This window comes from Schistocerca serialis, chromosome 2 (assembly GCF_023864345.2).
Source record: "Schistocerca serialis cubense isolate TAMUIC-IGC-003099 chromosome 2, iqSchSeri2.2, whole genome shotgun sequence".
NCBI lineage: Eukaryota > Metazoa > Arthropoda > Insecta > Orthoptera > Acrididae > Schistocerca > Schistocerca serialis.
This window is the reverse complement of record NC_064639.1, coordinates 751,928,217-752,072,395: the sequence shown is the minus strand read 5'-3', so window position 1 is coordinate 752,072,395 and position 144,179 is coordinate 751,928,217.

Sequence of the window (144,179 nt, the reverse complement as noted above, 5' to 3'; positions counted from 1 at the left end):
AATGGATATTTTCCTTATTCAGCTTTAGTTGTCTGCGCTGTAACAAATTTTTATAACAACAATAACATTCTTTCTTCTAATGCATTGTCGTTTGGATGGGACGAGGGTTTCATGATTATCTCGGTTTCACTTATCATGCAGTTAGCGGGCTTATCGTCTAGGCTACTCAGCTTACAATATACCGTACGATATAAAACGTCTATCATTACCTCCATCATTGTCCTCTTGTTCAAAATTATCGCCAGTATCATCGGATAGGTTGTCATTTTCAGAAGGAGCTCTATAACCTCTTCTGTAAGTGGCCTTCGTCTATCTTGGACACGGGGCATTGTGAAATCGCCCTAAGGTGACTGAAAAGACAGCAAAATAATGTCCTAAATTTCTATGCTATTACAACCTTTCAATCACAGTATCCTCATTTGGAGACGTGTATAAATTTATAAATATGTCACTTACTTTTCGTTCTGAAAGACGCCTTTAGTATTCACCTTCAAGAATGCATCTTTCTACTCACAAATAAAGTTTTTTACCTAGACTCAGATGATATCAACCGGCTGATTAGAGGTACAAAGATTACTGGCAAGCTACCATGACTGTACACATTCAGATTTGTGTTGTGGTAGCACAGATTGACAGGAGATGTCGACACTGTTCTCAAATAAAATCTCTGCTTATGACAATACGAGGAGAACAATTAAAAGTTGTAAAATTTTAAGAATTTTAATATACTAAAATTTAGTTAGTATGTCCTTTATATGAGGACGCCACAACCGAAAGAGTTAAATTACACTCTGTGATTTCTTCTGCTTGTTTCGAATAGGCCTACTTTGGACCACGCTTGTTCAACTGCCCAGTACTGTCGCATCCTCTGTCGGTGTAACTCTTTCCTATCTTCCGTCGAGGGGGTACCTTTTATTCGGGGCTTTTCCTGACATCCAAGGACTTCCTTCAGGATGTGTCTCAGAGACTGTCTGTTCTCGAGATCAGTTATTCCCAGTTCTTCAATGTCCTTCTCGGTTTCTGTCAGCCAAGTGGTGCGAATCTTCTTGTTTTTGCAGAAGGTGAACAGACGGTTAGTCAATCTGTTTGGAGGCAATCATGCAACATGGCTATAGAAAGCTACCCTTCTTTTTCTTGCACAGTCAGAGAGCCTCTCGATATGTTCGTAGAGCTCTGAGTTATGCCGCCTTCTGAATTCTCTAGCTTCTTTGTGATTTGTTGATTAATATTTCCTTCACAGTTACATATAATACTTTTGTTAGTGGCTAGTTTAGAATACATTCGTTCATTCTCAAACCATTACCCACATCAGAAAGTTACTAACAAAACATGAAATACAAAATTTTCAACCATTTTGAGGGCCGATTACTGTACTGCAATAAGTCTTATGACATATCTGCATTTTTAACGTTTCACGATAAATAACACATTTGTTTTAACATCAGATCAGTAAAACATATGCTATTCAACTATGTTACGATTCTTTTAGTATATTCAAAACACAATATGCTGCTCTGGTTACATATACATAACAATTTTGCAGGCGCCTTCAGTTGTTTATTCTGTGTTCTATCACTGTCTCTCCAGAGGTCGTTATCTTACAACTAAATACGTTACACTACATTGATAATTGTCTCAGCGGCTATCACATTATTTTATAAATTACTGGTTTACTGAATCAAAAATCTCTATAAAAAGAGCAAAAAATTTTCGTGTTTGAATTATTATCAATAATAAATAAATTTACTCTACAAGTGTAATCTGTTCACACGAAATTTCTGAAAATTTTATGTTGTATGTCTCGTTAATAATACTGTATCTTCTAATGCAGGTGATGGTTTAAGAATGAACGAAAATGTTGGAAACTAGTCACTCATAAAGACGTTACACGCAACTGTGATGGAAACCTTAATTAATAAATTGAACATATTATAATGAGTTCCTGATCCTGAATGTTGGAATTACATGAACTACAGTTTGTTAAGATTCCACACTTGTACTACCTCCAGCCAAACTTAACTACCACCTTAATCTTGCGTCATCAGGCAATTCATTTACGATTGTTTAATCAACGAAACTAATTAGGCTATATGGAAAACTGGCTACTTTTAAGCACTTGTAAACAAGGAAACTCGTAAATCTCTACTCCAGAATAAAATGAGTATTATTATTTAATTTTAATTGCGGAAAACATCTGCAGTGACTATGGTTCTTTAGTTCCAGTGAAAAGGTACTAACCGAACAAAAAATAACGGAAAGACCATAATAGTACAGCTTGTCAGCAACATAAATCCACGACGGCAGTCTATCAGCGTCTATGCAAGTATAATGCTAGGTGGCTTTGGTGGAATATGTCAGCGGGGTCGGTGCAGCCACGGCGAAAGCCTGAGCGCCGCTGAGAGCGTCTGCGCCTGCCGTCATTGGCTGCCCATGACTGCGTAAACTGCTGAAAACTTCATTCCACATTAATGGCCGGGGATGCTGCGTCGGGCGTGGCAGAGCCCGCGGACACCGGCCGTGGCCATCCAGGCGGTGCTGCGCAGCCAAGCCGAGCCGCAGAAACACTGGGGCCCTTCCTTCCTTTCATCCAAAAACGTACCGTACCTCATTCCTTTTTCCGTCCTGTTAATAACACTCGTAGTGAAATTAATGACCCTATATGAAACATCTATTACCGAAACACACATTTTTACAACACAAACAAGCGAAGAGATGTACACCGACAGAAGTAAGACGAACGCCTTCACCAAACGCTACGAAACTGATCCTCCCTTATTTCCGCACTACAGGAATGTCATTTCTACAGATGAAGAACGAAGTACACTACTGGCCATTAAAATTGCTACACCACGAAGATGACGAGCTACAGACGCGGAATTTAACCGACAGGAGGAAGATGCTGTGATAATCAAAATGGTTCAAATGGCTCTGAGCACTATGGGACTCAACTGCTGAGGTTATTAGTCCCCTAGAACTTAGAACTAGTTAAACCTAACTAACCTAAGAACATCACAAACATCCATGCCCGAGGCAGGATTCGAACCTGCGACCGTAGCGGTCTTGCGGTTCCAGACTGCAGCGCCTTTAACCGCACGGCCACTTCGGCCGGCGATAATCAAATGATTAGCTTTTCACAGCATTCACACAAGATTGGCGCCGGTGGCGACCCATACAACGTCCTGTCATGAGGACGGTTTCCAACGCCCTCGTATCACTAGCAGTCGAGGTGACAGGCATCTTATCCGCATGGCTGTAACGGATCGTGCAGTCACGTCTCGATCCCTGAGTCAACAGATGGGGACGTTTGCAAGACAACAACTATCCTCACGAACAGTTCAACGACATTTGCAGCAGCATGGACTATCAGCTCGGAGACCATGGCGGCGGTTACTCTTGACGCTGCATCACAGACAGGAGCGCCTGTGATGGTGTGCTCAACGACGAACCTTGACGCTGCATCACAGACAGGAGCGCCTGTGATGGTGTACTCAACGACGAACCTGGGTGCACGAATGGCAAAACGTCATTTTCCCGGATGAATCCAGGTTCTGTTTACAGCATCATGATGGTCGTATACGAGTTCGGTGACATGGCGGTGAACGCACATTGGAAGCGTGTATTCGTCATCGCCGTACTGGCGTATCACACGGCGTGATGGTATGGGGTGCCATTGGTTACACGTCTCGGTCACCTCTTGTTCGCACTAACGGCACTTTGAACGGTGGACGTTACATTTCAGATACGTTACGACCCGTGGCTCTACCCTTCAGCCCGCATCTCGTGGTCGTGCGGTAGCTTTCTCGCTTCCCACGCCCGGGTTCCCGGGTTCGATTCCCGGCGGGGTCAGGTATTTTCTCTGCCTCGTGATGGCTGGGTGTTGTGTGATGTCCTTATGTTAGTTAGGTTTAAGTAGTTCTAAGTTCTAGGGGACTGATGACCATAGATGTTAACTCCCTTAGTGCTCAGAGCCATTTGAACCATTTTTTCTACCCTTCATTCGATCCCTGCGAAACGCTACATTTCAGCAGGATAATGCACGCCCGTATGTTGCAGGTCCTGTACTGGCCTTTCTGGATACAGAAAATGTTCGACTGGTGCACTGGCCAGCACATTCTCCATATCTCTCACCAATTGAAAACGTCTGGTCAATGGTGACCGAGCAACTGGCTGTCACTATACGCCAGTCACTACTCTTGATGAACTGTGGTATCGTGTTGAAGCTGCGTGGGCAGCTACACCTGTACACGCTATCCAAGCTGTATTTGACTCAATGCCCAGCCGTATCAAGGCCCTTATTACGGCCAGAAATGGTTGTTCTTGGTACTGATTTCTCAGGATCTATGAACCCAAACTGCGTGAAAATGTAATCACATGACAGTTCTAGTATAATATATTTGTCCAATGAATACCTGATTATCATCTGCATTTCTTCTTGATGTAGCAATGTTAGTGGCCAATAGTGTAGTACCTGAAAGCTATTGGGTGTGTCTAATATTACTGGAGCTTTTGAAATGGAGATAGCTGTACATCATACACTGAGGACTTGGGTGGGCAACTATTATGACTTTTAGTAAGATCGAAAAATCTGCATCAGGGATGTAGTAGCGTACACCAACAGATCGCTGAAACGGTTGGCTCTAATGCTATGACTTCTCTTGTCGCAATGTTGTGCACCTCGTCACTAACTTTTCTGCAGTCATTGCACTCCGTCTAACAGGCTGTACAGTTTGTGTATAAGATACTCCTAGGTCCCTTCCGCCTGTGATCGGAACTTTCTAAAAATCAGAAAGTTGGTGATCTGTTACGTGCACGTCTGGTCATGCTGTGTTGCGATTTGCAGCTGCAAAATTGCAAATTCCAATAACGTTAGACGTACCCGATATCCATCGTGTATTCACTTCATTCTTCATCTCTGAATGCTGTTTCTCTACTGCACTGAAAATAATCTCGTATCAGATTGAAATTTCATTCCACATAATCCCCAAACGCAGATGTAATGGAGTGTCTGTTCGGTACTAAGATGTTTGTGGCATAACATTTACCACTTCCGTCAGTGTCATAACGAATGCTTGTGTGCCATATGCATGCAACATTCGCTAGCTTCATCATACCCCTGTTTGACACATATAGATACTACAGTTGAGGCCAGACTAGTTATAATACTACCCTATCCAATGATACGTACTTCATACGTTTCTCATTGCGCATGATGCTTAGTACCTCGCATCGAAGACCTCTTCATAACCTCAAGGTAGCATTTGTTCAAATAACGCAGTTACATACAACCATAACATACAAACTTCTGAAAGTTGCTTGTCAACTGCTGCTCTATGCATCAGCGTAACGCTGAAGTGCAAACCACAAATCACTCTGTCAGTTCTACACCGAGAAAAAATGCTGATTCACATCATTCAGCCATTATTATTTGTCATATCAGGTGTCCAATCACACTGTTAAAACGTGGATGCAAATATTGCCGAAACAAGTGATCAGTTCTTCCTCCAGCTAAAGTATTTCACATTCTCCAATCTGTCTCCTAATAACAAAATCTTTGCCTTCTCGCCGTAATCTGGGTTCCTTTTTCTCTAACTATCCAATCTTCTTGTGGTGATGTATCCGGCCTCTTTATTACTTCTGTTAACAAGTGAAACACACTAAACGAGACGCCACACCGTGTGATCTTCACAGCATCCAATGCGATGCGACTTGCTGGTATGAAATGAAATTAGCAGTCGATTTGTATACTGATTAAACGGACCTAATCAAGGGGTTATAGATGAACAGAAAATGTTGTACCACAGTTATAATAGTGGAAGAGTCACGGTTCGACACCTAAATTCCGATACTAATGCACACCGTGGTCTAGGGGAAGCGTCTTTGATTATTAATCAAATCTTTCTCGGATCCGGGCTCGAAACGCACCACCGCTAAAATTTTGATTAATGAACAGCATTGGCAGCTGAAGATTTTCGGCATAAGAAGTCCTTCTGCCAACGGCCTTGTTAAGAGGGTGGGGGAGCTGATCGAGGTTCAGGACACTCTCTTGTCCCTGGGGCGAGAAACTGCCGCTAAAGGCGGAAGAATCAGCAATGATCAACGGCATGAGGATACAGAACATAATGGAAACCACTGCATTAATGACACATAACGAGAATCGACAGGAAATTTGACCTGTAATTGTAAAAGTGTACTGGTGATGTCTCCATTGGCAAAAGATTCTAGAATAGTCCCCCATTCGGACCTCCGCGAGGGGACTGCCAACTGAGAGATGATCATGAGAAAAAAGACTGAATAACCAACAAAAAGATAACGCTCTGGGAGTCGGGGCGTTGAATGTAAGAAGCTTGAACCTGGTAGGTAAGCTAGAAAATCTGAAAAGGGAAATGGAAAGGTTCAGTCTAGATACAGCAGAAATCAGTGAAATGAAATGGAAAGTAGACAAGGATTGCTGATCAGATTATTATAGGGTAACATAAACGCAGCACAAACTAGTATAACAGGTGTATGATTCGTTATGAATAGGAAGGTAGTGCAGAGAGTGTGTTACCGTGAACATTTCAGTGATAGTTGGTCTTATCAGAATCGACAGCAAACAAACACCGAAACGATAGTCCAGGCTACATGCCGACGTCGCAAGCTGAATATGAAGAGATAGAGAAAGTATATGAAGATACTGAAACGGTAACACAGTACATAAAGGGAGATGATAATCTAATAGTTATGGACGACTGGGATGCAGTTATAGGCAAAGGAGTAGAAGAAAAGGTTACAGGAGAAAATGAGCTTGGCGCAAGGAATGAGTGGGGAAAAGACTAACTGAGTTCAGCTAGTAATAACAAGTTTTCTGCTCAATGATGACAAGAGGGGGAGGCATAATTGGCAAAGGCCGGGTAATATGGCAAGATTTCAGTTAGACTACTTCATGGTCAGCAAATTCCGAAATGAGATACTGGATTTCAAGGATTGCCCAGCAGAAGATATAGACTCAGATCGCATTTTATTAATGATGACGAGTAGAAAGAAGTTTAAGAGATTAGTGAGGAAGAAACAATAAGCAAGGAAGTGGGATACGAAGTACTATGGAACGACGAGATTTGCTTCAAGCCCTCTAGCGCTACAGTAAAAGCAGTAAGGGACAGCTCCGTATGCAGTACCATTTGTGTCTCAAAAAGGGCAGTCACAGAAATTAGAAACAAAACAACAGGTACAAAGAAGGTAGCTAGAAGAAACCATGGGTAACAGAAGAAATACTTAAGTTGATCGACGAAACAATAAGTACAAAAGGTTAATTGAAATTCAGGAATTCAGAAGTAGAAGTCAGCAAGGAATGAAATAACTAGGAAGTGCAGGGAAGCTAAGACGAAATGGCTGCATGAAAAATGTGAAGAGATCGAAAAAGAAATGGTCATCGGAAGGAGTTACCCAGCATATAGAAAGTCAAAACAATCATCGGTGCAACGGGAATTCCACTGTTAATTGGAGGGGATTACATTAAACGCCTCTATGAGATGGAAGATTTATCTGATGTGATAGAAGAGGAAACAGGAATCCATTTAGAAGAGATGTGGGATCCAGTATTGCAAACAGAATTTAAAAGAGCTTTGGAGGACTTACGATCGAATTAGGTAGGAGGAGGGATAGATAACATTCCAGCAGATTTTCTAACATCACTGGGGGACGTGGCAAGAAAACGACTATTCACGTCCGTGTGTAAGACCGCGTGAGTCTGGCGACATACCGTCTGACTTTCGGAAAAACATTTTCCAGTCAAATCAGAAGAATACAAAAGCTGACAAGTGCAAGAATATCCGCACATTCAGCCTAACAGCTGATTCATCCAAGCTACTGACAAAAATAATATACAAGATGGAAAATAAAATTGAGTATACGTTAGTTGACGACCAGTTGGGCTGTAGAAAAGGTAAAGGTACCAGAAGGCAATTCCGACGTAGACAATGGAGGCAAGACTAAAGAAAAATCAAGACACGATATTAGAATTTGTCGACCTGGAGAAAGCGTTCGGCAATGTAAAATAGTGCAAGACGTTCGAAATTCTGAGGAAAAGAGGGTTAAGCTATAGAGAGAGACGGGTAAAATTCATTATGTACAAGAACCAAGAGGGAATAGTAGGAATGGGTGACCAAGAAACAAGTGCTTGGATTAGAAAGGGTATAAGGCAAGGATTCAGTCTTTCACCCCTACGGTTGAATCTGTATACTAAGAAGCAATGATGGAAATAGACCAAAGTTTCAGGAGTGGAATTAAAATTCAAGGTGAAAAGATATCAACGATGCAATTCGCTGATGGCATTGCTGTCCTGAGTGTAAGTGAATACGATTCACAGGTTAAGTTGAATGTAGTGAAGAGTCTAATGACTGCACAATATGGACTGAGAGTAAATCGAAGGACAAAAGTAATGAAAAGTAGCAGAAATGAGAAAAACAAGAAAGGATCAGGATTGATAGTCACGAAGTAGGTAAAGTTAGGGAATTCTACTATCTACGCAGCAAAATAACCAATGGCAGATGGAGTAAGGGGGACATCAAAAGCAGAGTATCATCGTCAAAAAAGCATTTCTGGCCAATGAAAGTGTACTAGTACCAAACATAGCTCCTAATTTGAGGAATAAATTTCTGAGAATGTACGTTTGGAACACAGAATTGTATGGTAGTGAAACATGGGCTATGGGAAAACTGGAACAGAAGAGAATAGAAGCATCTGACATGTGGTAAAAGAGACGAACGTTCAAAATTATGTGAACTGAGAAGGTGGGGAAGGAAGAGGTTCTCCGTAGAATCGGAGACGAAATGAATGTGATGAAAACACTGACAAGGAGAAGGGCAGGATAATAGGACATCTGTTAGGACATCGTGGAAGGACTTCCGCGGTACCAGAGGGAGCTGCAAATGTCAAAAACAGTAGAGAAAGACAGAGATGGGAATAGATCCAGCTAATAATGAGGGCGTTGGTTGCAAGTGCTACTCTGAGCTAGCCACAGAAGAGAATTCGTGGCGGACCGAATCAAATCAGTCAGAAGCCTGATGGCTCAAAAATAAAAAAAAAATCCTTTAATAGATCTTGGGGTACCTACTGTCTGCCATTATGTGCATAAACCAACTGTTGAAGTGCATGCCAGCCTGATAGTTGGCTCGGTCCCTCACCGTGATCTATAGCCCTTGTACATAAGCTATGAAGAACCCTTCCACTTCTGATACAGTTAAAACTAATAACTCAGTATCCGCAACACCAAACAATTCACAACTCTCTTATAGATCAACTGAAACTCACAAGAACCTAACCACAATGTCAATATATCTTCAAACATCAAACCAACATCACTCATAAAATTCTGCAAACGATGGAGAATTTTACCAAACAATTTTACCCACCTATTTTCACAAATTATCAACATTGGATTACACTGACCCTGCTCTTCTCTATTTTCTTCCACATCACCACTCCCAACTCCACCTTTTGTAATAAATTAGTCAAATAAATTAGCAGTTTATTCAACTGGCTATGCATTTTCTCTGCTCCCTTACTTTGTTGAACATCCATCCATCTGATTTACTTATGCCCTATTCTTACCTTCTACCTTCATTTCTGTCCCAGCGATGCCAAAAGACATTAGAAATGTGCATCTCAGTGACTGAGTCTTTAATAGGCAAGAGCACATAACTCACCGTTTCACTGCCACAGGATGAAAGAGAAACAGGAGCCTTTCCCAATTTCCTGAGTGTGCCAAGTAGCTCCTGTACTGAAACTTCATCCAAACTTCCTCTAACCAAGACTTACTATTTTGATTAACTTCTCATGGTTGGGATTCACAGTCATATAATATTTCTTTAAAGACATCATAGTCGCCATTGACTGTATGAAATATTTATTACTGCGACTGCAATTTCGGCCTTCAAGTACCACTGCAAAAGTTACCTAAACACAAAGAAATACAAATGTGAAGCACATGGTGTATATACATAATTAAACTAACATTTCATTAAGAATTTGTGAGAAATATACATAACTTACATTCTATCAGAATATGTGACTATCTGACAAAAGTGCAGCCTTTTGACTGCGAGAGTCCCACAAGTTCCGATGAGTATGACACTTTTTACATCGGAATGTTGTTAAATATGCACTGTTGACGAGAAAACACATTTACTGAAGATACTGCCTGCGCACGTTGCAAACATAGTACGCACCAAGGATACAGCTTATAAGCTTCATATCGTTAAGTCTTTTCATCTGTCGACATCGTACAGCTTTCTAGGTAGTGCTATGATTGCAAGGGGCATTAGGATAGGATGGGAATATTTATTTATAACATAATAGAGGATAATACATGTGTTATCTGTTAATAAGCTCTCACATTGACTTATGTGCTCGTAAATGAGATGAAGACTGAGCTATGATATATATTACTTTGTATGCGTATATATTTTAGGAATATGTATGGCGTAAAACGCTCGCCAGCAATCTAATTTACGGTCAGCACCACAAATCGGGACAAAACATCACAATGCCTAGGCACAAATACAGGATGCATCCTTCAACCAGGCTCTATTATGGCAAACACGACTAAGTTAATATGTATACTATTCCATTGAAATTGCTTAAAATGTTTTCGGTAAGTGTCCAAAGTAACTGTACAGTTCTATCAATCACTGTTGAAGTAGGTTGATACAATAAATCACCTTCTTCGGATACAATGAAATGTCGAGGCTACATTACATTTATAAAATATACTACAATAAAGTACATTGGGGTATGTTTTTCTTCCCTCGTTATAGCCCATAAACTTTTCTTTACAGTAAAATACGCCAGGATTACTGATAAAATCGGTTACTTGCGATTTAAGACAAAACTGGTCAGATACATCACATAAAATTGGCGGTCTTAAAATACATAAAATAAGACAATAGATACATTCAAGTGGTAGCGGATATGACACTACACAGTTTCTAACATAATTTTGAAGTATCCACATTTTTATATATATATATAAAAACCTCCTTTACACGCTTGTCTATACAAAATGTCAGGGTGGTAAACTCCCATCAGATGTCGTTTATGTACAAACGACAGATAGTAAAATGGTTTATGGGCGCAATACCTTTGACGAAGTATTATATATCAGAGCTCTGTCTTCATCTCATTTACGAGCACTTAATTCAATGTAAGAGCTTATTAACAAAAATGATTCAAATGGCTCTGAGCACTATGGGACTTGACATCTGAGGTCGTTAGTCCCCTAGAACTTAGAACTACTTAAATCTAGCTAACCTAAGGACATCACACACATGCATGCCCGAGACAGGATTCGAATCTGCGACCGTAGCGGTCGCGCAGTTCCAGACTGAAGGGCATAGAACCGCTAGGTCACAACGGCCGATGCTTATTAACAGATAACACATGTATTATCCTCTATTATGTTATAAATAAATCTTCCGACTCTATCCTACTGCTCCTTACAATCATAGCACTATTTAGAAAGCTGTGTGTTGCCGACAGATGGAAAGACTTCACGATATAAAGCTTATAAGCTGTATCCTTGGTGTGCACTAGCTTTGCTACGTGCACAGGCAGTATCTTTAGTAAATGTGTTTTCGCGCCAACAGACTTAGCTCCACATGTTGTCAGTGCACCTGAGCTTGTATGTGTGATAGATTATTATAACGATGGTAACACTGACAATTCAGTACATATTTAACAACATTTCACAGCGCAAAAAGTGTCGTACTCATCGGATCTTGTGGGACTCTAGCAGTCAAAAGGCTGCATTTTGACGACTAGTCTTATATTCTGACAGAATGTAAGTTATGTACTATCTCACCAATTTTAATAATTACGCTACTTTCTTAGTGAAATGTTTGTTTAATTATATATATACATTATATATACACTCCTGGAAATTGAAATAAGAACACCGTGAATTCATTGTCCCAGGAAGGGGAAACTTTATTGACACATTCCTGGGGTCAGATACATCACATGATCACACTGACAGAACCACAGGCACATAGACACAGGCAACAGAGCATGCACAATGTCGACACTAGTACAGTGTATATCCACCTTTCGCAGCAATGCAGGCTGCTATTCTCCCATGGAGACGATCGCAGAGATGCTGGATGTAGTCCTGTGGAACGGCTTGCCATGCCATTTCCACCTGGCGCCTCAGTTGGACCAGCGTTCGTGCTGGACGTGCAGACCGCGTGAGATGACGCTACATCCAGTCCCAAACATGCTCAATGGGGGACAGATCCGGAGATCTTGCTGGCCAGGGTAGTTGACTTACACCTTCTAGAGCACGTTGGGTGGCACGGGATACACGCGTACGTGCATTGTGCTGTTGGAACAGGAAGTTCCCTTGCCGGTCTAGGAATGGTAGAACGATGGGTTCGATGACGGTTTGGATGTACCGTGCACTATTCAGTGTCCCCTCGACGATCACCAGTGGTGTACGGCCAGTGTAGGAGATCGCTCCCCACACCATGATGCCGGGTGTTGGCCCTGTGTGCCTCGGTCGTATGCAGTCCTGATTGTGGCGCTCACCTGCACGGCGCCAAACACGCATACGACCATCATTGGCACCAAGGCAGAAGCGACTCTCATCGCTGAAGACGACACGTCTCCATTCGTCCCTCCATTCACGCCTGTCGCGACACCACTGGAGGCGGGCTGCGCGATGTTGGGGCGTGAGCGGAAGACGGCCTAACGGTGTGCGGGACCGTAGCCCAGCTTCATGGAGACGGTTGCGAATGGTCCTCGCCGATACCCCAGGAGCAACAGTGTCCCTAATTTGCTGGGAAGTGGCGGTGCGGTCCCCTACGGCACTGCCTAGGATCCTAAGGTCTTGGCGTGCATCCGTGCGTCGCTGCGGTCCGGTCCCAGGTCGACGGGCACGTGCGCCTTCCGCCGACCACTGGCGACAACATCGATGTACTGTGGAGACCTCACGCCCCACGTGTTGAGCAATTCGGCGGTACGTCCACCCGGCCTCCCGCATGCCCACTATACGCCCTCGCTCAAAGTCCGTCAACAGCACATACGGTTCACGTCCACGCTGTCGCGGCATGCTACCAGTGTTAAAGACTGCGATGGAGCTCCGTATGCCACGGCAAACTGGCTGACACTGACGGCGGCGGTGCACAAATGCTGCGCAGCTAGCGCCATTCGACGGCCAACACCGCGGTTCCTGGTGTGTCCGCTGTGCCGTGCGTGTGATCATTGCTTGTAGAGCCCTCTCGCAGTGTCCGGAGCAAGTATGGTGGGTCTGACACACCGGCGTCAATGTGTTCTTTTTTCCATTTCCAGGAGTGTATATACACCATGTACCTGACTTTTTTCTTTTTTTGTGCTAGGTAACTTCTGCAGCGTTACTTGAAAATGGCCCTAAGACCGCAATTGCAATGGTAATAATAAATATTTCATACAATCAACGGCAACTTGATATTTTTAAGAAACTTACTATTTTATTTGTTCTTGCCTCAGAAGATGGCGGTCGCATGAAGAAATCTTAAAATAACCACTATCAAATCAATTAATCTGTTCAATCTTGACCCCCACATCCATTAACCATGCTCGGCTACTAGTATTGAACCCAGTTTTGATGGAAGCGGAGGAAGGTCTACTAATTGTCGAGCCTGAACTTATTGAAGTCTCTTTACTTCTATACCAAATTTTAAAAAAAGGTCAAGCTCTCGAGGATGGTCGGCTCCACTGGATGATAGGAAGAAGAAAGTCTCTCTCGGTCTTGCTGGCCGAATTCCGAATCTCCATCGAATCTCAGGGAGGCATCCCACGGGACTGGCTGGTGAGACTGACTAACCGAAGCTGAAACATGCTTCTGCGGCCCCTTGAAACTATCACCTCGACTTATACTTTCCTTTCGCACGTAAATATCTGGCGCCACACACAGCAACAACAAAACTTAAAATCCCTTAACGTAAACGTAAAGTATTAAAATTCAATAAACATAAAAATGTTATTGAAACTGCCTTTCTTTAAATAGAACGAGTGGTGTGCGAAGCCAACGTTAGGAAACCAGAAACTTAAGACAACTATACGTCTACGTATCACTGACCTCAGGGGAGGCAGGCAACTAAAATATCAGCGCTTAATTTCATCAAATAAATTGCTGGAGAATCAGAGCTAAATACTTAGCAACATAATTTTTAAAACTTACTATACTATAAAAACGGCTTAGGGCTGGCCAAGCGCATCATTACTTTGATTAAATACAAATAAGTTACTGAGACACCGGCTGCCCAGTACGCCTACCGAATAACAATTATCTACAGATGCCAATAAACCTAACCACAACTGGACGTGGTAGTGCAAGGAAAGGTAAACATCGGACAGGCTTTACCACAGGTGACCCTAGTGCGCTGTGCAGAACAGACAACTTAAGGGGATACGGAATCGGATTTTGGGTTAAAAAATCGAATTTTTTTTTATTGGCGTATTATATTCTGCCGTGTTTCCTCTTTAAAATGACGTATCATACATAGCTCTACTACAATTATAACTATTTTATTTTTATATATTTGTGAGATCGGGTATTGCGCTTTAGTTATACACGTCTCTCGTGGCTGACCATGAACTTTTTGGCAGTACCTTTAAAGTGACATGAATTCAAATATCCCGGTTTCCAGCGACTATTTATACACTAGTTGCCCGAAAATGTTTCTCTCTGGTTTCCTCAAGTTACTCTTTGACTTTGTGGCGGGACTGTTTTGTAAACAGTGTGATATAAGAAAGTAGTTGTTGTTGAGTTATTTCGTATTTAGTGCTTCATTTTTCGCAGTGAAAATGCCTAGAGCTAAAGCAAAACTATTTAAAAAGCGTGTGAACTGGCAAAAGAAAAGAAATAATGATTCATTAGCAAAGCAAAGCAGTTCATCATCATCACTGTTGGAAAATGTGAATCCACTTATTACTGATTTGCCGAACGAACTTACACCAAATGAAAACAGTGCTTCTCATAAAAAACTAAGAGATTTGGAAGAGAAATATAATTTACTTGATAGAGGGAATGAAGTTTTTGAACTCATTGATACGAATATATTGTGTGAAGCTCTTGAAAACAGTTTGTGCTGCAAAAAATGTCATGGAAACGTTTCTCTGAAAGTAGAATCCCATGTTGGCCTGGCTGCCCAGTTTAATTTAATATGCAGTGTTTGTAAATACAGCTGTAAGTTTCCAAGTTCGGTTTCAGTAACTGTAAATAATGGATACAAGAAAACTGAACTTTATAGTGTAAATATTAGGTTAGTTTATGGATTGCGAGCAATTGGTGAGGGCAAAGCAGCTGGTGATATGCTATGTGGTGTTCTAAATCTTCCAAGTGCACCTTCAAAGTTTGAAGCTTACAATTATGTACTAGGATCTACAGTTGAAGATGTAGCACAGAAGTCAATGCAGGTTGCTGTGGAAGAAGCAGTGGAAGAAAATGACGGCAGTCGTGACCTCACAGTGGCGTTTGATGGCACGTGGCAGAAAAGGGGCCACACCTCCAACAATGGTGTTGTAACAGCAACTAGTGTTGATACTGGCAAGGTTATTGATGTTGCAATAATGTCTAAATACTGTAGGTGCACAGGCAGGCTGAAAGATGAACACAGTGATGACTGTATTGCTAATTATTATGGTAGTAGTGGTGGCATGGAGGTTGCTGGGGTGAAGAAAATTTTTCATCGCTCTTCACAGTGGTATAATGTTCGCTATGTCAAATATCTGGGAGATGGTGACTCTAAAGCATTCAAAGAAGTTTTGGAAAGCAAACCATATGGGAACAGTGTAAATATAAGCAAACTTGAATGTATAGGACATGTGCAGAAGAGAATGGGTGCCAGGCTGAGAAGGTTAAAATCAGTTATGAAAGGGAAAAAACTAGATGATGGGAAAACCTTGGATGGCAGAGGAAGATTGACTGATTCCATAATAGACCACATTCAGAACTGCTATGGCCTTGCAATCAGGCAAAATACAGGCAATCTTGAAGAAATGAGGAGAGCTATATGGGCTTTATATTTCCACACCGCATCCACAACATGGTTTGTGCCCCAAAGGTGAAAACAGCTGGTGTAAATACAATAGGGGACTAACAACAGGAGAGAAATACATTCACCACCACAGTCTACCATCAGCCATCATGGCAGAAATAAAGCCCATTTTCAGAGATCTGGCTGACAGAAGTCTTCTGATGAAATGTCTTCACGGAAAAACGCAGAACCCCAACGAGTGCTTGAATAGTGTGATATGGCATCGTCTCCCAAAAACAGTGTTTGTCGGAATTAATACACTACATTTTGGTGTGTATGATGCTGTGGCAACCTTCAATCTTGGAAATATAACTAAATGCCAGGTCCTTCAAAAGTTGGGTATGTGTGTTGGTTCCCGTACGGTACGTGCTATGTTCTTTTTAGATCAGCACAGACTAAGGCATGCTGATAATATAATCAAGACATTAGTGAAAAAAGCAAGACAGGTGCAGAGGGGTGCCAAAAGAAGACTTGAAGATGATTATGAAGACTGTGAAGGGGGTATTAGCTACGGATCAGGAATGTTTTAATCTTGTTTCTCCGTTTCCCGTAAGTTTACTTTTTACTTCATCTAGGAACATTATCTCAGGTACTGGTCAACCTAGAAGTCTGAAATTTTTATGACGTAGTGACATAGGTCCCTATTACATACTGAAACAACGATTTTTTAATTACTTGATTTACAAAAGACTTAGGGGTGATAGTCTAGTAAAAAGCGATGGAAAAAATTTACTTAAAAATAAATGTACAATATCTCTGTAAGAAAATACTTTGACAATAAACTGTTGTTTCAGTATTGTTGTAACATATGAATGCACATACAGTAAAATTTTTACCTCTCTGTCTCCAGTAGTTTGTGAGAAAATGTTCCCTATAGTAGGCATATATTAACATTGCGGGGATAGGTGATTCCGTATCCCCTTAAGACACTGCGATCATACCCAGATCAATACCCACGATCAGGCACCCTTCATTAAAATAACTACTGTTCACCATTTATCCTTTGCTAAGAGCCGTACTTTACACAAACGCGCTACAAATAACGACCATCACAACAGGCGAAAAAACAACACTATAAAATCCATTAAAATCATCTCGACAAAACCTATTACAGTGACAAATAAAACAACTGATCTCATAACTCTGTGCACTGTAGTGAACTGTCTGACCATGCAACGGCATATCACAGGGACGCGTCAATGCTCCACAATCCAAGTTTCACTGTTCTGGACACCATATCGAGATGACAACCCACCCTTTTTTGATTAATCTATTAACAACAAGAGATAGGAAATCGCCACGTAACACATTGTAGAGACGGAACCATTAACTTAGTAACGGTCGCTTCCGTCATTTTACGATCGCAGAAACGCGTTATAACACTCCTTTGCAAATAATACACTTAAACAACCCACGTTGCTTTCGCAGGTAATCCTTACAGTAAGCCACAACAGCACGAACATACAAACTCTTCACAGCGGCCTACTATATCGGCATTTTCTTCTTAAACTGTAAGTAAACATTTTCGAATCGTCTCTCATCTCCTTAAGGCATCGTTAACCACTTTGCTGACAATGGTGTAGCTACATACAACAGAGAGTGTCTGACAACGGTGAAGCTACATACAACAGTGAGCAACCGACCACTGAATAACCACCATTCTTGGCTACAAATTACGCAAGCCTGTACCTTGACTGTGACCAACGCAATAACCAGAAACAGAGAACAACAACGTTAGGGCTCTACATACAGCAACGTGCTCAGTAACACCAGGCCGCAGAGCTCAACACCAGACTACAGCCGAGTTATCGAAACGCACAAAGCTGTAGGCTGTAGAGCATTTCTGTATTGTACCAACGGTGGCTGGCGGTTGTCCACGATGTCCTCTGTTTTGACTGCTCCAGAAGACCGACAAATGTTTGACTGAATGACCATTGTGGGTCCTGTTCAAACACTCGGTCCCACCGGGAATACATCAGACTGTCAGGGTAGCCACTATTTTCTATATCACCATAAACGGCCGTTTGTAAGAAAAGCTACTGTCTGTCTCTCCTATGAGCTCTGAAGGAACTTGTCAGATATTTTCGGCTGTTTTTCCACGTTTGTCCTAAGCGCCATCTACGTCCCAGGACTGTATCCTTATGCTTCCGTTGTCTTTCTTCAAACCAAGGAACATCTATAGTGCGTCGGCCGGAGTGGCCGAGCGGTTAAAGGCGCTACAGTGTGGAACCGCACGACCTCTACGGTCGCAGGTTCGAATCCTGCCTCGGGCATGGATGTGTGTGATGTCCTTAGGTTACTTAGGTTTAAGTAGTTCTAAGTTCTAGGGGACTTATGACCACAGCAGTTGAGTCCCATAGTGCTCAGAGCCATTTGAACCATCTATAGTGGTCGCTCCTATCTTTGTGACCACCAGTATTTACAGTTTTAGATCATTACCTGACACTATCTGGCTGACGATAAGACAAATCAAATGTTCATTCAGTATCTCTCCTGAACTCAAACAGAGACAGTAAATTCTACAACACAGCGCTCTAAACTAAATAATATTTATGTCTACAGCGTAGTTCTTCTACCACAGTCAATAAAGATACAAAAATCTTTCATAAATCTAAATAAAGAACTAGAAAAGTAAAGCTTATTATCATGAAAGCAGATAAAGGGGAATACCGTTGTCAGCTTTTATGACAGAGAATATGTAAAGAATACATAATTGTTTTTGCCTGTAATATTATTATTGAAATGAAAACAGATTGTATTATATATTTTCACAAAACTTTGTAAAAGAAGATTTGTAACACTTTCCCCTTCCTGACAGGCAACAAGAAGGAAACAAAGTAATGAACCATAGTATGCAGCAACTTAGACGTCTAATAAACGTACATAAGGAAAATAAACCGATTAAATTGATTGTTCACAATGTCAGTTCTCCAAATTAAGAATTAAATAAAATACTGGAAAAGAAATCGAAAAGCGTGTACATGTTCGAACAATATGGTACTTGAACTTGAGAAACTTTTGACTGACAGCAGAATACCAGATGTTCCTAAATCACAGTCCTTGACAGTATTTCTGTTAATGTTTCTGTGAAAGATGGTATGCAGATTATCAGAGAGAACCTGGTACTATGTAAGTGAAATTACCAAATTAACTATTGGGGCAGTTCTTTCGTTACTATTATATTACAGTTACGTTGGCAAAATTTTTCTATTATTATATTGCAATTACGTTGTCTGAATATTTCGTTAATGATCCAGGGCACAATTATTTTCAAAAATATGAAACTTCCAATGAAAATCTATGTACTCTACAATGAACAGTATGTGGATGACAATCTTATTTTATAAAGATGCAGTGAACATGACGTAATTTATATTGTTTGCGTTTTAATTAACATACACTCGGAAGCAGGTAGTTTCAGCAGGTTCAATCTCAATTTTTTCAAAGTAAACTGACTGGCAAAAAGGCTTGTTAGATATTTCACTTTTGTAATGCCTCTAAGATTTGTTAACAGAGCTGTATGTAGTTTGATGATTTGTATTTATGGTGGATTAGTGAGATTAGATAATATTTACTGTAAACAAATCTCATTGTTTGTGGATAAGTTAGTAAGTATGATTTTTTTTTATCAATGTAACTTCGGAGGATTTAGTGCCTAAGAGGCAGAATGTATTCTGCAGTGACTGTATTTCTTTGTTGGCATTGAGAGTTGCAATGACCAATTAATTCGTAAAAAGTTTTTGCTAACAATAACACACGTTAAGCACACCATTTGCAGTTACAACAAGCTACTCGATAATTCGAGTTCAGTATCCACTTTACAGTTCATACATTCATTCAGCATAACCAGAAGTGAAACAATTGAAAGAAGTTTACACTTGGCACAGCTCTGCCAGTCGTTCGTTTCGTGGAATCATCTGATATTAAAATAGTCAGGTATATACTGTCTGCTCTCTGAGCCAATCTGTAACCATAACAGCAGGTAATATTTTTTTTGGCGAAACGCAGTTAACTAACTTGTACATAACTTTTTCACAGTTCATAGCCATTCTTATGATGCACCTTGTCTTCCAGTGATTTGATTGTTCAACATTTTTTTGTCTTGGCTTGTACTATGTATGTGATTTATGACGCAGCGCAAAAGTGTCAAGGTTCCGGCACGTAGTCTGACAATTAGAGACACCGAAATAGACGACTTTACGAGTATTGATAACAATGTTGAGAATGATATTAATCACTCTGCTGTGCAAAAGTAGCAAAGCACCACAGAAAACGTGAGTTCCGTCCCCAAAATACTGTACAGTTTACTGACAGTATGATTTCACCTAATTTACTATCTGCTCAGACTGGCGATTCCAGCAAAGCAGAATACGTTCACGTAAACGTCAGAACACGATTCTTTACCGTATCAGATCAATCAACGTCCCAGTTCTTGTACAGTCAATCAGAGTGCCAATAGTATGGCAGAGCACCAAGTAGTGCAAAGTACCCAGTCTGTTTTTAAACATCCGTCAGATTCCATTACAGGTAATTATACCGATAATACAACAAACGAGACGTCCATGGTTGTAGATAATGTCTCAACAACACAAGGCACAACACATGTCACACCCGTTGCATCAGTTCAAAATAATATGGAAGCGATGCTTCAAAGCCTCATGCAGATGTTCAATGAATATTTAAAAAGACTGATGAAATGATGGTTAAACAGAATAACAAAACCGATCAGTTCAATGAAGGATTTAATAAAAATGATGAACACATTTACACAGCATACTACAAAAACTAGATGCCACCACTGCTCAGTTCAGTGAACGATTTCATAAATACGATGAACAGTTTTCCAGCATTCGTGACGAGCTTAGATCGCACACATAAACGACGGGTAACCGTGTCAAAGAGGTAGATACAGACATTAAGGCCAGTGAAAAAGTCTTAGCAATGCGCAGACAGCACCAAATATTTGTGAGATGGCATTAATGTTTTAAGAGATCAGTGTAGTGAAACCTATAAAAAGCTTACAGATGAAATCTAATCCGTGAGTGACTGAATAGATCAACAAGAAACTCGGTTAGATGCACGTCTGTAAGTTCTCACTGAGACCTCAGAAAAGCGATACAAAGAGTTTCGCCGTAAACACAAAGAGGAACACAATCTGTTTTTACAATAATTATCAGTACAAAGACAGGAAGTAGAACAGCAGTTGCTTAATAGACCTACAACCCATGTTGAGGGTAGCATAAATTCAGTTACAGATGAGGTTAACACAGATTCCGATGTATTGACCTACTACAGTTATCCTATACAAACTGAAAACAGCTCTAATAACACCGAGCTTTGTCGAAGGCTGCAAATTAGTCAAGCTCAAGTTCAATGGGTAGTACAGACTACTGAAAGCACAGAAGCCATGAAGAGACGTAGTGTGATAACTGCAGGTAAAGTGCTATGCCGTCCTTGAAACCAGCAATACCGTCGGGCCGCATAACGGCACGCGACAGATTACTTTAAAGCAATGTAGCACCACGCCGACCAAAAGAAATCTCTGCTCCGGTTATATCAAGCCCACTTACGTCATAAGTTACTTCCTTTTACTCACAATGTCCATCTGATTTAACAGCAGTGCACCGATCCTATGAAATTAATCGCCGAGTCATCAGCAGCAAATCAGTCCCAAAAATTACCATAGTAGGCCACAAGTAGCCTATCGGGACCACCCGATCGCCGTGTCATCCTCAGTTGAGGAAGCGGATAGGACGGGCGTGTGGTCAGCAATCCGCTCTCCCGATCGTTACGGTGGTTTTCTGTGACCGGAAACGCGACCATTCCGTCGAGTAGCTCCTCAATTGGCATTACGAGGCTGAGTGCACCCAGAAAAAAGGAAATAGCGCGTGGCGGCCCAGATTGTCACCCATCCAAGTGCTGGCCACACTTGCCAGCGCTTAACTTCGGTGATCTGACGGGAATCGGTGTATCCACTGCGGCAGTGCCGTTGCACTGCCTTCCATAACGTATTTACTACACTGTCAAGCATATCTACTAGAAAACATCGATTTCCAAAACTAATCATATCTATTTACATCTCAAAAACATTATGCTTAGCCAACAGCAGAGCTTGATCAATTATATTACGCTATGTAAATACAAGTCAAGCCGGAGGGGGGGGGGGCAGGTCGGGTTCCACCGCCGGCTGGGTTGGAGATTTTCTCCGCTCAGGGACTGGGTATTGCTGTCGTCTTCATCATCATCATTGCATTCCCATGGATGCCCAATGCCCAAAGAAGTGGCTTCACCTGAAAAGCCTTTCACCAGGTGATCAGGTCTACCCATCGGGAGGCCGTCGCCACATGACATCTCACTTCATTTCAAGTAAATACAACAGCAGATTCTTCCATCACGTAATCTACCTTTTATACGATTTTGCTTCGCTGAACTGCGACATTACACATGATTTTTACACTGTTACAGTGTCTTTGTTCATCTTCTTACGTCATTTGTAGCTACGCAACACCTAAATGATAGGTACTTAATTTCAGTTTCCATCATAACAATAATGAGAAAACACTGATATATCAATAATGTAAGTCTTGGCGCCGAGAATACGGCTACATCTACATCGTACTGCGCTAGCCACCCAATGACGTGTGGCGGAGGGTACTTTCGGTACCACTATATGGTCCCTTCATCCTTGTTCCACTCGCGACTAGTGCGTGGGAAGAATGATGCCGGTAAGCCTCTGTATTGGCTCTATTTTCTCGGATTTTCTCCTTGTGGTCAATACACGAGATGTGTATGGGGGGAAGTATTAAGCTGTCTGACTACTCCTGAAAAGTGCTGTGCCGAAATTTAAATTGTAAATCTCTCTGTGATGGACAACGCCTCTCTTTTAGCCTCTGCCAGTGGGGTCTGTTTAGCATCTTTGTAACGCTCTCTCGCCAGCTAAACGATCACTTGACGATACGCGCCGTTCTTCGTTGGATCTTCTCCGTCTGCTCTATCAGTCCTACCTGATAGGGTTCCCAGATAGATGAACAATACAGAAGAATCGGGCTAACAAGCACCTCATAAGACACTTCTTTCGTGAATGAGTTACATTTCCTTAAGATTCTTCCGATGAATCTGAGTCTTGCGTCTGCTTTTCCCAGGATCTGTTTTATATGGTCATTGCAGTCAAGGTCGCTCTGGATACTTACGCCTAGATGTTTTAAGGTAGGGCTACCTCCAGCTGTTTATCATCAATTGTGTAGCCGTACAATAGTAGATCTATTTTCCTATGGGTGCGCAAAATGTTACATTCATTTATGTTCAGGGTCAACTGCCAGAGTTTGCACCATTCATCAACTGTCTCCACGTCGTTCCGCAGATTCTTACTATCTTCTGGCTTTGATACTCTCGTATAGACAAGCGCATCATCTGAGAGTAGCCTTAAAGAGGACCGACGCTTTCTACTAGATCATTTGTCTTTATTGTAAATAGCAACGGTCCTGTCACACTTCCCTGTGGTACTCCTGATATTACCTTTACATCTGTCGATGTGTTGAGTTCTAACTGCAAGGAAGTCTTGAATCTAGTCACAGGTCTGCTCCGATAGCAGATACGCTCGTACTGTTTTCATTAAACGGCAGTGCCGCACAGTGTTAAATGCCTTGCTGACATCAAGGAATGCGGTATCAACCTGAGCGCCGTTGTCCACTGCGCTTAGTGAGGACTTGTGTCCTTTTGTACATTACCTGTATATATTTATTGTTCATTTATATCTGGATCTATTTTGTCTTTACCGATGGAATGTACTATTTTCTGTGATGTTATGCTACTCCACTTTGCCATTATTGCACACCCTATGCAAGATGCTATTTCTACTGACTTTCATGCTATTCTCTGATGAATTGTTATTACATTTTTTGTTAGGTTACTCACTCTTTGTATTTTATAATGTTGTCATGTTTTATTTATGACCAGTCTTGAGCTCTGTTTTGCTATATGTCTCTTGCACTTGATGTCACTAATTTACTTGCTTTCACCTATGTAGATTTAAAAAGTCAATGTACCATGTAACTTATGTCCATTGGATATACTCTTCAGCTTTGTATATTTTGTGGAAACATTGCACTGAAGTATCACTGTATCCTAATGAGCCATTATGCTCATACATAGAAACACATTAAAGTGTGAAATGTGCCACCTGTAAAGGAGTCCAGGAAAAGCATTACATAGAAACCTCAGCATAAGCAACTTACATGGAATACTAAATACCATTGACACTTCTCACGATGTTTCCTGGCATGCTTTTATAACCATTTTCCTGTTAGTGAAATAGGTAAACTAGGCAGATTGCCTATGAGGATTTGGGAATATATTTTATCTGCATTTTTAGTTATACTGGGTTTTACAGATTCTAAAATGTTCGTTTCTTAGAGATCTGATAAAAATTATTTATAATAAATGGTGAGCTTAAATAGTCTAAAAACAAACAAAATAAAAAGCAAGGAAAACAATTAGGACTTAGAAGTTATTTGAAAATAAGAAAACAACTATTGATCTTATTAATAACCATAACATTAATGAAGACGTGAACAATGATGTTAACGGTAAAGTGAATGAATTAAAAACTAGAAAACAACAACAACAACTTATTCAAATTATTCATCTCCTGAATAATTTTTAATTTTAGGCAGTTATTTGAGTTGTACTTAATGAATGAAACAAATGGAGAAATAGTTATTAATTATATTAAAATGGAAAACGTATTTTGTGAATTTTAATAGAAACAATTTAATTTCAAGATATTATAATAAATGATAAATTTTGAATTGAATTTCATGATCAACTATAATGGGTATACATACTAAGAAGTTGTGGAATATCTAAAGATTTTATAAGAAATTTTCAAGAACAATTAGATAGGAATAATATGTCAAGATATCAAAAATTATCTGTAGATTTGATGAAAGAATTTGAATATGAAGGAAATTGCCATAGTGTTTCATGTTTTCAAGTATTATCTGAAGATTCTATGAGAGAATTTCACTGTAAATTAAATTGGAGTGAAATATCATGAGTGCAAAACTGTTCTGAAGGTTTTATGAGAGAATTTCAAGGTAAAATATTTCGGAAAAACTTAACAAGTTATCAAAAACTGTCCAAAGATTTTACAGAGAATTTCAAGATAAATTGAATAGGAAGCTATATCAGCCAGACAAATATTACCTGAAGGTTCTGTGAGAATATTTCAAGATTATTTAGATTGACATGCTGTATCAAGAGATCAAGTATTGTCAGAAGATTTTATATTATAATGTAAAGATGAAGTAAACTGAGAATATATTTTGAAATATTAAACATTATCTGAAACATTAAAAGAAAAAAATATGTAAACCTAATGGAATAGTTAGACAGTCATCAATTTGTGAAAACGAACAGTATTCGTATTTTTTCACAAAGAATGTATTGACAAATGGTTAGAGGATCATACTTCTTGTCCAAGATGCACATGTCTTAAAAAAGTTTGTGGAATGTAACCATGTTGATGAAGACTTCAGTTGTAATGAAGAGTAATTATCTCATTAATCAATTGATCTTAAGTGTAATCATTTAAAATACTGTGCCAACAAACAATTCTTAAAGTTTCTTTCATCCTCTGATATAGATTTACTAAGTTAGGATTAGTACTACCTTGAGGTTCCTTCATAAATAGGATGTCTATCTTCAATGTATGTAACTGTTTCCTTAATTTTTTTCGTTGTCCTCTGATGACATAATAATTATATTTACAGCCATCATCGAGTAATTTTTAAGAGAATGAATGCTGGTCTTAAATTTTTGGTGACTGTTTGAGGGACAATATGAGGTAATAAATTAATCATTTCTCTGTTTCTTTCTTGTGCTATATCTAAAGCATTATCAACAGTTTGAATCAAATGAGCTATATGATCATCTTCCATTTCAATTTAATTTTCTAAGAGTGTTATTTGATCTTCAACTTTATATTGACCTGTTTTTCTGATTGAAGGCTAACATCATGACTAAACCATTGCTTGTTCCTCTTTTGACTTTAAAATAAAAGAAAATAATCTGGATTCCTTACTAAATATCAAGGACTTTCGTAACTTTTTAAAGTTGTCTCCAAGATGCCCTTAGATATGTCTAATATCATAAGATAATGTTCATTTAAAATTTTTCTAATTGCTGGATTTCAAATGTAACATTCTAATATTTGAGAAATATCTTTTCTCTTAAACCAATGACCATTTATTTCATCAATAATCATTAACATTTATTTATTGTTATATGTAAGCTTGTCATTGATAAGATCATTGACTGACTCCTTCGATAAAAAGTTTTTCATTAGAGTCTTAATTTTATTATATATATATATATATATACATATATATATATATAATTTTTATTAATAAAATTAAGACTCTAATGAAAAACTGTTTATCAAAAGGAGTCAGTCAATGATCTTATCAATCACAAGCTTACATATAATTGATAAGATCACTGATGTCAATGATCTTATCAATATATATATATATATATATATATAATTTTTATTAATAAAATTAATACTCTAATGAAAAACTTTTTATCGAATATATATATATATATATATATATATATATATATATATATATATATATATATATATATACCAGAAGCTGTTGTAGGTTCATTAATAAATGTTGTTGATGCTTGGGTTTAGAGTAATATTATAACAATTTAAGTGTGCATCAATGAAGGTATTTCTACTACTGTTGTTTGTATTATCAACAACTGCTGAAAAGAATCTCTCTCTAACTTGTTGTATGATTTCGGTTACTTAAATATTCATGATGATAGAAAACTTACTCAAGTGGTATATTCACAAAAGCTTTATCGTTATTTTGGTATTTGTAAAATCTTGAAACAACTTCTGAGTTAAGTGAAGAAACTTTGATATTTATGAATAAGCCTAGATGTGGTGTAAAAGATTCATTTAGTTATTGAACTATACTGTATAAATAGAATAAAAGGAATACAAAATGTTTTTAAATATGAACAGCTAACAAAGTATTAGAAATAACAGAAAAAGTGTTTCATTTATTGGACAAATATTCTGATACTAGATTTCATACCCATACCAGTAACCCTGATATTTTAATTTCAAATCAAATTCGATTGCATAAAAATGTATTATATGGTTATTTATGTCCAAACGATCCAGGTGGGAAAAGGAAATGTAACAGGACCTGTATTTCTGTTTCAAATATCAATAATGATGCAGTAGAAATACATACAGAAGATGATGGCATGTGGTACTTAGAAACTTACAAAACTACAGCAGATCATCAGACAAAATTGTTCGAAATTCAAGTTGATGAAATAGGTCAGTCATTAGGTTTAGTTGATGCAGATGTTCATCAATCAATAATGTATCCATACTATAATGGTTCACATTTAGAATTATTTCAACATGACATATGTGGTATTCAAAGTTTTTATGGTAAAAAAATGTCAACACAACTGTCTAAATATACACCAGTTGTCCCTCCAGTTAATACAAATAAATCAGTGTAAGCATTATGTGCAATTAATTAATTCAATCATTTATTGCTTGTGAATATAGTTTTATATATTTTTATAAGAAGTGGTTGTGCATAGGTGGGGATATGAATGCACATGTAATAGTTGGTTAACATTGCAGCCATAAGATTTACAAAAAATAAATGGAGTGCATCAATGACCAAATAATGATGTTGTTTAATTTTATGGTGAGCTGAGGTATATGATACATTTACAGACACTAGAATTAAACCCTGAATTTCAAAAGTCAGTAAGTAGTATCGGATTCTGTAAAAAAATTTATTAAATGGTACAGTAAATGCATATTCTGGTAGAAAATTTTTACCCTTTATTGAAATTTTAATGTTGAGTTAGATGAACATTATGTTAACATAATTCATCAGATATTATAAATAGAGAATTTCTAGCTTTACCTACAGGATTAACTTCTGTTTTCATATTTGATAATGTATCATTGTAATTTTTCAGGATGATACATTTTATTAATAGCATGAATTCACAAAACATTAATTAAAGCTGTTATAACTGACATTTATTTATTTTATACTTGTTGTAAATAATCATCACAATTATTTCCTTAGGCAACAAATTTTTGAGAGATATATTACAGAATTTAGAAATTTTATAGACATCGTATAAAAATTATATATATATATATACATGGAAGCTTTTAAATCCAAACTGTGTAAATATTGACTGAGAAGTCATTCGATAATTTCATTTCGCAAAAATACACAAAAACGGTTGTAAGACGACCGGTTGACTGTGTGTAAATGAAAATCGTGTAAAAGTGTAGACCTGAAAATGAATTCCTTGTGTATGTGGAAAAATCTAAATATTATAATAAAAAAATTTGTGGGAAAAATATTCCAGAAAATTGTCATCAATCAGTAATTATGAAGAATAAGAGACCAATAAATCTACCAAAAAATGAGAAGTTTGGCATGAAAGTAAATATTGATTTTATAGAAATCCATAAACAATAAAAAATGTGAAATGTGCGTTTAAAAAAATATGAAGAATAGAAAGGAATCATCATATACTTAATTTTCAAATGCCTATTAAATAAGATTTATTTTGGGTCGAATTTTACACATCCAATAAATTTAAACTTTTTATAATCAAAACAACTAAGGTACAGAAATCAACAGTTCCTCAACTTCATGATTACTGTGAAAGAAATAATTTAAGAAGTTATAGTAAATTTTAAAAAATTGATCTAATTCAAATTATTAAGAGATATCAAGTCATGGACTTAAAAAAATGGTTCAAATGGCTCTGAGCACTATGGGACTTAACATCTGTGGTCATCAGTCCCCTAGAACTTAGAACTACTTAAACCTAACTAACCTAAGGACATCACACACATCCATGCCCAAGGCAGGATTCGAACCTGCGACCATAGCAGTCGCGTGGCTCCGGACTAGGTGCCTAGAATGGACTCTCTGGAAAGAGTACCACAGTTTGGTAATAAATTTTCCAAAACAAAGAAGATAAATCATAAAAAATGTATTTCCACTTTCTACCAACGACTTTGAGAAGCAGAAAGACAGGTAAATAGTTAGTAATTACCTCATTAATAAAGAACTTGCCAACAGATTATTAGCTACAAAGCTGGAAAATAATCTCAACTCAATTGAACCTAAACATTTCGTAGCTGCAGTAAAATGGAAAGTTATAAAACTCTAAAAGATAATCTAAGAATCATTCACAGACTGCATGTAGCTCTTAACCTTTTAGTTGCATACCAAATGCAGACAAGCAAGAGTATCGTGGAATTTAAGTTCTAAACTATAAACTATAGGATCACAAGTTAGTTTAAAAATTTAGAAATGCTAAACAAGGTATTTCATCAACAATGGGTCATTTTCAAGGACTGGACTAGGATGAATGTTAAACTATTTCTTTATGACTCGGAAATATTCCACTGAGAGGATCTTACATTGATTTGCAGAAAGACGAAACAGAAATTAAAAAAAGCATGTATCAAAGCAAAAAATACCAGGCCTTAGATAAAATAAAAAGGTGCATACCAATCTCAGAATTAGAATCAGTAACAGGGAAAGATAAACTTACAACTTTGATCCATAAGATGCTGACAGCCAACTTCATTCAGATCACAGACAACATAAGCGCATCAGAAACTACAACACAAACAAACAGCATTTGCAGAGACGCCCACTGAGCCCTTTACTTTTCAACATTGCTACATACCATGTTGTACACAAGATAAGACTGGAAACAGAGGACATTAAAATCTACATATATGTGGACAACATTTGTCATCTGATTGAACACCAGTCTCAACCTGCGAAGAGCAACCAACAAACTCCAGAAGTTGGCATAGGAGAACAAAACGGAAAATAACATGAGAGAAACCATAAAGATGACATTCCACAACATAGGTCGAGAAACTGAGGAGCACAGAATATATATTGGGACGGAACATCTTACAACAGTTAATATCTTCAAATATCTGGGACTGACTGTGAAATATTCCCAGATCATTCTGAGTACATGCAAAGTCTCGACCAGCAGTTGCCACAAAAGTCATGTTTGACATCAAGGCAGAAATTAGACTGTCACTGAGAACAGCATTGCCTTGTTTGCTGCAGAAATATTTCCCATCACAAGCTATGGAATAGATCTCATTTCGGAAAAGTTAACTCTCAAAGAGCTAAGGAATATGGAAGGAGTTAAATCTCGCTTCTTGAAAGCCACCCTAGGTGTTTCAAAACACACAAAGTCGAGTCTAGTATACAAACTCACCGGGGATCCATTCCTCATAGAAGAACTGCGTATCAGTTAGCCACCCAACGAAACCTCGAATAAACCCTTACGTGAAAGAGAGAAGAAGAGCAGAAGGGAAATTTGGCTGTATTTTTATACAACAGAAGTTGTAGCAAGCAGATCCTGGATCAACACAAATCAAGAACTTCAACACCTAGTAGACTCTATAGCAATGTATGGATACCACCACAAAATATGTAAGAACAGGAGTTCTGACAACCCTGGCAACAACTGTGTGTCTGAATTGTTTGACCAACCCTGAGACTGTTACCACATGACCAGCTGTAAAAAAAGCACTAAAATCATTGATAGAACTCTGTAAATAATAAACAATGTGAATATTGAAATGTGACGAAGAAGGTGTGATATCACAAAGCTAAGTATTTTATGTAGCTTTTGCACAGCTTGTGAGAATTTATTTAGATAATAGAAATATTTTCTGTGGCTTATAAAACCAGCATTACGACCTGTAGACAAAAATATGGAAACAGTTAGTAAATACAAAAATGTTGTTAATAATCTTGGTCAGACACCTGAAAATTTTGAGTTTCCAGTGGTGACTGACAATATTCCAAAAAATTTAGAGTAAAATTATGTATCTATTAACGTTTATTCATTTAATGAGAAATATAAAATGTTTCCATTAAAAGTTACGAAATATAAGAAAGAGAAACATGCAGATCTTTTTTATTTGAAGGAAGGAAGTAATTTACACTATTGTTTTATAAAAAAATTTGTCTATACTTGTTTCCAGTCAAATTAATGAACATGAAATGATAAAATTTATTTGCGCTTTATGTTTAGTTAATTTTAATATTGAAGAAAATTTTGATAATCACACATCAAACTGTTTAGTCGACAAACCATTGCCACAGAAAAGTTGATATGCCCATTTTGAAAATCATCAATATACACAAAACGTTCTTGTTGCTATTTATGGTTATTCAAACATATACTATTGAAAATAAATAACTATCTACAAAATCCAGAAAATTCATACGCAAAAAATATCAATTACATTAAGCAAGGGGACTCTGTGATTAATTCAAGAATTGTCAAGTAATGATCATAAAAATTTTAAATGAATGTATAAAAACAGAAGGAGGAGATATTGGAAGAATTTATTCTGAAATTGATGATATGAAACCATTAACATCTGAAGTACAATCAAGATATGCAGAATATACATGGTGTAAATATCATTCCTCACAGAAAAATAAAATGGTTTATCATAATGATTATATCACTGGAAGATGTGTAAATCCATTATGTAATAATTGTAATCCAAAACTGGCATATCTGAGTTTTATTCCAATTTATTTACATAATCTCTCAGTATATGATTCACATCTGTTTCTAAAAAAATTGGTTATGATAAACAAGTGTTAGATTTAATACATAATAATGAAGATAGATATATCATCTTTGCCAAGAAGACAGAAAACGTAAAGTTGAGGTTTATCAACAAATTTAAAATTGTGGCTTCTTTACTTAGTAAACTTCTGACAAATATGAAGAGAAATCAAATGTAAAATATTAAGAAATTGTTATTGGCATGTGTCTTTGAAAATTTTACAGACACTTGCATAAATGCATGTGATTTAGATCCATCATGGTATTTTACATCACCTGCTATATCGTGGGATGCAATGGTAAAAATTACTAAATAACTGCTAGAATTATTACATTATTATGATATGTTTCTTATGATTGGAAAAGGAATATAAGGTGTTATATCTCACTGTAGCAAAAGATATGCCAAAGCGAATAATAAATATATGAAAAATTACAATGTATAACAGAAATCAAATCAACTGGCATATTTACATGCAAACGATTGATATGGTTTCCCTATAAGTGAATATTTACCACATAGCAGATTTGAACAGGATGAACCAGATTCTTGTGACTGTTGCAAAATAGGTGATATTTTAGATAAATCTACACATGGATATATGTTTGAATTAGATGTAGAATGTGAATTTTAAAATTGTCCCGGCGACTTGACTGTTCAAACAAATTTTGGGCTTGCAGCCAGTCGTCATTCAATACTTCGCACGATATTTCAACTGGGCACCTGCCAGTCATCTTCAGGTGAGCCGTCGTAGACTGGCGAAAACGTCCTCCGTTCCCCAATATACAGCGTACTGTAACTATTCTGCGCATGCATCGAAAACTTGATAGTTGAACCACACTGCCTGCCAGCATCGCCCTCGCTGGTGGAATAGCGGAACTCAGTCGCCCTCTGCGTTGCTGTTTTTCATGGCCGTCGACACACTCTGTCGTCTTTGATTTGAGCAAATCGAGGAGATCATGGGATTGCATGCACTGTCCAGCTGGTAGCCGCTGTCACGGCTTAACAGATTTCCCGCCAGTCGTATTTCTATGGAATCTTTAATAACGGAGTCCCAAAAAGATGTTGCTGTGGACCAAATCATTGTTTTCTCATACTCCATTGAATGTCCAGTAGAAATACAATGTTCAGTGCAGCGTTCTTGCACAGTGCGTGTGGTTTGACTCATGTAAGCTGTACCACATTGGCACAGTATCTTGTAAATTCCGGCCTTTCGTAGTAACAGATTGTCCTTAACTCATCCCACAAGATCCGCAATCTTCGATCGTGGGTGGAAAACCACTTTTACCTGAAATTTTCGGAGGACTATAGCTATTTTAAAAGAAGTGTTGCCAACAAAAGGAAGAAAAGCTAAAGATTGTTCCAGCATTTTCTCCTCTTTATTAACTTCCTGCTTCTTAGTTTTAACTGTTAGTGCCCTGTTAATATCAGGTAAAAGTGGTTTTCCGCCCACCATCGAAGATTGCAGATCTTGTGGGATCACTTAAGGGAAATTTGTTTGAATAGATGTAGAATATCTAAAAAATATACATGAATTAGATGAAGATTTATGATAAGCTCCTGGAACTGAAATTGTACCAAAAACTATAGAAAGCAGATTGTTAAGTACCTGGGAAAACAAAAATCATTATATACTTCATTACAGAAATCTTAAACAGTATCAGTGTCTAGGAATGAAATTAATGGAAATACACAGTGTTTGAAAATTTAAGCAATCAGATAGGTTGAATATATATATATATATATATATATATATATATATATATATATATATATATATATATCCTACTACACAGAAATGAGGATCAAATTGAAGAGCGATTATGTGGAAGATTTCTCTAAGTCAATGAATAATTCAGTATTTGATAAGACAATAAAAAATATCAGAAATGGAGCGAATGTAAAATTAGTGTCAGGTGCAGAAAAATTGTGATAAACCTGTAGCAAAACAAACTTTAAAGGAGGAACTTTATTTAATGCAAATCTGGTTCCTATCTTATGAATAAAAATAAAATCACATTTAATTAACTCATCTACGTTTGCATGAGTATAATTGATTTATCTAAAGAGGTGATGTACGATTTTTAATATAGAAAAGTGATGCCAAAACATGGAGAAAATACTGTGTTGGTTTACCAACCTACTGACGGTTATATCTGCAATACAGAAACTGAAGATTTCATTGAAGACATGAAATTGGTGCCTGGTGACTTCGATATGTGACTATTTGATAGATAATATTTACAATATTCCACAAGTCAACAAGACACACATAGGAAAAAAGAAAGAAGAATGTAATAGAGAAATAACAGAAGAAATTTACGGTGTTAGAGGTAACATCATGTATGCTTACAAAGTTGCTGATAAAAAATCTACAGATGATAATAAATGTGTTCTTAAAGTTACGATAAGATTAGAAAACTATAAATATTGTTTTCTAACACTAGAGAACAATGCAGAACAATTAATATGATTCAAAGGGATTGACATGAAATCTACACAGTTCAAGTAAACATGAAAGGATTGAGTCCTCATTATGATAGAAGACATGTGTTGGAAAATAAAATAGATATATTACTATATGGAAATCATCCATTGTATGGAAACTAATAAAATCTTCAATCTAGATGGAACTATTTCTAAAAGAGTTCAACAACATTACCAATTTCGTTTAAAAAGATTAGTTAATTACAAGTATAAGCTTTTTATAATATTACTGGTTGTGAATATTTACCTACCAGAAACATAGAAAAATATGTTTGGAACTCAGTAATGAATTAAAAATAATTTTACCTAATAGATATTTAAAAAATAATAAGTAATTAGGATCCTCAATCATTTGAAGAAGATGATATTAAATTGAGATATGAAGAAATGAACAAACTTAGAAATAGTGATAAACAATCTCATGATTTTGAATACACTATGAAAATTCTTTTAAAATTTTATTTTTCCTACTAAATTTTATAACCTTCAAGTGGACAATTCCAAACAGCTTAAGTGTGGTGACTGTTTAACTAAATATCGTATTAATGAATTTTATAAAGATAAATATCATACAAATGGTTATTGTAGTGTATGTACAGAATGTGAAAAGAAAAAGGATTCTGAAAAAACCGACATGTAAGTGCAGTAGTCTTGTAGTCAAGCAAACATAAAAAAAATGAAAAGATCATATCAATCTTATGGCTGCTCAAGAAGAAATAATTACAAAAATTTTATCTAAGGAATATACATATAAAACCGTTTTTATTTATTTTCTTACATTCACTTATTTATAGACAACAAAATTTTTATAATAAGTGAACATAATAAGAAAAAATAGTTATTCCTCTCAATTTTCTGTGTACTTTATAACAGAATATATGATTTTATGAAAAAAGTGGATAAGAGATGAAATTTCCATGATAGTAGGTAATTTCTGCTGAAATTACCGACTCTCAGTAATTAATTTCATCCTAGAACTTGAATTCAATTCTTATATTAGTTTTGCTCACTACTAGAAATGATAAGAAGCATGTGTTTATACTTGGGTGTTTTTTGGAACCAACATCGACTAATGGTGTTATTAGGCGCTTTCCATCCACAGTGCTACAAGAAACTGTACTACATGATGCATTGCCTTCTATGTTTCAGTTTAGCGAAATATGAAACTAAAAAGAGATTGACATCTCTCAACCGAAGTCCACCTAAGGGAGGGGGAAGTGTTCGTTCAGTGTTCCTTAATCTCTGCTCAAGTAAACAGAGTAACACATTTTCCCTTTTAGTTATTGAGTACTGTCTGAAACGAAAATGCCAATAAATTTTACAGAAAACTCTACGTTCAAAAGAAAAAAACAAATCCTGAATATGTGTTCAGCAAATCCCCCTTACATTTCTTAGCTGCAGAGAGATTTTCTATGTAAGATTTTTTATTTACCACCTCTACATCCATTTAATTCAGTTTCCTGTTGGTTGGAATCCTTGATGTTCTCAAAACTCAGTTTATTTTCGTAGGAAGTGACAGCTGATGACATTCAGCTGTTAAATACCTCATATACTTCCAATGATTTTGTTCATTTCCCTGCTGTTCACACCCAGACTCAGAAGTGTTTTAAACAATTCTTGAATCATCATTACAAAGAACTCAGAATGATATTCTAGATGAAGATTCCAACTTAGGGAATGGAAGTGAAGATGGTGTTACTCAGAACGATTCATATCGGGAAAGTGATATGGATGTTAGAGACAATTAAGGCAACGAATATAATGTAGCTTCAGATAGTCATCACCAGTATGTGACTATGGATATATGTGGAAGAAGGTAAGTAGTGACACAGCCCAAATTGCCTTGGAGGTCTCTTCCAAATACAGTAAGTGAGCAGGCAGGAGTGACTCCATCCAGGTTTTGCCATTCTCCTAGAGAAACCTTGATGTTACTTTCTATACCTGACATCATGAATATTAAAGTAAACATACAAATGAACAGATAAGTACGCTGAATGATACTTCTACTAATTAGAAAGAACTGTATGCCTTTATAGGAATACTGAATAGTAATATGGACAATTCTCTCAGGACACGACCTCTGGTCAATCCCAATGGATCGGTCAGTTAGCGAAGGTATTATGGCAAGAGATCTTTTCAGGGGACTTATACTCAGAGCCATTAGGGTTGATGACAAAACCATCTACCTCCCAGGAATGAAAGGAACTGGACAAGTCCACAGCAGTCAGTCAAATCTGCAGTGAAGTGAACGATAGGTTTCCACTACTTGTATACATCTGGAGGCACCACACCATTGATGAGATGCTCAGCTTGTGTAGAGGACATATTATGAAGGAGAAACTGGACGAGTATGGCATCCTTAAACACAAGGTGCCAGATGCAAAAGACATACGTCACGAATATGGATACCTATGCTGGGAAAGCACAGAATTTACCAAGTACAAAAAAGGTTCAGCACTTGTTGTCAAACATCTGGCGGTGCCAGTGAAAAATGTAGTGGCTACAGTCTATACACACATTGCTGGATTTGGTGGAAGAGTTATACCAAGACTACATGGTTACTACAGTAGGAACTCGCCAGTCATACAGGAAGCATGTTTCATACATAATATATCAGATCGAGAGGTCTTGTTCACAGACACAAAAGGAGGTAGGCCATTTGTCACAGTGGCAAGTAAAACCTTGCGGATGTCATAAACAATGCGTCAAGATAAAGGCACTGAAGGAGGAAAAAGATTAAAACCTACATTAATATAATTCCGTTAAAAGTGAAATTGATACCATTGATCAAATCGCATTAATACCATTGGTCACATCGCTCGTACATACACCTGCAGAAGAGGAACAAAAAGATGGCCTCTAATAGTATTTTAGTCTCTCGTCGGTATCTACGCTGTAAGTACAACCACCACATTCATCCAGCAACATCGAAGATGGAATGAGAAAACAAAAGGAAACTGTTCAAGCTGGGTTTGAACTAGTGAAACTGTAGGCTGTAAAAAGAAGTACTAGTGTAAGTGGGATATGTAACAAAATTGTTCAGTTAGTGGAAAGTATTCTCCAAAATAAAAGTAAAGAAGTGACAAGACATGCAGATTCAGCCTTATGCAAGGAAAGATTGGTGCCATTTTCATGTAAAAGGAATGAAACAAAGAAGCATAAGTACAACAGTCCAATTGAAGCAAGAGAGCTTTGTGGACAATGTCATAACAATGTATGTAGCATGCATTCAGAAATAGCTGTGAAGTGTGTCTCCTGCCTTGAAACTGAGGACTCAGAATAATTAGTATGATATATCAATGTATCTTTCTTTAATTGCAATATGCCAATTTATTATTGACTCAACATAATGTTTGTAAGTGTTATAGAAGTTTGTAAGCGCCTGCCTTAGTTAAAATACATAAACCTTTTTGAAAGTTTTTATTTATTTATCAGGGGACTGTTTTAATACCAGTGGGTTCACCGAACTTCCCCTTCGCCATAAATGATAAAAAGAAAGAAAGCTTTGGCGCCCTTGTGTTGAAACAACAGATTGCACTAGCTAATGGATACAGAGAAAGTGAGGTCAGCAATATCAACAAAAACTTTACAGACAAAAATATCCACCCACAGCTAAGAGCACTCCGCCTTCTAATATAATAACAAAAGATAGTCTAGTACTAGGTTTGCAAGTTTGCAACTGTGGCATGTATCACAGAAAGCTGAATAATGTTTCTGTAAAACGAATGTCAAGTTATGGTTCCAAATAACAGCCACTTCAATTGTGCCTGCGACGCCTTATAGGCCCTAGACCGGATAAATTCTCTGAATCAGACATGTAACAGATTACGACCAATTTTGTTTTTGCAAGAAGAGCCGTAGTTTTGACTCCCATTTTAGGAAACATATGTATGCACAGAACAAGACAGCTTTTGGAATCGATATTGCATCAGGGGGTAATTCTGTGCATAACATAGCTTTTGCGTAGGGGTCGTAAAGGATAGAAACTAGATCTCCAGGGACTGCTACATATGTAGAGCTATCGTTGTTCCACCCAGCACGTTAACAAACTGCTTTCCAGTTGTCCCTCTTCTACCGGGTCAAACACGTCGGACAACATTCAGTACTGTGCTAACCTAATAGGAGATGGCAACAACATTCTACACTACCCGGTTTTGTATTAATGTCATTACTTATTTTATATTTATATTGTGTTTTTTCTTTACACCTATAGATATTTTTATCTACGCTATTGACTTTTGGTGTTATCTTAACGATCTGTCTCACACTTTACTTAACTTCTTACGATGATCTAGTCCGGACTGCTCCAACAAGCGTCCAACAAGAGTGTCCCATGGGCAAGAGGACTGCCCTGGTGAGGAGAGCTGACATCACACGCGCTATTACTGTTCGACCATGATATCATCGCATTTGGCCATCCATGGCCATTACCGGAAACTTGCGATGGCGTCGCAGTAAGCAAAACTGTGATGATTCAGGAAAACAAATAACACTGCGAATGCTTTCAGGACACTTGTGCATAGGTATACTATGGTAATATCACGAAAGAGACCCTCACGATAAACCGATTGAAGAGACCTCATTCACAAGTGAGACAGTATTGTGGTCGATTAATACTACGTGAGACCGTGTAAACAGATGTACCTGTGCCTGTTTAGTTCTTATGGATGTGTAGTTGCAACAGCAACAAATATTTCGAAATTTTGTAGCAGTTGTGAACTTTTTGATGTTAGCTGCTTTAGACGTGGAAAACGTAACTGGTGACGACACACGACAATTTGTGCCGCACCAGGACTCAAACAGGGTTTCCCAATTATGCCGAGCGGTCGCCTTAATCATCTCGGTCATCCGTGCATACTTCCAGAACCGATATAAACAACCGTATGTCACACTGTCTACACACTCCCATTGATCGCAGCCTTACCTGGTTTGGCGAAACAGTGTTAATGAGACAAAGTGTTCAATGGTAGCATTATCGTCGTTTTGCCCGTCTTGGATGTAATACTTATTTTTACAGTAACACATACATGCAAGATAAGAAGGTGGTCGTTATGGACAGAAATTGATAGTATGACGACCATTTGATTCCACACATTGAGCAGAATTAAAGAAAGAATGCTACAGCTGTACAACACTCGAAAGCTGATTGAGGCACCATTCTCGAAACATCCAAGTCATTAACCAGAAGCAAATCAGTACCTTTAAAATGTGGATCTGATGGTTACGAATACACATAACTTAGTTTTGCTCTTAATCACTCTTACGATGTTCGTTCTGGGATAACGGTAGCCTGTGTCTCTTTAATCCCAGATCAATAAACCCTCGTAAAATCTATGATTGCACTTCGTCCCTCTCTGTGGTTTCTTCGAATATCATATGAACAGCATATGCTTTCCAGTAACTTTGTGGCAAACATTGTTTTCAACAATGGCTGACTTATTTAGTGCCTTAATCCAGTGGTTTGCTGACACTGGTACGTTGTCCTAAATTTAATATATCTACTAATGGTGTGCCTGTTTACTAATAGTCGGCATGTTGCTTATAATTTGTCTTACTGAGGCTACTTAGGTGAACTGTCAAGCAGTCACCGTTAGAAGAGTGATAGTGCTAATCTCGTCTTTTTCTACTGAAACTGACACAATGTGGATGGTGCTGAGTTTCATTTTTATACTAACATAAAATACAGGGTGATTAGTTTGAAGAATTCCACCCGAGTTGTAGCAGCGGAACTTACAATAACCGCAAGACAGAGAAGTATACTCATTTTGTCCTTTGAGCAAACGAAGAATGACGACGATGTTTTGTAGCCACTGCTCAAACGCAGATTGTGCGGAACATCTACGTAGGTCTTGCTTTGATTGTATTAATAGTGGCTAAAGCAGAACAATCTCTACTCACTGCGTGTGTAAAATATTCTTGGAGCTATAATAATTATAACAATTTGTAATTAGTGCATAACAAATTATTACTTCTTTCTCAATACAATTTTGAGCAGTTAAATTCTCGTTATAGGGTTTAGAACAAGAAATTTCCTATTAATTTTGTACTTAACATACCACTGGAGATTAATATTTCCATTTAACTATCTGAACGTGTAACTTACGACTTCCTTTGAGTAAAATTTGTAGCAGTAAAGTTTACGATAGTTTAGAAGCACTGCAACATTTTTCCCCCTTTGGTGCTCTACTGTTACAGGACTGAAGACAAAATTGTTCTTTTTTTTTGACATAGATGGAGGAACCGCGTTCAAAACTTGAGATGTGACATGGCTGAGGCTTATACTATTATTTAAACTAGTTGTTACTTAACAGGCGCCAGCCGCGGTGGCCGTGCGGTTCTGTCGCTGCAGTCCGGAACCGCGGGACTGCTACGGTCGCAGGTTCGAATCCTGCCTCGGGCATTGGTGTGTGTGATGTCCTTAGGTAAGTTAGGCTTAAGTAGTTCTAAGTTCTAGGGGACTTATGACCTAGGATGTTGAGTCCCATAGTGCTCAGAGCCATTTGAAACCAATAAACCGCCGGCCGAAGTGGCCGTGCGGTTCTAGGCGCTGCAGTCTGGAACCGCATGACCGCTACAGTCGCTGGTTCGAATCCTGCCTCGGGCATGGATGTGTGTGATGTCCTTAGGTTAGTTAGGTTTAACTAGTTCTAAGTTCTAGGGGACTAATGATCTCAGACGTTGAGTCCCATAGTGCTCAGAGCCATTTGAACCATTTTGAACCAATATACCAATGGCAGCCGGCGCTGTCGGCTGCCACTGTGTTGCCATTTCGCTCTGCTGAGCTGACTAAGGCATTGTGCCAGCCAGTCCTCAGCGAGCCGTTGTAGACGTGCGGGTGAGAGATTTGAGTGACTTGTAGTTTCGTGTGTTTCCGATGTCTGATGAAAGCAGTCGCAAGAGAGGGAGGCTGAGGCTGCACACTCCTCGGGAACCTCCAAAAAGTGGCGGACAAGGCGTCGTTATACGCCGTCAGGCGCGTGAATACGTGTGTTCCTTAAGGGAGTATTTTGAGTGAGAGAGCAATACAGGGGGACCTCTCGTTCCTTTGCATAAGGTGGTGGAGCTGCTCTGCAAGTTAGCGAACGATCAGTAATAAGAACCTGCAATGAGGAATTCACGAAAGAAGGCTCAAGTGAGAGAGCTGGGAAAAAGGGGCAACTAGAGAAGTGGGTCGCAAAACTTGACTCTTTTCAGGAAGATGCCATTCGTCGTCAAATATATGCATTTTATTCGAGGATGGAGTATCCAACACTCAAAATACTACATGCTACACTCACAGCGGTTGACCTGTTTCAGGGTAGTAAATCGTCTTTGTTACGAGTCGTGAAAATGTTAAGATTCCACTATAGATCCATCTCTGGCAGAAATTTACTAATGGAACGCCAAGATATTGCAACCTGGCGATGCCACTTTCTTGGAGAACTAGTGGGGACAAATTTTGATGACATAGTTTGGCTTGATGAAACGTGGGTGAATGCAGTACACAGTTTAAAAAAAGGATGGATTGTAGTACATGCTGGAAATTCAAATGGTTTCAATCCAAATTGTCTGCTGCTATTCAGTTCAAATAAGACCTCCGACTACCACGAACGGATGAACCACAATACTTTTGTGAAATGGTTTGAAGATTGTGTGCTCCAGAAATTAACAAAAAACTCTATCATTGTCATGGATAACGCTCCTTAACACTCAGTAATTTAACGCAAAGCACCCACAAAGGCAACGAGGAAAAACAACATTGTTAGCTGGTTACAGAAACAAAAGGTACAGTTAAATAATGGTTCAAATGGCACTGAGCACTATGGGACTTAACATCTGAGGCCATCAGTCCCCTAAAACTTAGAACTACTTACACCTAAGTAACCTAAGGACATCACACACATCCATGCCCGAGGCAGGATTCGAACCTGCGACCGTAGCGGTCATGCGGTTCCAGACTGAAGCGCCTAGAGCCGCATGGCCACTAGCGGCCGGCAAAAGGTACAGTTCGACAGTAATTTGATAAGGGCAGACTTATTAGAACTTGTATCTCAAGACAAGCCAAAGAACCCGATTTACATTGTGGATGAAGTAGCAAAAAAATACGGGCATAAAGTGCTCTGATTGCCTCCTTACCATTGCCATTTCAGCGCAACAGAGTTGACTTGGGCTCAGGTTAAATGACATATTGCTGCAGAAAACAAGAAATTCACATTAACCGAAGTGGAACGCCTTTTGGAAGAGGCAGTTGAAATTGTGACATCGGAAGACTGGCAGAAGGTAGTGCATTACGTGAAAAGAGTGATACAGGACACACGGAACAATGAAGGTATCTTAAAACAAAGTGTCGAAGACTTGATTATATCTGTCAATACGAGCAGCGACACGGATAGTTCCACTGACTCTGACTCTGAATTAAGCGGTGTTTTCGCGTTGTCTGATTAGTGTGTAGTGTACTTACTATCATTAAATATTGTGTTTGTGAATTTATTTCGATTAATTCTTATTCTTGTTGTGAGACTAAGAAATACTGTTTGGCCAGCTCTCGTCATCTCCTTACGGTAAGTTAGACTGAATTTTAATTCTATTTCATTTTGTATATACACCAAGATGTTATTCAATTTGTGTAATAGTTTTGGAGATTTGCAATCTAAAGAAGAAAACTTTTCTGGACGCGAAAATTTCTCACACTTTAATAGTTACGTAACAACGGCCCTAATTAAAATTAAGAAAATATATTTGATATGCTTATAGATACTACTGAGACCGATACTGTACGTAAATGTCAAAATATTTACATAATATTTATAGGAGATAGTGATTTTACACCTCATACTTGTTTCGAGTTCAGTACTGATAGGGTTGCTTAAAAACGCTGTTTTCAGTAACTTATATACAGGAAAAGTAATGCACTATGAAGAGTTTTAAGGATTCTTTGCCGAGTGCATTATTTTGGTAATGAATGGAAAAAAATATTTTGCTGTGACACCAATAGTTTTTCAGTAATGACGTGATAAGTTAGAAGCTGTTTGCGAAATCGAGAATTTGAATGGTTTCAAACAAATTAACGAAACTCTTGTCCTAATTTAAATTCAGAATAGATATTTGACAAATTGAGAGACATTGTAGAGATATACATCATATGTGGGTTTGAAATCATTTACTTACTTTTTGTAGAAGATACAGGCTTTAAAACGATCTTCTATCGCCGGGGGTAGCGATGCGCTGAGGCGGCTGCCTCCAGCCAGTGCTCGACGTGACAACGCCCCAACTTCGCAGCGCAAATGTCAAGTGACAACTACTTTAAATCAGACTGTAGTATCCAACCTTCTATGTTGTTAATATTTATCGTGAATATTTGCCAGGATGCTTACAGACGGATGTGTACCTTACAACAATTTAACGGGGTGTCAGCAAGTAACAAGCGAATGTTCAGGTCTCCCGTCAGTGAAAGCTGAACGCAATGGTAGGGACGTCAGATGTCAGTGCTCAGCTAACGGCAAACGCGGCTTGGGAAGGGGGGAGGGGGGTGGAGGGGGCATGGGGGTCGTTGGGAGCGGTCTGAGGTAAGCACGGTGGCGAGGGGCGAGGGCCGTGCAAAGAGCTCGTCTGTGCCAGGGGAGGCCAGCAGGCGACAGGCGGTCAATATTTATTTTCAATTAAGTGTGCAGAGTGCGGCCTCCGGGGGCAGATAATGCGGTTGGGATCGGCGGCCTGCGGGGGCGGAAGCAGCGGCTGCAATGGGGGAGAGATGCGGCAGGGCGCGGAGCGCCGAGGGTTGGGGAGAGCAGGAGGGACGCCCGTCATCCCTGACCTGCGCCGCGTGCTCCTCAGTGATTACGTGGGGGAAGTGATTTACGTACTCGTTTTAATCCAAGCTCAAATCTGGTAAACACTGGACCGGGAGCACAGGAAGCTAAATTCCTTTACGCCAGTTTCCTGGGTATGATTATTTTTGTATGCATGTATGATAGTTTAATGGAAATGGATACGTGTTGGTGATGGTGGAGGGGAGGCGGCTCGTGAGGACAAGGGAAGAAAGATAGTGAGACTGAGGGTGGGAGGGAGGGAGGGCGGGAGGGAGGGAGGGAGGGAGGGAGGGAGGGAGGGAGAGAGAGAGAGAGAGAGAGAGAGAGAGAGAGAGAGAGGGAGGGAGAGAATCGCCAAGTAGCACATTACGAGGGGCGTTGAAAAATGTGGAGTTGGTTGAGGGACATCGTGGAATATGCACACTTCAGTCCCTATTGTTTCGTGAAGTTCCGATAGGTGGTGGCGCTGAACGTCACCTTCACAATGGTGTCTGGGACGGAGCTGCGTTCCTAGCAGAGAGTTGTAAATGAGATTCATTTGGCGGTAAGTCACAGCATCGCAGATATTCATAGGCACTTGCAGAATGTCTACGGAGACCAGACAGTGAACGAAAGCGCGGTGATTCGCTGGGCGAGGCGTCTGTGATCATCGCAACAAGGTCGCACAGACCTGTCTAATCTCTGGCCTACAGGGTGTCCGCATACAGCAGGGACTCCTGCAGTGTTGGAATGTGCGGACACTCTCATTCGAAGAGATCAACGGACCACAACCAAACACCTCGCTGCACAAGTAGACTTTTCTCTTGGTGGTGGTGACACAGGCGTCCACCAGTTGAGGCACTCTAAAGTGGTTGGGCCCGAGGGGTTTCTCACCACCTTACGCAAGTACGTAAATAATAATGAAGAACGGTCTGTGGAAAATTGTTAGCGCATTACGAGACTGATGGTAACAATTTTTTGTCGAACATCGTCACAGGCGATGAAATATGGTTCATCACTTCGAACTGGAAACAAAACGGCAGTCCATGGAGAGGTGCCACATCACCTCGCCTCCGAAGAAAAAGTTCCGACTTCCATCTGTTCCTCCCATTGAAGAATTCACTACGCGGGAAGTAGTACCCGGATGATGGGCTGATTATTGATGCAGCAAGACTATGGCTCCGATGTAGTCCAGTAGAGAGGTACCATGCGGGCATACAAGTCCCTCCAGTTAGGCGGTGTAAGGCAGTCACATTGCACGGAGATTATGTTGAAAAATAGGATTACGTAGCCAAAAGAGTATGGTAAGTTATTTTATATTTGAATCCTGAAAAAAAAACCAACCTGCTTTCAGAAAACTAGATTGTTGCTTTACTTATTAAATAGCCCTCGTATACTGATTAAAGGAATTTTGCTTGTACTCCCGATTCGCATTACAAAACTAGCCGTGAAGTTTGGCATTGCCAAGGTATTTATTTATAGCTGCGCCAGAAACTACATACGGGTGAAATTTACTTTCGACTTATCAACCTTATTTGTATACAAAGTTTGACGTAATATCATTGGTGATATGAAAGAATAACTTGTTTGCTTCACTAGCATAGGAGAGAGACATGTAGAGCTGGCTGTGCGGAATGCAACTAAGGTCCACACCAGCAACAGGCAGTATCTGGTCTGGCGCTTTGTTTATTGTCATGGTGTAACATGAGATAACCTGGCATTTTGGTGTTTAAAGCGAAATGGTAAATTGTTAGGAATAAGCGGGATTCCGGGTATAAAAACTCGCTCGCGTGCGCCACTTTCCGTTAAAATTTCCGCTTTTATCATGTTACGTCGGAGAGAAGTAACTTTAATCCTCGTTCCGTTACACAGTTTTGCTGCGTTTAAATTCTGTCACTGACATAAATTTCCGAAAATACATCTGTCGCTCAGTTAAAAAACCTAACAATGCCCTGTATTGGTTCCTAACGTGTAGTACGAAACTGACAGCGCCATCTCTTGTTTCTTTATTGTACTACGTCGTAATGAGCGTCTCACAGAGGTAAACTTCTGAATTATAGAGCGGAGCAGAGAATTTAAGATAAAACTTTATATTAAGACGTCTTGTTTTTCCGTAAACTCAAGGCACGCTCAAGTTACATGTGAAATTCGCACCAAAATTTGTGTAGTAATTTAATGAGCATGTTCAAACACAATGGGGCTGCATGGAACTTGAGATCACAACATCCTTTTGTTCCTGCATGACTTTGATTAAATAGAGCATGTACGTTGCCCCAAGCTACGCTCAAGTGTGAAAACAGAGGTAGCATTGGAGTCTCCAGACACATCGAAAGACACGACGCTTTTACAGTTTAATTGTTTAATTATCAGCACAGATACACACGACTCACATAAAACATTTCAGTCAGCTTCACTCGTGGCAGACAGACTGCCATGCGTTCAGCCGAGTGTGGAACTAACACGTTTCAATGAACGGAAAATCTGTCACTCGTTGGAGACATCGCCTACCTCCGTAGCCGAGTGGTCAATGTGAGAGACCCTCACACCAGGGGCCCAGTTTTTACTTCCGGTACTGTCAGGGACTTTTCCTTGTGGGAGAACTGGACAGGCGCGCCACTCTGCCTAGTGATACAAATTGAGGAGCTACCTGACTGAGCAACGGCTCCAATGTCGGAACGTCGGCCGAGAGTGCAGTGCGCTAACCAAATGCCCTTCCATACCGCGTCCGATGACGCATGAACGAAGGTGATACGGTTGTCGGTCGATCATCTTACCGTTTTCTGGACCTGATCGTGGGGTTTTCTTTTTTCCCTAGAGACACTACCCTAATACTGTGCGTTAGCGTCCATAGCGTTGATAAAGAGATCAACAAGGGGAGGAAGAGCGTCCACAATTTTATTCAGGACTTCAATATCCAGCTGAAGCTACTCATTGATTACTAGGTCCCTTGCACTTAGCGACAAGCTAAAATTTTTCCCGGCTCTTTTCGGATACACCTTCATGGTGCGTCGTTCTTTTGTCTTAGAGTGTATATATACTGTTACTAAACTGGGTCACTTAGCCTTATAATAAGGACCTTACGTAGCTGAGCGCAAACTGTTTATTAAAAATACAGTGTCAAAACAAAACACCTTTCAGTCATTTCAATTTCCAGTTTTTATTTTATCTCAGCAATCACTTTTGGTGATATATTACGCCATTAGCAGACGCTTAGGAAGATTTCAACCTCTGTTCCAATCAAAATAGTGGCCAGAATTCAATGACTGGTATCCGAGGATCCCTTGGATCATCACTTGTCAGCTATGACGATCGAATGGATTGCTGTGAAAAAATCTATGGATACGTCACTGAATGCTGGCACCTAATTTGACTGGACAAAAAGTTTTGCATCACCTCGGCTCCCAGAGTTCCGGAACCTGTACAGAAAATTGGACTGGGGATCAACATAAACACCATTTCCATCCTTTTCATTGCTCATGACAACCCACATTGCATGTTGTACCACCACACAGCGAGACCTTCAAAGGTGGTGGTCCAGACTGCTGTACACAATTGTACCTCTGATACCCAGTAGCACCTCCTCCTGCACTGATGCAGGCCTGTATTCATCAAGGCACTGTTGGTCCAAATTGACCCAATCCTCAACGGCGATTTGGCGTAGATCCCTCGGAGTGGTTCGTGGGTCACTTCGTCCATAAACAGCCATTTTCAATCTATCCCCGGCATGTTCGTTATGGTTCATGTCTGCGGAACATGCCGGCCACTCTAATCGAGCGATGTCATGATCCTGAAAGGAGTCATTAGCAAGATGTACATGATGGGGGAGCGAAATGTCTTCCATCAGGACGAATGCCTCACCAACATGGTGCCTATACGGTTGCACTATCAGTCGGAGGATGGCATTCACGTATTGTACAGCCGTTACAGCGCCTTCCATGACCACCGGCGGCGTACGTCGGCCCCACATAGTGCCACTTCAGAACAGCAGGGAACCTCCACCCTGCTACACTCGCCGGACACTTTGTCTAAGGCGTTCAGCCTGACACGGTGGCCTCCAAATATGTCTTTGATGATTGTCTGGTTGAAGGCATATGCAACACTCATCGTTGAAGAGAACGTGATGTCAATCCTGAGCGGTCCGTTCGGCATGTTGTTGGGCCCATCTATAACGCGCTGCATTGTGTCATGGTTGCAAAGATGGACCTCGCCATGGACGTCGGGAGTATAGTTGCGCATCATGAACCCTACTACTCACAGTTTGAGTCGTATCACGACGTTCTGTGGCTGCACGAAAAGCATTATTCAACATGATTTCGTTGCTGACAGGCTTCCTCCGAGCCATAATCCTTAGGTAGGGGTCATCCACTGCATTAGTAGCTCTTGGATGACCTGAGCGAGGTATGTCTTCGACAGTTTCTGTCTCTCTTTATCTCGTCAATGTCCGAACAGCATAGTTTTGGTTCACTCCGAGACGCCAGGACACTTCCCTTGTTGGAAGCCCTTCCTGGCACAAAGTTACAATGTGGATGCGATCGAACCGCGGTGTTGACCGTCTAGTCATGGTTGAACTACAGACAACACGAGGCGTGTACCTCCTTTCTGGAACTGATCGGCTGTCGGACCCTCTCCGTGTAATAGTCGCTGCTCACACATGGTTGTTTACATCATTGGGCGGTTTTACGACCATGTCTGTGATACAATATCCACAGTCAACGACTGCCTTTAGGAGTCCTGGAAACCGGGGTGATGCAAAACTTTTTTGATGTGTGTATGTCGCCAAAATATGTTGCTCAGATAAAATAATTGGACATTTACTTGGCTGGAAGGTGATTTGAAGTTCAGAAACTGAGTGGTTCCATTCCCGTCATTTATTCATTGTATTTTAAGCTATCAAATGGTTTAACCCATCTCAAAGAGTTACTCTAACATCTCACATAAACATAACAAGGGAGAGAAGCAGTTAAAGGTTGACGTTACTTGTAACAAGTGGAGGGAAGGCCGGTTCTGAACTAGTTCGGTGGCTTCAAACATCACAGCAAAAGCTCTCGCAAAATTTTTTGATTAAGTGAGCGCAGCTCCATCAGTTTAAGAATCGAGAGGGGGAAAAGTGAGCACTACTTGGCCAGGCTTCACTGCCCGGTTTAATGTTGCCAAAGACTATTAAATCTGAAATCCGTTTGTACCCTTTCCGATGAGCACTCTTTGGTCCACATTGCTCTGACGTTACTCTGGCTGCCCGGCACCCACCCCCTGCCTCCGTAGCGACAGTTTCCACACCAAGGTGCACTGAGATTCGAGCACTGTTTTCGATCTCTTCCAAAATGGTAACCACCTCTAGTCTCCTACTCTCTAGGTACAGTGCCTCCTCGCTTAGCCCTCGACCAATCGCTGGCACACACGAGACGCGACTGCCATACAGAAACTTTGCAATTAAATTTTACTCACCCGTGTGTCGATGAGGGAAGAGCCAATCACATTCGCTCCCATCAAAGACAAGCAACGCCTCTAAAACCACCCCTCCAGTGACGCGCCGGTGTGGAAGTTCCTCTCCAAGAAAACTTAGACACACACAAAACATATGTTCCGTTGCGTAACTGATCGAGTTCACCCAAGATACTATCGTGCCATGAAAAGCCTGCCACTTGTATTCCTTCGTCGCGGGACGAATTCCAAAACAAGTAGTAGTTGCTGCCTTTTCACTTGATCACCGCGACTGAAGCTAAATTAATTACATATCTCAGCCCCTCAGTGCTGTTTGCTCTTGCTTCTCTTAGGAGGGTTGGACTGCCAGTGTGGTACTGTCCAAACAGAACACAGACCCCACACAATCTCCTTGGCCTATTAGCGCCGCCCACGCAGCGTCTGAAAGCAGCTGCACAATGCCCAGGCGCATATCTGGGTAGCAACGTTCGGCTGGAATCCTGTCGGTTGTATGAACGCTTTCCATCTCGTCCCGTACAACAGAGCCGGGGGAACCAAAACGCAGGCCCAGAAAGCTGCCATGTACTGCAAGAAAAAGTTATAAAAAGAAATTACTGAAGTAACTTTTGAGCGCCGTACATACTCAGTTATTGATCGAAAACGAAATTTAAGCTGACTGGGAAACAAAACCGCATATCATAACTGCGTACGCTTTCACGGCCGGTGTCATGATGATTAAAATTCTTCTTAGTGTTGTACCGCGACCGTGTATAACATACTTTAATGATAAATTGTAAAACCAATCTTTCGACCTTAAAATTATTACGGTCTTCTTCAGAACAGCACTGGTTTTGCTGGAGAAAAGGTGGCTCTGACGATCGGTGTCAGTACGCCACAGTCGCCCAGCTCTGGAGTATTCAGTTCTGCACAGGCTGAATGTCTTTATGAAGGGGATAAGTGACACTAAATCACATAAAAGAAGAATTGAGAGAACTACACCACATGTTTCGTGCCAATGATTGTGATGTCAACATTATAAGAACGACGACCAAGGCCAACCGAAATAAAACAAGAGAGGAGGGCAAGAATGAGGAGATTCCACTTACTATATGTGAAGGGCGTCAGAGGACGGATAGGCAAAGTCCTCCGCCGACGAGGTTTCAACCCCATTTTCCGCAGCATCCACAGGATTCACACCACGAGAGGTTCCACCAAGTATGCAGTCAACAAACGTAACATAGCAGGAGTATACGAACGACGTGAGAGTGCGGAGATGTCTACATAGGGAAGACAGGGAGACCAGATGGCACAAGAGCATCGGAACATGAATGCTATACAGAAAATAAATCTGCGATGGTGGAACAAAAAAGCAGCCACACAACATCAATAAAGAGGACGGCTACAAACTTTCGGCGTCCTGGCTCCCGGCTATCCCTACCCTACGATCCGCGAGCACTTGCGGCGAAGCCTCAGCGGGCATGAAAGTGACAGCCTAAATGTTCAAATGTGTGTGAATTCCTAAGGGACCAAACTGCTGAGGTCATCAGTCCCGAAACTAATTTAAACTAATTTATGCTAAGAAGAACACATTACACGCACCCATGCCCGAGGGAGGACTTGAACCTCCGACGGGAGGGATCGCGCAACCCGTGCATAGCGCCTCTAACCGTGCGGCCACTCCCAGCGGTGCGCGACAGCCTGAACGGCTACAGTTGACTGTCACCGATCACTGACAAGCAGGCTAACCCAGGAATAGCTTGTTTCCTACCCTCTCCCCTTTCGTCATGACTAGCCTGTTCCACAGCCAATAAAATCTTGCCCTGAAAAACACCGTTGTAATAGGTCGAAACGTTGGTTTTACAGTTTATGATTATGTTATACAGAGACTCGGTACAACACACAGAAAAATTTAACCATCAAAATCTCACAGATTCGAATGTGATTAAAACCACTGTGGAACTGGATATGAGGGGATAGCTGATTGTGCTGTTGCCTCACAAAGCATCTCTTGGAAAGATGTCAAATGGCGACTTATCTGGTCACACTACACACCTCTGGTCAGCTACTGCCCAGTTGTCTGTTTTTTGACAGTAGCTTGCAGTTCACTTCAGCGTTCGCTCGGAAGCTGATTAAATGGTACCTGCATTCACCGACAACGAATTCCTGTCGAGTTTCAGATTAGTAGCCTTTCGCAAGGCGTGACACTTTTCTGTAGTTCCTATCGGATCTTACAGTTACATTATCAGTAGTGCACCGTTCCCTATAGACACGACGTTTGACACTGCATTGATAAACCAAAAATTCGGTGACCTTCATTCACAGATTGGTCACGGACACTTATCAACACGATAGCTCCATTCTATGATTTTAACTTAGATAGCTGAGTTGATCCCACATTCCATAATGGTGCATACACACCACTTCACCGCCATATTTTACGTTAGAAACGGAAAGTCGCTGATGTCTGCAGCACTCCTAAGCGATCGAACACCGTGCGAGATGACGCAGTGGTCAACGCACTGGGCTCGTATTCTGGTTAAAGACGGCTGACATCCCCGTCTGGCCATCCAGACATAGGATCTACGTAATTTTCCAAAACCGCCTAAGGCGAATGCTGCAATGGTTACTTTGGTAAGGCACGGTCGATTTTCTTTCCCATCATTCCTTGATCCGATTTTGTACTCCGTTCCTAATGACCTAGTTGTCGACGGAACAATGAGCTCTGATGTCCTACCTTCCTTTTTGCGAAAAGAAATGACTAATATTTTTTTGGGTGAACTTGCATGTGGACTTGGCCTCCTTACATATAGGAGGATATGTGGGTTATTTCGTTATTCAAATATGGCGTAGAAACACACATAAAATGATTTGAATGTAGCAAACTGCGTGGTTCAATTAGTGCGTCAATTGAAACTGTTACTCTCCTTGCGTAATGATTAAGCCAGTGACCCATGTAACAGCACACATTGGTGCGCGCACGATGTCACCTGTCAATCCGAACTGATATACACTTGAGCAGAAGTCAAAGTGTGTTGTATACAATGTATTTGGTTCCCCTGATCCTATCAATGAATAGTTGCTCCGTACACAACGTATTGTCCGTTTCACTTCATGCTTCTTTTCGTTACTACCAAATATTTGTATAAGATTAAAAAATCTAGTTAGAGACATTTGATCTGTAGTCAAATGACACCCTCTGCTACGTTTCGTCAAATGCTCAACTTTGGAAATCTTACATTGTTAACAAGTTTCCAGTCTTAGCATCATACCAAATTTTGTCCAGATATTGCTGGCTGCTACTGAAATTTTAGTGTATAAAATCTCCTCATGTCCACATAATCTACAAAAATTCTGAGATTGCAACTAAAGCTATCCGCTAAGTGAAACTTCCTGGCAGATTAAAACTGTGTGCCCGACCGAGACTCGAACTCGGGACTTTTGCCTTGCGCGGGCAAGTGCTCTACCATCTGAGCTACCGAAGCACGACACACGCCCGGTACTCACAGCTTCACTTCCTGCGAACCTTCGCAGGAGAGCTTCTGTAAAGTTTGGAAGGTAGGAGACGAGATACTGGCAGAAGTGAAGCTGTGAGTACCGAGCGTGAGTCGTGCTTCGGTAGCGCAGATGGTAGAGCACTTGGCCGCGAAAGGCAAAGGTCCCGAGTTCGAGTCTCGGTCGGGCACACAGCTTTAATCTGCTAGGAAGCTTCATATCAGCGCACACTCCGCTGCAGAGTGAAAATCTCATTATGTATCCGCTAAGTAATTAGGAAATAACATGATCAGCAATGGTTCTATTACAATGCCGTAGGACGCATCAGATATTAATATTAGTGCCTGTAGTGAGCGATGTGTTGCAGTGGCACGACTGACGCGTGTTCAGGAAAACGGTAGTTCAGACACCGAAACAATGTAGTTCACTTTATCCAGGGAACTAAGCAATGGAATGTGTAAAGCAAGTTGAATTTCACATGATGAATCTTTTTGGAGGAATTGTTAGTAATTTGCGTGGAGAAAGTACAGTGTCTTAAAATTATCGTAATTGCAATGGTTAATGAAAACCACCTGAGTCCTGTTACTACAAATTTGTTTTGTTATGTCCGTTTCGTACTTAAAACATGTTCAGGGTGCCGAGATGTGCTGAAATCCTGATATAAATGGTCTAGTTGCCTTATAAAATGTCGAAGACCAAATCCAGAAACACTGATCACAAACATTCTTCTGGCAGCATGGTGGAAGTACAACGAGCATGCACAGACTGCCTGCTACTTAACACTAGGCTAGTGGTGACCCTCATTAATCACTGAAATTAGTGTTGCACGATGGCAGCGTGGTTGGGGAGCGGATGTTATCGACTGGGGGGGTGGTTCGACTGAAATATTTCTCAGTTTCCTTTTTTTATTAATTTTTCTCAGTTTGGCTCAAAATTCCTTGTCAAGTCTTTCGATCCGATGCCAGTCTGGAACACACGACAGACTGCCGCAAACATGCTTCTAGAGTTCTCAGTTCACTCATGTTTTATTGTTGCAACAGTGCATATGGAGTAAATGAAATGGTTACATGTAAATATCAGTAGCACAAGCGGTTCTGAGCTAAGACGTATCGACCTAGGCTCAAACACCAATATTAATACGTGGTGCAGCCTCCATGGGCGGCAATGCAGACGCTGACTCTGATATCCAATAGTTCTGAGAGATGTCGAATACTGTCCTGGGGTAAGTTATGGCTCGCTTGCTTGACCTGTTCACGTAGTTATCATATTCCACACGTGCTCAGCTGGAGACAAGTCCGGTAATCGTGCTGGCCGGGAAAGTTTCTTCACGTCTTGCAGAGCACGTTGAGTTTCATGGGCAATGTGTGGACGAGCATTATTCTCTTGGGCCAACACATCACCTTCCCGTCGCAAAAACGGGTCTAACAACATTCTGCACGTACAGAGCGATGGTTAGCGTCCCATCCAGAAACAACAAAGGAGAACTAGTGCTGTAATCAGACCATAAGGCTTCGTGTGGGGCCAGTGTGCCTGAACGAATGCACAGCGCTAACCAAGTCTACGTCGTACGAGCAAACGACCATCATTTGCGTGCAAGTAGGATCTGTTTTCCTCACTGAAGACCACAGCGCGACATTCCATCTTGAAAGTGATCCTCTAACGGCAACGATTGAAGCCTTGCACGTCTATAGTCTGGTGTGAGTGGACGACGGGACAGAGATGTGCCTGACCGCAGTCCCAATGCCAATTACCGGTTCGCTACAGTTCATGTTGACACGTCTGGGTTCACAAGCCCTGTTATCGGTGCCGTGGTAGCAGTGCGATCTGCTGTTACAATACGAGGCTCCTGACGGGCGTCTTTAATGTTGGGACGTCCAGAACCTCGTCTGCGAGTGTGATAATGTTCGCATGACCACTGACACCAGCAATGTCGCACAACTGACTCAGAATGTCCTAGCTGCGTGTAAATCTCTGAAAAGACTATCCCGCTGGTCAGTAGACTACGAGGGTAAGTCAATTATCATCAGCAAATTAGTTATATTTTAGTTTATTTTGCTGGCACTGTTGTTTTACGTTAATGACGCATGCCTTGTTTATTTGTTGTTATATCCGCAATTTTCATGCTTCTGTTAGTTTCGTTATCGCTGTCGTGCTGTTAATCATGGCTGCTCCGCTGCCTATTTGCACCAAAGAAGAGCACCGTTCAGTGACCCGTTTTTCGTGGTCGGAAGGCGTATTAGGGACAGAAATTCATCGAAGACTTTGGTTACAATAGGGAACAGTGTTTTGTCACAACTGAGCGTCTGCGAATGGACTGAAAAATTCCGAAATCGTCGCACAAGTGTTACGCACGATGAAGGGGGCGGACGACCGCTTACCGCCACAAATGAAGGAACCATTGAGAGTTCACGTGAAATGATTCTCTTAGACTATTGACGAAGTGGCTCATCGTCTGCAAATTAGTCATGGTCCTGCCTACGAAATTATCCACAACAGAATTGAGTTTCACAAAGTTTGTGCAAGATGGGTGCAAAACAACTCACACAGTTGCATGAACAAACGCGTTTGGACAACTGCAAAAACATTTGGATAGCTATGGTAACTAGCGGGACAACTTCTTAGGCAGCATCATTGCTGGTGACGAAATATTGATCCATCATTACGGGTCGGAGAGTAAACGGGGGAGTATGGAAAGGAAACATCCAAATTCGCCGTACAAGGAAAAGTTCAAGACCCAACGATCCGCAGGAAAACTGATGCTTAGTGTTTTTTGGAGCGCATAAGGTCCGGTACGGGAACATCATGGGGAAAGGGGCACTACAATAAGCAGTATACGTTACAGTGAGATGCTTACTGCTAAGCTAAAGCCTGAAATTCGAAGCAAACGCCGAGGACTGCTGTCAAAAGGTGTTGTGTTCAAATGGTTCAAATGGCTCTGAGCACTATGGGACTTAACAGCTATGGACATCAGTTCCCTAGAACTTAGAACCACTTAAACCTAACTAACCTAAGGACATCACACAACACCCAGTCATCACGAGGCAGAGAAAATCCCTGACCCCGCCGGGAATCGAGCCCGGGAACCCGGGCGTGGGAAGCGAGAACGCTACCGCACGACCACGAGTTGCGGACGGTGTTGTATTGTTTCACGACAATGCCCGTCCACATACTGCTACCCACATTACTGAAACGCTCCAGAAACTCAAATTTGAAGTACTGGATAGTCCCGATCGTGCCCCTTCTATCTCCTGTTTGGTCCACTCAAACAGTCATTAAGGGTCCGTCGATTTGCCTCGGACGAAGCACTGAAAGAAGCGGTGCATTCCTGGCTCGCAGCTCAACCGAAAACCATTATTTATGAGGGCATCAGGAAGCTGAAACGCAAGGAGGCTATGTCGAAAAATGATGTTCTTGTAAGCTACCTATTTGATTAAAATATATTTTTATAACTAATTTGCGGATATTATTGACTTAGCCTCGTATTACTTGACACCTTTCAAACACAATGAATTGGCTGTAGGAAGCAAGAATGCTTCTCTGTGACATGGTTACCTGCTTGCTTCGCCACTGAGCCTTCTGGCTGTGAGCATTCTCTATTAAATGGGAGACACAGATGAGACTGTGGTAGCTATGCCGCTACGCTATCTATTGGTGGACGTTGCTGAAACCATTTACCTTCCACGATGCAAATGCCCTCATCGAATCAAAATCGACATCATGTACTATTTTTTTCTGGCAGTGTAGTTCTCACCCAGGAGCCTTATGAGAAGCGTCACCCATGTCAGCCAACCCGACATCAGGAGCAACAACAGCACGCACACCGTAAGTGCTGAGAGTGCTGAGCAATGGGAAGCGGACGCGCTGGAGCAGACATGTATATAACGAAAGTGGTCCTGCCCAAATAACACCATTGACTGAGCACATTCAAATCATTCAATAAAAGCAAACTCAAAAAGTTAATCTTGAACAAGGCACTGAGTCCTCATTTCATCACGACTTCGTAGTTCCCAGCCTCATGAATTAGAACGACCACTAGGAAACCAGATGGCAGTTATAAGAGTCGAGAGGCACGAAAGGGAAGCAGTGGTTGGGGAGGGAGTGAGGCAGGGTTGTAGCCTATCCCCGATGTTAATCAATCTGTATATTGAGCAAGCAGTAAAGGAAACAAATAAAAATCCATGGAGAAGAAATAAAAACTTTGAGGTTCGCCGATGACATTGTAATTCTGTCAGAGACAGCAAAAGACTTGGAAGAGCACTTGAACGGAACGGACGGTGTCTTGAAAGGAGGATATAAGATGAACATCAACAACAGCAAAACAAGGATAATGGAATGTAGTCGAATTAAGTCGGGTGATGCTGAGGGTATTAGATTAGGAAGTGAGACACTTAAAGAAGTAAAGGAGTTTTGCTATTTGGGGAGCAAAATAACTGATGATGGCCGAAGTAGAGAGGATATAAACTGGAGACTGGGAATGGCAAGGAAAGTGTTTCTGAAGAAGAGAAACATGTTAATATCGAGTATAGATTTAAGTGTCAGGAAGTCGTTTCTGAAAGTATCGGTATAGAGTGTAGCCATGTATGGAAGTGATACATGGACGATAAGTACTCTGGACAACAAGAGAATAGAAGCTTTCAAAACGTGGTGCTACAGAAGAATGCTGAAGATTAGATGGGTAGATCACATAACTAATGAGGAGGTATTGAATAGAATTGGGGAGAAGAGGAGTTTGTGGCACAACTTGACAAGAAGAAGGGACCGGTTGGTAGGACATGTTCTGAGGCATCAAGGGATCACAAATTTAGCATTGGAGGGCAGCGTGGAGGTTAAAAATCGTAGAGGGAGACCAAGAGATGAATACAAAAAGCAGATTCAGAAGGATGTTGGTTGCAGTAAGTACTGTGAGATGAAGGAGCTTGCACAGGATAGAGTAGCATAGAGAGCGGCATCAAACCAGCCTCAGGACTGAAGACCACAACAACAACAACAACAACAACTAGGAAACCACACTGGTCACGAAACAGTCACCTATGTTCGAAAGAACAGACGCCGCATTTTTATATAACTGAGTCGTCTCGATGGGCTATGAATCCACCACCTTCAGTGCGAATGCAAAATAACGTTCGATCTCCTGTGGGAATCGCAAAGAAGTGAGCATGGAGGACATGGATGGAGACTGTGAATAGGCGGCGCTCGATGGTAATGTGTACGGAGACAGTCTGCACAGTTGTGATAAACACTGTCCCGGTGGCGCAGTGGCTAACTCGACTGACTAGTATCCGGCAATTCCGGGTTCCAATCCTGGTCCAACACACATTTCCACTCTGCATAAAGTCACGATTTAGCTGGCCATCATGAGTTCCTTCCCCTTCCTTTCTTTTCTCCCTCTCCACCTTCAATTTACGTAACATTATCACTAAACTACCACCAGCCTGTCTACTGGCATTGTAGACTAAGCATAGGGCAGCGCCCTTAATAATCAGCTCCCAAACCTAGTTCATTACTATATTAGGTAATGGGGGAGTTGTGGCGCCCTGAAAACATTCCAAGTTCAGAGTTGGCATGGCCGCGTGGACCGCTTGGCAGGCGGACCGCGTGGTGCCGGACAAGAAGGGTAGCCCCAGCAGATGGTCCAGGGAGCACGTGGCTGGGATATCCATGGCGACGCTGTGTCGATGAAGGAGACATGCAGGGAGTGCCAAAGATAGCAAACTTCATGAAACCTTAATAGCAGACATTTCACAGTTCGTATAGAAATTAATAGTAGCCAGATGATACCTTGAAAAGAAACATGTACATTACCATTATTTGCACGACGATTCTGATGGTGTAATCAGATTTTCAATACCTTTATTAGTTTAAAGTTTAGTATCTGACTGTAAATTATACAAGTTACACCCAGCAACGAATTTCCAAAATCTAAACGGTTCATCCGATTTTGTCGATCGACATGTCCTTAGAAAGCTATAAACCTAAATTGTTATAAATTACAGGTATCTAACTTGAATAGAACATGAGTTATTCGAGGTCAAAGTGGCCGATTACTATCGACTACATCAGGCCATAAGTACTCCACAGTTACACAAAAAAAAAGACGGTATCACCATGCTTACAAATATATTTATTCATCTATGTCTTTGTTTGTATGCGATATATATAGTATTCATGAAGAAACTTGCCAATTAATTACTGTGTTTTAGAAAGCACAGAGACATTAGGCAACTGGCTTACTTGTGTTCTGTTCCTTTGATATATGATTATTTAATTTGTTTATGTATTTAATAACGTCTGTTAAACGGTGTTTATGGTCCGTCCACAGGAATATTAATTTAGTTTCAAGATATTTAAATGTAAATCCATTATTTAGAATGTCTTTCATTATGTTTGTGAGTGTGCGTCGACTTGAAGACATGGCGGGAGCGCTCTAGCCAATCACAGCGATCGTTTCCAAAAAGGACATGTGAAGAGACGTATGGAGGTGGGGGAGGAGCATCATTTCTGGAGAGGACACGGGGCAGTTCTGAACAGTGCGGCGCGAGGGACAGTCGCACAGGACACGGGGAGTGCTGGACGTGAAGGCGGGAAAGACTTGGAGAGTGAAGTAGTTTTGCGCGTGACGTGGTGAAACGTCCCCTCAGAAAAATTAATGAATTACTGTGCTGATAAACCTCTTACATTATTTGATTTTCAAACTGCTGAGCAGGACTGAACGTACTCAGACATTTCACTCTTTACCTGTTCTTTGTTATTGTAATTATAAATTTTTTTTTCTTCAAATCTGTATTTGCCACTGGCCAAAACAAATTTAAATTTTTTTGTGGGGATCATGGGGGCTATGTAAGTAGGCTGTTTAGGTTTTGTATGTTGGTAACGCCACGTGGCGCTCTATGTGAAAATCACTGACTGTGCTGTGTGAAGGCTGTGGTGGGTTTGCATTGTGGGAGTATATGCTATTGTAGTGTAGGGCAGTTGGCTGTTAACAGCGCGTAGCGTTGCGCAGTTGGAGGTGTGCCGCCAGCAGTGGTGAATGTGGCGAGAGAAATGGCGGAGTTTTAAGGGCGGATGATCTGGACGTGTGTCCATCAGAGACAGTAAATTTGTAAGATTGAATGTCATGAACTGATATATACATATATTATGACTTTTGAACACTATTAAGGTAAATACATTGTTTGTTCTTTATCAAAATCTTTCATTTGCTAACTATGCCTATCAGTAGTTAGTGCCTTGAGTAGTTTAAATCTTTTGTTTGGCTGGCAGTAGTGGAGCTCGCTGTATTGCAGTAGTTCGAGTAACGAAGATTTTTGTGAGGTAAGTGATTTGTGAAAGGTATAGGTTAATGTTAGTCAGGCCCATTCTTTTGTAGGGATTATTGAAAGTCAGATTGCGTTGCGCTAAAAATATTGTGTGTCACTTTAGTGTTTATCAGAATAGGTAAAGAGCGAAATGTCTGAGTACCTTCAGTTCTGCTCAGCTGTTAGAAAATCAAATAATGTAAGAGGTTTATCAGCACAGTAATTCATTAATTTTTCTAAGGGGAAATTTCAGTGGGGATAGAAATATTTCGTAGTGCCGACTTGTGCACTTGTGAGATTTCCGTGGCTTCTGCAGTGAAGACATTATATACGTTTAAAAGTGAATACCTCGCGAGCTACATTGTTGTTCGTAACTGATTAAGTGAAGTAGGAATCAATTGTTTCCCTGTTATTCAACTTATATTTTATTTAATTGCTGGACTATCGACACCAATAAGTGTTTTACAGAAATAAATGGGATTCTTAAAGGTACTTCTGCTATCGTATTCATCATTTAAAGTCCTTAAAATAGTACCTGCAGATTTGATTCTATTTCAATCTTTCATTTATTAATGTTTATGTTACGTTCAAAATTCGCAATTTCCGAGTGATAGGAACCTTCGACCATTCGATTCTTGTGTATATTCACATTGTACACTGTAGACTCAGCAGTATATGGCTTGTAATGCGGCAACTACGTATCCCAGTCCCTTGACAACGAAACCAGCCAAAATTTTTAGTATTTCAACTCTGAGTCAGAGGGTACGTAGTTGAGGGCCACATCGCACCACCTCATTTTATTCTAAAAAGCCCGCATCTAAAACAACAAACACCTCGTCACGCTGAATTATTTTGGTGTGACAATTCAGAATCGTCGTTTTGGACAGTATTCAAACTGGACAACGAACGCTCTTCCACTGTTGCAAACACGCTGGAAGTGAACAATAAACTAGCTACACACCTCCACGCCACACAATCAGCGGAATTTATCTCTCTCTCTCTCAGACACGGCGCTCGCTATGCAACTGTACGTAAGTTAGCACGTCCTGTGACAGCCGAGAAAGCGATTCAAAATACACACACTCTCACTTCCAGCATGACTGCTAACACAGTGCGGTTTTCATTGCACACCACTGAACGAGCTAAACCAATGCGCAATCACTGCTACAGAAAGCAGTAATCTATTGCACTAACGTTTCTCGACTAAACGAATTTGTGAGTGCAGCTGACCGTACGAAACATCGGCAAATAACAATGGAGGACGAAAACTCCAGTGTCTCCCACTCGCCGCGAATTCACTGTCAGAGAGGAAACCTAGCAAAGCGATCCAACAACAGACGTGATTCCTAAACCAACCGGAAAGTTACCCGTTGACTCGTATACAACGTCCAGCCGACAAACACTGCTGACCCTGTAATTCGGAATGCGGTTCGCATACGAAACAAACGTCTCTGTCCCAGTCCACAACTGCACGAGATTACGGAAACACTCGCAGAGGAGCCTACACAAATCTCCTAATGCATGATACGTAACAGACTAGGAACGAACACTAAAATACTAAGAAGATGTCAGCACGTCAGGCACTACAATACGAAACACACACTAATGTAGGCAGCAGCCCTAACAGATGCTCAGACAGTTCGCCAATTAGTAACCAAACAGGGAAGACACTAAGGAAAATATTCAAAGCGCTTCCACTTTATAACAGCACGATCGAATACCTGTCACAACACCCTCTTCATCAGGTACTGCACGCCTCTGCTTCACTACGAGGAGAACTGTTACACAGCCGCTAGATACGATTCATACTGCTGGCTCGTTCCACACTGCACTGCTCGCTGTCACAAGAGAGACGAGTCCGTCTTTGGCCGATGCACGACTCAGGTCACTCAAACAGCCGCAAGAGACCATCGGCTTGATATATAGCGCCGCCACAATAGGTGGCTGGATTTAAAAATCTTCAGAGGGCCGGACTACTCGGCACAGGGTCAATTCAGCTGTGGTGTTCTACATGATAATGATAATTTACTGTATAGCAGATGTAACGCCACCTTTTTTAAGTGGTAACCTTTCGAAATTGTATTAGTATCGCATACCGTGGTAGGTAGTAGGTGACGAAATAATATGTAAGAAGAGTAATAAATCAAATGCCAAACTATGATACAGTTTCTAACGTGGTCCCTTGTTGGAGTCCACGTTTCATTCCGATTAGTTCCACCCATGTTCTAAGAGTACTTATTGTGTAATAATCTGATTAGCTACATAAATTAAGAAATTCTGTGATGATGCAGTAGTAAATTTTTACTGGACACGTATTCATACCTAACGGCTTCTACGAGCTACTGTGAGCTAGACTTATGCACTGAAAGGTACATAGAGACCTAAGCATTAGGAGCCAACGTGGTCAACTATGTGGTAGTTCCCTCTGGAGCGGCATAGGTTGCTGGTCTTCAAGCTTCTGGAACGTTGGCGCACTGCAAATTCCGCTGGTTTATTAGGTTAGGACTACGAGAATGGAACTGTCCTTTTACTTGACCTAGGGAAAAAAGTCACATAGTACCCGATTCTTTTTTTATTTTTGTGTGGTCTAATAAGATTTCAGAAGCCGGCGATTCATAAAGTGCCAGAACGAACTTTGTTAAGTTACAGAGACATTCTGTAGGCAAAGATTTATTCAGAATAGTGACTCATCAACACAAAACAAAGCCTGTGCTAAAAGAGTGCCGTGGGAGTTGCGACGATACGCCAAAGAAACAGCGCAATTATCGTGTCCTTTTGTCGTTCTGCATTAAGCCAAAGCCAGTTCAAATGCTATAGAAGAAATTCGGTAGATTATTCAGTACCAATAATTTATGTTGAAAGCGGTTACGCAGTGCCGTAACCTGCCACTCATGTCAAATAAGTCTCCAACCCCCGCCGCTGAACGTCCCACGATAACGATTACTATCGTTTCCTTGTATGTGCTCAAATTTTGGTGACATTTGGCGTGTTGTAAATAACAAATACATAAAACTTACCGCTGATTCTATAGTTTTAAGATAAAATCGTCTGGGAAGACACATGCCCATATTATTCAGGTTGCTTTGGCTCACTCTAGTTTGGTGTTGGGTATAAGATCATCTGAAGTACTGTTTCTATGGTTAGATATAGTTTTACGGAGACACCGTGCGCACAGGTAAATTCATTTTCTTTTTAAATGGTAAGTCTCTTCTAATTCCCCACGGCACCAAATCGTTTCCTACTTAAAGTACTAGCTATTCACATGTTGTTCATGTAACTAATAGAGCGCGCTGCATGCGTCTTTTACGACGACCGAAAAGAAGGTAGGCGTTCCAAACTTCAGCCCTCTCGGCAGTGGGGCGAAATGCAGTATAAACGTGCGTTTGGGTCAGCCTTTCAATTGTACGTTAATCGGAGATCAACATATAGTGGAAAAGATGTCTTCCTCACTCGGACCCGAACAAACACACCCCTCCCCCCCTCCCCAATACCAAGCCACGTAGCGACTAACTGTAATTATCTACTTGTTGCCTTCGTCGTACTTTAAAGATAACAGTATTTAGAACGGAGATGTAGAATGTGCTATTTTACTGTTTAACAGTATTTGCAACGGAGATATAGAACGTGCTATTTTATTGTTACTGTACATCAAGCTGTACAGTATTCCAGTTACCCGAACTTGTCTCTGTCTTACGAAATTACCAAGAATTCAATCTACACTTAGGAACGTGAAACACCCCGTGTTACTACAACTTCTCGCCTCCTGTAACACTGTTAGCACCTACTGTCCACACGAGTTCTCACCAAGTGATGGCGGTATACCTCGCCATGATTAGCAGATAACTCTCCAAAACGGACCACTGCTGATAACACAGTTTTGCATGTTTTAAATACATCACAAAAGCCTCAAATCAGAGAGGAAATTTGAATCATTGAACATAAATATACACGCAAGTGGCGTGTGTGGAAAGCGCGCGTAAAAGAGACGGGCAATAATGAAACAATTTGATTTTACTCCATTGCAAAATAGATGTTCCCGAGCAAAATTTCAATAACAGTATGTCATCGTATATTCCACAAATGGATGGTGCCTGCGTTTATTATTCTAACTAAAGGTTAGAGCTTGATATAAAATTCTCTTGTGACAAAAATTTATAATTTATTGGGGCTTGCGCGTGCGTGTATTTGTATATGTACGTGTACGTGTGTGCATGGTGGCTCTTTCAAGGTGGAAACAAAATGCTGAAGAACGCAGGAATGACTCATTACTTTCAGAAATGCAGCGTGATATGACATTGATTGAATTGCCTAGAACAGGTATTTCTCCAGGAAGAGATCTCAAAGTGCTGGTGATATTATTAAAAGAAAAGCAAGTCAAGCGATGACCATACTTTAACTCCGTCATTTACAGTGTCAGTTATTGTAATTGTGAAACAATGACCAGTGTGTACTGATTAATCAGATAATGCGCAGATGACAAAAATAAATCTATAATATTACTACTGAAGGGAACTTAGACACTGTGTGAATGATTAACTTAACATATGACACAATAACTTCACGAGATTGCAGTACCTTTCATTTCACCTTATTGTTTGTAGGAAATACAACGTATGCGCCAAACAGTTTCCAGTACTATTTAAATTAAATTATTGTAATATGGATCCACATCTAACACAGATTCAGTAAATGACGTCACATTCGCTTTTAACCGTAGGCCTAACTGTATTTAATTCATTTACATAATGCGATATTTGTGGCATTCTGAGGCACATACAAAGACGTAATGCAATGTATTAACAAAAACATGATATTATGTTAATATTATCCACAACCTTCTTAAGGTTCGCGTTGAGCTGTGTTACACCAGCAGCACTGGGAAAGTGTTGCATAAGGCGAAAAAGGGCAGATTAACAGACGATTTAGAAGAAATTTAGACGTGCAGCGCCTTCAAAGAGGAACCGAAATATATATCCTATGAACAAATGTACCTCAAAATATTTAAAACAATTGCTTTTCGCATGTATCTAATGTACCATAAACATACAGTTCTAGGTATGTAAACTCTCTACATGATATACAAGATCCTCTCAAAATTACAGTACATAAAATTGAGAACCATGTTCGATAATATTTTGCTGATTATTTACTCTTTGATGCACATTAATCTTCTGTTGTTATTTCTGTCGATTTTAATAAAGGACAGGTTCCAGCATCAAACATATACTTCTCTCTAGGATCAGTGAAAATTCACAGGTGTCATTCGACCGATATGAACGCAGTGATGACAAAATTCCATACAGTAGTATGCGAAGTTCTAAAGATCGAAGTGTCGTTTCTGACAATAGCAGTACCATTTTGTCTGCTCCTGTAGCATGCAAGTGACTTTCTGTAAAATGTGTTTCCATTTATCATTCTGTTAATTGTATTTATAGTTGTATTTATTTTCTCTGGCTCAGAGTAAATACCTGAATCAAAACATCTCGGCTATGGGATGAATAATTACAGAATAAAGAAAACAGTGCCAGTAACCAACAGTCCAATGTACATTTGAGAGTTCTGTGGTTTGTCACTTTCATTTTGCTATTATATTGAAAGTCTGTTGACAATGGAACCTGAAAAATAATATACATATTTTCCTATAGTCATTAACGAAATATAGGTTATCTAGAAATGGTTAGTCTTTCTGGTGCTCACTAAGTGAGTGATGTATCTGTTATCCAATTTGTGCATACCACACCGAAGAGTCAAAGAAACTGGTACACCTGCCTAATATCGTGTAGGACCCCCGCGAGCACACAGAAGTGCCGCAGTACGAAGTGGCATGGACACGACTAATGTTTCAGTAATGCTGGAGGAAATTCACACTATCAATTCTGCAGGGCTGTCCATAAATCTGTAAGAGTACTAGGGGTTGGAGATCTCTCCTGAACAGCACATTTCAAGGCATCCCAGATTCGCTCAATAATGTTCATGTCTGGAGAGTTTTGTGGCAGGGGCAATGTTTAAACTCAGAAGAGTGTTCCTGGAGCCACTCTTTAGCAATTCAGGACGTGTACGGTGTCGCGTTGTCCCGCTGCAATTGCCCAAGTCCGTCGCAATGCACTGTCGACATGAAAGGATGCAGGTGATCAGACAGGATGCTTACGTATGTGTCAACTGTCAGAGTCGTATCCAGGCGTATCAGGGGTCCCAAATCACTCGAAATGAACACGATCCACACCATTACAGATCCTCCACCAGCTTGAACAGAGCAGGGTCTATGAGGTTGTCTCCATACCCGTACACGTCCATCAATTTGATACAATTTCAAACGACTCATTCGACCAGGTGGTAATGGCCTTGCCGCAACGGATACACTGGTTCCCGTCAGATCACCGAAGTTAAGCGCTGTCGGGCGTGGCCGGCACTTGGATGGGTGACCATCCTGGCCGCCATGCGTTGTTGCCATTTTTGGGGTGCACTCAGCCTCGTGATGCCAATTGAGGAGCTACTCGACCGAATAGTAGCGGCTCCGGTCAAAGAAAACCATCATAACGACCGGGAGAGCGGTGTGCTGACCACACGCCCAACCTATCCGCATCCTCAGTGAGGATGACACGGCGGTCGGATGGTCCCGGTGGGCCACTTGTAGCCTGAAGACGGAGTGCCATCCGACCAGGCAACATGTTTCCAGTCATGAACAGTCCAATGTCGATGTTGACGGGCCCACGCGTGGCGTAAGGCTTTGTGTCGTGCTGTCATCAACGGTAGACGAGTGGGCCTTCGGCCCCGAAAGCCCATATCGATGGTGTCTCGCTACATGGTTCCCACGGTGACACTTGTTAATGGCCCAGCACTGAAACCTGCAGCAATTTGCAAAAGGATCGCGCACTGTCACGTTGAACTATTCTCTTCAGTCGTCGTCGGCCCCGTTCTTGCAGGATCTTTTTCCAGCCACAGCGATGTCGTACACTGGATGGTTTACCGGATTCCTTTGTATTCATGGTACTCTCGTGAAATAGTCGTACGGGAAAGCCCAACTGCAACGCTACCTCGGAGACGCTATGTCCCATCGCTCGTGCGCCGACTATAACACCACGTTCATACTCGCTTTAATCTTGGTAACCTGCCGTTGTGTCAGAAGTAACGGATCTAGCAACTGAGCCAGACACTTATTTTATATGGACGTTGCTGACCGCAGTGCAGTATTCTGCCTGCTTACATGTCTCCGTATTTGAATATGCATGCCTACACAAGTTTCTTTGACGCTTCAGTGTATTAATCTCAAATCTCAATAGTGAGTGTTAGTACAGTGATGGTAGGTTACATTTATTGGACCCTTGAACATGAACCCAATTATACTCTCGATTGAAAACTACAGAGCGCTGTGATTGCCCTTTCCTGAACTGTAAATTTCATGTTTTGCTGACCGAAGGGAATTCTGCCACAGTAATGATTCCTATTTCTGGCTTATGTACAATGTTTCCAATGTGATACTTCCACTCCATCGTAAGAACTTTTTGACTGAAAGTGTAACTTTGATCTTCTTATGACAAAATTCATAGTTTCCATTCTGAAACTACTTTCCCTTGCTGGAAAGGATGGAAGATTACGAATCTCGCATTATTTTTTCCAGACACACCAGAGAATCCCAAGTCGTCGAAGGGGCATCAAATAGAAAGACTTGCACTAGTCCGCCGAACAACCCCAGACGATGTCTGCCGTCCAGTAATGCCATACGATCATTCCGTTTTCAACTCAGAGAGTGTATTTATAACGTTGGGTTGTTGCATTTCTTCTATATGATACTTGCACAATACATTCGACGTATTATTAGATCATATTGAGATAAAAAGTTGGTACTTCAGTCTGAGTTCTGTACCACCTCTTTTTCTGGCACGATTTTTGTATAAATGGGCAAAAACCAGTGTTTTACTTGGAATCAATAACATTTAGTGTTACTTTCTGTCAATAAGGAGAGATTACGTTCGCCGCGTTACGTTGTTCTTGTAACTACATCTTTTCTGAATTGTGACTTTAACCTTTATCAAACATATTACGGAAATGATATTACATTCTTTCACTTTCGTCTTAAACTCCTTGTTTCTTCAGGGTCTGGCCGTGCGGTTCTAGGCGCTGCAGTCTGGAGCCGAGCGACCGCTACGGTCGAAGGTTCGAATCCTGCCTCGGGCATGGGTGTGTGTGATGTCCTTAGGTTAGTTAGGTTTAATTAGTTCTAAGTTCTAGGCGACTGATGACCTCAGAAGTTAAGTCGCATAGTGCTCAGAACCATATGAACCATTTTCTTCAGGGACTTCACTACCATAACTGCAGGTATATCTTTGCTTTTGTATTAGCAAATAATGTAACATTTTGTACGGTAATGTGTGTATTGACAGTATAAACATATACTGGAAAACTAGGAAGGAACACCAGTACTCCACAATTCGTCTTCCGCTTCTACTGCAGCTGTACTACTGCCTAGTGTCGGATTTTAGAATAGATTAAAGCTAATGCGTCGTTTTCAGAACGATCTATGAACAACAGGTTATGGTAGGCCCGCACGCACGCATTCTCACTACTTGAATCTGCAATTACAGCTGAGACTTGCAGCGGAACTTGGAGCTCGCCAGCCTCCCCCTTCCCCTCTTCAGCGACGTTGCGTCACGGCAGCTCCAGCAACTGTGCGTTGCGAAGTTGCTCGACATGCGCACGCTTCGAATTCCTTAATAGATACAGCAGATTCCACTTACAGATCGCTCGCAGCGTGCGCTGAATACATTTCGGAGGTTTCTACGTGACCATCGTTGGCATAGCTAGAGCGTAATGTATCCGGCACCAGAAAAGAGCTCGCACAATTTTCGCTAGCTGAATTTTTTGTAACTTCCAAATTTTACTCTCTGCAGTTACAGACTTTATTTTCCGCTTGATATTTTAACCTTATTCAATTTTTTATTCACACGAACCACGCACTGCCTGATTACTTTTCGTTTTAATATCAACGCAACCCGTATACATTTAAAGAAATGGAAATTTCTTACTTGTTTAAATTGCGGTGAACGCTGTGTATTCGCACAATTTGCTTTCTATTGCGACAATTTACTCACTTTCTTCCTTTCTACCGTAACAGTTGTAAGTAGGCTGTTTAGGTTTTTATATTGGTAACGCCACGTAGCGCTCTGTATAAAAATCACTGGCTGTGCTGTGTGCAGTCTGTAGCTGGTTTGCATTGTTGTTGGAATATCTGCCATTGTAGTGTTGGGCAGCTGGATGTTAACAGCGTGTAGCGTTGCGCAGTTGGAGGTGAGCCGCCAGCAGTGGTGGATGTGGGGAGAGAGATGGCGGAGTTTTGAAATTTGTAAGACTGGATGTCATGAACTGCTGTATATACACTCCTGGAAATTGAAATAAGAACACCGTGAATTCATTGTCCCAGGAAGGGGAAACTTTATTGACACATTCCTGGGGTCAGATACATCACATGATCACACTGACAGAACCACAGGCACATAGACACAGGCAACAGAGCATGCACAATGTCGGCACTAGTACAGTGTATATCCACCTTTCGCAGCAATGCAGGCTGCTATTCTCCTATGGAGACGATCGTAGATATGCTGGATGTAGTCCTGTGGAACGGCTTGCCATGCCATTTCCACCTGGCGCCTCAGTTGGACCAGCGTTCGTGCTGGACGTGCAGACCGCGTGAGACGACGCTTCATCCAGTCCCAAACATGATCAATGGGGGACAGATCCGGAGATCTTGCTGGCCAGGGTAGTTGACTTACACCTTCTAGAAGACGTTGGGTGGCACGGGATACATGCGGACGTGCATTGTCCTGTTGGAACAGCAAGTTCCCTTGCCGGTCTAGGAATGGTAGAACGATGGGTTCGACGACGGTTTGGATGTACCGTGCACTATTCAGTGTCCCCTCGACGATCACCAGTGGTGTACGGCCAGTGTAGGAGATCGCTCCCCACACCATGATGCCGGGTGTTGGCCCTGTGTGCCTCGGTCGTATGCAGTCCTGATTGTGGCGCTCACCTGCCCGGCGCCAAACACGCATACGACCATCATTGGCACCAAGGCAGAAGCGACTCTCATCGCTGAAGACGACACGTCTCCATTCGTCCCTCCATTCACGCCTGTCGCGACACCACTGGAGGCGGGCTGCACGATGTTGGGGCGTGAGCGGAAGACGGCCTAACGGTGTGCGGGACCGTAGCCCAGCTTCATGGAGACGGTTGCGAATGGTCCTCGCCGATACCCCAGAAGCAACAGTGTCCCTAATTTGCTGGGAAGTGGCGGTGCGGTCCCCTACGGCACTGCGTAGGATCCTACGGTCTTGGCGTGCATCCGTGCGTCGCTGCGGTCCGCTCCCAGGTCGACGGGCACGTGCACCTTCCGCCGACCACTTCCGACAACATCGATGTATTGTGGAGACCTCACGCCCCACGTGTTGAGCAATTCGGCGGTACGTCCACCCGGCCTCCCGCATGTCCACTATACGCCCTCGCTCAAAGTCTGTCAACTGCACATACGGTTCACGTCCACGCTGTCTCGGCTTGCTACCAGTGTTAAAGACTGCGATGGAGCTCCGTATGCCACGGCAAACTGGCTGACACTGACGGCGGCGGTGCACAAATGCTGCGCAGCTAGCGCTATTCGACGGCCAACACCGCGGTTCCTGGTGAGTCCGCTGTGCCGTGCGTGTGATCATTGCCTGTACAGCCCTCTCACAGTGTCCGGAGCAAGTATGGTGGGTCTGACACACCGGTGTCAATGTGTTCCTTTTTCCATTTCCAGGAGTGTATTATGACTATTAAGGTAAATACATCATTTGTTCTCTATCAAAATCTTTCATTTGCTAACTATGCCTATCAGTAGCTAGTGCCTTCAGTAGTTAGAATCTTTTATTTAGCTGGCAGTAGTGGCGCTAGCTATATTGCAGTAGTTCGAGTAACGAAGATTTTTGTGAGGTAACTGATTTGTGAAAGGCATAGGTTAATGTTAGTCAGGGCCATTCTTTTGTAGGGATTATTGAAAGTCTGATTGTGTTGCGCTAAAAATATTGTATGTCAGTTTAAACACAGTCATATATAATTGTTTAAAGGGGACGTTTCATATGTCGACCCTTAGCTGAGGGTACCTCACTAGAATCTTCAGATTTTTTCTTGTAGTTTGTGTAATTAGTGCAGATTTTGCTTATTACTAGCGCGTAATTGTAGAGAGAATCTCCTTTGTAACTTCCTGGCAGATTAAGACTGTGTGCCCGACCGAGACTCGAACTCGGGATATTTGCCTTTCGTGGGCAAGTGCTCTACCAACTGAGCTACCGAAGCACGACTCACGCCCGGTACTAACAGCTTTACTTCTGCCAGTACCTCGTCTCCTACCTTCCAAACTTTACAGAAGCTCTCCTGCGAACCTTGCAGAACTAGCACTCCTGAAAGAAAGGATATTGCGGAGACATGGCTTAGCCACAGCCAGGGGGATGTTTCCAGAATGAGATTTTCACTCTGCAGCGGAGTGTGCGCTGATATGAAACTTCCTGGAAGATTAAAACTGTGTGCCAGGCCGAGACTCGAACTCGGGACCTTTGCCTTTCGCGGGCGAGTGCTCTACCAACGGAGCTACCGAAGCATGACTCACGCCCTATCACCGCAATATCCTTTCTTTCAGGAGTGCTAGTTCTGCAAGGTTCGCAGGAGAGCTTCTGTAAAGTTTGGAAGGTAGGAGACGAGGTACTGGCAGAACTAAAGCTGTGAGTACCGGCCGTGAGTCGTGCTTCGGTAGCTCAGTTGGTTGAGCACTTGCCCGCGAAAGGCAAATGTCCCGAGTTCGAGTCTCGGTCGGGCACACAGTTTTAATCTGCCAGGAAATTTCATATCAGCGCACACTCCGCTGCAGAGTGAAAATCTCATTCTGGAATCTCCTTTGTAGTTGCAGTCTCTCATTGTTGTTGTGGCATGCATGTAGATTTGCACCAAGTATTTCGGAGCTGCGCTTTCAAGTAACTGGATATCATTTTCAGTGCTATGTTAATGTGCTTTCTTATTTTGCTCTTCAAATTGTGCTTTTCTGTGTTGTCGTGTGAAATATTGTGACAATAATGGCGTGTGAATAACGTAACACTAGGCTCCAAAGTAAACTGAGAAATAATAGTGACGACGAGCGTAGCTTATCACCGCCGCCGAGTAATGAATTAACTAATGTTCAAAGTAGTAATTTGGTAATTGTGCATAGGGAAATTGAGCGGGCTGCAAATAATGCTGTAGGTAGTGAAACAATTAGTGAACAGGGAAGCATTTTAGATCGATCGGTCGGCAAGGAATCCGAAATGACAGGACACAATCTTGCAAATACTGCAGATTCAGGTTTTGCGTCCTCACCGTTTTCTCAAATAAGTCAAGACACATTTTCTGCTTGTCAAAATGTGAATGTTACCGGTGCAAATTCTCTGCCGAAAAGCATAGAGCAACAGATTCAGACACTAATACATTGTTATTACAGTTAATGCAACAAATGGGACAAAGGCTTCAAAAGTTAGACACAATGGAACAAAATTTTCAAAAGTTAGACTCAATGGAACAACGCCAGAGACAAACACAGCAACAGTTAGACACAACGGAACAACACCAGAGACAAACACAGCAACAGTTAGACACAATGGAACAAAATCTTCAAAAGTTAGACACAGTGGAAAAAAATCTTAAAAAATTAGACACAATGAAACGAAATCTTCACAAGTTAGACGCCACGCTTGAACAAACACGTGAAGATTTAACTACTGAGTTACATAACATCGAATCGAAATGTCAAAAAGTCTGTAATGACGTAAAAACACAAATTTTTAAGCATTTCCAACCTATTTTTTCGCGTCATGGAAATGCATTACAGAATCACGAAGCAGCCATAAAAGAACTGCAAACTATTGTTCATGAAAATCACGACACCTTGCAAGCTAAAATTGACTCAGTTGCATCTACCGATTCGGTTACACAACTTGCAAAAACTCAAGAAAACTTAAAGGACACAGTAGATACAATTTCAACACAAATGGACACTCTGAAACTTGGTTCAGAAAAACACACAGAGGAAATAATTTCACTATCGGATAAAGTTGCCGAACTTTCAGATCAGTTCACTAACTTATCTACAAAGGTAGATGAAGATCTGAATGACACAAGACCTGTAGCTTTCACTGACACTGAAGAGTATGAACAAATTAGAAAATTTAAACAAAATCAAAATCAAATCAATACACAGTACAAAAGAGAAATCCGGGAAGTACAAGATCAGTTGGCGCAAGTAATACAAGAATTACATATTTCAGAGGACACTCGCGCTCCAGCACGGGAAGAGGAACTTAGAAATACGGAAAGGTCACAAAATAATAACACAGGGCATTTCGGAAATTATGAAAGAAATTGGCAAGGTGCACTGAATTTTGAGATGGAACCGCCGACACCATGTAACAATGACCGATATGCTGCTTGCCGACACGATGATTTTGACTGTAAGCTGTTTATTACTACACGTAAATTTAAAACATTTAAGAATTCTGGCAATGACATTCATCCACAAGCGTGGCTCCATCAATTCTCTCATTGTTTTCCTCCCAACTGGTCATTGCAGCACAGATTAGAATTTATGTGTGGCTACTTAGAGAATGAACCAGCTGTAAGAATGCGATCGGTCATTTACGATTGTCACAGTGAAGGAGAATTTTATCATGCCTTCCTCTCAGCATATTGTTCTCAAGCTACACAAGACTGAGTAAAACATTGCATCATGATGATGAAACACTTTGAACAATCTGAATTTTCCAGTCTTGTGAAATATTTTGAAGACATGTTGCACAAGAATCAGTACCTGTCTAACCCATACAGCCCCTCAGAACTCATCCGCATTTGCTTAATCAAACTGCCTGAACATTTACGACATATTATTTTAGCAGGACGTTGCAAAGACGACATTGAAGCTTTTCAGGGACTGTTACAAGAACTGGAAATTGACACCGACAATAGCGGAACGCGAAAACAGGAGCACAACAATTACAGGTTACATCTGTCACAATTCCGCGATGACAGAAATAATACACGACAAGGCTATTCTTACAACGTAAATCGTGACCAAAACAGAGACCACCCATATGACAACCGTCGGCAGAATAATAGTTACAGAGGAAGATCGCATTTCCATAGTAACGAATATGACAGAGACAATCACAGAAACAGACAATATGGCAACCAGAACAATTATTATCACGGGAGACAGAATAACTTCATACGCAACGGTCCACCGTGCAGTGATAATTCAGGGAGAAATTCTCCACCACTTTATTTATTTAGCGTATGGCTATACATGCCACATTAATACATCAAGTGTTAGACATTAAAATCTTATAACAATCATAAATATAATTTTATGTTTATATTGGTCAGTTAAAAGGTTATATCGAGGTTTGAGATCCATTCTAGCGCCGATGCGGATGCCTCCAGGAAGTCGGACCAGTTCCCTGCATATGCTCGCAAGGAGCATTCACCATGGATGTGTTGGATCGTCTGTCTAGGGGCACCGCAGTCGCATTCTGGTGACATCGCTCTTCCCCATTTGTGTAGTGAATCCGCACACCTGCCATGTCCAGTACATATTCGATTTAATGCGGACCATGTTTTCCGTGTTAGTTCCATTCCAGAGATGTTGCAGTTATAGCTCTCAAACCAGGTCTGTAGTTGGTCATTTGTCTTTTGGTTCCAATCTAGTCTCCATTGTTTCATGTGGTCATAGTTATTATTTTGAAGCTGCTCATCTGTGCATATGGGTGGCTTTCTTGATATCAATCGAGTGTGTCGCAGTTGTGAGAATTCTTCTTTAATTGGTAGTTCTGGTTTTGTCTCAATCTTTCTGAATTCGTGCAGTAGGGCCGCTTTTCTACGCAGGTCCGGGGGCAGGGTATTACATAGCACCGGTAACCAGTACGTGGGCGTTGATTTAACAGTTCCAGAAATCAACCTCATTGTGTTATTTAATTGCCTGTCAATAAGTTTGGCGTGACAGCTATTAATGCAGACTGGAGCGCAGTACTCAGCCACAGAGAACACTAAGGCGATAATGAGGTGCGTAATGTTTTTGCGTTAGCTCCCCAAGTAGTACCGTTAAGTTTTTGGATGATGTTATTCCATGTTCCAATTTTTGCAGTGGTGTTCTCCAGATGTTTTCGGTAAGAAAGAGTGCGATCCAATGTTACACCTAAGTACTTTGGAAACTTATTATGTTTGAGGTTGGTGTTTCCGAGTTTTATGTTAATAATTTCATTTGCCATTTTGTTATTAAGATGGAATGTAGATACTTTAGTTTTGTTAGGGTTTGGCTTGAGTCTCCATTTCTTGAAATAATTGTATAGTATTTGAACCTCATAATTAAGGACTTCCTCTGTATTGACGAGATACTTGTCTCTGGTAGCCAGTGCTATGTCATCCGCATAGCAAAATTTTCTTGGCTTTGTGTTTGGGAGATCTGCTATATAGAGGTTAAACAGAAGAGGGGCCAATATGGAGCCTTGCGGAAGCCCGTTGTTAATCAGTTTTGTTTTGCTTGTCTTTCCGTTTAGGGTGACCTGGAAGGTTCTGTTACTCAACATATTATGTATTAAGGATGTTAGAATCTGGCAAGGAATCACTCTTAAGAGTTTGTAAATTATTCCATCTCTCCAAACAGTGTCATATGCAGATGTTAAGTCTAGAAGTACAACACTTGTTTTCAATTTCTGTTGAAAGCCAGCCTCTATGTAGGATGTTAATGCCAGAACTTGGTCACAGCAACTACGACCACGTCTGAAGCCTGCCTGTTCTATAGGTAAGTTCTCCATAATAACGCCGCTAATTCAATTATGGACAAGTCATTCGAGAAGTTTGTATGTACAGCTAAGAAGTGCTATTGGTCTGTAGCTTAGTGGTTGGTCTGCTGGTTTCCCTGGTTTCAGCAAAGCTATTATTCTTGCCTTTTTGAATTCTCTAGGGAGATGGTTTGTAGTCAAAATGTTCAAAAAGAAATTTGCCAGCCATTTGACTACATTCTTTCCAGCGTAGGTTAGAAATTCTGGATGTATGTTGTCAAAACCTGGGGCTTTGCCTGGTTTCATATCCTTGAGGGCAGTAATGACATCATTCTCAGTGAATGGTCTGGAAAGCTCTGATATATTTGGAGTATTCTTTTTTAGTGTTCTGAGTTCGCGCTTAATCATCCTGGTATGTGGTTTGTCTCTCGGAGCTCTTGACATTTCGACAATGTTATTTGCAATTTTCTCTGGTGTTATGGTTGGATTTTTATGGGCTGGTCTTGTCGTACCTCCGAGTTTACGTAACAAACTCCATGCCTTCCTACTTGATTGAGTGAAATTCATTCTTTCAGTTGCTTCAGTCCATCGTTGTCTTCTTGCGGAATCTAAATTGTGGAGGAGGTCATCAGCTATTTCTTGGTCACCACTACTAGTAAAATCCTCATATAGCTGATGGCATTTTGCATCCCATCCTGGGATGTATTCTTTTCGGAACCCCCTAGGGATGTGTTTTTTAGCTGTGGTAATTATAGCTTTCCTGAAACGATCATAGCATTTAGGTAGTGACGGTATAAACCGGATGCATTTATCAAGGTCTGCTGAATACTTCTCCCAGTCAGCTTTTTGGAAATTCCATCTAGGTCGAGGGAAGGACCGTATCAGGGGTATAGTGACACCGATGTCTAAAATAACAGGCCTATGCCGGCTGTGTGGGAAATCTGAGATTTGACTGAGGTGTTATGTTGTTATTTTTATGGCGACAATGTGTATTATGCTGTTGCGGTATGTTTATGATCAATAAGCTGATGCTATATGAGTTTCGCGGGCAAGTGCTCTACCAACGGAGCTACCGAAGCATGACTCACGCCCTATCACCGCAATATCCTTTCTTTCAGGAGTGCTAGTTCTGCAAGGTTCGCAGGAGAGCTTCTGTAAAGTTTGGAAGGTAGGAGACGAGGTACTGGCAGAACTAAAGCTGTGAGTACCGGCCGTGAGTCGTGCTTCGGTAGCTCAGTTGGTTGAGCACTTGCCCGCGAAAGGCAAATGTCCCGAGTTCGAGTCTCGGTCGGGCACACAGTTTTAATCTGCCAGGAAATTTCATATCAGCGCACACTCCGCTGCAGAGTGAAAATCTCATTCTGGAATCTCCTTTGTAGTTGCAGTCTCTCATTGTTGTTGTGGCATGCATGTAGATTTGCACCAAGTATTTCGGAGCTGCGCTTTCAAGTAACTGGATATCATTTTCAGTGCTATGTTAATGTGCTTTCTTATTTTGCTCTTCAAATTGTGCTTTTCTGTGTTGTCGTGTGAAATATTGTGACAATAATGGCGTGTGAATAACGTAACACTAGGCTCCAAAGTAAACTGAGAAATAATAGTGACGACGAGCATAGCTTATCAGCGCCGCCGAGTAATGAATTAACTAATGTTCAAAGTAGTAATTTGGTAATTGTGCATAGGGAAATTGAGCGGGCTGCAAATAATGCTGTAGGTAGTGAAACAATTAGTGAACAGGGAAGCATTTTAGATCGATCGGTCGGCAAGGAATCCGAAATGACAGGACACAATCTTGCAAATACTGCAGATTCAGGTTTTGCGTCCTCACCGTTTTCTCAAATAAGTCAAGACACATTTTCTGCTTGTCAAAATGTGAATGTTACCGGTGCAAATTCTCTGCCGAAAAGCATAGAGCAACAGATTCAGACACTAATACATTGTTATTACAGTTAATGCAACAAATGGGACAAAGGCTTCAAAAGTTAGACACAATGGAACAAAATTTTCAAAAGTTAGACTCAATGGAACAACGCCAGAGACAAACACAGCAACAGTTAGACACAACGGAACAACACCAGAGACAAACACAGCAACAGTTAGACACAATGGAACAAAATCTTCAAAAGTTAGACACAGTGGAAAAAAATCTTAAAAAATTAGACACAATGGAACGAAATCTTCACAAGTTAGACGCCACGCTTGAACAAACACGTGAAGATTTAACTACTGAGTTACATAACATCGAATCGAAATGTCAAAAAGTCTGTAATGACGTAAAAACACAAATTTTTAAGCATTTCCAACCTATTTTTTCGCGTCATGGAAATGCATTACAGAATCACGAAGCAGCCATAAAAGAACTGCAAACTATTGTTCATGAAAATCACGACACCTTGCAAGCTAAAATTGACTCAGTTGCATCTACCGATTCGGTTACACAACTTGCAAAAACTCAAGAAAACTTAAAGGACACAGTAGATACAATTTCAACACAAATGGACACTCTGAAACTTGGTTCAGAAAAACACACAGAGGAAATAATTTCACTATCGGATAAAGTAGCCGAACTTTCAGATCAGTTCACTAACTTATCTACAAAGGTAGATGAAGATCTGAATGACACAAGACCTGTAGCTTTCACTGACACTGAAGAGTATGAACAAATTAGAAAATTTAAACAAAATCAAAATCAAATCAATACACAGTACAAAAGAGAAATCCGGGAAGTACAAGATCAGTTGGCGCAAGTAATACAAGAATTATATTTTTCAGAGGACACTCGCGCTCCAGCACGGGAAGAGGAACTTAGAAATACGGAAAGGTCACAAAATAATAACACAGGGCATTTCGGAAATTATGAAAGAAATTGGCAAGGTGCACTGAATTTTGAGATGGAACCGCCGACACCATGTAACAATGACCGATATGCTGCTTGCCGACACGATGATTTTGACTGTAAGCTGTTTATTACTACACGTAAATTTAAAACATTTAAGAATTCTGGCAATGACATTCATCCACAAGCGTGGCTCCATCAATTCTCTCATTGTTTTCCTCCCAACTGGTCATTGCAGCACAGATTAGAATTTATGTGTGGCTACTTAGAGAATGAACCAGCTGTAAGAATGCGATCGGTCATTTACGATTGTCACAGTGAAGGAGGATTTTATCATGCCTTCCTCTCAGCATATTGTTCTCAAGCTACACAAGACTGAGTAAAACATTGCATCATGATGATGAAACACTTTGAACAATCTGAATTTTCCAGTCTTGTGAAATATTTTGAAGACATGTTGCACAAGAATCAGTACCTGTCTAACCCATACAGCCCCTCAGAACTCATCCGCATTTGCTTAATCAAACTGCCTGAACATTTACGACATATTATTTTAGCAGGACGTTGCAAAGACGACATTGAAGCTTTTCAGGGACTGTTACAAGAACTGGAAATTGACACCGACAATAGCGGAACGCGAAAACAGGAGCACAACAATTACAGGTTACATCTGTCACAATTCCGCGATGACAGAAATAATACACGACAAGGCTATTCTTACAACGTAAATCGTGACCAAAACAGAGACCACCCATATGACAACCGTCGGCAGAATAATAGTTACAGAGGAAGATCGCATTTCCGTAGTAACGAATATGACAGAGACAATCACAGAAACAGACAATATGGCAACCAGAACAATTATTATCACGGGAGACAGAATAACTTCATACGCAACGGTCCACCGTGCAGTGATAATTCAGGGAGAAATTCTCCACCACTTTATTTATTTAGCGTATGGCTATACATGCCACATTAATACATCAAGTGTTAGACATTAAAATCTTATAACAATCATAAATATAATTTTATGTTTATATTGGTCAGTTAAAAGGTTATATCGAGGTTTGAGATCCATTCTAGCGCCGATGCGGATGCCTCCAGGAAGTCGGACCAGTTCCCTGCATATGCTCGCAAGGAGCATTCACCATGGATGTGTTGGATCGTCTGTCTAGGGGCACCGCAGTCGCATTCTGGTGACATCGCTCTTCCCCATTTGTGTAGTGAATCCGCACACCTGCCATGTCCAGTACATATTCGATTTAATGGGGACCATGTTTTCCGTGTTAGTTCCATTCCAGAGATGTTGCAGTTATAGCTCTCAAACCAGGTCTGTAGTTGGTCATTTGTCTTTTGGTTCCAATCTAGTCTCCATTGTTTCATGTGGTCATAGTTATTATTTTGAAGCTGCTCATCTGTGCATATGGGTGGCTTTCTTGATATCAATCGAGTGTGTCGCAGTTGTGAGAATTCTTCTTTAATTGGTAGTTCTGGTTTTGTCTCAATCTTTCTGAATTCGTGCAGTAGGGCCGCTTTTCTACGCAGGTCCGGGGGCAGGGTATTACATAGCACCGGTAACCAGTACGTGGGCGTTGATTTAACAGTTCCAGAAATCAACCTCATTGTGTTATTTAATTGCCTGTCAATAAGTTTGGCGTGACAGCTATTAATGCAGACTGGAGCGCAGTACTCAGCCACAGAGAACACTAAGGCGATAATGAGGTGCGTAATGTTTTTGCGTTAGCTCCCCAAGTAGTACCGTTAAGTTTTTGGATGATGTTATTCCGTGTTCCAATTTTTGCAGTGGTGTTCTCCAGATGTTTTCGGTAAGAAAGAGTGCGATCCAATGTTACACCTAAGTACTTTGGAAACTTATTATGTTTGAGGTTGGTGTTTCCGAGTTTTATGTTAATAATTTCATTTGCCATTTTGTTATTAAGATGGAATGTAGATACTTTAGTTTTGTTAGGGTTTGGCTTGAGTCTCCATTTCTTGAAATAATTGTATAGTATTTGAACCTCATAATTAAGGACTTCCTCTGTATTGACGAGATACTTGTCTCTGGTAGCCAGTGCTATGTCATCTGCATAGCAAAATTTTCTTGGCTTTGTGTTTGGGAGATCTGCTATATAGAGGTTAAACAGAAGAGGGGCCAATATGGAGCCTTGCGGAAGCCCGTTGTTAATCAGTTTTGTTTTGCTTGTCTTTCCGTTTAGGGTGACCTGGAAGGTTCTGTTACTCAACATATTATGTATTAAGGATGTTAGAATCTGGCAAGGAATCACTCTTAAGAGTTTGTAAATTATTCCATCTCTCCAAACAGTGTCATATGCAGATGTTAAGTCTAGAAGTACAACACTTGTTTTCAATTTCTGTTGAAAGCCAGCCTCTATGTAGGATGTTAATGCCAGAACTTGGTCACAGCAACTACGACCACGTCTGAAGCCTGCCTGTTCTATAGGTAAGTTCTCCATAATAACGCCGCTAATTCAATTATGGACAAGTCATTCGAGAAGTTTGTATGTACAGCTAAGAAGTGCTATTGGTCTGTAGCTTAGTGGTTGGTCTGCTGGTTTCCCTGGTTTCAGCAAAGCTATTATTCTTGCCTTTTTGAATTCTCTAGGGAGATGGTTTGTAGTCAAAATGTTCAAAAAGAAATTTGCCAGCCATTTGACTACATTCTTTCCAGCGTAGGTTAGAAATTCTGGATGTATGTTGTCAAAACCTGGGGCTTTGCCTGGTTTCATATCCTTGAGGGCAGTAATGACATCATTCTCAGTGAATGGTCTGGAAAGCTCTGATATATTTGGAGTATTCTTTTTTAGTGTTCTGAGTTCGCGCTTAATCATCCTGGTATGTGGTTTGTCTCTCGGAGCTCTTGACATTTCGACAATGTTATTTGCAATTTTCTCTGGTGTTATGGTTGGATTTTTATGGGTTGGTCTTGTCGTACCTCCGAGTTTACGTAACAAACTCCATGCCTTCCTACTTGATTGAGTGAAATTCATTCTTTCAGTTGCTTCAGTCCATCGTTGTCTTCTTGCGGAATCTAAATTGTGGAGGAGGTCATCAGCTATTTCTTGGTCACCACTACTAGTAAAATCCTCATATAGCTGATGGCATTTTGCATCCCATCCTGGGATGTATTCTTTTCGAAACCCCCTAGGGATGTGTTTTTTAGCTGTGGTAATTATAGCTTTCCTGAAACGATCATAGCATTTAGGTAGTGACGGTATAAACCGGATGCATTTATCAAGGTCTGCTGAATACTTCTCCCAGTCAGCATTTTGGAAATTCCATCTAGGTCGAGGGAAGGACCGTATCAGGGGTATAGTGACACCGATGTCTAAAATAACAGGCCTATGCCGGCTGTGTGGGAAATCTGAGATTTGACTGAGGTGTTATGTTGTTATTTTTATGGCGACAATGTGTATTATGCTGTTGCGGTATGTTTATGATCAATAAGCTGATGCTATATGAGTTATTTGAGTATGCTACATATCTGTTATGATGAAATATTGAAGAAGTGTCAACGAATAAGGTAAGGAATAATGAGTCGTGGTTAGGGACTCTGGTTTGTGAAAAAGGTAGTTGGAAACCAAGAATCGTACTTTAAGAGTTATGAAATGTATGTAAGTGCATGAATGTATTACAATGCCGACAACAATTTTTTGGACTCAGTTATACCAATAGGATTTTGGTTCTACAGATTTGTAACGCAAATTCTTGACCTGTGAAATATTTTTATATGAGACTGTCACTGTAGCGGAAACTGCTGTTGCAAATATTTCCATAAGAAAGTTAAGTGAATACCTGCACGTAATGCGTCGTGGACAGCTGCCCGACAGTCGCCTGGAAAAAAGCCATTAGTGTGTGCCTTTCAGAGGCACAGGTGGAAGAAATAAGAGGCCATTATCCTCGCTATTGACATTCCTTTGTAGAAAGCATCGGAAATACGACACACTCAAACTTGAAAACATATGATTATACTGTGGAGCTCTTAATTTATGATATTTACTAAAATGCCTAATGAAACAAGGAGAAACATTTCACGGCTATTGTCTTGCTAGTTGAGAGAAATGCCATATGGCTTGCTTTATGTATTTATTTACTCATTTTGTTTAATATCTAGTTTCTAGCTGCACTGCAGCATTGGTTAAAATAAAATTTAATAGATGTACTAATATAAATATTTTATGCCTACAGATCCAGTAAATAATTTTATGATCTATTCAAAAAAATGAAGGAGCGTAATAAGACATTTCCCTTCACAGGAATTGCATACAGAATTTTCTTTTCAACTACTTGGTAATTTTTTTGGTAGAATAACTTCTTGTGGTGCACCACTTTAATTACATAGACATTAAGATGTGAATATACATTTCCCTTGTCTGCATTGTTGTCTTTAGTGTGATATTTTTTCTGCTTGAGCTATGTCATGTTCAGATATAAGTTATTGCATTTGCTGCTGCTGTTTGCCAGGGATAGTGCTACTAAATTTCACTTTGTATTGCTCTGTTAAGCTAGTTTCACTACTGATTTATTTTTCTTGTTGCTACACATTGGCTCATATTAGTTGTAATGTTGCATTGCTTGGTAATTTAGATTTACTGTAGCTTGCTTTGCAATTTTCCATTTTTTTGTCATTGCTGTTTGTGTTAATTGTTTTGTGCTGCTGCATTGCCTCGTCCCTTAGTTTAGCTTCTGAGCTCAGTAGATTTAAGTTAGCTTAAGAGGGGGTAGCCTATAAGAGAATGAGTTGCGATGAATTTGAAGAAATGCACTGAAAGGCTATACGAGAAAAGTACAGAAAGCAGGAATAGATAGGACTTTTTGGAAATAATGAAGAATGAAGGGAGATCTCCGAGAAGTAAAGAAAGTTTTGTTTGCAAAATACTGCAGTAAAACAAACCCTGTCCTTTCCTTGTGTTATCCCACTATGTGTTTGTGTACCCTTGTGTATTTATGTTCTTCCTGTCTTTATTTGTTTATCTGATAAGACTTATGTTGTAGAATTTTTCTAATACTCAGCTACATGAACTATGATGAGGAATACTGTTATCCTCAAATGTAATTTGCATTAATAATATGTTATTTACTTTGTAAAGGTGTTAGACATTATTAATTCTGTTCTGTTTTAATGCTCATGTGTGAAGTTGATGTTTCAATAATTATTCTGATCTTTTATGTATTTACTTATGTCATAATTCCTGTAACACTGATGTATATGTATATTTCTATTCTTTTGTAAAGTCCCTATTACTACAAATGTTATCTGTATTATTATGTTTTTAATGATGTATTTTGTACTGTTGTTATTGTATTCTAATGTTATAAAATTGTAATTGATACCAGTTCATCATATTATTAACTTGTAAATTACATTTCACTGCACACGTTTCTGTTGGTCATAGTATTTGGACAATATGTGAGAAGTAGGGACTGTTAGTGTTTGCACGTGTGTTAATAATCCAGCAAGGGTCTGGACAACAGCATTGCTGGTACTAAGGACAATTCCAAAAACTTTGTGAGTGCACAATTGGTGGTTATGGACCTGCTATATTATCCGCAAGGCTCTTCAATGGTGATTGTGCACCTGCACAGTCACAACAGATGGCTGCTGGCCATCTCTACAAGGACTACAGTGGGTCTGCATCTTTGATGACCCACCAATACCATTATTTCTACGAGGACTACAGTGAGTCTACACCTTTGCTGACTCACCGGTACCATTATTTCTACAAGGACTGCACCTCTGGTGGCCCACCAATACCGTAATCTCTACCAGGACTACAGTGGGTCTGCTCTGTGATCACCTACCTACCAATACTCTTCAAAATTTTGACTGACTCTGCTGTGGGTTTGCTCTGTTGTGGACCAATACCTGTCTGCATGTCAAGAGTCAGCACTGTCTTTCCGTTGTAAGGACAACACTACTTCTTCAAGATTGCATGGAAATCCACTACTTCCATGTGCATTTTCTTCTACTGCTCAGACTTTGAGAAAGAAAAAAAAAACACTGCAATTTTACTGTGACGAATGATCAGGACTGTCTTTATGGACTGTGAGAAAATTTTGCGTTTGACCAACATTGTATCAATAAGTGTGTGCATTTGATTTCTTTGTTATTGTAATTATGAAGAAATTTTTCAAATCTGTATTGGCCACTGCCCAAAACAATTTAAAATATTTTTGTGGGGAGCATGGGGGCTGCGTAAGTTGGCTGTTTAGGTTTTTATATTGGTAACGCCACGTAGCGCTCTGTATGAAAATCACTGGCTGTGCTGTGTGCAGTCTGTAGCTGGTTTGCATTGTTGTTGGAATATCTGCCATTGTAGTGTTGGGCAGCTGGATGTTAACAGCGTGTAGCGTCGCGCAGTTGGAGGTGAGCCGCCAGCAGTGGTGGATGTGGGGAGAGAGGTAGCGGAGTTTTGAAATTTGTAAGACTGGATGTCATGAACTGCTATATATATTATGACTATTAAGGTAAATACATCATTTGTTCTCTATCATAATCTTTCATTTGCTAACTATGCCTATCAGTAGCTAGTGCCTTCAGTAGTTAGAATCTTTTATTTAGCTGGCAGTAGTGGCGCTCGCTATATTGCAGTAGTTCGAGTAACGAAGATTTTTGTGAGGTAAGTGATTTGTGAAAGGTATAGGTTAATGTTAGTCAGGGCCATTCTTTTGTAGGGATTATTGAAAGTCAGATTGCGTTGCGTTAAAAATATTGTGTGTCAGTTTAAACACAGTCATGTATAATTGTTCAAAGGGGACGTTTCACAGTTTCCACCATTTTTTCTAGCTACAAAGAATGCAGTGTGAAAATTCATCATTTCTTTCGTCCAGTAACGGTTGGCGTATTATTAGAATTTTCCTATGATTATCCGTCATAGAAAGCAGTCGTTAGAACGAGGACGTCTAGCGCGCGTGTCTCGTAGAGCAACAGTTGAGTGATCGACAGTGGAGGATTCAGCATCGAAATGTATTTTATTTATTTGGCGTATGGCTAATACAGACATATCATGAAATTACATATACATATGTACATATTGACACACAAGAAACTTAAGTTTGTCTTTACAACTGAATATCCAGTCCTTCAATCCAGCGCACTGCTTCTGGAGTTGCTAGCAGGAAGTCCTCTTTGGCGCCGTGATAGGCTCGAATCCGGCATTCACTGACAATGTGGTGAACAGTCTGGTATGGAGCCCCGCAGTCACAAGCTGGATCAGGCAGCTTGTTCCACTTAAAGAGAGCATCCCTGCATCGCCCATGGCTGGTACGGATTCTGTTGAGAGTAGACCACGTCTTGCGTGGTAAGTCGAATCCACTTGGAAGTTTAGCACCTGGGAAGATGTTATGCAGGTGCACATCTGTCACGGCTTCCCACCGACCTTTCCATTCTTCAAGAGGTTTGAAATTCTTAGCAACCATGTCAGCAGCATCGCACAGAGTTGGATGACGTAATTTCAGTCTCTTGCGATTTAAAAGTGGCAGGTCGCTATGCACGGGTAGGTTAGAATTCCTGGAGATCTTGTGGAATTCTCTCATAAGGGCAGTACATCTGTGTAGATCAGGAGGCATTATACCGGTTAACAGTGGAAGCCAATAAACTGGAGTAGATCTGATTGTGCCATATATTATGCGCATTGTCGTATTCAGCTGGGTATCAACAAGCCTTGTATGATGACTATTCATCCAAACAGGTGCACAATACTCAGCACTTGAGTATACAAAGCCCAGAGCTGAAGTTCGCAGGGTGGTTGCTGAAGATCCCCAGGTAGTTCCGCATAGCTTATGGAGGATGTTGTTTCGAGTCCTCAGCTTTTGAGCTAAGTTAAGAAGGTGTTGTTTGAAGCATAGTGTACGATCCAGGATGACACCAAGATATATTGGGTTCCAGTTGTGATGAAGAATTCTGCCTCTGAAACTTACCTCCAGTTTTACGTTCGCCAACTGGTTATTTAGATGGAAGCAACACACTTCTGTTTTACTCACACTGGGTTGGAGTCCCCAGATTTTGAAGTAATTGTCTAATGCAGACAGGTCATTGGCTAAAATCTCTTCTGTTGTCTTCATTTGCTGGTGTTTGACGGCTAGAGTCAGGTCATCGGCATAGCAGTATTTTCTGGACGAAGTGTCAGGTAGATCAGATAGATATAGGTTGAACAGTAAGGGTGAGAGAACTGATCCTTGAGGCAATCCGTTGTTCAGCTTCCTCTTCTTAGTTATGTTGCTTCCAGTGATTACCTGGAACTTCCGATCACTTAGCATGCTGTTAATCAGTCGAGCCATTGTTCTGCAGGGTATGATGCGGAGAAATTTGTAGATAAGGCCTTCCCTCCACACAGTGTCGAAGGCGGCAGTTAGATCAACAAATGCCACAGATGTTTTCTGCTTCATTTGGTATCCTGACTCTATGAAGGATGTGAGAGACAATACTTGATCACAGCAGCTACGCTCTGGTCTGAAGCCTGCCTGATCAACTGGAACGTTCTCTAAGATAGCGCTACTTATTCTGTTATATATTAGCCTTTCAAAAAGCTTGTAGCAGCAGCTGAGTAGGGAAATGGGGCGATAGTTTTCTACCCTGTTGCTGGGTTTGCCAGGTTTCAGAAAAGATATTATCTTCACCTTTTTAAACTCAGATGGAAGTTGACCAGTCAGCAGGATGTCAGTGAAGAATTCTGCAAGCCATTTCTTAGCTTTTCCTCTCATGTGGATCAGGAATTCTGGGTGGATACCATCGAATCCAGGTGCCTTAAGAGGTTTGAGGTCCTTCAGTCCAGAGTCAATGTCTGAAACTGTGAAGGGATGGGTATACTCAGATAAGGGAGATGCCTTCTTTTTAAGGTCACGAAGCTGTCGTCTGATATGTCTTGTATGTTTCTTGTCAGGAGGTACTCTTGGGGTGGTAATGATGTGGGAAGCAATTTGGTCTGGTGTTACTTCGGAATTTTTTCTGCATGCTGGTGCACTTCCTCCCAGTTTTCTCAGAAGACTACATGCTTTCCTGCTCGAGTGGGTAAAGTCCATAGTTTTGACTGTTTCTGCCCATTTCTGCATCCGAGGCATGTCTAAGCTGGACAATAGTTCCGTAGCTATCTCTGGGTCACCACTTTGCTGGAAGTATTGGTACAGTGTTTCACTTTCCTCATTCCGTCCTGGAACATATTCTTATCGGTATCCTCTTGGCATACACTTTTTAGCTGTTGCTGTTACTGCACCAATGAAGCGTTGATAGTTATTATGTGATGGAGGTCTCCATCGAATGGTCTTATCCAGTTCCGTTGAAAACTTCATCCAGTCGGCTTTCTGGAAATTCCATCGAGCATGCGGAATTGATCGTATGACAGGAACAGTGCAGCCAATTTGTATTATTACAGGTCTGTGTTGGCTGTGAGGAAAGGCATCTATCACTTTCCTTGTGGTGTTGATGGGAAAGCCAGTTTCGTTGCAGCTAACAAAGCATAAGTCAGGATTTGAATCCTTGTCCCAAGCAGCTGACCTGAAAGTGCCTTGATCTTTGGCATCAAACACTAGATGAAGATTATTCTCTTCGATCCATTCTGCAAGCATGCTCCCATTTTCATCATTTTGAGATTGCTTCCAAAGTTCATGGTGACTATTGAAGTCTCCTATGTAAATTGCAGGATGTTCTGCTGTGTGTAGGACAAAATCAGGCCATGTTGTTTTGGGTGGTTTGTAAACATTTGTAATAGTAATGCCGTGCAATTGTATGACAACTGTATGTATATCTGCCTCCACACTTACAGAAATCAGCGAAGCTTCGTTTATGTTGTTACGGACATACGTAGCAATTCCATACACCTCGTGGTAAGTTACACCAAGTGCAGAATATCCAGGAATTCGACCTCGGCTTCGGAATATTTCTTCGCTGGAAACACGAGTTTCTTGAATGGCGACGACATCGATATCGTTGTCCAGCAAAAATTTTGACAGGTAGTCACACTTTGCCCTGCTAATGCTTTCGATATTCAGTTGAAGGAGTCTGATAGTTGGTCCAATGTTTCTTGTTAATGAGCTCTGAAAAGAACTGTTTCTGCTATTTAGTTGATATGTCATTGCCAGGAGATCCTATGGATAGTCTGGCTGCCTGTAATCACTGTTGTTCAATTAGCACCACCCAGGAGGCACGTGTAGGGTATTTATATTTGTCAATGGATAGAGTTTTATCATGCATCGCTGGCTCTCCTGTAACGCCAAATACAATCACAATCAAGACCAAACAAAGCACTGCCCTTTGTGAGTCTACTAGCATCTGACGAACGTTCCGATAACATTTAAACGCACCATAAAGAACGTTGTAGTTCATCTCCTAAGTGTCTACATTGTAAAGCTTCAGGTTCCTAAAATAAGATCACACCAAGTCGCAAATGCCGGTTCACGCCTGGGGTAAAGAAAATAGAAACAATATACTGAAAAGGAAAATAATATCCTGTAATGATGAACAAAAGGCTGTAATTCGAAATTGTAGACAATAAGACAGCCAAGAACATAAAAATATAAATTATAAGACCAATCTGAAGTCGTGAGAAGTTGTAATTATAAGTGTTGGTAAAGTGGTAAAGGATGTCAGTCGTGCCTGCGAGGTAAAAACAGAGCTCACCACTTGTCGCATAATCAAAATGTCTCTAAGCACTATGGGACTTAACTTCTGAGGTCATCAGTCCCCTAGAACTTAGAACTACTGAAACCTAACTAATCTAAGGACATCACACACATCCATACCCGAGGCAGGAATCGAACCTGCGACCGTAGCGGTCGCGCGGTTGCTGACTGTAGTGCCTAGAACCGACGGCCACGTGGCATAATCGACAGGCTCGATTACGGACCTCTGATACAGAGTCCAGCAGGCTCTGAATCAGAGGCTCAGACGGTTCTGCGACCGTGTAGGCTGGAGATTCCTTGACTTGAGCCATAGGCTGTTAGGACCACGGGTCCAGCTAAATGAATCAGGAGACCATTACATGCTACACGGGTAGCGGGGACTGTTTGGCGTGTACAGGTCAGTTTTTTTTTGGGGGTTACATGGTCTCGGAGGAACACAGAAAGGGCTTCAGGCTCAAAAGGTGTAGGTCGAACACTGGAAGAACGTAGATACAGAAAACATTGGTATACCAGCTGTAAACTGTCGTAGCCCTGTTGTGAAAGTAATAGAACTCCAAGTGCTAATCGAAAGCACTGATACTCAAATCGTTAGAGGCACTGAAATCCGGCTAAAGCTGGAGATAAGCTCAGCTGAAATTTTTGTGAAGGACATATCGATGCCCAGAAAGTATGAGATAAATACAGTGGACGGTGGCGAATTTGTTGCTATTAGAAATAGTTTGTCTTGCAGCGAAATTGAAGTACAAAGTTCTTGTGAGTTCGCATGAGAAGGGATTATTGTGGTCAACCGAAATAAAATAATAATTGGACCCTTTTACCGACCTCCCATCTGAAATGATACAGTTGCTGAAAGGTTCAATGAGAACTTGAGTCTAAATTCAAACACGTACCCGACTCTTGTTTACCCTCGATACCCTGGCGAAAATACATGTTTATACCCTGAGGTACACACGAAACATCGTCCGAAATTGTGCTAAACGCATTCTCTGAAATTAATTTCGTGCAATTAGTTCATGCGGCCACTCGAATGGTAAACGGTTGTCTAAGCACACTTAAACTCTTATCAACAAATAATCCTGAGCACCAAAACGGATACAAGGATTAGTGAACACAAGGTCGTCGCAGCGAAACTGGATGATGTAGCTGCCAAAGCGAACAAAAACAAACGAAAAATATATCTGATGAAAAAAGGAGTTAGAAAGAGATTCTGGTCGTGTGTAAAGCACGCTAGCTACAAGACACAATCAATTCCTTCACTATGTGATAGCAATGGAAATACTATCGACGACAGTGCTGCTGAAACAGGGTCTACTAAACACAGACTTCCAAAAATCGTCTACCAAAGAAGACGAAGTAAATATTCCAGATTTCAAATCTAGAACAGCTGCCAATAAGAGCAACTTAGAAATAGATATCCTTGCTGTAGTGAAACAACTTAAATCACTTAATAGAAGCAGGTCTTCCGATACACACTGTATACCACTCAATTTCCTTTCTGAGTATGCACACACAATAGCTCCATATTCAACAACCACACACAATCGCTTGCTCGCCAAAAGATCCGTACCCAAAGAATGGAAAGTTACACAGATCACATCAGTATTAAAGTAAGGCGGAACGCGTAAACCGCTAAATTACAGGTTCGCATAATTAACGTCGATAGGCAGCCGGATTTTGTAACGTATATTGTGTTCGAACTTTATGAATTACCTCGAAGAGAACGGTCTATCGACTCATAGTCAACATCGATTTATAAAACATCGTTCTTGTGACACACAAGTAGCTCAAGAATGATATTTTCACTCTGCATCGAAGTGTGCGCTGATGTGAAATTTCCTGGCTGACCGAGAATCTAACTCGAGACATTTGCCTTTCCGTTGCAAGTGTTCTACCGGCATCAAAATGATCCACTATATGTCTAATAAAAATTAACCGTGTCTTGACTCAGAGTTGAAAACTCTTGACAAACATATACATCGAAAAAACATATACATTGAAAAAGTTCAAAGACAGGCAGCACGTTTTGTATTATCGCGAAATATGGGAGAGAGTGTCACAAAAATGATACAGTATTTGGGCTGGACATAAATAAAAGAAAGGCGTTTTTCGTTGCGACAGAATCTTCTCACGAAATTCCAGTCACCAATATTCTCCTCCGAATGCGAAAATATTTTATTGATACAGACCTACGTAGGGAGGAATGATAATGACCACGATAAAATAAGGGAAATCAGAGCTCGTACGGAAAAATATAGGTGTTCATTCTTTCCGCGCGCTGTACAAGATTGGAATAATAGAGAATTGTCAAGGTGGTTCAATGAACCCTCTGCCAGGCACTTAAATGTAATTTGCAGAGTATCGATGTAGATGTAACTGTAGAAACAACCAGGTGTTTACAAGACCACACATCCAAATTGTCCCAGATCATTTGCCGTACGACATAATGAACGCATGTCAGCTCTTTGGTTAAGCGAAGATCATGAATCTGTAGTGGCAACTCATCTTTATGACAGCAAATGCATCCCATATGTCAATAAGGCGCTCAAAACCTGTTATAGATGCTCATTTCCAGGCACTGCGCCGTAACATTCTGGCGTTAAATTTACAAGTCAGTGACTTTTGCCATAGCTGTCCCGTATTGATAAAATTATTTCCCATTCGTCTTGCTCCGCTTATCTACTTTCCTTACCGTTTCACGTACCCGTCACGCCATGAGACGGCATACTGCCCCGCTGTGTGCAGTGTTCTGGCTATTTAGTGTCGTTCAAATGTCTGCTTCCACAATCGAACTATTTGGTACAGTAACAATCTCTCAAAATTATGGTTAGTTAACTATAATGTAAATAACTGTACAGAATAGATGTCTACATGCGCACTTAAAAATGTGCTAATATTTCGACGGACACCGTGGACTTGTATAAAGGTTTGTTTGCTAATGAGATCTCTCTGATGATTGTGAGTACATGGAGAACCAAGATCAATGGACTCTACACATATGTATTACAGCTCTTCTGATAGTATGGTGTCCGAAACCTTGAACTACATTCTTTTTATACCCTACAATCACTTTATATATGATAGAAATCGGTTGCTTGAATACTATGCGGCCGGCCGGTGTAGCCGAGCGGCTCTAGGCGCTTCAGTCTTGAACCGCGAGACCGCTACGGTTGCAGGTTCGAATCCTGCCTTGGGCATGGATGTGTGTGATGTCATTAGGTTAGTTAGGTTTAAATAGATCTAAGTTCTAGGGGACTGATGACCTCAGATGTTAAGTCCCATAGTGCTCAGAACCATTTGAAGCATTTAAATACTATGCAAATACCACTATGCGACTGGAAACACCGCTTAAACGATGCATGATTACGGGTAAATGATTCTTTTGGGTTTCATGGACATATTACGCGTGATTTATTTTCTACTCTTGTGCTTGCTTCCTTCTTCATACAAACGAAATTCCTTCGTTTGTTATCCACGATTGAAATTTAGTTACACTACTGGCCATTAAAATTGATACTACAAGAAGAAATTCAGATGACAAACGGGTATTTATTGGACAAATGTATTATAGTAGAACTGACATGTGATTACATTTTTACGCAATTTGGGTGCATAGATCCTGAGAAATCAGTACCCAGAATAACCACCTCTGGCCGTAATAAAGGCCTCGATACGCCTGGGCATTGAGTCAGAGGTTGGATGGCGTGTACAGGTACAGCTGCCCATACAGCATCAACCCGATACCACAGTTCAAGAGTGGTGAGAGATCTGGAGAATGTGCTGGCCAGGGCAGCAGTCGAATATTGTCTGTATCCACAAAGGCCCGTACAGGACCTGCAACATGCGGTCGTGCATTATCCTGCTGAAATGTAGGGTTTCGCAGGGATCGAATGAAGGGTAGAGCCACGGGTCGTAACATATCTGAAATGGAACGTCCACTGTTCAAAGTGCCGTCAATGCGAACAAGAGGAGACCGAGACGTGTAAGCAATGGCACCCCATAGCATCACGCCGGGTGATACGCCAATATGGCGATGACGAATACACGCTTCCAATGTGCGTTCACCGCGATGTCGCCAAACACGGATGCGACCACCATTATGCTGTAAACAGAACCTGAATTCATCTGAAAAAAAAACGTTTTGCCATTCGTGCACCCAGGTTCGTTGTTGAGTACACCATCGCAGGCTCTCGTGACTGTGATGCAGTGTCAAGGGTAACCGCAGCCATGATCTCCGAGCTGATAGTCCATGCTGCTGCAAACGTCATCGAACTGTTCGTGCAGATGGTTGTTGTCTTGCAAACGTCCCGATCTGTTGACTCAGGGATCGAGACGTGGCTGCGCGATGCGGTATAGCCATGCGGATAAGATGCCTGTCATCTCGACTGCTAGTGATACGAGGCCGTTGGGATCCAGCACGGCGTTCCGTATTACCCTCCTGAACCCACCGATTCCATATTCTGTTAACAGTCATTGGACCTCGACCAACGTGAGCAACAATGTCGCGATACGATAATCCGCAATCGCGATAGGCTACAATTCGACCTTTATCAAAGTCCGAAACGTGATGGTACGCATTTCTCTTCCTTGCACGAGGCATCACAACAACGTTTCACCAGGCATTGCCAGTCAACTGCTGTTTGTGTATGAGAAATCGGTTGGAAAGTTTCTTCATGTCATCACGTTGTAGGTGTAGCCACCGGCGCCAACCTTGTGTGAATGCTCTGAAAAGCTAATGATTTGCATATCACAGCATCTTCTTCCTGTCGGTTAAATTTCGCGTCTGTAGCACGTCACCTTCGTGGTGTAGCAATTTTAATGGCCAGTAGTGTAGATATTGCTTAATAGAAGGGACGATCAAAGAGATTCCGATCGTAAGGTGTACAGTCCGCAGTCGATACGCCTATCAAGCATAATCTCCTTGACCATTGATGGAATCTTACCACCGACGCACTAGGTTGAAGATACACGTTTGGTAAGACAGCGTGCCGGCCGGAGTGGCCGAGCGGTTAAAGGCGCTACAGTCTGGAACCGCACGACCGCTACGGTCGCAGGTTCGAATCCTGCCTCGGGCATGGATGTGTGTGATGTCCTTAGGTTGGTTAGGTTTAAGTAGTTCTAAGTTCTAGGGGACTTATGACCACAGCAGTTGAGTCCCATAGTGCTCAGAGCCATTTGAACCATTTGAAGACAGCATGCTGGTGCGTGAAAATTCGTATCCGCTTGCTGAACGTCCGCGCCAGACTGGAATTGTCGATCCTTCAAAGCATATCTTGAAGGGCCGAAGGTGTGATAATCGCATGGGGAGAGGACCATAGGGTGAATGCTCGAGGGTTCTGCCGCTTGAGTTGGCGTAGCGTCTGCCTCGTGACATTTGCGATATGGGGACGTGTGTTATTCTGAAACAGCAGCACCGCTTGCAGTTTCACCGGTTTTCGACGGTCATGCTACCCCATACACTTTATTCACTCCCCGATTGATAGCTACCAATGTTTGTCCTTCGATAGTCAAGAAAAGAATAACAACAAGCCGGCCGGAGTGGCCGTGCGGTTAAAGGCGCTGCAGTCTGGAACCACAAGACTGCTACGGTCGCAGGTTCGAATCCTGCCTCGGGCATGGATATTTGTGATGTCCTTAGGTTAGTTAGGTTTAACTAGTTCTACGTTCTAGGGGACTAATGACCTCAGAAGTTGAGTCCCATAGTGCTCAGAGCCATTTGAACCAGCCAGCCAATATCAACATACTGGACCTTGTTGGATGCTTTTGGTAATAACACTGACATATTCACGTTTCCGTATTTACGGCTGGCTCGTCGGAAAGACACGATTGCCATAGTAAACTATTGCCTACATGTCGGTGTTTGTATACCCGCATCGGAATCGCGGTAGACTGCATATACGCTGCTGCAACCCCCTCAAATAAAAAATTTTTCAAGGCTACTTACATTTAGCCAGGCACCAGTACCATATCTGTAGCACTTAGAACAGTTATTGCAATGAAATGAAGTTATATACTGGAATCTATTTAATAAATCTTTAAGTCTGGTCCCGTTAGACATGTGAATCACATAGTATAGTGTATTATAATTAGTCACACCTCCTAAGATATATGTTGCACATCGATGGCGAGAGAAATGTGGGGATCAATTTAACTTACGGATAGGCCTACAGAGATTATTTGTTCGATAGAATCAGTAAATCAGTTTCAGAGAGGCTAATCCAAACTTTCATCCTAAACGTAATTGGAAACAATACCTTAAAGTTGTATCTGCAGTTGCGTTTCATACATTTGCACATACAATCTTGCGGTACAGCTTACAGTCACGTCTAGAATCCAAGTTTTCGTTAATTTTTCACAAATTTTCAAACAACCCACTATCAATATTATGGGAACTGAATCGTATATGGTTTGAAACGAAAACGCCACCATAAAATCTGGCCAGAGAGACATATAAAGAATGTCTGACTATTGGCTGTGCCACGAGAAGACCAATGCGAATTCACACCCAAAAATCGGCTGAATGCACTCTGTGTGTTGATCGAACACTCCGTGATATATTGTCATTTTCCCACTGCATAACCAGTCAGAGTCTATAAACTGGTGAGGCCATTGTCGAATGGTTCAGCTGCAGGAACTACCGTTTCCTTACTCTTGACGAAAATAACGCAGCTCATTTCAACCTGAACCTGCTGAAACGGAGAACGTAAAGCGCCTTTTGCTCTAGTGTTACTTGTTGCAGTGTTACCGCCATTTGGACTGAACGCACATAGGATAATCAACAAGAGAGTAAACTAGCTGCACCTGAGAGAGCAATTTCGGTAACCACACCCATCTGTAATGAACTGCTGTCGCAAAGGTAAACGTTTGTTTAACCGAGTAATTCAAAATTTACCTCTAGTTTCTATTTCCGTTTGTGTAGAGTATACAGTCTCGTTAAACCTGTTGAATCTGTCTGAAACAACCTGATATGCCTTTTTAGTCTTGACGAGGCCTGTGTGGCTGTAAGCGTGCTTTCATTGTGAGAGGCCATCCGTGTGTTATAGTGCAGTTCGCAGTGCGCCTGAGGGGGAACTCTGGCTGTCCGCGCTCTTGCAAGGGCTTGGAGCCGGGTCGCCTTATTTAGCACCAAGTTGTCACCTCCCCTGCTCTCCCCCTCATCCAGCTGCTGGCTGACACTCCAGATCTCGTGCCCTCCGGCTCTGCGTCCCCAGACGATTCCAGCCCCTCGCCCATTACGGAGCCCCGAGTGGCTAAAGCTAAGCTCGACACGTTCGTCCTCAAATGAATGTTCGCCGGAGAGAATGCGATCACGTAATGGCCTGGACCACGGGGTGACAGAGTAGCACTGGCGAGAGCAGTGGTGCTGACTAGACCATTAAACAGCAAAAGAAAGACTAAGGCAATGTTCATGCTTGCTTCTCTGTCACAAGCACAATGCTCAACGAAAGTAAGTAGTACACTCTTCAGGATTAAGAAACATTCTGCTTCTCAAGTAATCTCCGGCTCTTTCTGTAATGCCTGTCCCTAATCCATACTAATAAGCTTACTGGACAAAAATTATTCAACTGTAGAGAAATCATTACAAGTATCATCTGATGCCGTGTAATTCCGCCCCTGGTGTTGATAATCGCCTATACCGGTTTCGCAAGCCAGTCCACAACGTTGCATAGGTACGTCGCAGCAACGGTGAGCCACTCGCTGAAGATTTGATCGCAAAATTTCGCCAAATTGTAGGAATGATGATGTCGTTGTTTCACCCGCTGTTCCAACATGACCCACAGATTTTATACGGGGTTCAAGTCGGGTGACTTTGCAGGCTAACGAGATGTAATAGAGTGGGCGGTTGGGGGGATGTTTAGAAAACCTCAGTTTCTTCCAGCTCAATAAGCTTTTCTATTGTCGTCTTTATGTGCCTGTATGAGCAATAGCTTCTTGGTAGGTGACCGAGTCAAGATCTCATAGGACTTAATTCCCGTCGTAATTTTCTCACGATAACGGTATGGGATAGACCTACAATCATTGCTTGAAGCAGCTCCTGTCGAGTTTGGAAGCGATTTTGGTTCACTATGCGTGAAATGCGTCTCTTGTCCCTCACATTCATTATATTTTCCCGACTGCAATTCTGACGTTGTGCTTCGTAGCCACGTATATTACACTAGTGCCTGTAGATACAGAAAGGTATGTGCTAAGGTCTGATCAGGGTAGCTCCAGAAAATAGTCGGTAGCGGCCAACCGCAAGGTAGAACGAGTATAATATCTTTGAGTAGGAGGATCTTTGATGGTTAAGAGAGCCTGACGCGCGTAGTAAAAAACCGGAGAGTCGCAGCTAGGTGCCCGGAGGAAGCAGACGTCTGGTGACAGCGCTAAGGTAGGTCGCTGCCCCTGACCAAACTTTAGAACGTAAATGAGAGAAGGTATATAATCATTTCAAATTGGATTTTGTTAGATAATGTTCAGGGCTAGGATTTGTATGTCCAAGGTTTGACGCAGTAAGCGTTTTGTAAAATTTTTTGTAACAGTGATTCGTGCTACGAAAATGTTTGAAATAGGTTTTGTGTATGAATTAAAAATTTAACAACGTATATATTGTGATCAACATTGTGTTTATATCAAACAGCCTGAATTACACTCCTGGAAATGGAAAAAAGAACACATTGACACCGGTGTGTCAGACCCACCATACTTGCTCCGGACACTGCGAGAGGGCTGTACAAGCAATGATCACACGCACGGCACAGCGGACACACCAGGAACCGCGGCGTTGGCCGTCGAATGGCGCTAGCTGCGCAGCATTTGTGCACCGCCGCCGTCAGTGTCAGCCAGTTTGCCGTGGCATACGGAGCTCCATCGCAGTCTTTAACACTGGTAGCATGCCGCGACAGCGTGGACGTGAACCGTATGTGCAGTTGACGGACTTTGAGCGAGGGCGTATAGTGGGCATGCGGGAGGCCGGGTGGACGTACCGCCGAATTGCTCAACACGTGGGGTGTGAGGTCTCCACAGTACATCGATGTTGTCGCCAGTGGTCGGCGGAAGGTGCACGTGCCCGTCGACCTGGGACCGGACCGCAGCGACGCACGGATGCACGCCAAGACCGTAGGATCCTACGCAGTGCCGTAGGGGACCGCACCGCCACTTCCCAGCAAATTAGGGACACTGTTGTTCCTGGGGTATCGGCGAGGACCATTCGCAACCGTCTCCATGAAGCTGGGCTACGGTGCCGCACACCGTTAGGCCGTCTTCCGCTCACGCCCCAACATCGTGCAGCCCGCCTCCAGTGGTGTCGCGACAGGCGTGAATGGAGGGACGAATGGAGACGTGTCGTCTTCAGCGATGAGAGTCGCTTCTGCCTTGGTGCCAATGATGGTCGTATGCGTGTTTGGCGCCGTGCAGGTGAGCGCCACAGTCAGGACTGCATACGACCGAGGCACACAGGGCCAACACCCGGCATCATGGTATGGGGAGCGATCTCCTACACTGGCCGTACACCACTGTTGATCGTCGAGGGGACACTGAATAGTGCACGGTACATCCAAACCGTCATCGAACCCATCGTTCTACCATTCCTAGACCGGCAAGGGAACGTGCTGTTCCAACAGGAGAATGCATGTCCGCATGTATCCCGTGCCACCCAACGTGCTCTAGAAGGTGTAAGTCAACTACCCTGGCCAGCAAGATCTCCGGATCTGTCCCCCATTGAGCATGTTTGGGACTGGATGAAGCGTCGTCTCACGCGGTCTGCACGTCCAGCACGAACGCTGGTCCAACTGAGGCGCCAGGTGGAAATGGCATGGCAAGCCGTTCCACAGGACTACATCCAGCATCTCTACGATCGTCTCCATGGGAGAATAGCAGCCTGCATTGCTGCGAAAGGTGGATATGCACTGTACTAGTGCCGACATTGTGCATGCTCTGTTGCCTGTGTCTATGTGCCTGTGGTTCTGTCAGTGTGATCATGTGATGTATCTGACCCCAGGAATGTGTCAATAAAATTTCCCCTTCCTGGGACAATGAATTCACGGTGTTCTTATTTCAATTTCCAGGAGTGTATAATCCATATCCTTTGCTTGTGTTGAATATGAAAATGAGTAGTAAACTAAAGTTACCCACCAATGAAAGAACCAAGTAAACATGAGGGCCAGAAGTTAATTTTCCAGTACCATCTTAATGCCATTGCACAAACGGCATTATTCTCTTAAACTTGATTGCTGAGTCAAATACACGTTGCATTTCTGGCAAAATGGAGGAGTGCAAGAAACAAGTTCACAGACGCAGTCAGATGCAAGTTTGCTGAATAATTAATTTAGAACAATCTTATCACTGATACTTTCACAGAATAAAAGGATGCAATTTTGGTTGGATACTTTCAACACGTTTGAAAGTCTGACACTCTGACACGTCCTTACAATTATCCGTGTTTACGTACAACGTCCGCGTCAAACCTGTCTCACTGATGGCTACTGCGTCAAGCTCATGTAGAGGCAGAGGAAGCTGTTGAGCATCTGACTCGGTCGCTGTGACATCTGTAAGGGTTTAACGGTTCATTTGCGCGTGCGTACTGGAGTTCAAATGGTTCAAATGGCTCTGAGCACTATGCGACTTAACTTCTGAGGTCATCAGTCGCCTAGAACTTAGAACTAATTAAACCTAACTAACCTAAGGGCAATACACACATCCATGCCCGAGGCAGGATTCGAACCTGCGACCGTAACGGTCGCTCGGTTCCAGACTGCAGCGCCCAGAACCGCACGGCCACTCCGGCCGGCGTACTGGAGTGACCAATTTGTTGGCCTAAGAATTATTATAATTGTGAAAGTAACTATGTCTGCTACGTTTTGAGGAATAAACTTGCTGAACCGATATTTATGGAATCTGGCACGGGAATAGGCTGAATCCTAAAGAAGAACATGGGCGACTAGAGAAAGAAAAGACAAAAAAATTCGACCCATAAGTGGGTTAAGTAGGGAATGGAACATTTTTTAGGGTTCCGTAACCTAGTCTGTGAAAACGTTAACATTATAGGATCACTTTTTTTGTCCATTTGTCGGTTTGTCTGTCTGTCTCTCGGTCTGCTCGAGTGTTCAAAACCCCTTTGCGCATGGACGGACAGATGTATCATGTTGAAATTTGTATCACGCATTAAGATTTAAGGTCCGTTGGGGTTTTCTAGAAAAGTGAAGCATCTATGTTAATGCTGTCAAAAGATACGGCCATTCATGTCACATATTTTGATACTCGAAAACTCACCCGTTAAAAGCAACTGGATACTTTATGTAGACCTACAGTCATGAAATTTGGAAGAAGCAAGGTTCACACTACACGTAAATGAAAAAGAATTAGAAAATCATTAATTTGCAATTCATCACACGAATCTCTTTTGTCATTTGTTATCCGCCTTCGAATTCGAGATTAAAAGATTCTGGAATGTCTTGGTATACCTGGGACCATTACTTGACAATGTTAATGTCGATAACAGGCAAAAATCGTTGTGACTGGCGATGCCCGAAATGGATGAACTGTCTATACACATAATAAAGTTTGTACGAAACTCTCAGTGTGCGAGTCCTACTAGCATACTGGCCAGTTTTCTTTACATCAAGTCAGCGTTTCGGAGTATTTCTGGATTATTCCGTTGCAGTAAGAATCAAATATTTGAGGTGTTACAACAAAAGAATACGACAATGAGCCCGAGAAAATTATTTAAAACAGTGGCGTCGGGAAAGCCTTCAAAAACGTAACATTACCATGGTTAATGCCTCAATAAGTCAGATATAGCGCACAGTTCTGACAGCTCGATCTTCAGAAGTTAATCGAACCCAAAAGACCTTGGGGAAATTTCAGATCCATGTACGTCATGCGGCATTAAGAGCTAGAGAGACATTAAGTCTGTCATAAGCACGTTTCATTTTAGACAATGAGCGTCAGGTGCGTGTTATAATTTCAGAGACGCTTGAAGATGCTCAAGGAATGCGTCACTAACATATTGTGCAACTAAGAGAGACGTCGGGCCTTTTCTGCTTATAAGATAGTAATTCCGACTAAAAGCTGATTTTGGAATGATCATAAATAATCGTAAAAACCGTATATTTCTTATGGATAACTCTATGCGGTGGGGTCACATATTGCGACCCACAAAACGTTTAAGCTAATGTAAAAAAAAAAGGTCAAAAATGATCTTTTAGAACTGTTTTGAGGTAAGATCATGCAATAGACAGTTTGAAGAAAGAATGTTTGAAGTTTTTAATATTTTTAACTAAGATTCGACACATGAAGCAATAATGAGAATACATTACTATGTATCTATAAAACGGCGTTACGTAAATGTATGCATACACCCACATATATCTGTACCACTATAGGCCCAGATATTTATAAAGAGAAGGATATCTGGTCAGACGAGTGTAGAGAAATAACAGTAGGAGAAATGGTATACCGGGAGTAGGATTTGTTATGAAGAGGAAGGGAGAGCAGAGACTGAGTTACTGTGAATTGTTCAATGATAATGTTGCTCTCACCAGCATCGACAGCAAACCAACGCCGACCAAATAGTTCAGGTTTATGCATAAAAAGAAGACGAAGAGGAAGTGTATGAGAATACTGAACGAGTAATTCACTATGTAAAGAGCAATTAAAATCCAATAGTGGTGTGTGATAGGAATTTGGTTGTAGAGGAAGCAGTAGAAGAAAGGATTACGGGAGAATATGGACTAGGTAACCGGAATAAGAAACGAAGAAGACTGAGTTCTGGGAATAAATGTCAGCTCTTAGTAGCGAATGCTCTAGTCAAAAGTCACAAGGGGTAGAAGTATGCTTGGAAAGCCCTCACGGCTAGCCGCGCGGTCTAACGTGCTGCTTCCCGAGCGGGAAGGCGTGCAGGTCCCCCGGCATGAATCCGCCCGGCGGATTAGTGTAGGGGGCGGTGTGCCGGCCAGCCTGTGAATGGTTTTTCAGGCCATTTTAAATCAGCCTCGGCGTATGCGGGCTGGTTTCCCTTATTCCACCTCAGTTAAACTATGTCAGCGGTTGCTGGGCAAACGCTGTCTCCACGTTCGCGTACACCATAATTACTCTACCACGCAAACATCTGGGGCTACATTCGTCTGGTGTGAGGCGTTCCCAGAGGAGGTCCACGGGGGCCGAGCTGCTCAATAACCCTGGTGTGGGGCGGGGGAGGGGTGGGTGGACTCGTGTGGCCTGTTTTGGAGTTGTGAAACACTGAGGGCTACGGCGGGACGAAACCTCTCTGTCCTTTCTAGGTCCCCAGTTCAATACACAATACACATACAATGCTTGGAAAAGACGGGGGAAGTAGAGGAAGATGTCATTTAGATTACGTCAAGTTCAGGCAGAGATATCGAAATAAAATACGGGGCTGTAGGGTGTACCGAGGATCAAATATAGACTCAGTCCACAATTTAGTGATTATGAAGAGTTATAATAAGTTTAAGAGGAGAGCCAGGAAGAAACGGTGTGCAAAGGAGTGGGATACAGATAAACCAAGTAATGTAGAGACATGCTTGAGGTTCTCTGTAGACTGTAGACTGTTCAGTTGAAGAGGAATAACATCTTTAAAAAGGCAATGACAGAAATTGGAAAGAAAAACGTATGTACAAGGATATAAGTACGAGAAAGGTAACTGAGAAAAAATCATAGGTAACAAGAAATATTCAGTTGATCGACGAAGGACGGAAGTAAAAAGAAGTTCAGGTGAATTCCGGAATACAGAAATACAAGTCACTTAGGAGTGAAAGAAATGAGAAATGCTGGGAAGGCAACATGCCTCTGCATATACAAAAGTCAAAACAACCTTCGGTGAAATTAAAAGCAAAGGCGGTAACATTAAGAAGGCAACTGGAATTCCACTGTTAAATGCAGAAGAGAGGGCGTACAATGCCCTTCTGTAGCACTGCAGCGAGAAGGAAGCGACTCTCCCTTACTTCTCTTGTTTCTGTATCACTAACCTGGTGTCTTGCTGCTTCGGTAGTCCCTCGTTGCACAATAGTAGCGCTCAGGCACTAGGTTTAATGTAGGTTTTTGTTCCTGCTGATGTAGGGTGTGTCGGGATGCCCGTTATTAAATGTTAACAACAATTTTTATTATACTCTTTTTAATAAAGAAAATACTTTGAGGCACACGTCATAGAATTTCCAATCTAGCGGCTCTTGGCTAAGCCATTATATTCAACCCTTTACAACACATTAACACATTTCTCACTTTCCATACTCGTGATATACATTACCCAAGACATGTGGCGTTCAATGATAACTGACCTTCAGTTCACATTTTGTTTAACAGCTGGACCGTTCTTTTGGAGCCACCCCCGGTTACTAGACCGTGCTTTTTGAGTGGCGCCTCTCTTTCCGACGGACAAGAGAGACCCCACCTTTCTCCCTCAGTCAATAAGGACACTTCAATCGTTTCCATTATGTATCTAAACTTTCAGCACATGGGCGTTTAGATCGCTGTTGCCAAGCAGATCTGACGTCACGTTTGCGGACATTGTGACGGAAGTTTGTCTCGGAACACTGTCTCAGACGGTAAGATCCTACTCCCGAATAGTCGGATCGTGTCCCTACTAAGGTTGCACAACGTTTCCTGCTATGATTTTATCATTAATACTCGTGGTTGATGCATAATTGTCAGATGTACATGTAGCGTGGCTGCTACTGAGCATTCCCGATTGCATGAATGTACGAAATACTTGGCCTAAACACGTGAAGGGAATGCACGTATGCATTACAGGCGGACGGGTGAAAAGGATTCACTGATGGCTAAGGCGGGGGGAGGGGGGGGGGGCAACACCATACTGAATTACTTAATTCAAGCATTATCGATGGAGAGCACGAACTTGTCAGTCATTTTCAACCACGTGTCCGGATACTTTTCATCTCATAGTGTATGTAGGATTATCTGGACACACGTTATACCTCGATTGATCCAATTACTATTGAATGGTGTAATTCCGCTTGGCTTACTCGGCTTGCACGTAGCGAGATTTATTTATGTAATATCAAAAGTAGCGTGATTTTTTCAGCTCATCTTGTTGCAGGCGTTTATAATGAAGGTATGCATGCACTTCAGTGTAGAGCTATGTATCCGTTGCAAGTCTCTCTTAGGGCCACATTCAAACACTGGTAAATGCGTTCTTAGAACGGTGAGACTTTATTCATTTTGCACAGATTCACATTACCCCCAGCTACAGTATTTGTTTATCCTGGATGTCATCAACGGTTGTTAAGGCAAACATATAATCGTATTCAGAGAACGGTACACTTTATAAGCAGTGATTAGTTCAGTCACGATGCAAGAATCTAATACAGTTATGTGGCTAAATTTTGGCTAGGTTAATACCCATGTGATATTCTACAATTATTATGTAAATGTTCTCTATTAGAAGCTCACTTATAAAGTTTATGCATAAAGTTAATATAATTAAACAGCAATCACATTTAGAAGGTCATATTTGTACGCTTCACAGAGATTGCGTGAAACGTGCACAACTACACATTCGAAGAATTCAGATACGAAACTTTCACATAGGCTCTAATTATGGTTTAAAAACGACACCAATAAGTATAAAAAATTCAACTTATACAAATTCTTCCTGACAAACTTTCGGTAGAGTTTGAAATCTTATTGTATAAAGGGAAATAAAAAAGGTTCCAATTGAAGGTCCCACAACTCAGAATCGGTATGCCAATCAGGCAAAATCATTGTGATCGCTGAAGCAATCATCTCACCAATGCACCAGGTTGAAGATATCCTTTTGGTGAAATATGGTGTCCTGCTGCGTGAAGAAGTCCGTAACTGCCACCTGCCCATCCTCATCCGACAGGAACTGTTGATCTTTCAAGGGCCTTTTTAAGGGACTGAAAGCGTGATAATCGTATGGGGAAAGGTTAGAACTGTAGTGCGGGTGTTCAAACGTCTCCCACTTGAGTTCGAGTAACTTCTGCGCTACAACATTTGAGATTGTCACGGAGGATCAGTACCTAGCACCTAGTTTTCGGAAGACATGCTGCACCATACATACTTTTCATTCTCTGAAGTATATCTGTCGGTGTTTCTCTTCGGCAGCCAAGAAATGAATAACAGAACATTGATCCTGTTCGGAGTCTTTTGGTAATAACGTCGCCATAGTTAACGTTTTAGAAAATAGCGCACGTACATTGGAAAGGCAGGAATGCTACAGTAATCCCTTGACTTCATGTCGGTGCTTAAATACACCCATCAGTGCCAAGCAAGGCTGCATATATGCTGCAGCAACGCTCGCAAATGAAAGCTTTTTGGTCGCCCTTTATGTAATCCGCCTGAAGTTATAAGACTAAATTCATTTCAGCTTTGCTGTTTGTCATCTTCTTCCGTGTAATTCGCCTTTTTCTGTAAGTACTGAAACCTCTTTTGAGTTAAAGAACCGGATGTCACACGCAGATTTGCCACATTAATGGTGGTAAAGTGCGTTGCGTAAGTTTCAGTTAATCTGATACTCAGATCATAAAGAGTGATGTGTGTAATACCCACAGAAATTGGAAAACAGCGTCTAAGTCGTTTTGTCTGTGCAAAATAACAACGGTACGTTGATTGGTAGCAATCCATCTGACGACTGAAGAACATGTAAAAGCGTAGCGGAGAGACACATTAAAATGATTTAATTCTTCAGTTTCTCCCCATGCGTTAATTCATTCAACAACCCACGGATATACTGCTGGATCATGGTATCCACTGGGAACAATATTTTGGCAATCAGACTGTTCGTCATCGTCAGGTAATCTGACGATGGTGACATGTCTGCTCTCCTAAATATTGTTACCGCTGGACACTCTGAACCAACAGGTTCAGTCACGGAGTGTTCCCTTACACAAAAATAGTGCTTGGTCCTGGCCCTTTATGCATTTCACTTGATATACTTAAATTCACAGTCAGACTTAAAATTTGCACTTCCAGTATTCCCGACAGAAACAGGATTACTACCCGTGACTCTGTATGATATAACAATAGTGCAAATGTGTTTCACTGGACCTTATGACTAAAGAAAAGCATTCCTCACGTTTATCTGCAGTTTATGAATTCTGTTTTGAGAATTACTTTGGTCAGTAAATTACAACGAAGTAAAGTCTATAATATGACCGCCTCGGGGCGTGTAAAATTGTGAAAACGGTATCCTTATAGCTGCGAAAAATGAAGTACCTCTAATTAATGTTAACATGAACTACTGCCTTAAAAGAAAGTCCCCTCTCAGGAAAAGACTGTGCGTATCAGTTCTGACGCCAAAAGCAGAAAAAGATATCTATTACTGCACATATGGTGACACATATTTCACGATTATGTCGTAAGCATCTGCCCTCAGTAAGGTAGTTGGAGACACACAGGTTGATTCTTATTAACGTTTAAGAACACCGGAAGCGACGTAGACGCAGCTGGGATAAGTAATTTAATATAACACATGAAGCCGCAAACGGCGAGAAATATCCCAGAAGTGGATGACAGATGAACCTCGGCGCACGTGCAACCCTTGAGCTTGCCAATCTTACGGTCGCTGGTAGGTGGAAGTGTTACACATGGGTACACAACGGTGCAGATTTCGAAATGGCTCTGAGCACTATGGCACTTAACATCTGTCATCAGTCGCCTAGAAATTGGAATTACTTAAACCTAACTAACCTAAGGACATCACACACATCCACGCCCTAGGCAGGATTCGAACATGCGACCGTAGCGGTCGCGCGGTTCCAGACTGAAGCTCCCAGAACCGCTCGGCCACATGGACCGGCTGCAGATTTCGACAATCTTTTGTAAATGTGATTTGTTGCAAACGTAGAAGCTACAAAACTACTGTCCTCGCTGTGACGAAGCAAACTTGTTCTTGTTTTGTGTTTCTTTCCTTTCGTCCCTTTATTTTTTGTTTACTGACTTTTTAAAGAAATCGTAGTTAATTTTCTGATAATGACGAAATTCGGCCGTTTACGTATAATTATTTACTTGTGACGCAAATAAAGCAGGTTTTTGTTGTACTGTAATTTGCAGTAACTAGTGTTCCCTCAAAGAAAACACAATTGTCTAACGCAATAAAAGAAATACTGAATGCCAGACAGAAGACTCGAGCCATGAGCCCCATGCGCTGACGTTGCGCTCATGGGCCTCGAGCCTCACCAACGTGAATACTCGACGTGGATTCGGATGATGCGGAGCGACCAACTGATGGGCTCAGCGCTGCACGTACGTTGACGTAGCTCATCTGGCGACATTACATGTTCAACATTTGCCATGTACATTTGGCGTATCTCCCAACACTTGCGACTCTATATATCTTATATTAAATTACTTGTCTTTGCATCTTTTAAGTTACTTCAGAGGTCTACAAACATTAATAAGAATCTTCCTGTGTATTTCCAAAGAACGTTGCCTCCAGGACGATTTTCGCTTGGTACGTCACATTTCGTATGTGTAGGAATATGCGCGCGGTAATCTACCTACTATTGTACTATCGAGCGAACATACGGGAGCAACAGCATGAATATATCCAGAAACAGCCGGTAATGTTCACTCCTCCCTCCCCTCCACTCTCTCCTTGTCCGTATGCCTTTCTTGCTCTCCCTTTTCCTCTACCTCTCTGTTTCTTTCTGCACTTAGTCCTCTCACCCTTTCACTCTCTCTTTTTCCGTCTCTGTTTTCTCAAAATGGTTCAAGTGGCTCTGAGCACTATGGGACTTAACATCTGAGGCATCAGTCTCCTAGAACTTAGAACTACGTAAACCTTACTAACCTAAGGACATCACACACATCCATGCCCGAGGCAGGATTCGTCACTGCGACCTGTCCCTTTTCTCCTCTCTCTCTCGTTCTCACTCTCCGTTTCTCTCTGCTCCTATTCCCCCACTCTCTCACCTTCACTCTCGACCTCACCCACTCTGTCCCCCTGTCTGTCTCCCTCTCCCACTCCATCAGTCTCTCAATCTCACTCTCTGCTCCTCTCAATCCATCTGAAACTAATGCACTCTCACTCTTCATGTTTCAGTCTCTCCATTTCCCTCTGCCCTATTCCCCGCACTTTTTCACCCTCACCCTCGATCTACTACCAGCTTCCTCTCTGCCTCCACCTCCCACTCTCTCACCCTATCTCAGTCTCTCACTCTGCTCCTCTTCGTCCAACTACAGCTTCTTCACTTTTACTCTCTTTCACCCTTCCTGCGCCTCTTCCTACCCCTCTCCTTCTCTCTGTCTTCTCTTCCATTTTTCTCCCCCCTTCCCATCACCCCCTCTCCTGAAGTGCACTCTCCACTCTGTCCCCCTTGCACTCTCTCCATCTGCCTCTCACTTTCACTTCTGCTCTCCTACTCCCTCCTCTCCTTCACTCTTGTTCTTCCTCATTGCACCTCCTCTCCACATGGCTTTAACTTTCTTACTCTCCCTGTGCCTTTCCCTCTGTATTTCTTCATATCTCTCTTTATCTGTTCGGAGCAAGATTTTATAATCTATCAGGTTTATGATAGTTACTGAGTGAAAAAAAGACTGAAAATTCAAATCCTGAACAGTAATTTCAGGGAATTCGTTAACAGTTAAAGAAGAATATAAATAAAAGAGGTACAAAAACAGTTTTCATTTCGAATAGCGCTATATTTAATATGACACCTTTAGACCCTGGTAAGGATCTGTATTAGAGGAGTACAGCTGAAGGCAGTAATGTTTGTGATAAGACATAGAAACGAGATATTGTTGCTGTCCTTTGGCTCATCGACGCTTGTAACTCTACGTTCACCATGAACTGTATGAAGGATGTAATCACTCCGCAGGTCAGCACTGATCAGTGACGTATCAGTTGGTAAGAGATAATTCGTACCCTCTCAAACCAAGACTGCAGACCATTGCCACCCCGACATGTTTCGATGTTTTTTAGTGTTGTGCTGTTATTTCTTGCGGTGCGTTCCGGAGATAAAGAGGCGGCAGCAGGGAATGGACGGCGCCTGCAGTGCGGGGTTTTAGTGCAGGGCCCAGGCTGGCTAGGCCGAGCTGGCCTGGCGCGTGTTGGGCGCTGCGCAGCACACCTGCTCCAGCTGCAGCCGGCGGCGGCCACTGTGCTGTGCTGTGGAGCCCTGCTCTGCTCTGCCACTGTGCAGCTTTACGAGGCGGCGGCCGCGTTACGACCCGCGGTGCGGCGCGGGGCTCCCCAATATCATGTTCCGTCCGGCCCGGCCAGCCCCACACCGGGTAATGGAGGCCCGCCGAAATGGGAGGCCCGCCTTGTAAACAAGCCCGCCCGGAAAGCGCCGCAAAGAACCCGGACCACCTGCCACGGCCGTGCAAAGTGGACCCAGCGGCGGCCGCCGGGGCTCTGGATCGTCCTCTACCTTGCACTCGCACACTCAGCCCAATCCTAAAGTGTAAGATATACAAGACCAGAAAATTCGACCTTTTTCCTATGACTCGGGATGCAGCACTCTGCGATTATATGACTGGTTATAGATTTCTAAAAGCTTGACGAAAGACAAATTGCGACATCAGCTACATTCGAGCACTGAAGTAAAACCAGTGGCCGCAAGTGAAAATGTATGCCCCATCGCGACTCGAACCCGGATTTCCCACTTAACCACTTTGGCTATCCAAGCATGCTTCCCGTTGAAACCGAGGTGCCATGTATCGCACGCTACAGACGTAGTTTCCCCTTCCCATTATCCTCAATGCTCACAGCCTCACCTGATGCCTGCAACAAGTCAACGAAAGAGTGTATCCACATTGAAAATATCATCATTTTCCATTAATACACATATATTTATATATGTGGTGTCTGTTCTTTCATACATTAGGGCACTGAAATAAATCCAATGGCGAGAACTGAATATTTGTGCAAGACTGGGACTCAAATCTGAATATCCTCACTTATCCCAAGTAGTCACCTTAACCACTTCGGCGACCCGAGCATGCTTCTGTCCAACTCAAATGCCCTTATGTCGCACTGTACATACGTAATGTCCCCTGTCCATTGTCCTCATTGCTCGCAGCCCCACCTGATTCCTATAGTCTGTCTGTAAACTCAAGAGCGAGCAGCGCTTCTGGTGGGGGAAGTGGTCTTTCCCGGAAAACACTGCCACTGGCCTACAGGGCCACCCAAAATCAGTTGCCCGTTACCTGTCTACCGGTGTAGTTCGGCATGCAGTGATGTACGTCGTTTCTGTTCGTGGGATCTTAGTTGCCAGTGTCAGTCAGTTGACTTTGTGTACTCACTGATATACTTCAGTATCCGGAAGTGATGGATAATCGCCCTGCATTGCAAGAAAATGTGCAGAATACGAAGGAGAGGAGGTATTTGCGGAGTTACGAGCATTCAATCGTCTCAACGTTATTACAGCGTGTGTTAACGAGGCGACACAAAAAGAACTGTTGGCTAATATTACCAGTCCCAATCAAAGGGGTGCAGTTTATACAAACGTCAGCCTCGCCACAATAGGACGCATAAGGAAGGAACGCGAAAACAAGGCGCATGGTTTACTGGAATCGCCGCGAAGATAAACTAATAATTTAGGGAAGAAACCCATCGATATAGACAGTTTCACAAAATCGGTCATTCGACAAACGATGGAGGACTTTCACATAAACCAAAAAATAGTGCCCTCATTACGGAAATTACTTACCCCAGTGAAACAAAAAATACATTTTCCTTGGCAGAAAGATGTTTTACACAAGACATTGCGTGAAATGGGATTTACCTGGAAATACATTTCAGACATGTTTACGAATACAGTGCGAATCGAACTAATACAATACACGAAATTATAAATTTCTGGTTACTTTTTAAACACTCTTCGTGTTGCAAGAATTGTTAAGTTTCAATGCAGCCCTTCAAAGAAAACTTCTACCTTTTAGTAGAAACACAGAGTAAGAACAAGCCTTAAATTCTCGAGATTGATTGCACTATATCTGGTTTGTCTTACGAATAGAGGAACATATATTCACATGAATAGGCATTCGGTATTATGTTTGTAATAGAATCCTGACTTCCGTTCTTATGTTAATATTATCTACTCTAGAACGTTGTGTTTCGAAAGAAGCTATCGTCTTTTGTTTTCCTTACACGCTTAACGCACTTGTCTAAAAATAAACGCAGCCGGGACGTATCTGTACACGGCGTCGCTACAGATTTAAAGCGCGCGCCGCGTCAGGGACGGTACTACGCTGTGAAACAGCCTGTAAAAGCACCCTGTGACGTAGCAGGGTAGGCAGAGTGGGGACTCGCTCCTTCGCTCTTTAGTTTACCGACAGACTATACAAGAGGTCGAACGAAGAGTACATCCACACAGAAGCTATCCTTATTTGCTGTCCAGGCTATGTGCGTTATCTGGTTTTTCGATCATGTTCGAAACAGCATGCACCACAAATATAATAAAAGAACTCTAGAGCTTTTTTCGCGGTAAAAATTTCTTGGTACGACAGAATATTAAGGTCGTTTCACATCAGCCGAAGCATAATGGTACGTCCAGATTTCATGGACAGAAAATTTTAACGTAGATAGGAAAACGATGTTGTCGTTTGCTAATTTGGGAAGTGAAGCTATTCTACACGCAAAAAGGCCAGATATTCGAAAATGTAAGATAACTGAAGACATGGGCTGAACACAACGGTAGGAGTAATTTAGGTGGTTTCAAGAAATCACGCCATAAAATTTCAGTATAATTTCACAAATAAGATATTTCGTACACATTGTAACCTCCCCATGAAATTTTGAAAATGACAATAATTAAATGTAAATGGACATCGTGCTAAGTGTAACCTCCCCGCAGAAATAAAAGAAAAGTTATTTAAATGAAAACGTGCGAAAGGTTAGTTCCCCACAAGATTACTGAGTAATAAACTCGACACAAAAATTAAGAAATGAACATTAATCATTAAACCCACAATAATAGGGCAGCATCGCTGACCTTATGCCCTGTGCAATAATTAATCTGATAAATTCATTCTGGGAGGAAAAGCATAGGAAATATTTTCTCAATTGGAATGATTCTTTTCTTAAAAACGATTGGTTTGAAAACAAAATTATTATTGGGGCATTTCTTGAACAAATTAATTACAATTAACATACATTACATTATCAGATGTGTGCAATGCTGCTTCATTACCTTATTTAACAATATACCTCGTCCCGAACCTTGACCAGAGACCCATGTCGACGCCCGCCGACTCCTCACACACGACTGTACCAGACTGAGTACAACTCGCAACTGACAACTCGCAACTGAACTCTCGCGCAGTCAAGCGCAGACTAGACACGATAAATAACTCTCTGGTCAGAGATTCTGTCATGCCTCGCCATCGCTGGTACTGAATACACACGCGTTTCATAACCCTCCACGGGGGGAGGGGAGGGGGGGGGCAAGGGCAAAAATTTGGCTTCGATGGTGAGTCATTTGGACTTGCCATGAGCAACAAATTTTTTCATAATTAATTAACTTTACAATTACAGCATATATACAGATATAGAATATGAAGTAAATATGGTGCACATGCACCGAGTACAAAACATATTAGGCAATAACAAAATGTGAGTACAAAACATATTAACAAATGACATAAGTGCACACGCACTGAAATTCAGAATATATCAGCAAATCACAAAATGTATATACAATAATTAGAAATCATGTTAGAAAAATGACAAAAGTGCACACGCACTGTAGTTCAGGATATATCGAAAAAAATGTATAAGTCATGAATACAAATCATGTTAGCAAAAATGATTTTCATTATGTTACAAGAATTAGGATAGGAAAGGGAAGGATTGCATCATGGTTGTAGCACTTTAGGTTGCACGCGGCTGCACTGAAAGTCCATATCTTTCCACAGAAGTACAACACCAAGTGAGACAATCTGAAGTTCTTTTCCCAGAAGTGTTTATCAGCGTAGCCAAGACACTGAAATGTCGTAGTAATATTCCATGTTATCATTTTGGCAGTACATCAGGTACACCAAACAGTGGGATCATAATAACGTCTCCATCGCTCATGGTGGTGGACAGCATGTCGTATCAACACCACGCTCTTACAAGGCACACCAACGAAGAATTAGTGCAAGACCAAATATAGTGCTCCATGATCAAGGGGATATACAGGACAAATGGATATTGCAGTAATTCAGGATAGTTAGGTCAGAAGGTGAATGACATTAAGTCACATACTAGTCTTCATTCGGAATTACATTAGTAGTTGCTGGCATTCAGTGCCCAATTATTGAACATTTCTGTACCATGTATGTAGTATTACAGAAAAATGTTCATAAATTGCTTTACAGAGAACATTGAAATTCATTGCCTAATTACAAATCATCATAAGTCATTTGTTTTACAGAGAACATTGAAATTCATTGCCTAATTACAAATCATCAGAAGTCATTCGTTTTACAGAGAACATTGATATTCGTTGCCTAATTACAAATCATCAGAAGTCACTCGTTTTACAGAGAGCATTGAAATTCATTGCCTAATTACAAATCATCAGAAGTCACTGGTTTTAAAGAGAACATTTTACAGAGAACATTGGCATTCATTCCCTAATTACAAAGCATTATCAATCAATCATTGGTCATCCCAATACAGTAATCAGTAGCATTCATTTCCCAGTTACAAAGCATTATTAATTAATCATTGGTCATCTCAATACAGTAATCAGTAGCATTCATTTCCCAGTTACAAAGCATTATTGATTAATCATTGGTCATCTCAATACAGTAATCAGTAGCATTCATTTCCCAGTTACAAAGCATTATTAATTAATCGTTGGTCATCTCAATACAGTAATTATTAGCATTAGCATTCATTTCTCAGTTACAAAACATCATTAATTAATCATTGGTCATCCCAATACAGTAATCAGTAGCATTTGCATTCATTTCTCAGTTACAAAGCATTATTAATTAGTCATTGGTCATCCCAATAGAGTAATCAGTAGCATTCATTTCCCAGTTACAAAGCATTATTAATTAATCATTGGTCATCTCAATACAGTAATTATTAGCATTAGCATTCATTTCTCAGTTACAAAACATTATTAATTAATCATTGGTCATCCCAATACAGTAATCAGTAGCATTTGCATTCATTTCTCAGTTACAAAGCATTATTAATTAGTCATTGGTCATCCCAATAGAGTAATCAGTAGCATTCATTTCCCAGTTACAAAGCATTATTAATTAATCATTGGTCATCTCAATACAGTAATCAGTAGCATTCATTTCCCAGTTACAAAGCATTATTAATTAATCATTGGTCATCTCAATACAGTAATCAGTAGCATTAGCATTCATTTCTCAGTTACAAAGTATTATTAATTCATCATTGATCATCCCAATACAGTAATCAGTAGCATTCGCATTCATTTCTCAGTTACAAAGCATTATTAATTAATCATTGGTCATCCCAATACAGTAATCAGTAGCATTCATTTCCCAGTTACAGAGCATTGTTAATTAATCATTGGTCATCCCAATACAGTAATCAGTAGCATTCAATTCCCAGTTACAAAGTATTATTAATTAATCATTGGTCATCTCTATACAGTAATCAGTAGCATTCATTTCCCAGTTACAAAGCATTATTAATTAATCATCGGTCATCCCAATACAGTAATCAGTAGCATTCGCATTCATTTCTCAGTTACAAAGCATTATTAATTAATCATTGGTCATCCAATACAGTAATCAGTAGCATTAGCATTCATTTCTCAGTTACAAAGCATTATTAATTAATCATTGGTCATCCCAATACAGTAATCAGTAGCATTCATTTCCCAGTTACAAAGCATTATTAATTAATCATTGGTCATCTCAATACTGTAATGAAATTATGCGCATAGTATTTATGCATTCATTATTCAAGTGACATACTATTCAGAGCTAATCAGTATTACTCAGAACTCTCTTAAACTGGTCTCATTATTTGGGACTGGTAACACATTTTTTTTGTTAGCAATGCATTGCTTTGGGTAATTATAGGAGAAAGCAAGAAGAGAAAAAAAATTGCTTCTGGGTTGTTCCTGTAAATGTAAATGTGTAACGTCATTCGTCATGAGTCAGCTGTAGCAAGGTTATGAAACAAGTAGAGTATATGTAATCACATTCATAAATGACATAGATTTAATGAACAACTGCATATAGCACATTAATTTCATAAATAATTTCTCGTGCAAAAATATATAAAAAAATGGATTATTAAGCTGAAAGAAGAAACGCATTTTATGCTGAAAAGTAGTGAACTTCGAATTAACAGGTAGTGAAATGTGTATAAAAATGTGTTCCATAGCTGTACATTCCAAAAGCTTCATTCATTATACTATGCAATATAACACCTGCTGTCAAAGCGAACTGCCACAAATACTTAAATAACTACATAGCATGAATACATTACTTCCACATTATCCTCATCTGTAAAGAAAAACCTTCATTATACATCAGTTCATTATCTATATTATCATAACTCCATTATTATCATCACCTGTAAAGAAAAACTTCATTATCCATAGTAGCATTGTTCTTCATCATTATTCATCAGCATTCATTATCATCTGCAAAAAATCACTTCATTACTTATTACATAACTATTCCTTATCTCTAGCATATTCCATCACTAAAACTAAGATGTGTAGTTCTGTCTGACAGCCTGCCTCAATCGCCTTGTATTCTGAAAGAAAAAATTAGTTAAGACTGCTATTCTACGATGTGTATAGTATATTCTTGTTAATGCTTGTTAATCCTGATCCATTTACTCTTCCTCACGAGGTTTGCATCTTCTTTCGATCATTCCGAAGCTGAAATTCCCATTTTTGTTTAATTTATTTCTTTCACGCATCATTTCTTTCTGAAATTGATGAACAAAGATTAATGTCTTGCATTTAAATCATATACTCACTAAATAATGATTGGTTTATGGTAACATAATTAAGCATACAGCATAACATGTCAGAAAACGTAATATGTCAAAAAAAAAAATAGACAGTGTTCAAATGCAAAAATGTACACAGAATATCACAATGCAGCAGCAAAAAAAAAAAAAAAATGTGAAACAGTAACGATGTTGAGATATCATAAGGCAAAATGTCAAAGTCAACTGGTGTTTGTTATATCTTAACTATTTCATAGTGCATACAAACAAAATATGAAAACAATCGTACATACATAAAAAAAAATGATGACAAGAAATGTGACCTTCTTTGTGTTCAGCTTGTATGTTGTGTAGTTAATAGAGGCGAGAATTAAAGACTTTAATGGAGAGAGAATTTAATAAAATCAATATGTCACTAGATAGCATTGCATAATTATTCATAAGATACGTAAGTTTCTCTGGAAAAAAATGTGCACAGTCTGATATGTAACGACAAGAAGAGCGACCTGCTAACCTTACCTTGCCGGGCACTTGCCAAGAAAAAATACGATAATCATCAATAAGTAGTCATGTGAATATAATTGCATAAGTGGTCATAAAATGTGTAAATTCATCTGGAAAAATATGCACGGTCTGATGTGTAACGACAAGAAAAGCGACCTGCTAACCTTACCTCGCCGGGCACTTGCCAAGAAAAAATACGAAAATCATCAGTAAGTAGTCATGTGAATATAATTGCATAAATAGTCATAAAAATTAGCAAATGGCATTATAGCATGTTAAATCATAAAGTATCTTCATTCAATAAAAGGCTTGATGTTTGACCAGTGGTGAGTGCCTTTGCATTTTCTAGTTCTCAAAGTTTCTACGTGTACAATATTGGGGTGAGGAATGCTGCGAATCCGATATGGACTTGCGTATAGAAGTTCAAATTTACTGCACCTACCTTTTCCTTTGTTGGATGAATAGTGTGTACGCACTAATATTTTCTGTCCAATGTGAAAGTCACGGCGTGTACAAACCTGTTTTTGCTTTCTTCTCCGGCGCTCTGCGGCACGTTTGATGTTGTTCAGCGCAATGTCGATTATTTCGTGGTGTCGTAATCGACGAGATGTAGGAAAGTTTACTAATTCTGTAATTTTGTTAGGTGGTTCAGCATTTTTCAGTATAACAAACGGAGATAGCATAGTGGATTCATTTAGAATGGAAATAATTACATCTTGGAATGTAAATATGTGTGTGTCCCAATCAATATGTCTTTTGTGGCAGTATATTCTACACAGTTTACCAATTTCTTTCATTAATCGTTCAGAAGGGTTCGAAGAAGCGTGGTACTTGGATATGTAGATCAGACAAATGTTTCTAGCTCGTAACATACGTGTCCATATAGCAGATCAAAACTGTGATCCATTGTCGGAAATTACTTTCAACACATGCCCTACATGAAATAGAAAATGTTTTACAAATGCTTTCGAAACAGTTTTAGCAGTAACTTTGCGTAGCAGAGTGAAGGTAACAAATTTTGAAGTGAGTTCAACAGCGACAAAGATGTTGCAAAAACCTCTATTAGTTCTGGGAATCGGACCAAAAATGTCTACAGCGGCCATATGTCTTAATTTAACAGGTGCAGTGGGATATAATGGAGGAATATGTGAAGTTGTGTCTGACTTAGCTTTCTGGCAGATTTTACATGACGCTAAAACTCGTCATATACGTTTCTCCATGTTGGCAAAATAACAGTTCTGTCTCAGTATAAGATAACATTTTCTAGCTCCATAATGTGCGTAACTTAAGTGAGTATACCAGATTAATTTGTTAACCAGTTCATCAGGAATGCATAATAACCAACTGTTGCTGTCAGGATGAGAGCGGCGAAACAGAATGTCATTGCGTACAGTGTAATGGTTTCTAATCGTAACATTATTCCTATCTTGCCAAAGGTGTTTAATTTCTTTCCACACGTTGTCTTTACTCTGCTCTTGTGCTATGTCTTGTAATGACGACGAAATAAAATTTTCAAATGCAACTTGTTGAATGTACAAGACGCTGAAATTGGCTTTGCAGAAGTTGGTTGCGATGTCTTGCCGATTGTGTGCCGGGAATGTGAACTATTGTAAAATTAAATTCCTGCAAATAAAGTTTCCATCTGCTTAATGTGTCGTGTGAAAATTTAGCTGAAAGTAAAAATTGTATCGCTCTGTGGTCTGTGTATACGGTGGTATGTCTTCCATAAAGAAAATGCCTAAATCTGGTAAAAGCCCAAACAACACATAATGTTTCCAGTTCTGTAACAGAATAATTTCGTTCAGCAGGTGACAGAATGCGACTTGCAAATGCGATGTTTTTAATTACTGTAGAGCCATCTTCTTAAATTTCCTGAAAAATATGTACGCCTAAAGCGGTGTTGGAGCTGGCGGTGGCAATGGAAAAATTTCTGGTAAGATCTGGGTGAGATAAAAGTGGTGCATTCAACAAAGCATGTTTCAGGCTCATAAATTCAGAATGTGCTTGCTTATCCCAGGACCAAATAGTGTTTTTACCTGTCAATTGGCATAATCTAGGTGTGTCTAAAGCAGAGTGATGAATAAATTTACGAAAAACGTTAATTAAGCCCAAAACACTGCGTAGTTGCTTCTTCGTTGTAGGAACAGTAATGTCACGTAAAGCTTGAAGTTTTTCCGGATCAGGCGCAATGCCTTCTGCTGAAATTACGTGTCCAAGAAATTTTATAGAAGTTTTGCCAAAATGCGATTTACTGAGTGAGATTAACTGTGAGTCTTTGAGCATGAAAAGTTTGCAACAGTTGTTCTAGAATCAGATTGTGTTCAGTGCAGTTAGCTTCTGCAATAAGAATATTGTCTACGTTCGTCGTGATTCAGTCTTTAAGCTCTGTCGGAAGTATTGTGTTCAAACCGCGAATAAAAGCTGCAGAAGAAATAGTTAAACCGAATGGTAATTTACAAAATTGATAACAGCCACCAAAACAGAGAAATGCTGTGTATTTTCTGCAATTCGGATGGAGCTGAATTTGCCAAAATCCTGATTTCAGATCTAATGTAGAATAGGTAGCAGTACCGTGAAATTTCTGTAGTAGATCCTCTAGTGTCTGTGGTCGATCTGTTTCATTAATAATTATGTCATTGATGTGACGTGAATCAAGTACGAGGCGAAGTGAGCCATCCTTTTTCTTTACAATATGGAGCGGGTTTATGTACGGACTAACTGCCGGTTCAATAATTCCTTGGTCAAGCATAGCTGGCAGTTCTTTCTTGACCTGTTCGCTATGGATATATGTAATGGGATAATGCTTGGCTTTAAATGTGTCGTGCTGTTTGACTTGAAATTCATACATAAATCCGGACATAGTACCAGGAATGTTGTCAAAAACTGGAGATTGCTGTAAAAGAATTTTGTGTAGTTGCGTCCGTTCGTCGTCTGCATTTGCACTGCTCTGCTTGACTTTATCAGAAATCATCTGCATTACATCATAGTCAGCTTCGTCTGGAGTATTATAGTTATGTACGCACGTATCTGTGCATAATGTGGAATTACAGTTTATGTTACGTGATACGGAAATGACCTGTGTGCGATTAATTGTTTGTTCTTCTGCAGATAGTGAGTGCTGAAATTCTATAGCAAATTGTATATTTTCATCCTTCAACATTAAATAGGAATTCTGAAAATCGATAATTGCGTCGTGTTGTACCAGAAAATTCGTACCTAGAATAACGTCTGTTGTCAATAAAGGAACAATCCAAAAATTTGAGTGAAATGTACGACCTGCAATGCAAAATGATAAATGTGTCTGTAATTTAACGTCTACTCCTTTACTCGATACTGCTCCTTTCACTTTCGTTTCGCCTAATGGTAATGTAGGATAGGTATTCTCTTTGTTACACTCGTTAAAAGTTTCTTCATTTATTACTGACATAAGTGATCCGGAATCGATTACTGCTGAAAATTTCGATGAACCAATTTTAATTTCGATGACAGGATGTGAAATGGATTTTTGCACAATTGGTCTTTCCTGCAAAAGAGTGTCTCTGATATCGTCAAAAGTAATTACATTTTCGTGAACAACATTCTGCGTGTCTAAAGTAGTGCTTGTGTTACTGGAAGATGCGATCTGTACAGTATCTAGTCAAATTCTATCTGACGTGTCATTATTGTCAGGACGATTCTGTGGCATTTCGACTATTTGAAATGTTCTATTATTTCTTCCAGACGTATTACGTTCTGGATGATACCTACTGTCTGGTTCATTCATCAGAATATGTTGTTGCTGATCATTTTGTTGCTGGTACGACCGACTGTTCATAAATGTATGTTGGTAATTATGCTCGTTGTTTTTTCGTCTCTCGTGATGGTCATTCCTATACGGTGCATTGCGATAGGAATTGAAGTACTGTGTTTTCTGCACGTAGTTATTACCTTGCTGGCGTGCATTACTATTTGTTGGACCTAAGACTATGCGTGCACGCGGCGAGACATTAAAGCTGGGCTGACCTTGTGCATTACATTGTTGGTTAGGTATGCTAACCGGCTGACTCTCATGCTGTTGCGGTGGAAAACTTCAATTGTTACCAAAATGTGGTTCCTGTTGCTGATAATTTTGATGATATTGATAATTAAAATTTTGCCTGTCATTAAAGTTCTGTTGGTTGTCGTTCCTAAAGCGTCTATTAGCTTTGCTATTGAAATTGCGTGGTTGATCGTAATTACTGTAAGTTTGTTGGCCTTGGTTGTTATATGAAAAATTTTTGTTCACGAAGGAATAATCTGATTGCTGCACTTCTAAAAGCTGCCACAGATCCCTGAATGCCGAAATATTTTCCTTTTGCTGACCCATTAAAAGTGACACTCTTAATGATGGTGGCAATTTAGAAATACATAATTGAATGAGTGCAGATTCACTATATGGTTCACTTAAATACTGATTTTCTTGGACCATGTGCTCAAAAAATTGCGTGACAGTGGAAAAATTTGAGTTCTTATAATTTGGTAAACTAATTAATTGATCTTTAATTACGCGCTGTGTCGTCTTCGACCAATACGCTGACAGAAAAGCATTCTGAAACTCTTCTACTGAATAGCATTGCCTTGCGATCGGTCTCATACAAGTTGCCGGTTCGCCTTCCAAAAAACTGCAAATAAATTCAAGTTTATGCGTAATGGGCCAAGTCGGTGGAAAAGCAAAGCTAAATTGTTGTATCCAATCCAGTGGGTGAATCTGTGTTCTGTCATTTTTAAACACTTTAAATTTTCTCACTGACAGAAAATGTTTGTAATCAAAATTATCGTCTCTGTATGATGGAACAGGTTCAGGATTGTAAGAGAATCTGTTGAACTGTGGTTGTTCGGAATCTAAGTCCCGTACTCTCTGTAGATTACCCAAATGAGTCTGACAAATGTTCGACAAGTGGCGTCTGCTGTGATGTGTTATTAACTGAAATATTTTTCATCTCTGTTACTTCTTGCTGTAAACTTGACAATTTTCTACGTAATGTATTATTAGATGAATCGATCTCATTGATTGTCTGCTGTAAATTTTGGAATTCAGGTGTTTGGTTAAACGAAATCGGTGCAGTATTGAGTGATTTATTGTCATTATTACTATCGATAACATCAATACGACTGGCCAATTCATCATATTTTTCAGTCAGTATTTTTGCCTGATCATCGTTTTTACTGTCAGAAGCATTAATCTGTTTTTGTAATTTACGTGTGGTTTCGTTCAATTTTTTAACGTCAGCTTTCACGACATCGGAATCCTGTGTTAGTTCTAATTGTTCGAATCTGTCTGTCACTGTCTGAATATCTGCTGTGTGTGTATCTGTTTTTGATTTAAGGTCAAAAATTTCATCACGTAATTCTATGTTCAACTGTTTGATGGTATTAATTTCGTCGGACACGGTAGCAATACTGTTGTCTACGTATGTTTTTGCCTTCGCAAACAATTTACGTTTGTCTTCTTGTCTCTGTGCTGTGATTGTTTCCATTACTTGACGTTTTACTTTATTTTGATCCTATATAAATTTGCGGAAACGCGTATAACTGTTTTGTATGTGGTGATTAAAACGTTCTTCAATCTGAGTGTTCTGTTGGTCGAATTTCGCGTCTGTCTTTGCATCCATTGCGCGCGAAAGTTCTACTGTCATTAGTTTAAACTCGTCGCGTAATTGTGTAACTTTCTCAGAGCATTGTTTACCGACTGCACTAATTTCGTCTCTAAGTGTTTCTGTTGTAGCTGTTTGCATGTATCTTAATTCCTGAGCAACAGATCTAATTTCTTCGCTACTTTTCCTAGCACAAGCCTCAATTTCCTCACGTAATTGTTCCTTAGTATCATGACACTGCGCGGCAATGGCTCTAATCTGTTCACTAAGCTGTCTGGAATTGTTGTCTAATTTTTCATTTAATTGTCTGGAATTGTTGTCTAATTTTTCATTAAGCTGTTGTTTGAGATTTTCGTTATTTTCATTAAGCTGTTGTTAGAGATCTTCTTTAAGTTGTTTGTGATTGTCGTCGTGTCTTTCATTCTGTTGTTTGAAATCTTCCCTAAGTTGTTTGAGATCTTCACTCTGTTGTTTGGAATCTTCCCTATTTTGTAGCAATATTGCTATAATTTGACCTAATGTAACATTATCTACTTTATTATCTGTGCTGTTTTATTGCATACCTGCAATTATCACGTTTTGTGTGACCATTTGGTCATTCTGCAATTTACAAAAAGGTTTGCCAGTCAAATGTACACTGTCACTCACTATTTTGGAATTAAATAAATCCGCCCTACTTTGAGTATCCTGTACCTTTTCATTAGAAAAATTTGTCTGTACGTCACTTGGATTTTCCAAACCGGTTGCGTTAAGCTGTGCAGCGCTCATTGCAACAGAACGCCCCGCGTCATCAATTGTCGTCAAATTAACAGAGGACACAATTAAATTCGTCTGTTCATCACTAAGATCAAAATCATTATTAGTGGTCGGTACGTACTGATTGTCATCAATACACTGTGTGTCACAAGTACTATCAGTGAAATTATTTAAATCGGTTATTTCACTCATTATACCGCGCGATGCACTATTAAGAGTCTTTCGCGGCATTTTTACACTAATCACAATTATTCACAAATGAGACAAGACAATGAAAAATCCAACAAATAAAAATACAAAGAGCAACGAATGGCCGATGATCTGTGGGGGAAAGTCACAAAATTAGTAAAAGCGTTGCGCCAAATGCTAATTATATTTAAGTAAATAAGCGCAGATATCTGACTACTTTTCAGAAGATTCTCAAAGAAATACGATCCTGGTCCGGATGTCGCCAAGTGTAACCTCCCCGCAGAATTTTGAAAGGACAATAATTAAATGTTAATGGGAATAGAGCCAAGTGTAACATTCCCATTAAAATGAAAGAAAATAATTAATTAAATGTTAATGGTCATCGTGCTAAACGTAACCTCCCAGCAGAAATAAAAGAAAAGACTATGATAATGAAAACGAGCCAAATGTTTGCTCCCCACAAAAATTATAGAATAATAATGACCCAAATGTAAACTCGACACAAAAATTAAGAAATGAACATTAATCAGTAAACCCACAATAATAGGGCAGCAGCGCTGACCTTAGGCCCTGTGCAATAATTAATCTGATAAATTCATTCTGGGAGGAAAAGCATAGGAAATATTGTTTCAATTCGAATGATTCTTTTCTTAAAAACGATTGCTTTGAAAACAAAATTATTATTGGGGCATTTCTTGAACAAATTAATTACAATTAACATACATTATTTTGTGGCGGCGTTCGTAGCGACAAGCAATTCGCTGTAGAAACGGATTACGAAGTCACCGCCACACTTTTAGTAGCGGGCCGACCGGTCCACTGGAACAGTGAACAGAAAGAGGAAAACCCAAACACTCTGATTAAATAAAAGTCGGTACTTATCTTTATTAACGAAGATACAGCCACACAGTAGTGAACTCCGTGTCTACAGAAATCTGTCTAGTTCGAGTCGGAGCGGCTAGGTCAGCGTCGGCTGACGACAAACAACAACTCGGCTGCGATCAACACACGACTGACTAGCAAGTACACAATTCGGTGGCGAGTATACAACTGAGCGGCGAATACAGAACTGTCCTAGCGCTCGCGACTCCAGCGCTTAAGAACCCAGAAGCCAGCGGTGGCGCGCGCAGACTTGCGGCGATTTCCTGTCTCGCTGGCGCTGCTTATGCGGACGGCGTCCGGACTTTGATGCTGCCAACCTTTTGGCAGCGGGCTCGGGTGGCATTACTGGCTAGGATATAACACATTACATTATCAGATATGCGCAATGCTGCTTCATTACCTTATTTAACAATATACCTCGTCCCGAACCTCGACCAGAGACCCATGTCGACGCCCGCCGACTCCTCACACACAACATCCGACTGAGTACAACTCGCAACTAACAACTCGCAACTGAGCTCTCGCGCAGTCAGGCGCAGACTAGACACGATAAATAACTCTCTGGTCAGAGATTCTGTCATGCCTCGCCATCGCTGGTACTGAATACATACGCGTTTCAACATACACTGATTTATTGTCCAGATACATTTATCACATGCATCTATCGTAACGACCCATGATTCAAATGGCTCTGAGCACTATGCGACTTAACTTCTGAGGTCATCAGTCGCCTAGAATGTAGAACTAATTAAACCTAACTAAACTAAGGACATAACACACATCCATGCCCGAGGCAGGATTCGAACCTGCGACCGTAGCGGTCGCTCGGCTCCTGACTGTAGCGCCTAGAACCGCACGGCCACTACGGCCGGCCTACCCATAATTCCGTTCTTAAAATTTCGTTATTGTGTGCTTGTATCAGTTTCTCTGTAAAATACAAAATTAAAAGGTCCTTGAACGCACAGCATTTCTTGACCGTAAAAACCCCTGGAAGTTAACGCGTTTTACTTTTCATTGCAAATCAGCTGCCAGAAATTCCTGTATATGCATTGTTTGATTTCTTCTCTGATACGCGCGAAACATTTTTTACGTTATGCACTTCGAGGCTTACACTTTTTTAATGCAACACTCCCTAGTCCTCGTATTTTCTGTATTCGTTTCCTGGATGTGTCCACGTTTTACTCTCTTCCGCCCCCTATCGGTATCGCTGATCATTTTTCATCAGTAGAACGTCGGCGCCAGGTTTTCTTCGGAAGGATGCACTTTTGTAGTGTTTCTCTGAACACATAAAACTTCAGAGCTATAAGCTTAACATTCTCCACATATCTCCCAATAAAAAAAGGGAAATATATCCATCGATAGTATATCGTGTCTGTTCGTTAATATCTTCATACAAACGTCTAATATAAGTATATATGCAACTCAACTACTATAGGATATATACATTTAAGAGCCAAAGAAACTGTTACACCTGCGCAATGTCGTGTAGAGACCCTGCGAGCACGCAGAAGTGCCGTAGCACAACGTGGCATGGACTCGAATAACGTCTGAAGTGGTGCTGGAGGGAATTGACACCACGAATTCTGCAGGACTGTCGATAAATCCGAAAGAGTACGAGGGAGCGGAGATCTCTTCTGAACAGCAGGTTGCAAGGCATCCCAGATATGCTCAAGAATGTTCATGTCTGGGGAGTTTGGTGGCCAGGGGAAATTTTTAAGCTCGGTAGAGTGTCCTGGAGCGATTCTGTAGCAATTCTAGGCGTTTGACATGTAGCATTGTCCCGCTGGAACTGCCTAAGTCCGTCGGAACGCACAATGGACATAATTGGATGCCAATGATCAGACAGGATGCTTACGTCTGTGTCACCTGTCAGAGTCGTATCTAGACGTATCAGGGATCCCACATCATTCGAGCTGCATACGCCCAACACCATTATAGAGCCTTCAAATGGTTCAAATTCCTCTTAGCACTATGGGACTTAACATCTGAGGTCATCAGTCCCATAGAACTTAGAGATACTTAAAGCAAACTAGTCTAAGGACGCTACACACATCCATGCCCGAGGCAGGATTCGAACCTGCGGTCGTAGCGGTAGCGCGGTTCCACATTGAAGCGCCTACAACCGCTCGGGCACACCGGCAGGCCATAGAGCCTTCACCAGCTTCAACACTCCCCTGCTAACATGCTGGGTCCATGGATTCATCATGTTGTCTCCATACCATTTGACAATCCGCTCGATTCAATTTGAAACGAGACTCGTCCGTGACGCGCGAATTGTCCACGCGGTTTGTGCCACAATGTCACGACCGGAGGTTCGTGTCTTCCCTCGAACATGGGTGTGTTGTTCTTAGCATAAGTTAGTTTAAGTAGTGTGTAAGTCTAAGGGCCCATGACGTCAGCAGTTTTGCTCTTTAGGAATTCACATACATCTGAACATTTGAGACTCGTCCGACCAGGCAACATGTTTCCAGTCATCAACAGTCCAGTGTCGGGTTGACGTTCCCAGGCTTTGTGTCGTGCACTCATCAATGACCGAAAGCCCTTATCGATGAGGTTTCGTTCAATTGTTGCACGCTGACACTTCTTGAGGACCAACATTGAAATTTGCAGCAATATGCGAAAGGGTTTCACTTCTGTCACGTTGAATGATTCCATTCAATAGTCGTTGGTCCCGTTCTTGTAGGATCTTTTCCCGGCCTCAGCGATGTCAGAGATTTGATTTTTTACCGGATCCGTCATATTCACGGTACTCTTGTGAAATAGTCGTTCGGGAAAATCCCCACTTCATCGCTACTTCAAAGATGCTGTGTCCCATCGCTCGTGCACCGACTACAACCCCACGCTCAAACTCAATTAAATCTTGACAACCTGCCACTGTATCAGCAGTAATCGATCTAAGAAGAGGGCCAGACACTTGTCGTGGTATATAGGCGTTACCGACCACAGCGCTGTATTCGGCCTGTTTACATATCTCTGTATTAGAATCCGCTTTGTTTGGCGCTTCAGTGTAAATACAGTAATAATGGGCGTAAGCAGCTAAATACATAATTGACTTTCGTTCGTAAGGTTTTCAAGGTGTAGACACTGCTGTAGCTAATGCTTTATAAGAAACTAATGAAAGCATATCACTAAAGCACCTCAACTTTGTTTTGGTAGGCGCTTGAACAAGCCTGCCATGGAATTGTCACGTAAATGAACGTAAACCATGATAAGCGACGCGACTTAGCAATGTTTACTTCCTTAAAGAAATATTCACATTTACTTGATTAGTAACACCTTTTGATACACATTCCCGTTCAGGAACATATGCCAGATCTTTAGAGGAGACATACGTATCCACATCATCCTCCGATTCGTACAGCTCGTTCCTCGGCACGGCCACCGTACACTTTACGACCACAGGCAGACATGTTTGTGCCATTTATCACTTTTACATGTGCGTATCCCTCCAAAGTCACCACTAGCTAGAGTCTGAAATTAGAGATAGAGCTGTTATCCCTCATATTGTCGAGTAACTTTCAACTAATATGACTAAAGTAAATCACTTATTATGTTTTGCATGCACTAACTGAATTTCCAATCGAGTATCGCATACCGTTGTTTACAACGAGATCTACTTGCGTTTTACAAGACGTGGAAAAAGTAGAACCATAGACATTGCGAGGGTAAGATTATATACTGATGTAACACCTTGTGTTTAATAACAGTTTCTTACAGTGTAAACATAAGATCAATTGAAGGAGTAAAATACATCGCTTTTTGACATTACTTGTTACTTGTAAGGGTCAAATAATGTAAAGAAGACTTTTGCATTTATTTCTGAATATTGTTCGTTGTGTATATAAGTACATATTTTCTCAAGTTAACAAATGTGAATGTTTTGAATTTTTTCTAAGACGCATTTCCTATTGTTTTACCTGTCAGCAGTGTATCCTACAGACTTAGTGAAGAACATTAACTATGAATTTTGTTTCGACCATTGATAAACTTCATCATTGCTAGATTCTGAATTACGTACTATTGCCCAACTTCTTGTGCAAGGGATGGTATCTCATAATTTGAACTTCGCCCTTCGGTACACAGCTAAGCGAAGTGCGTCCATACCGAAGATCCATCTGCTGTGAATACACCGCCATCAGATAATGACATCACTCCCGTTCCTCTCAGTTCCCTTTGGTTCACGCCAAGGAATTGACCTTCAATGTTCGACAACCAGTTAATTAGTGACATAGCACGAGCTGCGATTGGTTGAAGCTTGGGGAAGAAAATCAGTCGTGCAGTTTTGAAGGATCCATCCCGGCATTTGCCTAAAGTAATTTAAGGAAATGACGGAAATAAAAACATTTGTGACCGGACGGGGTATGAACCGCCGTTGGCTGGAATATAAGCACAGTATCATACTGTGCCACCATTCTTTAATTTGATATTGTTGTCGGCGTTTGGTCTGGGTGGCTGTCACGTGACAATCCTTGAAGTTGATAGTTGAATACTACACTCGTTTTTTTATGTATTTATTAAATTTCTTTAACTGCATATGGCAGCCAGCCCTCTGACCGAAAACTCTGAGCTACCACGCCAACAGCTACTCCATTACTCCATATACCTACGAGTAACACCTAGGTACGAAATAAAATTGAATTAATATGTGAAATGTGGACGACGAATAGAAGACGGACTTCACATTTTGTGACATTGTAGTGGAGTTTTGGCGTCAGCGGACGACATTATAATGATCTATGATACAACACTTCACTTTCGTTTGGGATTAATATCAATCAGAGCTGAAAACAAAAATCGTAAAAATTCACAAACTTGCAGCTAGAATAACAAGGATTTCGTTAAAGCCCTTGAGAAAGCGTAACACGAAACGTAAACGGTAAATTGGATAATGGTCGTCTATCAAAACCATATTGGATCACTTAAGAGATCTAGTGATAAAGGTAAAATATGCAACAATCTATTTGATTCATCGTATACCCTCATTTAGCCGGCCGAAGTGGCCGTGCGGTTAAAGGCGCTGCAGTCTGGAACCGCAAGACCGCTACGGTCGCAGGTTCGAATCCTGCCTCGGGCATGGATGTTTGTGATGTCCTTAGGTTAGTTAGGTTTAACTAGTTCTAAGTTCTCGGGGACTAATGACCTCAGCAGTTGAGTCCCATAGTGCTCAGAGCCATTTGAACCATTTGAACCTCATTTATTTACTAATAAACTTGTACTTCAAATGCAGCATTTTATATCAACAATTTGAAATTCGTTTCCTGTTATTGTGCCGACAGATGTTATAACTCGCTCCAGATTAAAATTCCAAAAACACATAAGGAAAAATGTTCTACACAATCGGAGAAGAAACATATTATTGACATTAAAGCATTTCCTCCCATTCTTCTTCATCCATAGCAATTGTAGTTGTGATCCTCTCTGAACTATCTTCAGTGCTGCTGCCAGTAGTTTAAAAATAACTGAGTAGTATGTTTCTGGTTCTATATTTTGCATATACAGTATCTGGGCAGAGAAGTTGCGAGACATCATTGAGCCGAGATTGGCAGTAACTTTTAAGTTGGGAATCTCTCCCGGCTACAACTGGACAGGTAGTAAGTCTACGATCGGGAAGATAGTGCTATCCGTTTGCTGGTTCCGAAGAGTTAGCACGCGTGGCCACAGTATTTGTATGGGTACACGTCGTCTGAGGATTCGTTAACAGCTGATGCGTCTTCTGTACCCGTTTCGTGCTGTCATTTAATGAAATCGTTTAATGAAAACCATGCGAAAGCAGGTATATTTTACACTACTTAGCCGGCCGGAGTGGCCGAGCGGTTCTAGGCGCGTCAGTCTGGAACCGCGCGCCCGCTACGGTCGCAGGTTCGAATCCTGCCTCGGGCATGGATGTGTGTGATGTCCTTAGGTTAGTTAGGTTTAAGTAGTTCTAAGTTCTAGGGGACTGATGACCTTCGCTGTTAAGTCCCATAGTGCTCAGAGCCATTTGAACACTACTGACTTCTATAACGAAATACAAAGTGACACACAATAATACACTGCTGAGCGAAAATATGACAACTGCTCACTGCGAGGAGGAATGTCTCCTCGTGGTGTTAAGTGTGGTGACGCACTAAGGAAAGAGTGTAAGCGGGAGAGCGACGAATGGGCAGCCATTACACCGAAGACACCGACCGTAAATGAGGACAAAGGCTGCGGCTAGAAACGAGAAATAGTGAACGGAGAAGCTGGTCGCCTGTTGTTATACTACCATAGTAAGAACCTATGAAGAATGGTTGATGGATGGGGCAATAACACATAGGCCGTTTGCTACTGGGTGTCCGCGTCTTATCACAAAACGTACAGGTCGGCGGATTCCCCAGGACAGGCAGCGATTTGTGGCAGATCTGACGTCAGAGTACAAGGCTCCATTGGTGCAGGCACAAGTGTTTCAGAGTATACAGTTCAAAGGCCATTGTTGATCATGGGGCTCCACATCACACGACACCAACGTGTTCCTGTGGTCGCCAAACTGCATCGTCATTTACAATTGCAGTGGACACAGCATGACTGGGTTTTCACCGGAAATCAATAGAAAGGTGTCTCTCGTCAAATTAATTGCCTATTTTGTTACACCAGGTCGGCAGCTGGATCCTCACACGTCCTGATCTAGGCGAATGGGTGCTTGAAACGTGAGCCGCGCCGCAGAAGCTGGCTGGTGAGAAGACAATTATGCCATGGGGTACATTGAGTTGGGTTTCTATGAGACCTATGGTACTAGTCGAAGACAAATGACAGCAATGAATTACGTAAAAATTATAGCCGACCACATGCATCCCTTTCTGGCTGAAGTATTCTGTGAAGGGGATATCTTCCAGCAGGATAATTCCCCGTGACACAAGGCCAACATCGTGCCGCAGTTTTCTGAGTAGCATGATACTGAACTAACATTGATGTCTTATCATACAATGAAGGCCTTGACGACCGGATATTTCAGCTGCTGAGAATTCTTCCGGGTTGTATGGCCGTGGTCCATGGAACTCTTCAGTCCCTGACATCTTTGGAGGTGCTCGTGGTCGTGCTGAGTCCACCTCGGAAGAGGTCCAACGTAGCCTTGGGCGAAACGTCAGGGATTGAAGAGTTCCATGGACCACGGCCATACAACCCGGAAGAACAGCTGTCTTAGCCAGCAGATGCCCCTGACCTGGGCCCGTTAGAACATATATCTGGTGTCATCTGTGTGCCCACAAACCACCGTCCCGTAATTTGCGGGAATTTGGTGACCTGTGAGAAGACGTCTGGTGCCACATACTTCTGGAAACCTATCAAGGACTTGTAGAATCCATGCCAAGCAGAATCGCTGCTGTACTGTGTTTGAAAACTGTAACAGCTCGCTATGAAACAAGTGTTTATGTTTTGGCTCATAGGTGTATAATACGCTACGTAAAACAGTATTGATTGCACTGTAAAGTAATAAAATTGTTTTCTTTTAATAGGTGGTATGAAGATTTTTTTTTAAAGCTTTTGACTAACTAATGCCAGACTAGATACAAGTTGCAGACGCATGTCGAGCTCAGCACCCAATCTGTTGCGGAGGCCACGCAGCAAGTTGTGGCTATTTATCACGAAACCTGCACCAAAAATCATCAAGTGGCATGGTCTTGAAGATTGATTCTGAGTTTCAATTTGATGTTATTTCGAAATATGATTCATTGTTGTCGTTTGGGATGCTGTATGGCTTTTGAAAATTCGGTACAAAACGATTCTGGTTCCATTAACTCACTTTCAATTTTGAATTATGCTCTTCAGGAAAATACGTCTCAAAAGCTGAATCCATATCATAGAGATAATGAACCAAATCTCGAAATATTACGTTTGGTAATTCTGCTTTCTCACTAACGAACACATTCAGTGTTACAAAGCTTTATATTTCTCTGTTGCCAACAGAGACAAATGACTACACGTAAACTGAAAATGGATAAGGGAAGAAAGAAAAGGATAGGGGAAGGACACTGCTGTCAGCTGCATTGAGACATTACGCGTAATCAGCGGCGACGAGTGAAAGTGTGTGTCGGACCGGGATTCGAACCCGGAATCTGCTGCTCACTATGCAGGTGCTGTAACCTCTGCGGCACCGGTACACAGTGTTGTCACTACTGCACGGACTATCTCGGCCCTCCACACCGCCGATCCACACCACCATAGCGTGCCACCTATCGGCAGTCCCTGTCCATTTCTTACATATTCGCTCTTCCGAGATTCCGACAGAAGGTCGGACTTATTTGTTCATGTCCAAAAGAACAGACACCACACATTCATATAATTTCAAACACATTTATACAAACAACTCAAAAACGTTATGTTTTAATGCAGTTATTTTGTTATTAGAACTGAAAATTTTTTTCTGTTTGCTCTGTAAACGAGGATTTCATTCATTACGTTTTCCAAACATATTTTCCAAAAAAGCTGGTCCAAACAACCAACTCACATCATTCAGAATGAGATTTTCACTCTGCAGCGGAGTGTGCGCTGATATGAAACTTCCTGGCAGATTAAAACTGTGTGCCCGACCGAGACTCGAACTCGGGACTTTTGTCTTTCGCGGGCAAGTTTGGAAGGTAGGAGACGAGATACTGGCAGAAGTAAAGCTGTGAGGACCGGGCGTGAGTCGTGCTTCGGTAGCTCAGATGGTTTTGCGTTCTAAACTACAGTCGGCTTTCAGCCGTGTTACCGTGCGGACGGGCTCGGCGCGCCGGGCAGTGCTCCGCAGGTGTTGTTGTTTACCCGCTAGCGCGCGGTCGCGTCGTTGTCTTGCCGTATAGTACCTGTACCGACCCGACATGGCGTTCTCATATCGAAAAGCTACAATCAATCTAACGTTCAACGCATCGTACACGAGACCGAAGGCCCATGAAATTGAACGGTTTCTACGAGACATCATGCACATCGAACCACAAGAACTGATAGGATTTCATCTGTCTATTGTAACCAGCACAGTGTACCTCAAACTGATTGACGAAGCGACCTGCGACAGGTTACTCCAACCATCTGCAAACGGCTTTCGCTTCTGTCACGCAGACGGTAACGTGAGCGTGGTAGGAGTTGACCATGCTGGTCTGGGGGTGCGTACCGTGCGCATCTTTGAACTACCGTTCGAAGATCCTGCCAACCTAGTCGTTGAGGCGCTGCGGCCATACGGCACAGTTCTGAGCCACACAGGGGAGAAATGGAACACATTCGAAACGTACCCTGTCCTTAACGGGGTACGACAAGTGCGCATAGAACTTAAGAAGCACGTTCCATCGTATGTTTTCGTTGGTGGCTGCCGCGCAATTGTTATCTATGATAGACAACCGAGGACCTGCTCGAGCTGCGGCCAGGAGGGCCATGTTAGAACTGAGTGTCTGCAGCGCCGCCTCGTTCAGGTGCCCCGCAATGAACCCCAACGATCCACTATGACCTCTCTCCCGCTCACATATGTGGAGGCGGCACGACATGATGTGTTGGATGATCAAAACCTGCTACCTCCTCAAGCCGCTGCCAGCTCCGTTGGAGAGTCAGCGCCGTCGACGACGCCGCAGCCCAACGGTGCAGAGGTTCCTACAGCCTCCGCCCACCACAGCGTCGTGGGCACCCAGCCACCGTCACTGTCGAGATCAGACACAGGGGTTCCTAGCGACCGAGACTGTGTCGAGCCCCGCCCTCCAGTGGATGTCGAATCTCGGACCCGAAAGCAAAAATCACCCAAGCGACACAAGAAGAGGCGATTGTCAGCTGACGAACAGGACAGGAATGTGAAGCCGGCGGAAGACATCGACTTCGTTGACTCGCCCACAAATGCAGCGGACTCCAGTGGCATCATTCACCAGAAGGTGCCTGACGACAAGGAACACTCTCCTAAATCTGGTGGCCCAGAAAACGAGGCGCACTGCGTCGACTCCCAAAATGTGGGCTCCTGTGAAAGCGTCCAGCCCCCAATGACATCACAATCGTCTCTTGGTGATTGGGCAGACGATATGGAGGCAGATGATGCACAGCAAACATCGATATCTCCACCAGAGCCCGTGGCTGACATTGAGCCCGGAGGGCTCTGCCAGTAATGCACAGCATGCAGATGGATGGCTGTGTGGTGTGTGAGATCACTGTGGGATTGCACCGGCACACTGCCTCCGCCACTTGATATGTCTCAGTCATACCGTGTGGGGACAGTCAACGTAAATGGTGTCCACCCCACTGTCAAGACCCGCATGTTACACAACATGATCAGAGCGGCAGACTTGGACATTGCCCTTCTCCAGGAGGCCCGTCCCGAGCTGTGTTTAGACCTATATGGCTACACCACGTACAGCCTGCCCGTAGGTGATGGCGCAGGAGGAACGGCCATCCTTCTCCGAGATGGCATAGACGCGACGGACGCGACGTACTTGCCGAACGGGCGCGCCATCGCACTCACACTTGGCGCAGTGCGCCTCTTTAACGTCTACGCTCCCTCCGGTAATTCGCACCGTGGTGACAGGCATGTCTTCTATTCGGAGGAGTTGGCCCCACTTTTGCAAGGAAATATGGACCATTACATAGTGGGCGGCGATTTTAACAGTGTTCTGCGGCCCGAGGACCAGATACCGCATTACGGCCCACGCCCGGCTCTACAAGCATTGATACGTGACCTCGCGCTCCACGACACATGGCACTTACATCATGGGACCCAGAGCGGATGTACGCACTTTACCAGCCATTCTGCCAGTCGTCTGGACCGGATATACGTCTCGCGTGCCCTCCGAACAGCAACCCGTGATGCAGAACTCTGGCCGACGGCCTTCACGGACCATCTCGCGTACATCTGCACTGTCACCTTGCCCCGACAACTCACAAGACGCAGCAGGGGCCCGTGGACGCTGAACGTCTCCCTCCTTCGCGAGGAAGCGTGTCGGCGAGCAGTCACTGACACATGGCGTCGATGTATCAGGCGCCTGCCCATGTATGCTTCCACGTTGCTGTGGTGGCTGGGATGTGTCAAACCTGCCCTCCGAAAGACCTTGATGGCCTATGGGCGTGACAGATCGAACTGGCAAAGGGCAACATCGGAATTTTACTATACAGCGTTACGTGAGCTGGCGACGCAACCGCCGTCTCCCGAACGTCAGATGTCCGTACAACGCATCAAAGCTCGTCTACTTCGCATCAGGACAGAGCAGCTAGACGGTGTCCGCATCCGTGCGCGAGTGCAAGACTGTATCCCCAACGAAACAGCGTCAGTTTATCACATTGTGCGCTAGAGGCGCCACCGCAAACGTCAGCTCATTACGGCGGTAAACACGGAGGACGGCGGGCGCGCAGTGACACAAACGGACATCGCACACACGTTCGCCAGACACTATGGGACCTTGTACATGGAAGATCCGCGAAATGTACGTGATTATGACGAGCTGTTGCATGATTTTCCCGCCCCTCGGGACGTGGCACCCGATGATAGTCTTCTGTTGCCCATTACACCCGACGAGCTGACATCGGCCTTGGCACGTGGAGCACCGAACAAGTCGCCTGGACCGGACGGTTTACCCCTGGAATTCTACCGCACTTTTTACCACCTTATGGGTGACAAGTGGCTCCAAATGTTTCAAGACCTGATCCGCCCTGATTTCACTGTCCCCACAGAATTCACAGAAGGCATCTTGATCCCAGTTCCGAAACCGAATGGTGGTTGTAGGTGGCAGGATATTCGCCCACTCACACTCCTCAACAACGACTACAAGATCCTCGCCCGTATCCTCCGCGCGCGTCTCCACACCGCTATCGGGAAAGCCATCCACACCGATCAGACATGTTTAGGTGGTGTCAGCAACATTCATGCGGCGTTAGGAGCATACCGCGACGTAATTGCTTTGACGAGTCCTGCAAAATACGAGGCGCCCTTGTCGCCGTAGATTTTGACCACGCATTCGACCGCGTCGATCACGGCTTCTTACGCGCAGTTTTGCAACACATGGGCCTCTCTCCGGAGTCTGCACAGGTGGTCCTTCGACTGGTCCACGGAGCGCGCTCCCGCATGTTGGTCAACGGTTATCAGTCTGGTCACATTGTTGTTGGACGGTCAGTGCGACAAGGGTGCCCCCTGTCGGGCATATTATTTGCTGCAGCGCTTGAACCAGCTTTACATGATCTACGGCAGCGATTAACTGGTATCTCCTTGCGGAACGTGATGTTTTGTTGTGGTGCATTCGCCGATGACGTGGTGTTCCTGGCCAGATCAGAGGATGAAATGCATATGGCGCTACAGTGGCTACGCCAGTACGGGGCGGTCGCTGCGAGCGTCATCAACGTGAAGAAGACAAAATACATGGATGTCGGAGGGGGGATTTCCCACACAACGGCGGTGCCCTTTGACAAGGTGCCCGTACTCAAGTGTTTAGGAGTGCAATTCTATAGCAATGTCCGCCGCACGGCGGCGGTTACGTACCGCCGGCTCCTACACCAGACACGTGCTCTGCTGCAGGACAACAAACTGCGTCGCTTGGATATGCTCCTCAGAACACGTTATGTCAACACCTATCTTGTCTCAAAACTGAACTATTTTGCGCAAATCCTTCCCTTGACAGCTACGATGGCCGACAGATTTCAAGCAGCATATGGACATTTCGTAAGCACCGGTCTGGTTTTTAAAGTCCAATACGCCACCCTGACACTGCAGCAGCGGGCGGGCGGTATCGGTTTAATTCACGTATATAACCGTGCGCGATCGCTTTATCTCAACACTATGCGTCGCACGTGGACCTCTGCCCACGCCACTCTGACGGGCACCCTGATAGCGGAAGTGGCACGACACTCTCTGCATCCCCCGGTTTCTGTAGGACACATTTCACCGGCACTCACCCACATCAGAGACTTCTTTGTTGACTTCAGCTACTTACGGTCAGAACTTCCGACGACACGGAAGCCCAGCACAAAAGACTATTATCGCCTCTATCAGCAGCGTCAACCTGTAAATACGGTCACCCACAGACATCCTGAAGTTACCTGGAACACGGTGTGGCGAGCGGTACACACGCCTTTTCTACCTACGACGGTGCGTTCATTGTGGTACGTGGTTGTGAATGGGAAGTTCGCTACTCGTCAGAGGTTACATTCCATACATCTGACGGACGACCCCTTGTGTCCGACATGCTCAGTCGCTGACTCGGATGCACACCGTCTGACGTGTGCCGCGACCAGCGAGTGCTGGCTACTGACGCAGCGCATGCTGGCATTGCTCTTGCGGCGATTGCCGGAGTCTATCTCCCCTGATGACGTATTGCGCCCCGACGTCGTATACTTTCCATCAACCAGAACGAACGCCGTTAACTGGCTAAAAGGCATGGCCGTTTACTACATACACTCCTGGAAATTGAAATAAGAACACCGTGAATTCATTGTCCCAGGAAGGGGAAACTTTATTGACACATACCTGGGGTCAGATACATCACATGATCACACTGACAGAACCACAGGCACATAGACACAGGCAACAGACAATGCACAAAGTCGGCACTAGTACAGTGTATATCCACCTTTCGCAGCAATGCAGGCTGCTATTCTCCCATGGAGACGATCGTAGAGATGCTGGATGTAGTCCTGTGGAACGGCTTGCCATGCCATTTCCACCTGGCGCCTCAGTTGGACCAGCGTTCGTGCTGGACGTGCAGACCGCGTGAGACGACGCTTCATCCAGTCCCAAACATGCTCAATGGGGGACAGATCCGGATATCTTGCTGGCCAGGGTAGTTGACTTACACCTTCTAGAGCACGTTGGGTGGCACGGGATACATGCGGACGTGCATTGTCCTGTTGGAACAGCAAGTTCCCTTGCCGGTCTAGGAATGGTAGAACGATGGGTTCGATGACGGTTTGGATGTACCGTGCACTATTCAGTGTCCCCTCGACGATCACCAGTGGTGTACGGCCAGTGTAGGAGATCGCTCCCCACACCATGATGCCGGGTGTTGGCCCTGTGTGCCTCGGTCGTATGCAGTCCTGATTGTGGCGCTCACCTGCACGGCGCCAAACACGCATACGACCATCACTGGCACCAAGGCAGAAGCGAATCTCATCGCTGAAGACGACACGTCTCCATTCGTCCCTCCATTCACGCCTGTCGCGACACCACTGGAGGCGGGCTGCACGATGTTGGGGCGTGAGCGGAAGACGGCCTAACGGTGTGCGGGACCGTAGCCCAGCTTCATGGAGACGGTTGCGAATGGTCCTCGCCGATACCCCAGGAGCAACAATGTCCCTAATTTGCTGGGAAGTGGCGGTGCGGTCCCCCACGGCACTGCGTAGGATCCTACGGTCTTGGCGTGCATCCGTGCGTCGCTGCGGTCCGGTTCCAGGTCGACGGGCACGTGCACCTTCCGCCGACCACTGTCGACAACATCGATGTACTGTGGAGACCTCACGCCCCACGTGTTGAGCAATTCGGCGGTACGTCCACCCGGCCTCCCGCATGCCCACTATACGCCCTCGCTCAAAGTCCGTCAACTGCACATACGGTTCACGTCCACGCTGTCGCGGCATGCTACCAGTGTTAAAGACTGCGATGGAGCTCCGTATGCCACGGCAAACTGGCTGACACTGACGGCGGCGGTGCACAAATGCTGCGCAGCTAGCGCCATTCGACGGCCAACACCGCGGTTCCTGGTGTGTCCGCTGTGCCGTGCGTGTGATCATTGCTTGTACAGCCCTCTCGCAGTGTCCGGAGCAAGTATGGTGGGTCTGACACACCGGTGTCAATGTGTTCTTTTTTCCATATCCAGGAGTGTATTTTGCGATGCTCCCAAAGGCACACTCGACTTTTGTTCCCTATTGATGACGATACATGCAGCTTTCAGCCGCCACCCGAAGTACAGAACTCGTTTCGCAAATTATTTAGGTTCATTATTTGCGGATCCTCCTGCTCACAGGGGCGTTCCGGGTATGAGACGCTGAAAATGAAGAAGAATCCTGGAGCATATTGATCCTCTACGGACGGAATAAGGGGGAACCCCTCGCAACAGACGAGAAGACGACTCGGACGCTCGCCTACGGCAGTTGTAGGATCTTTCTTTGTAATGAAACAAAAATAAATCTATAATAAAAAAAAATGTTATAAAAATTAAAGAAATAAATAAATAAAAAGAACAACAACGACAAACCCACTCCATCCCCATCCTGATCCTTCGATCCTCGAACTCGAACACGTTGCTTGGGCGTGGCGGCGGGATGGCCAGGCTTCGGGTGTCGACCCCTGCCCTACCCGTCGTCCTGCTCCTGCAGCGGTTCATTAGTAAAAAAAATTAAAAAAAAATTTAAAAAAAAGATGGTAGAGCACGGAAGTTTCATATCAGCGCGCACTCCGCTGCAGAGTGAAAATCTCATTCTGGAAACCTCCCCCAGGCTGTGGCTAAGCCATGTCTCCGCAGTATCCTTTCTTTCAGGAGTGCTAGTTCTGCAAGGTTCGCAGGAGAGGTTCTGTAAAGTTTGGAAGGTAGGAGACGAGATACTGGCAGAAGTAAAGCTGTGCGGAACGGGCGTGAGTCGTGCTTCGGTAGCTCAGATGGTTGAGCACTTGCCCGCGAAAGGCAACGGTCCCGAGTTCGAGTCTCGGTCGAAAACACACAGTTTTAATCTGCCAGGAAGTTTCACATCATTCAAACGGTCTTTTAATCTCAAAGAAATGTCAGTCATGAAACCTTGTAATTCAGCTATCTCGAATAATCTTGTTAATGTCTTACCACGAGATAAATATCTGACAACGGTGTGGACCATTAGTTGTTTTACGTTTACACCCTTAATTTTCACGCAGTAGTGATAACAACTGGAGCTGAAGAGGGCGTGTGCTAATTGATTATGTTACCGAAGTCACATATTTGTCTGGAATATTCTTACTGCTTCATCAAGATCCAATTTTATCAAGGGTGCTTGTCTATGCGGTATACAACGGCTGGAACTACAGTTCGGTGCTTTACTTTTTGTTAATGAACCTACAGCTGCTGTTGTGCCAGTCATTGATGAGCCGTGCGGTCTTCCTTCTATCTATTTCGACGGGATTTGTAATATTTGACAGTGAGCCATGTGGGAAAGTTAAAGGGCGTGCGCGGAGGAAGTGTGATGAGTGGGGCTCCGAACTGCCGGCGGGCAGTGGATCTAAGACGGCTAGGCCAGAAGCCGGGTAGCGAGCAGTGATACCAAGCGCAAACGCGGCGAGCCGGGGCCAGTTGGTATGGCAAGGTCGCGGACAGCTGGTTGCAGTGTTATTGGGATGGACCGTCTTACTGGGAATGCCGATGTATTAATTCACCTGCCTTTTGTCAAGACTATATGGCACTGGTGAGTCATTCTGATGTTTGTGTGATGCAGTGCTGGAGGTTCTTTTCTGCTCGCCGATGTGTGGCTCAAATGCAGATTCACGGCAGAAGCTGGATCATGGGTTTGTTCTACTGCATTACAAGAAGAACTACAATTTAAATGGTGATTTATTCCACTCCTGTGTGTCTTCTGCCTGCATTGATCAGTTAGCATGAATGCTACGCAAAACATATGTACAGTAAACTTGCGTGTTTGGTATTCCACACATAACCAGGTTGAGAGCCCACCTTCTTAGGGTTTCCATTCAGGTTTCGTGGTGCTTAATAGTAGCATGTAAAATACGCTCTCATGAAGATCATGAAGCTTCTTATATGGAGCATATTAACTGCTACTCCTTGCCGGTTACGAGAGGTTATGTATCTTTTTAGTTGTAAAACTGCTGTGGACTCTGAATGACATTGTGGAGTGGTTACGTTGACTAGAACTTGTGATTTGAACGGATGGGTCAGATGGCTCTAAGAACTATGGGACTTAACATCTGAGGTCATCAGTCCCCTAGAACTTAGAGCTACTTAAATCTAACTAACCTAAGGACATCACACACATCCATGCCCGAGGCAGGATTCGACCTGCGACCGTAAAAGCAGTGTGGTTCCGGACTGAAAAACCTAGAACCGCTCGCCCACAGTGGCCGGCGTAGTTTGAACACCCGTCTTATTAACGTAGCACACAAACGACGGTTGCCTTCCGAGAGCTGTCACACGCCCATTTTCAGTTGAAATATATTGGAGTTTATTTAACGCATTGAATGTTGCAAGTCAAATTCTGGCTGGCCGTTTTACTTAGAATGCAATTTTTTTAAATATTTACACCCTCTTCCTACCACAACCTCATTTAAGACTTTAATGTGTTTTGACTTTTTTAAAAACAAAACAGCAAATAATGTTACGGCTCTATTTATATGTCGCCGGCCGGGTTGGCCGAGTGGTTCTAGGCGCTACAGTCTGAAACCACGCGACCGCTACAGTCGCAGGTTCGAATCCTGCCTAGGGCATGTATGTGTGCGATGTCCTTAGGTTACTTATGTTTAAGTAGTTCTAAGTTCTAGGGGACTCATGACCTCAGAAGTTGAGTCCCATAGTGCTCAGAGCCATTTGAACCATTTTTTTTATATGTCAGATGTAATTCTGAACTTAAGTCTGTAGCAGTGATTAGCTGTAACTGCCTCCCTGTCCGAGCCTATGAGGCCTCTTGCGTGATCCTATTACGGCGATTGGTTATGCTGGTCGCTGTCGCCAAAGGCACATATCTAAAGAGGCTTCTTCAAACTATTTTCGTCAGTGAAACAGTCGAGGCTTAAGTAGCCTTGTTACCAGTGAGATGTAAGATAAGTCTTCTTGCAGTAGGCAGGTATATAAATATTATTGTACAATTTTTTTGGCGTAGACATTCATGGTTTAAGTAATTTTATAACCAATCAATTGTATATCAATTCTAAAGTTTCTTGTCCAAAGCTTTTTGGCAAATGCTTTACAACCTAAATTTCAGTAGATTATCACTGACGCGTAGATTACAATTTTTTTTTTTTTTACAGATGTTTGTACAACTTTGTTATTTAGTTGTGTATGGTGTCTGAAGTAAATTTTTGTTTACATGTTATGGACTGGCTCTCCCACGCAACAGCTAATTATGTTGACTCCAAGATGACGTACCAGATTCCAGTTGCCTTGGCCTCATCTGTACAAATTTCTATACAGTCGTCCCAGTTTCAGAAGGTTCATTTTAAAAAGGACAATGATACGCACTATAAGCAATTCTTCTTCGTGTGACTGTTTGTATGTATATTGTAAAATTATCAGCAAGGTTGCCAGTCCAGCAACTTCAGTCGACCCATCCACTTACAAGGCGAATTTGTTGTGCTGAAGGCAATCAGCTAGTTTGTTGATGTAACTGACTGAGTTTTAGAAAAGCTAAGTGGTCGCAAACAAGCAGGTACTACTTTTTTGTCCATTGAATCCAAATGACGTGTTTCGGACTCCGTCCGTCATCAGATTTCCTGGTGTAAACAATATAACAAATAATTAGTTATACATTAAAAAAACACCAAATGTTAAAAAGAAAGCGCAAAATCGAACTAATGGTCAGAACCAATACATACCACTTCATAGCAAAAATAACTTTGAAACTTCCTGGTAGATTAAAACCATGTACCGGACCGAGACTCGAACTCGGGACCTTCGCCTTTCGTGGGGAAGTGCTCCACCAATATCCTTTCTTCCAGGAGTGCTAGTTGTGCAAGTTTCATAAGACAGCTTATGTGAAGTTTTTAAGGTAGAAGTCGTGGTACTGGTGGATGTAAAGTTGTGAGGACGGGGCCTGAGTCGTGCATTGGTAACTCTGATGGTAGAGCACTTGCCCGCGAAAAATAAAGGTCCCGAGTTCGAGTCTCGGTCCGGCACACGGCACACAGTTCTGATCTGCCCGGAAGTTTCATATCAGCGTACACTCCGCTGCAGAGTGAACATTTCATTTAAAAGTAACTTTGACAGTTTGTTCCTTACTCATATATTCACAAACCAAAAGGTGTAACATATAATTTAAACCTGGAAAATGGGAAGGTTGGTCATGAGAACGACTACGAAAAACTTCTAGTTCAGAGCCCTCGTACTTTCGCATACAGTTTTTGATCGTAGAATTATGAAGTATATTATGCTGCTTGTCGGCTCATTTTTGGCTACTAAGCATTGAGAAAAAGTAACTTTTGTAAAGCCTGCGATGATACGATATTTATAAGAGTTGTTTTTCTCAGTGTGTAACAAGACTTCATGCCCTTTGTTCTTGAGGTTGAAATTATTTTGTCGTAGTTCTCGAAGAGGTCTTGCGGAGCCTCATTGCTCCGCATAAAGAATGAAACGATGCAGCCGCCCGTATTGTTGTTCCGCAAATCTAGCATTGTTCTGTCTAAAGTTTCAGCAGATATCTCATGGGATATCGAAACCTCATCCCAAAATATTAAATTGCAGTCACGGATCAAGGTACCAGTATTAATCTTCTTAGAAACATTACGGATGATGTAGGTGCTGTCATCAGAAAATTTCAGGATAATTCTGAATGTTAAATCAACAGTTCGGCCGCCTTGTAAAAAAGCACGAGTGCAATTTTTCCACTAGAAATGACTTTTGCGAGAATTGGATTAATTAAAAATGTCTTACAAGTGATTTTAGCTGCATGTAAAAAAAATTTCCCTTCGTTATTGTTGACTGATGCCATTAACAGGTTGTAAACATAATTTTGCTCGTGGTTCAAACGACAATCGGTTTGAACGGTCTGTAAATGTCGATTACAATCGTAGTTTGTTTCTCGAAAATACTGCGCATTGGTTCATGAATTTATATTGGAACATATCGACAAAGGAAGCCCAAAATGTGTTACAGATTTCTTGACAGACACTGAATCTCTTTACTCAATTCGAGTAAAGCTATTTCAAACATATTTTGTCCGTAATCGATATCATCAGATGACTGTTATCGTCCTTTATCATGTAGTATATCTGGCGTTATGCTTTCGCGGTTTTTTGCCA